Raw genomic sequence first — 142,941 nt, 5'->3', positions numbered from 1 at the left:
CCATATGGGATCTCATAAAAGTGAAAAAGGCTACAGCAAGTACATCTGATATGTGTCTCTGCTACCTGCACAAGCTGGTAACAGAGACACTGCCTCTGCAAATGGAGACCTTAAAAGTGTTGATCTGATCCAGATGGTTTGAAATAAGAAAAGAAAAATCTAAATACATATAAAATCAAAATACAAAACGAGAAAAAAATGCAGCTAAGTCTAATCATTCCAGAGCCCTCCAGTCTGTTCCTGGTATACCTCGATGACATCTTCATCCTCCATCCCGAGCTGAAAGTCAAAGGGGAAAATCAATTGCACACCGACAGCAGCAGAAAAACACAGAGAGAAGATGATTAATAAGGTTGGTTATTAGAGTTTAATAATCAAACAGACTGATGGCACAGATGGGGCTGGATACCTCTTTGGGTGTTTGGTTGTCTGCAATTCTCTGTCCCTCAAACAGAAACCTAAGAGAATTCATAGGAACACCCTAAAAGAGTTTCACAAAGTTTATTGATTTGAAGAGCCGTTGGCAGTGCCATAATATACAACACCTTATTTTCATACAAAATTATGATATCAGTTAAACAAACCTGTCTTTGACTGTATGACTCCTTCAGTTTCTTTAGATGTGTTGTCATTTTCACTTTGAAGTGAATTTCACTGTTATCCTGAGGGTAAAAAACACACACTGGCAACTGACATTTCTTGCATTCTGAGAAACGTGAACGGTTGAATATGTCAAAATGTTTCATGAGGGGAAATCCTTGACAGTTAGAGGTAGCGTAGTTCTTCTATGTATATATATATTCAAGCATGTGCCTAAATTGTAGGGGCTAAGAGGCTTAATTCTGACCTGATCCAGCAATACGCTACATCTGGCAGTCTACACACTATTGTGATACACATCTCGTGGGTGTGAATGAAAATCCCTCTGCCTTGTTACAATTCTTACCTGGCCAATAACTTTTAATTTAATATATTCTCCATCCTTCTTCTCCCCACCATCTTGGCTTGAGGGCTTTGTTTCCTAAATGAAAACAAATTGAAAAGCAAACACGAAACAAATCATTATCTTATTTGTAGCACAGCAATCTTCCATTGTTGTTGCCATAAGTAAAGAGAACATCAGATAACTGCGCAATCGGACAGAATTGGGAACTACGGCGCTGTCTACTAGACACACAGTGCGTGTTAGAAACGCTTCACAACAAACAAGGATACTGGTTACTTGCCAACAACCGAGTCGATGATTCTCGGAACAAAAAAGCTGTTCTCTGTTTCGGCCACCAGCTACCTCTCTGCAGTGCTAGCTGGCGCATTAGCGCTAGGCTGACATTACATTACTGAAGTATTTGGCTAGCCTAGCTACAGTACTACTAGTCCTAGTTTAGCAAACTATCCTAGTCCCTGGTCTCCTCTGAGCCAATATCCATTTTACCCGTCAAAGTTGCGAGACTAAAAAAAACGATCACCGGGTCACAACATCTCTGCTAGTAAGTTAGTGCTAGCGGTTTAGTTATCAGAGACTAGGAACACAGTTAAGCCATGCTGCTGACTGTGTGAGGCAACTAGGATTGTAAGAAAACCTCCCAAAACTGACAAAATCCCGCATACTTCATGTAACTAGTACACGAGTTGGTTATCTGTTACTCTTTGGCAGATATGCTGCTTGCGTTGAAGTTTTAGATAAAGCCATGTTACAGACGCCTGTAGGCTACAACTATAATATGAAACGATTTGTAGTGTTGTTATTGAAGCGTCGCAATATGGAGCTGGCTAGCCGCTAACGTTAGCTAGCTAGTTAGCGATAGCGGCATGGCATTACCTAGTGCTATCTATTCTATAGTAACACAAACTTTGTCTGTCTAGTTCGCTTTCAATTCACTGAAAAGCACAACGCTGATACAAACGAAAAGTGTCTTACCGTATCAGACATGTTATTCTTGGCAAGAGGCTTCTTATTCAATAGCAACGTTTTGTTACGATGTAAACACTGACTCGGGCATCTGTGTCTTCTCAGCCACATCAAAAGGGGTACTTCCGGATCTACCGGGTTTTCAAAATAAAAGCGTTGTTGGACATCAGGCTCCTGCAGACGGACAGCGACAAAATCGAGCTCAGGTTGGTGTACGCACGGAGGAAGGCCGCTTAGGCGTAGAGGCCTGGGCTAATTAGTTGGGGATATGGATATAAAAGTGGGCAACAGTAGGCTAGATGCTCATGTTGTTCAATGAAGCTGGACAGACCTACGCAACCTGTGTGAAGGTATTTTTGATTGATTGATTTGTTCACTAGGGGGCGCCATTATCATTTGCATTATAGCATGACATATAAACTTATTATGCACTTAACTTGACATTATTCACTCCGAAATGTGTTACATATTGACAGAATCTAAGAAAAATTCGCCGGTGTTGATATAGAACGTGGAATTCACAGACTACTGACAAGCAAGACCCTTCTTTCCAGAATAACTTGTCCTACGTTGGTGACTGGGATCCTAAATCACTTTCACTAACGTCAGATACGGGGGACTATAGACAGTACGGGGTAAGACTGCTATGACAAATGAATAGAGGACTATACAGACTTTTCAATTCATCAACCCTTTCAATGTAACAATATATAGTGACATTTTACATCTGTTATGGAAAAACACTGTGTATAGGCTTTGTGTGCACGTCTTATCAGAGTACTGCAAATAATATATCTCCTCACTGCTGTCAACATTGGATCACTGTCTTAACTCGCCAAACACGCACAGGACACGCAGAGCCACAAACTGTCCTGTCGAAATGTAGGACTGTTCTGCAGGAAATGTGGAGACACAATCGAAGATGTGACATACTGTATGTTTATACATGGTTGGATTTTGAAGTAGGCCTACGTTTTGTAAGATTTTAGTGTGACTTACTGTTTAACAGTGCACCATATTGTGAAAACAGTTGCTGGATGGATCAAATCAGTGTTTTTACAATACACCTGCTATTCACATTGGTACAAACTAGAGTAAATACCAAACAGTGATTACAGGAGATATTTATAAGCCCTGGGTCTTTTACATTGATCCGATCCTTGTCTAGGATTAAACTGTAACATGTATTAAGCAGCCCTCAGAGGTTTGATAAGAGCCATTCCCATTCCACCCTTGTTCACCATTAGCAGGTTGGGTTAGAGAGCGAGGATGGTTGAGGGTGAGCTTTTCTCCCTGAAGAGGAGCTGACATCAGAAGCATTAGGGATTAATGTGTGGTGATATATGTTCCTGGTCTCTCTCTCTCTATCTCTTTCTCTCTGCAGTGTCTAAGAGAGGATAGGCACCACTCATTTCTCAGAGCCTGTAAAACCTTGTTTCAGGTTCTGTAATTCCATTTGAGATAGGCACAGGATTCTTGGCTGCAGTTACCTGGCAACATGTTCACGCAGGCTACCTGAGTGTTTGGAAGAAAGGGCCTGACTTCTTCTCATTTTTGTTCAGCATCTAACTCCTGGTCAAGGTGACACTTTGCACCTAGCACCCTGCAAACAAACACAGCTCGATGAGTTACAAAAAAGAAATGGTGAATAGACACAATATCAAACTGTGAGAAGTCTTTCAGTAGCACTGGGTCTACTGTGATGAACTGTTGTGTTTTTTTTAATCGGATGGAAAACATTTGTGTAAAATACTTAACATGCTTATTCATGCACTAGGTACCTAAACCTATGATAATTGTGTAAATAAATGTACTGATGTGTTTAATCAAAGTCAATACATATAATGGGGTCCATTGAATTAATTATCTGGTTTAATTACCAGAGGATCTGTTTATACCCTGGTAGCAATGTAACAAGCAAGATGGAGACCAGTCTATAATCACACGCGTAAGATCCTAATTAACCAAAGGCGTGATGAAAGTGAGAGGGAGGACAGCTTAAAACACAGAGGAAATACCTAAGGCAAGGAGTACACACCCACACACACACACACGCACACACACGCATACACATACACGCACACACAGGCTCCTTATACACACATACAATTTCTCCAGCAGAGGGCGTATGACTTCGAGCACACAGCAATGTGTATGGGATGCATGGACAATTGTGGGCATTATACCGATTGTAAACATTACCACCTTTTTCACTGTATTAAAATCAAGAAATTGGCTTGATTGAGGTACAAAGTTCAGCGCATGAAAATAAACAGTGGAAAGGACTTTCACCAACACTCCCCTCAACAATACCCCTGTAGGATGTGCGAGGCATGGAATTGTTTCGAAATAATCCCTTTTTTGCTGTTGTTCCAGTTTTAGCTGACTGTCCATGTTTATTCCCTTTAGTTCTCTTGCCATAACAGAGATTTAGTTTTCCATTATATTCTTCTTTGGCACTCTGTCATTGGAGCTTTTTGCTTGAGCAGACACACTCCTCCTCTCCTGGTGGTTAAATAGATCAAGGGCAAAACCTGGCAACCCAGCAAGACAGAGCCAGACTCCAAGTGCAACCTCACCAAATCCTCCCACCTCTCCTGTCAGCCTGACCTGAGCACAGAGACATAAATAACGTCTCTCCGGCTGATTAATGAAAGCCGCCGTGATATTAGGAAACGGCTAACCTTCTAAAGACACGTGCTGAGAGAAATGTGGCTCCCAATCCCACTTCCCCCAGTGCCAGCTGCTGTTCACTCTGCTCTCTGTCGCCCCATAATGAGTCTGGAGGATAGATACTGCTGCTGTCACCAGGACAACAAATGAATGCCAGAGGCAACGTTTTCTCTGAGTACTCTGTCATGCAAAGATGCTGATCAAGGTGGAGTTGCAGATCAATCTTGTCTATTGATATCTAAAAGCTCTGGACTTGATAGATCTTGTGACATGGCCAGAAGTGCCCTCAGGCCAGAAAGATGCTAAACTTGGCTGGCCATGCGGTGACACGTTCCAGGGATTTCATGTATTGTTCAAAAGAACATGGTTATTATTTTCTTCTCCAAATCCGAAGAGTTTGGACGTGAGTTTAGATGCACTGTGCCACGAGCCCACCTCAAATCTAGGTCAGCCACACAAAAATGTTTGCTGTTCTCCATTGCATTGGTTACTGGGGGAATACCCTTTTAAGTTAGATCAGTAGATTCCCCAGGGAACATAGTGTATGATAAAGATGTATGATCATGCAGGGGCGAGACCTTTTGCTGCCTGCTAAAAGCGAAACATCGTATTTGTCGAGGGTTATTTGTGTTTACAGACACAAAACGACAGACATTTGACACGGGCAGTTCCTGGCAAAACGGATACGACGCCTGAGGAACCCATCAACCCCGCATCACGTACGTCAAATGAAGCACACACGGTAGAGAAGGAAGTAGGCTAATACCCAGCTGAAGTGTGTCACAGGGTTCTTAAAACAGAAAGGCATCATCAAACGCACATTGAGGAGGGACTGAAATCCCCCCAGTCTCTTAGACGGTCTTTTGATGAAGAAACAACCCCGTTCCCTTCCCACCCCTCCCTCGCCCACTGTTTTGCTGCTGTTGAATTAGAAGAAAGTGTGTCAGTTAGGAGGCAGAAGAAGGGGACCACATCAGAAATAATTTATTCTGCGTGGTTCTCAGTAGAAATAGAGGGTCTAGATTTTCACTGGCTGGAATCACATTAGCATTTCTGTTTGCTTGTGAATCTCAGCCTCCAGGCCTTCTTATTTGGGGGTTGGTGAAATAGAACTCGCTGCAGGTCAAGGAAAAATGAAAATTTGTGAATTATTTGACCCCCTTCTCATTCAGTGTCAGTCACCAGTTGTTGTATATGGTATGGGAAATAATGCAGACCTAGCTATAACAATGATGATAATAACAATAATAATATACAAATGATTTAACTGGGCCTTTCTGAGCAATACCGGTCCCCAATAAGAAATGTGTGTTTCCCTATGGTTTAGCAAATAATCTCCATTATGGTCCAAAATCACAGAAATCTCTGGAGAAAATTGATTCAAAACCTCAGGCTCTCACTCACCTATGTTTTGATTGACACAGCAAAACATTGTTTTGCAGGCGCTAATTGGCAGCCTCAGTCCTGTGACGTGAGATTTGGGACTTGTGGTTCTCTTTGATATTGAAAGAGGGTGAGACCAGCTCGCAGAGGAAAAGGTACACGTTTACAACTGTAAGATAGATTTCTGAAGGATTGATGGTCAGGAGTTGTTGCCCTGGTAACTAGATCTTGACATTGACCTCTGCAGGGTAAAACATTTACAGCTGTCACCATCTCACACGTTTCTGCAGGTAATTACACGGTTTCTCTCACAGCAGCTTCAGGGAGTCCAGGTTATACACAGTTTTCTGTCAGGAAAACGATGGTTAAGGCCACCGGATTTCCTGGGGCAAATACAGTATAATAAGTTTAGCAAGGATTTTAAAATGCAAATTGGCATTGTCAAAATCTAAAAAAAGAGAATTAGGTCAGATTTGACTGTGGAAAGTAGAAGGGCATTCTGGGAAGCACATCCGGTATGCCTCTACATAAGTTATTTTTCTTCTGATAACTTTGGTCTGTTGAGGGTTTGTGACCTAGTATGGGGTTTACTGTCATGCTTATGCATTCAGACTGGTCTGTCCTGCTTCGACCTCCTTAACATCAGGGACCTACAGACTCTGTAGTGACAGAAGAAGGCAGAGGGAAGATCCTATGATTTGGTAAGATTAGGACAGTATACCTCAACAACATACCCTGAATGTACAGGTACAAAACAGTTGGCATGTTGAGTTTAGAATGTAAGTAGAAGCCAACATGAGAAAGAAGCAAAAATAGCATGAACAACTCTCTGTTTCTCTCTGTAGCTTCCTCTGTTTCTCTCTTGCTCTGAACTCCTTCATTGGCCATTTGACTTACAGACTTCAGTAACTGAATAATGTCATTTGTAATGTAGGTTCTTCAAAGGTATAGTGCAGATTTGTTGTCTGCATGGCCAATTCATTTCTCAGAACAGCTAATTAGGGATCCTCAAATGAATGTTGGCTTTGAAAAATGTTGGATTATTTCCACAATGTTGATTAGTTGTTTATTTTTTCTTGGGTTGTATGAATTATCAATGAAAAACAATTACTATGTGTAAATTATGAAACTGTAGCCTGCCAGCTAATAGTGTTCAATCTTGTTATTTGGCAAATATGAGAATAATGGTTCTGTATAATAATGCACTCAAGGATCAAGATCCATGGATCCATTGTGAGGTTCTAATGATTCAAGATTCTAAAGGTTCCAATCGTTAAAAATTTAAACTCTACTCTAAGCACCCTGCGGTATCCATTGAAATGGGGGCCTTGGTAGATAAAATGCCAAGCACAGCAGTTTTCTTTGTAATTATTAATGTACAGTATAGCCTTTTATCCATTGGAAATGTTGGACAGTAAAAAAAAAAAATCATTCACACATGCTATATAATCTTGGTGTTAGAGCCTCATTCCCCATGAGAGCAGGGAAAAGATTATATATTGCATTATTAGAAACCCAAGCCACAGCCAGAAATGAGGCCAATATTCCAATATGGGAGCCTATAGGAAGTTTGCATCAGCATTATCAAGAGCAAGCTGCGCTCTGTCTCATGTTTGCATTTCTTATTCAGTCAATGTACTTTATGTATGTATATACTGTGTATATAAACTGTACTATTGGTGTGTGGGGGGGGAAGTGTGCATTATTGATAACAGCCTCAGATTCATCAGTATGTAGGTGAAAAGACATCTGGTGTGTGGAAAGACACTCCAGATGTCTTCCTGTGGATGCTGTTAGTAGCTTGACCTTTCATCTCAGAGTTGAAATTGCATCATCGATTGTACGCAGCAAAAAAACAAACACACAAAAAACACAAAATAAACAGTCCCTTTGTCAACTTGATGACAGGAATCATCGGATAATGATGGCTGGAAATCATGCCAGTCCACTTGGGAAATACAACATCATCCCTCAAAACGTTTTGCTTCTTCAAATGTAATTATTACTCAGAAGCCTTCAGTATGTGATGTCCTCCCACACACACCTCAAAGCTGGCTTCTGTATCCATCACTGCCTCAACAGAACTAATAGCAGAGTCATCATTGTAATGGTCAGATGCTAATGGACAAACTTACGATTGGAGTTAATGACTTATGACGCTAATGACTTATGCAAGTTTGTTTTGTGTGAATATTTCCAGGATTTTGTGTTGTGTGAGAAATGTACTGTTGTATGAGTGTTAAGACTGTCTGTTATCTCTTAACAGTCAACACTATATTATAAATAAAATATGGAGGATTTGATATGATTGATAAGATGAATGTATGTAATGTACACTTTTAGCCCTGGGTGTTGTAAAGACAACTGACAAGCCACCATAAATATCTGCTTTCCTGTGGATGCAAGACCAAGGCCAGACAATACAATTTATTTATGTCTTTAATATATGACCATGATAACCTATTGAAAAAGGGGAAACATATACACCGATATCTAATCTAAATACATTTGTGGCAGTACAGAACCATTTGACATTCCATTGTGAACCCCGGCCTAAGATTCATCTGTGGGCAGCAGGGACGCACGCAAATGCATGAGACTTCAATGACCCAATCAACACAGCCCATCTACACAGTAGAAGGGTGATGAAAACAAAATAAACTTATCATTTGGTCGTGGTTTGATTTTACCGGCACAACCATGCACCCTCGACCTCAAACTTACATCCCCAAAATCAACCCCTCCCACCCACCCACCCAAAAAATGAATCACCAGTTGAGATAATCAAGTAGCAAAATACAATTTCAGATCGACACTGTTTTTTGAAAAGCTGTTGGCTACATTCTGTTCTTGATCAAGCATGGAGATTAGGTAGGGGGGGTAGAATGAGTGATGAATAGGTCATTATGATGTCATGAATCCTCAGTATTGTTCTCTGGCCATGAGAGCTATAGAGACACTGATTCCTCTGCAAATCAACTGAAGAATAGCAGTTTATCACAAGATATCTAGTGGAACTCGTAGTTGAGGGTTCCACAACTTAAACATGCAATTCAGAAAGCAGAGACTGAGATGATAATCACCACTCCTTCTCTCTCTCTCTCCCTTTCTCTTCCTGTCTACCAATGTGAGTGATGTGTCACGTATTTCATTGCCCAGAAAAGAAAGCTTGTTAGGTTAGAGAAACAATCACGGCTGGTTATCCTTCTCCTGAACATAATTCATACATTCAATGTTATTCTAAACCCAGGAATGCAGGGACACACCATGCATGCAGTAATGTGTTTCCCGTCAAACACTGCATTCACCTTGTGTGCTACTATGAAACGATACACCAGGAGATAGTTGTAGCAGTACATGACACAGAATTCTAAACTTGGAAAGTCAGAGTAATGGAATGCAGGTATTGTAACTCTAAATAGCATCTTAGTCAATTTCAGAATATTTTTGACTCTTATTTAATTTATATTGTCATGTAGAACAAAAAAGCATTAAGTATCCAAAAGTAAAAATGGTCGCATATCCAGCAAATGCATATATATTTTCACTCAGCAAATATAAATACAATGTATATATATCTATCTAATAAATATGCTGAATATATGATCATTTTTTTTTTCAGTTTTATATACTGTATACACATATGTACAATTGCAGTCAATTCATTAATACATACCAATCAAAATGTACAACAAAACCTTCAGTCAGAAAGAACAGTAAAACCTTACATCAGGGCACTCTCTTGGAATGTCGAGATAAGTTTTGGAGTAGAGTTTTTCTACAGTACAATAGTCAAATCTTACAAAAATATCATATTTCACACACTCAAATTACAGTCAAAGGCCCTTGGCAGTGGATTTAATTAAGTATTTCTTATGGAAACTATTTGATAAATAGAGTGTAAATGCAATACCACAATATCAGTAGGAACATGTATTCATTGAAGACTTCTTATCATCGGAATGTTTTACTGAATGCCCAGCCAAATAGATAAATCCAACCTGAGTCAATTTCATGATCAACAGTAAAATACCGCAAAACCATTTTTAAAAGATCAACCAGGATAATATATCATTATAGTGTCGATTATTTAGTCAATAACAATAAGTATTTTAATAATACACTATAAATAAAAAAAACACACACATAAACAGGACCACTTCACTGTAAAAGTCATATTCTGTATGTGCAGAAGGCAAAAGAAGAAATTCATTCATTTGTGATCAAAGGAATGGTTCAACAAATAAACAATGTTACCTTATTTTCACTTACCAAGGTAATCACTACCTAGAAATACAGTATAAATCAAGGTGCCTTGGTAAGTCAAAAATTACACAACTTTTTTTCTTTATGAACCACTCCTTTAAAATGGCTGAAAACAATGCACATTCATGATGCATATAATGGGGTACAAATATAACAACAAGATCTTCTGCACTTGCAAGGTTTTTTCCAACCATGCTGATTGGATGTTTTTGCCCCTTTAACAAATTCCTTTCTCAGGTTGTGCTTTTAGTTTGTTAGTTACTGAATGGGCAAAGGGTATGGAATGTCCCGATTCTCAGTGCATTTTAACACAAAGTTCCGTATAAAATGTGAAAAGTCAACAAAAGTGTGAATCAGACTGCAAATACTTTGTACGCACTTTGACAAGCAGGCCCAAGTATGCTGTTCATGCTGTGAGGAGGCAGTTCTTTTCCACAGTAAAACCTTTCCTATCAAGTAAAAGCAATGATGAAAGGAGATCAGAAAAAAAAAACATCAACAACAACATCTAAAAATAAACAAACGTGTCAATTAGACGTAGTACATCCAATAGATGAGATTGAAAAGTGAGAAGACAGAGGGGAAGATGATGCGCGACCACCGGTCGATGGCGTTAACGTCCGTTAGGTCCGGGATTTTGATCCTGAGCTGTGAGGAGCGTCTTCGCAGGCGAGTCCTCTTCAGCTGGGCATGCCGGTCCAGGCTGTGGCGGCTGGACCGCGTGCTCTGCTTCCGGCACTGCACCCCGGTGCTGTCCAGGCTCATGGACGTGGAGTTCCTCATGTCGGCCAAGCTGGTGGTGACCTCATTTCCTGCCACCTCGTTGTGGATTTCCAGGGTTGTCAGCAGGATGTTCCCGTGAGGCTCCGCCTTTGGGAGGAAGTGGGAACCAAACAGCAGGCATCAACAGACAGCATGTACAAACACACAGAGCTGTACTAAACTTCCCATGTATCTGTAGAAGATCACAACAGTCTGTCCATAGACAGCCAATGAAGGCAAATGGATGAGACGTCGACAGACATTAGACTTCATGTACTAATCACAGACATCTCTTATCTCAATGTGAACCTGAAGAACAACGTTTCCCATGCAGTGGAACCACGATGATATATGTGCCGTTCTGTGGGCATGCGAGCTAGCACTGAATCAGAATCTGAATCTGAATCGATACTGATTCTGAAGACATGAGAAGTAGACGCAGGACACGAAACAAAAGCGAGACAAGATCTTGGAGACAGAACAACGTGGTTTGGTGACAACAAACACCTGATCGACGTTTCCAGGGCTGAAACTCACCGAGCGCGAATGGCGAAGACCTTTTACCTGATTGGACCGCTTAAGAGAAGACGTTTTACTACCCCCTTCCTGAGTCCACCGAGAGGAACACAAAACAGCGACATCAGCACAGTCATACACCCATCCACCCCACAACGCACCTCCCCTGACCGTCACCACCTCATGTTCACGTCACCTCAGTCTTCACCTGTTTAACCCTTCATGGAGAAACTCAGGTTGCAATTAGCATTTAAAGGTCAGTTCACACTGCCCAAACAAACACCATTAAACACCAACAGCCAACAGTTGTTGGTGTGAAATACTTGTTGGCGTTTATTTGGGAGCAGTGTGAAAATGACAGTCATCTCTCCAAACATTCTAATCCCAACAGTCGACAGTTGAATGTTTGGAATATTTGGTATTTGTGGGACATTGCTGGGGTTAGCGCGAACCGGCTTTAACACGCGTGGAAGGACAATCGTGGCGTCGTCTCACCTTGTTGGAGTCGTACTTGGCCCTCTCGTTGTTGACCCTCTCAGCCTTCTCGGCCAGCTTCTTCTGCATCTGAGGGCCCCGTCCGAAGAAGATGTAGTTGACGAAGGCGTACTCCAGCAGGGCCAGGAAGACCATGACGAAGCAGCCCATCAGGTACATGTCGATGGCCTTCACGTAGGGGATCTTGGGGAGGGTCTCCCTCAGGTGGGTGTTGATGGTAGTCATGGTGAGCACGGTGGTGATGCCTGGAGATCAGAGGGAACAAGGTTGGGGTTAGGGAAAGGATTAGGGCTACGACCAGGGTTAGGACTAAGGTTGGGACTAGGATCAGGGTTAGGACTAGGACTAGGGCTTGTGCTTATTTTAGAGCTAGGACAAGGGTTAGGACTAGGACCATGATTGGAACTAGAAGCAGGGTTTGCACAGCGCTAATCCCTTGGAGGCAACGCTTTTTAATAATAAATCATTTAAAAAGCGTTTAATCAGTCAAAAAATCTTAATTAGCTATGTTTGCAATTAATGGGAAAGTCAACAAGCATCCTTTTGTAAAAATCCATCGGTTCACGTGGACCACACATGAAAGAAACAAGATGTGGTAATAAGGTATTTAACAAGGTGTCCGAAAATAATCTACTGTTGAGTAAATGACTCTTGCTGTTTGAAATTCATGAGGCCTCGACTTGTCCCCAAGCTCCAGTAGCTCATTTGAATAATGCTTCACAGTCATGAGGCCAAGAGAGCATTAGAGATATCGAACACTGCTTCTGCTCCAGTCAATTATACAGCTACCCCACAGAAGGAAGAAGAGATGTCCTCACTCCTAGAACAATGCTGTTCGTGGTATGGCAGGGCTTGCAGTGTTAGCTCATGGTGAGACCCAGCAGAAACATATTTTACTTAAAGGAAAGAATAAACATTGTCTATGGGCAGCTAGTGACATCATAAAACCCAGTTGGAGGAGAAAGGCTGAGATCAATCTGCCTCTTACCGTGATTTATTGCTACATTACAGGGCCAGCTCTACTGAAGTGTGTCGTGTATGTGTGTGTGTGTGTGTGTGTGTGTTAGAGAGAGAGGGGGAGGGATAGAAAGAGGGAGTGAGGAGGAAAATTGTAGAGAGAGGGAGAGGGAGAGAAAAAGAGGGAGGGAGATCGACAGATTGAGGGAGAGAAAAGGGAAGAGAGAGAAAGTGTGTATATATACGTGTGATTCTGTGTCTGTGTGTATTTACTGTTTACTTGTGTGTGTGTGTTTGTGTTACCCTGTATGTGTGTGTGTGTAGCCTTCTGAAATACAACGACACCTCCTCCTACTTGGTTTTTATTCATTGCTGCTATCTCTGGGGCTTAGCTTAACGACAGCCATGTTCTTTAGGTGATCCTACAGTGTCTCTATAACTCTCTGTCCTTCGCTGATGCCCTCCGTCGGACAATTTCATTTAATCCTGGGCCGATGGGCATCGCTCCTCTTTCATCAGGAGAGTCCTCTCTCTCGGGGGATAAATATATTTTTATGGAACTTCACTCACACTCTCCCTTTTTCTCTGTTCCTGTCTTTCTCCATCATTGTCCTTCTGTCTGTCTGTCTGTCTGTCTGTCTGTCTCTCTCTCTCTCTCTCTCTCTCTCTCTCTCTCTCTCTCTCTCTCTCTCTCTCTCTCTGTCTGTCATATGCAGAGACACATTCTACTGACTTTATCTCTCTTTTTATGCTCCCTCTTCCCCTCTCTGTCCCCCCAACCCTCTCCTTCACTTACATCCTCTCCCCCTTTCCACCTCTCATTGAAAAATATGGATGATTGTAACATTCATTAAGGCTCTGTAAAAATATCCAGAGACCATTTGTGCTCATAAACCCTGTTAGGTACGTGTGTAGGAGTGTTGAAAAGGCGCTGAAGCTAAATATGGCTTATGATGTGGCAACGGCCCCGGAAACAAGACTACACACTCACATAGCGCCACTTCCTCAATCCCAGCATGCACAGGATCCACCGGCTGCCAACCTTCCCCTTGGTACACACAGCCCAGAAACCGTTACCTTGTGCACCGAAGAGATTTAACCTGATGGTTCATAACATGATATTGAGCCGAGAAACACCACACAGGAAGGTGGGGAAAGAGAGTTTCAACAAGATTAAGGCCAATAAGGTCATTCGGTTAAAATTCCCCTGGGCTGTGCCAAAATCAAATCTTCCCTCAAACAATTCAATTATTTGCCAGCTGCATTGATCTCCTAATCGGGGTTCTCCTGACCGGTGGCAGATCAAAGCAGTCTTCTGGGTGACAGCTCTCATTCATCTTTGAGAGACGAACGCCTCTCTGGGTCTTTAGAGTTACTGAAGACCGGACATGAACTCTTCTGTGTCTATTTTCTTTTCAGGAGTGGAGGGTGTGTCTACACACTCAGATACCTCTGCGTAATACACGTACGCACACACATCACACACGCACACACTGTGTAGACACCCCACATTCACACATACCGACCAACCCACATGTCACAAATACAAGAACATAAACACTCCATGCACATACATGCACAACCTTCAACCGTGTTTTTAACTGTTACAATAATAGTGAAAAGGAAGGAGGAAGAGGAGGCAGAGGAGGAGGAGGAGTAGGAGGAAACTGCTGCAGGGCGACCATATGGTTCAGGTGAAGAAAACGCAATTGCACTTCAATAGAAACGTGTGTGCACTAGAGAGGGAGAAAGAGAGTGTGTGTGTGTGTTCGAGTACGTTTGAGAGTTTGTGCACAAGTGAGTATGCAAGCTCGTGTGCATTTGCCTCTATACGTGTTTGTTCTTGTGTGTATTTTTTAGGCATGCATGCGTGTGTGTGCAACACGTGCATGCGTGTGTGTGTGCAACACGTGCATGCGTGCGTGTGTGCAACACGTGCATGCGTGTGTGTGTGTGTGTGTGTGTGCAACACATGCATGCATGTGTGTGTGTGTGTAACACGTGCATGCGTGTGTGTGTGTGCAACACGTGCATGCGTGTGTGTGTGTGCAACACGGCGGACATCTACATACCCAGTGCCACTCTGGCAGCCGAGGCGTCGTAGTTGATCCAGAAGGAGACCCAGGACAGGATGGTGATCAGGATGGAGGGCATGTAGGTCTGCAGGATGAAGTAGCCGATGTTCCTCTTCAGCTTGAAGCTCAGAGACAGGCGTGGATAGGCACCTAGGGTGGGGAGAGAGGAGGGTGAGGAGGAGGGCGAGGAGGAGGGTGAGGAGGAGGGTGAGGCGACAGAAGACCAACGGACAGGCGTCCATCCTGCTTCCAGGAGCACGCGAGACCACCTCATGTTTTGGTTTCAGTTTCCATGGCGACGACAGCATGGGTTGGATTTATCGCCATGGAAACAGGCATCCTCGCGCCTTGCCTTGGTGGTGATGGTTTTAACACGACACGTTAAAATAATGATGCACGCATCAGTGCGTGTTTGTTTTTTGATTATGCTAGATCTGTAGATCTGTATACATTATTCATTTCAAACTGTTATTTACATTTACATTTAGTCATTTAGCAGACGCTCTAATCCAGAGCGACTTACAGTAAGTACAGGGACATACCCCCCCGAGGCAAGTAGGGTGAAGTGCCTTGCCCAAGGACACAACGTAATTTGGCACGGCCGGGAATCGAACTGGCAACCTTATGATTACTAGCCCGCTTCCCTTACCGCTCAGCCACCTGACTCTCTGTTATAATACCAAATAAAAAATTATAATCATGTGGATTTTTATAAACTACGTCAAGTACCAATTAACACCTATGACGCCCAACCTAAACCATCAAAGCTCTTTCTTTTTATGATATTTTGTGTCATACTCCTCCATGGTAAAGCCTGAGAGACACGAAGTACAATATTTATCTTGTTGGGATTGCGTAGCCAGAACATACAGAACACAGAACTGAAATGACTTGTTTCACTAAGAAAGGCCCCAACTTTCACTGCTCTGTGATCAGCCACGCAAATAACCTTTGATGAACAAACCAAAATCTTAGATCTCTGCGAGATCTCAGTTGAATTCCATCAAACACTTTTGATGTGAGCATAATTACAGACAGCCATCCCCAGAAACAGAAGGAGGCGAAAGTAGGCGTTGTTGAAAGGGAATTGGTGGTGTGCAGCATGTGTGTGCGTCAACTGAGCACTGACTCTGGCTGCATTTCTGGATGCGTGTCAGAGAGTGGGCGGAACACTGTGTGGTGATGAGGAGGAGGAGGAGGAAGAGGAAGAAGAGGAGGGCGCTAGTGATCACGATGAAGGCGGCGAGGAGGACGTCGGCCCGGGCGACGACGACCGTGGAACATCAACGGTCGGTGCGTCAACTTTGTTTGGCGCAGAGCAGGGGAGAAAAACAAATGCATTGCCCCTGTGTTTTTCCCTCACTGGAATAATTGATGCTGTGGGTCTTATTCCTCATGAACACATGACAGCCTGTGTCAAGCAAGGTAATTGCCATCTTGCAATCACTCCCCAACACCGAGAGAGTGGGAACATGGCCAGTAATACAAGGAGCAGGGATGGAGCAGGGATGAAGCAGGTATGGAGCAGGGATGGTCATTAGCCAAGCTACAGACCTAAGAGACTGCCTTTGAAGTGTTGCACCATTCCCACTAGGAACAGACTGGAGGACCACTGGATGCTAAACTTTAATGGTTGCCATGAGGGACTCACACACATGCACACACAACACACACACACACACACACACACACACACACACGCACACACTGGTATACATCCTGCATACTTACTGTACATGCAGACGAAAACTCATACAGTAAACAACACGTGTGTAAACAGAATACAGTATGTATACCACGCACACTCAAATACACACACACACACACACACGCACAGTAGCACCTCTCCACACACACACACACACACACACACATACCCCCCTCCCTACACACACAGGAAAATAGGGCAGAAATTGAGTATTTATCCTCTGAAGAAGGAAAGAAGCGTGATTGTGGGGCCCTTGTGGTGGAAGAGAACCAGATACAAGAGAATATAGCCGGGTTGAACGACGCCGAAAATAATCGGAATTGCGTCTGAATGATAGCGCTAATAGAACGCATGATTAGGATCCATTGTCTGCTTCCTGTTCTACTCAGACACTTTCCCTGTCCCATTCTCCTCCATCACCCTCTCTTTCTTCCCCCAGTGGCCGGTGGTTACCGCCGGTACTATGCCATCTCCGGTGAGTACACCTAGAACTGAACCTAAACCCTCAAAGAAGAAAAACTCCCCCAAAAAACTCCCAAAAAACTGAAAGAGAATTTGGGACGAGCATCCTTGGAAGCGTCCCCTTCTCCAAAGGCAGTTGGTTGGTGTTATATAAATAGGAATTAAGATTTAGAACCACAGAGGACTTATCTTAGACCACTAGGACAGAGTGTACCTATACTATACCTACACTTGTACTTGTTAGAAATAACAAAGGAGGGCTGCGCCGGTGGCTCATCGGATAAGGCCTTATCTTGCTGGATACCTTACCTTCTCTCCACATGCCTTTCCTCTCACACTTTACTTAAAACTGTCCAATAAAGACAAAAAAAAAGAAAACGTAATCCTGAACCTATGCTTGAGAACCCTAGTCTGGTACCTGTGGAGAAGACCACATTTCTGGACACCAGCTTGTAGTCCACGATGGAGAACTGGGGCAGCTCGATGCGCGTCACCCCCGTCACGGCGTTGTCTCCCCCCTTCCAGTAGAACTCGATGTCGTCCGTCGTGTAGCCATCTGGATCACCAGGAGGAAAAGATATGCAGCGTTGAAGAACTCAGCTAACGATGATTCACCAAAACAGAACGCTGGTTCTGGTTTTTAAAATTAAAGTTTCATTCTGAATGTCCCTGATGGCTTGAGCTGATTACCATGCCGACATCTATGGTCACCTATGTTACATATGCCTTTGTGACACTGCTTATGGGTATGAAAAGGATATTTGATGCAGATCACTCACAGCTCTCAATCTCCAGAGTGCAGTTCTGTTCGTCCAGGGGATAGCGCCGCAGGTCCATCATACAGGCTGCTGTTGTCGTTATCCTGGAAAAACACAGGCCAGAAAGTTCTTTATGGATACTTTATGGATGATTGTTGGTTGTGGTACGGTCTGGCACTATTCCCATCAACCCAAACTCACTGCACAGCCAAGGAACTTCAGCAAACAGTAAAGATGAAGAAACTATTGTGTGCCGTGATCTTTCATCTTAATGATGTAACCTGTGTTAGGTTACTGGAAGGTAAAAGCAAGGAAGGCACTGGAAACCAATTGACGTGTAGGTAATATCTTAGAAAAGGGGGGGGGGGGGGGGGGTTGGAGCAGGAGGGGGGTCTGGAGGAGGAGGGGGGGATCTGGAGTTTGAAATTCACCAGCAATGGATCCCTGCTGGATGCCCTTGAAGCAGCCTGAATGTAGCCAGACAACCATTAGTATGGATGAAACCATTAGACGGTTTAAGCACCAACAATCTAATAAATAAATAAATAAACAAGATAAATGATGTCATGGGTAAGAGTCTGAGAAGCCATATCAGGTGGCTCATTCCTTATATAAAGTTATGGTTGAATTGTATTAAGTCCAGATGAGTGTGTTTGTCAAAACGTATTACACTCCAGAGGTAATGTGTTTTGATCCAATCCAGACACACAGGCATGCATGCATGCGCACACACTTACACACACACACACACACACACACACACACACACACACACACACACACACACACACACACACACACACACACACACACACACCAGGTGGAGGACAGGGTCAGTCTCTCTGTACTATGTTTCAGATAGAAACCCAACAATAAAACTTCATGGATAGAATTTCTATTTTGTGAAGACATCCAATTACCATAGAGTTGAATTGATGTTTAGAGGTGCACATATTTATGGAAGAAAATCGTTACCAAAATTCAAATGCAAATGCATTTGCAAATCAATTTCCCGGCACATTTTCAATGTAATGCAATGCAGATGTGCACACCGCTCCCTACCGAACAATATGGGTAACTCGGTCAGCAGGGAGCTGAAGAAGAGCGGCTACTGACGTCACTCTGCTGCGCCGCTCAGAATGCTTTTTCGTTCATTTTGCATTTCTGCAAATGCATTTGAATTTGAATTGTGGTCACGATTTTACAGCCACGTTCTTAAAATGAAAATGCATTTCTGGAAATGCATTTGAATTTTAATTGTGGTCACGATTTTGCAGCCACGTTCTTAAAATGAAAATGCATTTCTGGAAATGCATTTTCAAATTTTACATTTCAAATTGAATTAAGTTATCTATTTGCTGGGGCATGTTTTGAAAATTAAATCTCAAATGTCTATTTCTTTTTCATTTTAATTAAGTGAAAGATTGAGCACTCTTGAAGAAGAAAATTAAAATGCAAATAGGATGATTGATTACTAATTTCATTTATGAGTCAAATAATGCAGCCACATTCTTAAAATGCAAATGCATTTCTGGAAATGCATTTGCATTTGCATTTTGGTAACGATTTGCTTCCATACATATTAATTCATGAATATTGTTAATTTATAGCCTGTCAAACTAAAACTATTCATGCCCTCTGGAAATCCATGAAAACAAAAACCAAACCTGCCAACAGGCTCAACACATAATCCATTGATTTACAATTAATGTCTACAATAATATTCCTAATTAATATTTAACATCACAAGCCGAATCCTGATTTAAGAAATGTCATACTTACTTTACTGTAACATATGTAACATTAAAAATAAAGAAAAAGTGACAGTACGGCAGTGTGTTTGGAAACCGACAGAACAACACAACGTCTAAAAAGTGATTACTTTTGACAGGCACGAAGAAACTAAACAGACACCAAAAACTTCTCTAAACCAGAACCAATTCTCCCCATCAAGGTTTTAGAACCTAGAAACCTACCTCAGGCCATAGAGAACGGTTCCATCAGGGTGCAGCCGGATCATACGGTTCTTCACAGTCACCCCGTGGACAAACGACTTCTTGTCGTTGAGGAAATAGGTGTCGGGCACCCAGAGCTGGTCAGCCACCCGGTTGTCCAGGGTTAGGTTAAGGGGAATCCCCACGTAGGCCAGCCGCTTGTCCCTCCAATACTGCTGGAAGTACATGGTCAACGTGTAGTCCTGGGGGAAGACAACAAACATTCATGAGAACCAGATTGAGTTCCGAGTTTGACCTTTTTATTCTATGATACATTATACAGTGTGATGTGTGTGTGTGTTTGTGCTTCTGTGACAGAGAGAGAAAAAGACAGGGGGAGGAGAGACGGAGAGCGAGTGGGAAAGAGAGTGAAATATTTCAGTGAAATATTTCAGAGAGACAGAGAGAAAGAAAATGATCGTGTCGATGTGTGGATAGCATACTTTGAAGCACAAAGTCAGATACAGAAAGATAAATGTCTGGCAAGAACGTGTCCTTATGTGTACGTAGCGATTACATTTAAAACCAACTGTCCATTAGGGGAGAAGAATCATGTTACTGATTCTAGAGAACCCTAATCTCCCTGTCCACACACAGGGATGCCAGCATCCAGAGTCTCTCAGAAGGGTCACACAAATCTCCCCCAGGGCCCCAAAACATGACCACAGGCTAAACTCCACATCATGTACTATTAACAGCTCAGGAAGGTATCCTCAAAACCTCCATCTGCATTGTTTCTGTTTCCTGGGCTAGAAGTTTGAAAGTGATTCCCTTTCACTCACCCCCGGCCCCTCGTTCACTCAGGAGCGTTTCCTGAGGAGCCAACACACACTCACACACAGTTCAGTTCCCACCTCAACCGGAACAGCGTGGGCTGTCTGATTCAGTCCCATCCTCGATAAAGATTACACAACAGCAGACTACTGTACTGTAGGCTGCTCTGAGGTAGGAGTTAGTCCAAGTGCCTGAACCACATAATCCTGTTACCCAACAGCGCCGGCCTCCTCTCCCAGGGAGCAGACTACGTCCGCGGACACATGCTCTCTGGAGGCTTCGCACCAGGCACCGTGCTGCTGGCCTGTTTTCTGGGTGTCCCTACCATATGGAGTCAGGAATGTACAAGGGAAGAGACACGGTCTGTCTCTTAAACACTGCTACGCTTGTATTTGTCCCTTTCTGATCTGTCTCTCAGAGACTCTCTCATTCTCCCTCTCATCCTCTCACTTTCATTCATTCTCTCTCTCTCTCTCTCTCTCTCTCTCTCTCTCTCTCTCTCTCTCTCTTATTCTCTCTTTCTCTCTTTCTTATTCTCTCCCTCTCTCACTTTCCTTCTCTCTATTATTCTCTCCCTCTCATTGTCTGTTTTTCATTTTCTCTCCCTTTTTTTCATCTCTCTCTCATTCTCTCTCTCTCCTTCCCTCTCATTCTCTAAAAATTCATGGAAACAGTGTACTGCTGCCTTGTCAGTGTAAACGGTGTGTAAAGGGTGTGCTTGAGTCGTCACCTGTAGGGAATGAATCATTCAGGTAAAGCATGAACCGGAGTGTAGCCAACTGATCAGCTCCTGTGCGGTCCTCATCCATCTTTCATGTGCACAATCACCCACATCCCAGATGAAAGGCTTCTCCTTACACACACACACACACACACACACACACACACACACACACACACACACACACACACACACACACACACACACACACACACACACACCTGCCGTGGCTGGAATCACACAATCAGCATATCACTCACACACTCTCAGTGTGATTACAACACAGTTTGTGACACAGCCTATTAAATATGTACTCAACGCACAGCCAATGCTTGCATCACAAACACCAACACTGTCAGAATAAAAGGTTATTAAAAGGTTGATGCAGTTATCCCTGTAGGGAAACCCCCGGAGGAAGAAACTATGAAAATTAATTGGATTCGTACGGGATGCACTGGTGGCATTGATTTTAGCAGAGCTCATTTGCTTCAAGTCAAAAGAGTGAGATTTCTCGGTTGATACAAACAGCAACATTACATTTATATTGCACTTTTGTTCATTTAGCAGACGCTTTTATCCAAAGTGACATTCAACACTGCCGTTAAGATTCCCATTTTGTGCTATACCAAACTGCAATGGGTCGGAACCAGCTCTCGTCGACGGCATCCCTTCGACCATAATGTTAAATGATGCTTATCGATGCAGTTGCACCCGACTAATCTCATTTGTGTTGGCATCTGTTCCTCCCCTCCAGCCTCTTGGTCTTAGTATCAACATCTAGCTGCTGCTCATAATTAACCCACATTCGCTAAAAAGGATGATCCAGAACAAGTATCCCTCATCCAAGCTCCAAGGTGAAAGCCAAGGTGAAAACATGATCTCTACATTGCCTCTCCACCTTTCTCCATTGCCACAACACAATATAATTCCAAGATATGGAATCCATTGTCAATTATCAACCACTCAGCAGAGACATGTTCACCAATTGGGTGTTTAAATACAAACAAATAAATAAATTATGATGTATTTTATTTGATTAAAATGTCATCCCCTTGGGCTTTCCACTAATATTCATTTTTCAGTGTGGGGAGTCCCTGTGAAGGTCCTTCATAATTTGCATGGCCACCCCCAGTAGTGTGATAAAAATAGCATGGTCCCCATTGAAAGCTAAGTGGATTTGTGTGTGGTGCTGACTCTGGCCAGACAATTCTGAATCTCAGAAGAGAAGCACACTCACAGCTCAGACTTGCAGCTGCAACATGAGCACATCCCTCTGGGTGTTTATTAGCATTGTGTGTATTAGCTGGGTGTGTATTAGCATTGTGTGTATTAGCTTGGTGTGTATTACAATTGTGTGTATTAAAATGGTGTGTATTAGCATTGTGTGTATTAGCTGGGTGTATATTAGCTGGGTGTGTATTAGCATTGTGTGTATTAGCAGTATGATATGTATTGTGTGTTGTCATGGTGCTGATAAACAAGGATCACAACAGTGAAGTGATAAAGCAGAGCTTAGTCCAGGCCAGGAACTGGATTCAGACTGACCAAGTCTCGTTTGTACAACTGTTGTTATTGCTGCAGATTCTACTCAGCCACAGTTCAGAATGGGGCTATTAGGTTTTCCTGGGGGGACAATCTCTAAGTCTGCCTCCACCTGCTTGTGGTTCAGTTGGAGTCTTGCGATACTGGATCTCTCCTGGGGGATTCTTCATATATTGTGCTCCCTGCCTCTTCCAGATTATCATTTAATTGCTTATGAATTTCTCATGCAGGGAACGAATCACCCTCCTACCCTCTGTTCACCCCCCCCCCCCCCTCCGTCCACACCCGAATGAGGAAAAAAAGAAGACAATAGGTCTGTTCACATTTAATTTCATAGATGGTTAAACAAACCTGTGTGTTTGACTGACTGAGGGGGATTTATAGGGTGTGGGGAGTTGCCCTAAAGGAGAAATGACCAATAATTATACAGACCAGTGGATATGACTTTACAGACATTGACATAGTAATACCATATAGTGCATTCTTATATGAATGTTTTCGATTTTGGTCTTTCATGAAGCCAGACAGGAAGCTCTGTGGGCTTTTGGAGGGAGTTCAATCACAACGTCTTGGCTTCTGGATCAATAACAGCCTAGACAATGCTAAGAGAGTCAATGACACATGATAAACCCCTCTCAATCCTGGCCAACAGGGAGAGCTAGCATCCGCATAAGTATTTAAGGATTACGGCGCTCCGCTCTCCACACAGAGCCAGTGTGGAAGAACATCTCGAGATCGTGTTCCAGGGAAAGCAAACAGCTATGACAGGAACATTAGGGGAAAAACAAATGTCCTCTTCACTTTGCCATGACAGACTTTCAGCCTAACACCACCACGCTGCTCCCAGACCAGCTCGGAGGGTGTTGCTGCCTCTGGCCACATGCCCGTGCAGCCTCCTTCCTCTTCCTGGATCATTGGTCTGCTGATGGACATGTGCTGCACGTGGAGGGTCAACCTGGCCCCAGGGTCAATCAGGAAGTCTCTAGATATTGTCTCAGTGCAACTGATGGCAATCTACTTTAATCACTTGAAGCACATGCAGATAGGATTAATTTTAGAACTATATAATGTACCATACTGGGGGCGTTGGGGAAAGTGTTAACAAATGTTTGACACTAGACACCTGGCTAATTACAATGGTTTCCATAGTAACTGATGGAAAATGGCCATAGCTCTTTTGCCATCGCTATGTGGTTATGCAATAGACTAGATAAGGAGGCAGTGTTCTATCAAAAACTGCATTACCGCAGTACTGTAAATGTATTAAATAATCAAATACCATTACACTTGTTAAAACACCAAGAAACTCGACATAGAATATGTTTTTCACATTCTGGGGACAGTTACATAATGTATTCATGATATTCATTAGACAGAAGCAAAGGGGGATTTGAACCATTTGATCTGAAATCAAATGCTCAAACCATTGAGCTGCACTCTCCACCAGATATGTATGTACATATGAACAAGTCCCAGAAACGACTGAAGTGAATTTGATGTAACCCTGTATCCCATAAAATCTCCATCGTATCAGTATTATGGGTTTGATCGAAATATAGATTTTTTGTTCTTATTTAAATCTCAAACTGTATAAAAGCTCAAACATCCTTATGTGTCACGTATGTTGTTAACCCCTTTTTCCACATAAACCAGCAAACCACCCCCTCTACAGACAGGAATAGAGCACCTCATTTCCATACTCCAAATAGTATTTTCTCCATGCTGTTTGAGAGCGACCACCAGGCATCCAATTATACAAATGGCTTCTCTCTCGCCATCGTGCAAATGTGCTGTGGTTTGGAACAGCGAGACCAGGGTCTCACTTCACAGTCCACTCCCCTTTTTAGACTGTGTTGGAAACTCACTACAAGCACAGAAGGATGGCATTGACAACAGGGAATTTTGCCCATTTGTCTTTTCTACATAAGACAATTGCATAGCAAAAGAGATTGAGTCATCTAACATATTTGCTTTTTCCCAACCAACTTCCCGGTTCACGAGACCAGGATTTGAGATGTTCAACACAGTTCAGTCGTGACCCATTCTGAGGCTCAGGACCCAGGCTGTTGGGTAATTAGCTAGCTCTGAGGGCGACACAGCTGCTGTGAACATCTTGCTCTTCACTCTGAGATCCAGCCTACTGTTAAAACAGGTGTATTCATGGGCAACCAGGTGGGGTGTGTGTGCATGTGAGTTAGAGAGAGAGAGAGATATTGAAAGAGAGAGAGATTGAGACAGAGGGAGGGGGAGAGAGAGGGTAAGCGAGGGACAGAGGTAGAGAGGTAGAGAGAAAGAAAGAGAAGGGAGAGTGGGGAGAGAGAGGTAGAAGGAGAAAGACAGAGAGAGAGAGAGAGAGAGAGAGGAGGGGAAGAGAGAGACAGACGGAGAGAAGGAGGGGGAGAAAGGGGAGGGAGAGGGCAGGGAGGGAGTAGGACAGAGGAAAAGAGAGAGAGAGAGAGAGTGGGGAGGGAGAGATACAGAGAGATACACAGAGAGGCAGAGATGGAGTGAGTGAAAGAGAAAGAGAGAATGTGAAAGAGGGAGAGAGAGAGGAGGGGGGAGCACAAGGCAGGGGAGGTAACACACACATTATAGACTACATAACACAGGCAGCTCTTAGAATGAGTGAAAAATGGGCCAGGAGAAAATGACTTTCCCTGCGTTAATCAAGAAACACTGAAGCGCTCCAACATGACTGCTCACAAATTCTAAAGTATCCAATCCAATAACCACACATGGCCTTTGTGTTAGAGTATATCAATACACATACTCATGATGATGAATAATCTATATTATCATGGAATAGTATTGCACAGATCATTCACTGTAGTCTTAAGAGTGACCTCTTCGCTATACTGGTAGGGCAGCAGTAACAAAGTTATGGCCCAAATCCCAAACTAAGTGAAACTATTTCAGGAAACAGCATGGGTCAAATCAACAGAAAACTAAACAAAACTAAAAACTAAAACTTAACTGAAGCGTTACGTCATAATCACATCATTGCGAAACTTCACTCAGCCGCAGCATTGGAATGCGTCTTCACAACAATGCCCAAGAGCGAAATACAAGAGTAGCCTAATCCTGAAATTTAAAGTGTGTGTGCGTGTGTGTGTGTGTTAGGCTAGGAGCGCATGCAGGTGAGATTTTAAAAGCCCAGGTCCAAATAACAACAACAAAAATAATGAACGGAAGTTCACTTACCATGTTTACTTCGGACACCATGTCTATGCTCGCCACATCTATACTCATGCCAACTGCAACAGGGGTCCCTGAAACGACAAATAACAATGATTCAATTTAATAATATTGCATTTACTTTGCATATGATTGCGCCACATAGCATTGGAAATAGAGAGACTGCAAACAACCTTCGAAATGTGATACCTACCTCCGAAGTCTGGACGCAAACGGATATCATAGCCCTTCAGCAGTTTATCCACAGTCTCTTTCACAAAAGACATGTTCCCTGGTTCATTGACACTGAAATGACATGAACAGTGTTAACTTGCAAGTCAACAACACATACTTTCCAAAAGCGTCCACGTTTGGAAATCAAAACACTCACCTTTGTGCGCAACACACAACTGCCACTAGAACTGGTGCAGAAACAACACTGAACAGTCTGGCTCTTCGGAAAGCCCACATTCCTTACGCTTTATCAAAGTGCTAATAAAATTATCCGGATATTTCTATTCGAAATCAGAGCAGTCCATTCACAAACAGTCGTTGAAGTCGTTTAAGATCATTCAGGTACAAAGTAAGGTTTGACATCACTCTTATTTTGACTGCTTATGCCTCTGTCTCATGCGAGGGTTGACCTAAAGAACTACAACAGAAACGCATATTGACGGTAGAAACCTGCCAGTAGAGGCAGTAAATTCACTCTGTTCAAATGAGCTTCAAACCCGCTCACATCACACCCTCTAACAACTCTCGATTTTTCTGGCTTGTCTTAAAAAAACAGCATTCCCTTAAGCTACACATAAACATAAACCGACACATAAGCATAAATAACATTTCAATCGAAACATAATCTATTTATGTTTATTTCTAATAACGCCATCATTTATTCTTTCATCAAGTTTGCCCAAACTCCCTATGATGTGGAGTTCAACATCCTTATCGACCGCACGTTTCCTTGGGGACGAAGATCATAAAACAGTCCCACGTGCCCTGAGAGCTGTGGGCAAGTGGAACTGGTGGTTGAGATCGTTGAGAGGCCCTTTTCTCTGATCACAATTTAATTAATCCCCGAGGATTTGGAGCTGGAAATTGAAATTTACCTTGTGTCGTAAATTGCAAACAACTTCTTATTTCCGTCGACTGCGTTCCTGAAAGACATGAAGAAAACAAGGTCAGAAACAGGACCACAATTTGCAGAGTAGCCGTTGCAGTTCTACAGCAGCCAATTATAATTAGTAGCCCATTGTCTCCTAATGAGACAAATTGGTGGTCAAACAAAAACCAACAAACCCCTTATGATCCATACTGTAGATAGAATAGCAAACTCAACTGATAAAAGAAAGCTCTCTCAACGATCTCCTGCCAACTGTTCCCACAGGGGAACAAAGTCATGGACTTCATAGGATTCGTATCCATACATCGATCTCTAGATTAGATTCTCTAGAGAATTTTGTTTGTGTGGCTTGTGTTTGTCTGGTTAGTGAACAACAGTAAGTCAATGCTGTATAGCCACAACGTATACTGTATTTTGTACTGTCTGCAGTGTGGGAGCTGTCCAGCACGACTGTGGTGCTGAACAGACACTATGTGGTGCTGAAACTACAATAAATGGAATAGGCCTAATGCTAGTCTATCCTTTTATGTTAGACTATCTTTGCCGCAACACGTAAGGATATGTCGTTTATAAATCGCCGGGTAATTATACATGTCTATACGGTAAGGTGTGATGTAACCCAATTCATGAGGAGATGTTATTACCGGTTGGAGTAAGTGCATTGTGATTAGGTAGCATGGCTCACATTAAATATGGAGTTCGAGTTCCCTCTTATGGCAATCGGCATGCTAGTACGACTTTGTTATGCAAATGTTTAGCGAATTAGTTCATTTATGTATTTTCAAATACCTTTTTTACGCATATTATTATTGAACGAATTATACATCTATTTTGAATGCGCAAATCCTAAGTAGAACATGAATTGCGCAAGCCTCGCTGGTTTTATTGTTCTAATTGATGGGACTTTCATGCTGTAGGCAATCATCAATTAAGTCGGCTCAATGTCAAAACAGGACCTTTATTCAAGGACAGGACATCGAGATCATTAATCTCGCTGGCAGATTGCGCGTTCACGAGGACACCGTAGACAGGCAAAGAGGAGTGGGATTGAACGTGTTGCCTAGGGCATGTGGTTTATGGTCTCGCTGGGATTTTGGGGTGTAACTAAGAGATCAGAAAATCAGCCCAGTGACCCTCATTCTGCACGAGGACGTCGAACCTGAGGTTCGGTTTGGGTGTATGCTACTGTACTAGCACAATACTTGAGAGAGCAATGATGACTTTTACTTTGAATTAGGTTAGCTGAGCTTGGAGCCTGCACGTGGAGTCCAGGTGTGATAGGCTAAGAACGGATCTCCCGATTGACCGCTGTGAAAAAAAAGATATAAAAAATCGGAAAAAAACAACAGCTGGAAAAATACTTTCTGAAATCGTCGCGGTAGCATAGCTCACATGCAACGATGCTCGTAGTGTCTAGGTGAGAAGTGTGCTTGATTAAGCGAATTGTCGGTTCTGACATCAGCGGACGAACGCTGTCACGAGCAGGTAGGATATAAGCGCCTCTCAAGAACATGCGAAGGGTGTAGGACAAGACGCAGCGTTGCTATATGAGTGGGAAGTCACTGATGCATATCAGTCCAGTACACTGTCCTCCAGACTGCCTACGGTGGTAGATCCGAGTAGACTGCCTCTCGACTCACTCGACATTCCTCGACTCCCATTGTTGCGGGTTTTGAACCCCACTTGAACTGAAATCGAACCGAAGATGACGGCTCTCAATTCAGGTACCCAAATGTGTTCTGTGACTTCTCTTGTTGGGATACCCTCTCTATGAAGGTACCGTTTTCTTTTCTTTTTTTGAGAGGTGAGGGGGGGGGGCGGTTGAGGGAAGGAGGGTTACCATTGAATGGTATTGCACAGCCTGTGAATTCCTACGCAGTAAAGCTCACAATTGGCTACTAGGCTACGACTACAGTTGCAGCAAACTGAGATTGACTGAGATATGTATTCTGGTGCAATGAGGTGTCTGGGGTGGTCTATGGGCAAGGGACACGTTCAAGGACCGTTTCTGTATACGTATACCAAAACGAGGAATGCCTTTTAGCCATATCAAGACACTGAAACTAACGTTTTATCCAGGGGACTGGCGATTGTCCTGTGTGATATGATGTGTTGTGTACCAGGTTAGGTAGTGCTAATGTATTGTGTGAAGTAAGACTGGATGGATTTGGGCAGAATATGGAGGGGATCCTTCCCTGACTTGCTTCTTCCAAGGTTTCGTAAAAAAAGAAATAGAGTTTTCCTGGGACTTTCCCCCTGGCGTTTGTCTTCTTTGAGAGTTTTGGGCTGGTTTAGATGAAATTAAATAGGAATCTATAAACAGGGCTGTACAAATGCAATTTGATTTGAATAATGTAGCCAATTATGTTGTAAATATGTGTTGATCGAATTGCGTTTGGAGGAGGAAGATGACTACTAATCTACAACTTTGTTGTTGTTTTTTTCCAGAACTTTTACACAAAATGAGGAAAGTCTCGGCACTACAAAACATGTTTCTCTCTGTTCTGCTGGTGTGCATGACAAGCCTTGTGAAGTGAGTAAAACTTCCACAACCAAGCATTAGCATGCAAATAAAAACTGCAGAGTAACAGGTTCTAACTCCTCCTTTGCTGAACCTATGGTAGAATACATATCCTTCAGTAATGCTTTCTGTTTCCCCCATTCTGCAAATCAGAATTTTCTCATTGCTTAATAGACATTCAATGCAGGGTCATTACACGACAATCTGTAATTAGCCACCCTAAAACTCTATTCCAGGGTTTCCATAACAACGTCGGAGGCGCTGAAGGAGGCGGAGAACAATGACAGCATCACCGTGTTCACCAGGATCCTGGATGGGCTGCTGGATGGCTACGACAACCGTCTAAGGCCAGGGCTAGGAGGTACACGGAGACAGCAGTCAGATGATCCAGAGAGCCACAGAGGGCTGTGGAAGGAGGTCACGGCACAGATACATTCACACACTCAGAGGAATTTCAGCTTGGGTTATTTCCCATGGTTTGCTCTGGTTTGGTTTCCCTTGAATCCATTATTTCATGGTGGGATTTCCAAAGATTCCGCCTCTCCTGCCAGGTGCTGTTGAACTATTGTTTTATGAAATAATGAGAGGGTGGATTTATGTAAGTGAATTAGGCCTGGGATTTTCTGTGTTGCAGTGTGAGAGAGAGAGAGAGGAACGGCTTTGGGTGCATTTCTATCCTACCAAAGCTCTTTTATAATTTGTGATTGGGCATAATAGCTAGGCTACCAGGTGGGAGAAAGAAAGGTTGTTTTCCAATACAGCAACTGAGATGGAAGACACCTCAGAGAGAACCAATCATATGCAATCAATTGCAGGAGAAAACGGCTGGTTTTGCAGCATTCGATTCTGCACATCATAAGAGCCTTCTCTTCCACTCTCCAATATCTACAGAAAGTAACCTTGAGAGGCTGGGTGCTATTCTGAGAGGAGAGAAGCCACAGAGTGAACACTCGAACATTAAATACATATTTTATTTTGTAACCTTTTTGTCCGATTTTGTATCTGAGAGAAGCTTTATGTTCCATCCTCGGCTTGGTCTTCATGTTCCTTTTGTGCCTCTTGGCTTCTCTTTCATTTAGTCTTGTCTTCAATCAAACAGTACAAACGCAGTGCATTCATTCCTGGTGAATGAAGGGGCAGGCAGTCAGAGGAATGAGTGGTGTTTCAATCCTCAAGATATGGAGATGAGGCGAAGCAGTCGGAAAAGAAACACTGAATGATCTCTGATTAGTCGTGACTTTATCATGCTCCCCAATCCTTTCAAAAAAACTAAACCTTGTTCTGTCCACAGAAAATGTCACAGAGATCAAAACAAATATATTTGTCACGAGCTTCGGCCCAGTTTCAGACACTGAGATGGTGAGTTCATTTAATGTCAACCCCACCTTTACGTAACATTATACCACAACAACAAAAAAACAAGACAAAACAAAAAAACACCATTGTCACACAAACATACAAAAACAGTGCAGACATTTGAGTGGGTTAGTTATTTGGCTGCATATTTGCTGTAGCTTCTCACTTGCCGAGTCTAATATAGGAACCCATGTTTCACACAGCACAGTACCTCATGCATCATAGATATGTGCCTGTAGGTGTTATACCCAGAATCAATAGCATGATTTGTTTCTCTTTATCTCTATTTCTTTCTCTCTTTCTCTTTCCCCCCCCTCGCTCCCCTCTCTCTCTCTCTCTCTCTCTCTCTCTCTCTCTCTCTCTCTCTCTCTCTCTCTCTCTCTCTCTCTCTCTCTCTCTCTCTCTCTCTCCCTCTCCCTCTCCCTCCCTCCCTCCCTCCCTCCCTCCCGACCACAGGAATACACCATCGATGTGTTTTTCCGTCAAAGCTGGAAGGATGAGCGTCTTTGCTTCAAGGGCCCCATGGAGATGCTAGCTCTGAACAACCTGCTGGCCAGCAACATCTGGACTCCTGACACCTTCTTCCTCAACGGCAAGAAGTCCATCGCCCACAACATGACCACACCCAACAAGCTGCTGAGACTAAAGGATGATGGGACTCTACTCTACACTATGAGGTGCGTCAATGTCTAAATCTATTTTGGCGAGCTGATGTAGCAGTTACATACCAGCTCTCACAACATGGGGTGAGAAAAGCTACCAAGATCTAGCTGGTCGTTAACCACCCTGCCTCAAGGCCTTCTGGGTAATGTAGTTGAACTAGCTGCTTGGCTTGCAGTTAATGTTGTACAATACTTCAGTAACTTCTCTAGAGTTACAGCCTAAGGCACTGCCTTCTACTGTATGGATGAAATGATAAGGGCCGCGTTTTCCAGATTCGTTAACGCTAAGAGCTTCTAAGAGAGATAATTAACCACCAAACTTTACAGAAAGCATCTAGAAAGTAAATTCAATGGGCCATATCCCATACATACATATCAAAAAAATAATCCCAATACAAGCCTCCACATGGCCCACTGTCTTGTTCTCATCAGGGTGATTGGGTCGGGCTTTTGAATGAGGAAGTACAGATTCACAGAATACACAGTCTGAAAATGTAACAGAACCCAGACGACTATCTGGAAATGAAACATCAGGATGTGGCTTTTAATCTTCTGCTTTTACTACAGTCTCTCTTAATGCACTGCCATTACCAGGGAAAAGAGATTAGGCAATACCTAGATTTACGGCATTCTCTGCCTCGGCCTCGGCCTCGCAGTATTCATGGACGTGGGGAGGGGAAGCGAGGGGGTTGGGGGGGTGGGCAGACTCTTTCTTTCGAGCAAGATAATGACTAAATGTGATTGCGTTCTCACCCTGTTTGATAAAAAACATTAGCTCATGGACACTTCCCCATTTTTCTGAGCAAGTTCTACATTTTCCTGGAATACATATTTCATGACGTCTTCCTCTACAACGCTGTGTGTAATCAGTGCAAGTAGCTAAATAGTACCTCAATAGTGATGTCAAACTCAAAGTGTTGTAAAAAAGACATGTTGTAGTACTGTTGCCTGCTGTAACCTCTGTACCTCTCACTGTACACCCCACACCCCTGTGGCCATGTGTCTCATACTGGCGCACGGTGCAGTACTACATCCAGGGTAGCCCTCATCAAAAAAACATCCAGTCCATCCAAAGAAGTAGAATAGCATCGTCTTATTAACCGCCATGGGAAATGCCTGTGGTTTCTTACTTCCTTGTTGTTGAATATATGGATTCTGTCTGATCTAGATGAGAACATTTCTATTCTGCGCAGCTTGTCTTGTTCCAGCCACAGGAAGGCTGTTCCTCTCTCTCTTTCACATTCTCTCTTTCTCTTTCACTCACTCTATCTCTGCCTCTCTGTGTATCGCTCTGTATCTCTCCCTCCCCACTCTCTCTGTCTCTCTTTCTCTCTCTCTCTTTTCCTCTGTCTTGCTCCCTCCCTGCCCTCTCCCTCCCCTTTCTCCCCCTCCTTCTCTCCGTCTGTCTCTCTCTCTTCCCCTCCTCTCTCTCTCTCTCTCTCTCTCTCTCTCTGTCTTTCTCACTTTCCCTTTCTCTCTCTCTCTCTCTCTCTCTCTCTCTCTCTCTCTCTCTCTCTCTCTCTCTCTCTCTCTCCCTCTCCCTCTCCCTTTCCCTCTCCCTCTCCCTCTCCCTCTCCCTCTCCCTCTCCCTCTCCCTCTCCCTCTCCCTCTCCCTCTCCCTCTCTCTCTCTCTCTCTCTCTCTCTCTCTCTCTCTCTCTCTCTGCCTGAACCAACACCCTGACTGGATCATCTAACATCAACAGCAAACTCAGTTGACTGTGTTTCTGACTTGATATATCAACCCAAGCTGAAATCCCACAGCTATTTCGCACACAATAAGCGAGGCGATTCAGTTGGATATTTACACGCCGATGTGGACACAACCTGAATCCAGGTGGTCCTCAGTGGCCAGAGAAGGCCTTCGTATACATGCTGTCTTTTATTATGATTCATCACCGTTTGTTTGGGTGCATTTTCCCTCCTCTCAGGACTGTGATGTTCCAGGAAAAAATACATTCTCTTTTGAGCATTCATGAATAAGGTTGAGTTGAACATGACCACAAGATGGCAGTGTCATCTTTATAATCCTCTGTTCTGAGATATCAGACCAGGAAATCAGGAAGTCATGAGATTACAACTATTTAAAATAAGCTTTTGTTTTCGGATGTCTGGCTGAATATAAGAATGGATGATGATAGTCGTGATGATGATGATGATGATGATAAGCTAACCCCAACCCTTTGACCTTGTGCAATTGCTCCAGGTTAACCATAGCAGCAGAATGCCCCATGCAACTGGAAGACTTTCCTATGGATGCCCATGCATGTCCCTTGAAGTTTGGAAGCTGTGAGTACCCCCCCCCCCCACCCCCACCCCCGCCACCCTACCCCCCTCCATGACTACAACACAGCCGAACCCAGCAAACATGTCTTCAGACTGTAAGAATGTAAACCACCACGACCACACAATCTCTCCATGTCGATTAAGAAATAAGTTATGAACAATCCACATTTCATATGAGGCTGATACAACATATTGACCACACAACACTAAAATATCTCTAAAAGAATGTCTTCCTCTTGGAGAACAGTATTGTTGTTAGCAGAAAGAACACAGCGCTTGTTCCGTCATTCTGAATACCTGCTTCTGAAAACGAGGGCAGCGGGTTAAAGTTTATTTCACTATAAATTGGTACCTGCGCTGCCTTGTGGCCCACAGCACTCCTGAACAGCAGCGTTTGCTGGGCTTGCGTGAAGCTAACATGTCGGTCCTCAAGGCTTTCCAGTGTTTGATTACGGGTCTTAGTCAAAGGGGAACCAAGACTCCACACACTCCAGGGTGTAAGAGGATTCGGGCCGTGTGTGTGTGCGTGTGCGTGTGTAATGTCACATGGAGGTTTTAGGTTAAACGTTTCATCCTGTTAGCTCAGGATCATTGGAAGTGTTGTATTAGGTCCTGAGAGAGACGGAAATACCCTAACCTGTAGACCAGGACACTGCCCCGTTCTCAAGGGCTGTTTCAGGCTCAGTTGTCACACCATAGACTATGAATAGAATAGAGATTAGACCTGAAATAGGTCTTGGGATGCTATTCCTTTGACTTTTAATGTGGTTGGTGTTAAAAACAGAAAGATCATAGTTAATAGTGTTGAAACGTTTTTTTTCTTACAATAATTTGGCTTCAATGTCTGATTGTATTGAAGCCTGTTGTGGTTGAGAAGATTTGAAAGAGGCACTGACAAGGCGAATGCAGGACATCATTTTAGATTGTAGATGACCTGAAAAATTCAGGTTGCTACTCCCAACAATTTATTTAATGATTTGTAAACCGCAAATACCTTCATATATGTTCTGTTTAAATATGTGCCAGAATAATAGTCTTATTTTACTTTCTCCTGAAAATACTTCATCCAACTTAAACCAATGTAAAATAAGTGTTATTTTTAGTTTAGAAAGAGCTCACTGTAAGTTGTGTCAGGTCCTAATATAAAGTTGGCACCCCTGATGTGTTCTGGCTGCCAAGTCTCTTAGCTGTTCTACCAAATAATGATAGACTGTGTCCTTGTTTCATAATCATCCTCGTTTGTGTTTAACTGTGGCCCCAGCAATACCAAGCTGTCCTTTCCTGTTGTAAATTCAACAGTGAGCAGCCATGCAGGCCATAATGTTCCAGTGTGTTTTGTTTAGGTTGTATAGTTAACGTGCACATTAGAGGCTCTTTCTCTCAGTCTTTCTACTTCTTGCCGACCCTGCTCTCTGAGACTGCAGTGGAGAAACAATACTGTTGTCCATGGAAATCTGGAGATGTACCTATTTCCTATTATTTTCTTTGCAGAGCGAAAATATACTTTGTCATCAGGGGATAAAACAAGTTATTCTTTCATCCGCAATTATTTTTGTTCTTTTGGAGGAAAAAAAGATCAACATCAAAATGATGAAGAAGATTGGTATTGTGTAGCCTTGAACAGAATGACTCACACATTCCCTCTCCTCTCCCTCCCTCTCTCCTCCTCCACTCTCCATCCCTCTCCTTCTTCTCCCTCTCCCTCACTCCCTTTCTCTCCTCTCTCTCTTTCTCTTTCTTGTTCTCTACACATCTCATCTCTTTCTTTCAGACTCACATGGTTTTCGTTTTCTTGTCTTTACTCTGCCTTATGTATTTCACATACAGACCATCTTCAAAAGTTGAGGAACTGTTCTCCCTTCTCCCCTGTGGTGCTACTGCAGAGCCACTCCTACACATTCTCCTTCTCAACTAAAATACATTTTATTCACTTTATTTGACCGGCTCAATCCGAACTAATGCATAGGCAGGATTCACACCCTCTCAGACTCTATTCCAAGCTCCCTCATCTTGGAAAATTGTACAATTTAGTACAAAATAGAACAAATTCAGAAACAAGGATGACAAGATACCACATTTCTGTGTTGCAGAATTACAGGATACCTGTAGGAGACCTACAGTCTGCAGCATTAATTCAGACTGTGGTCCAGTTTGTCAGTGTGTCTGTCCTAATTAAGGTTAATAACCCATAGTCAAGGCTTGGATCAGGGCTAAATCTCAAAGAGATAGTGTGGATGGGTGTTTCCATAGGTGTGTGAGAGCAAGTGTATGGAGGGATTGGGACGGGGTGGGGCAGCTGGGAGATCTCAACAGATCATCACTTTTCATGGTGGAGCATAAAGTGGAACATGAAATGTAGGATCCTGTGCTGTAAAATCAGACCACAGGCCATAACCGTGGGGACGATTTAGCTGTGTGTGTGTGTAGGGGTGATGTGTTTATCTTTCCCGTTATCCGAATGTGGTTTGTAGAATCTGACCCATGCCTTTGGGTCAGCCAGAATGCGGATAGACGACAGGGTCAGATGTACTGTCACACAGGCAGCCGGTCAACTCCAATCCCACACCACTAGATTAACTGGACATGTTGCTAATATAAACAACTACATCTGCACTTCAAATCTTCAGATCATCTGCCAAACGCTGATTTCCTCGATAATCTATGACACCTCACTGGTACTAGTGTGAAGTGTTAGTATGTCTGCACAAAAGGTCTCTAACAACAAAAACATCCATAAAAACAAATGTTACAACTTGCTGAAATGCTATTCAGCGTCACTGTCTGAATGTGGAAGTGTGTCAGATTTCGTCAGAGCTCGGAACATATCTTTCAGGTCAGGAAGCTCATTAAGAAAATTGTGTATTTGAGGTCCAGTTAGTCAGAAGGTTTGGTGACTCTGTCTCTCTCGTGTCCAGATGCCTACCCTGTCTCGGAGGTCGTGTACACGTGGACTCAGGGGGCAGCCAAGTCGGTGGTGGTGGCGGAGGATGGCTCACGGCTCAACCAGTACCATCTGATTGGCCAGACTGCCGGCACAGAGGACATCCATACCAGCAGAGGTGCCACGAACACACTGTCTCACGCACTCCTGTCTCACGCACTCCTGTCTCACACACTGCGGTTTCGCACACTGCGGTCTCGCACACTCCTTAACCTGTCACATCCACTCCTGGCACACACACACACTGTCACACACACTCCTGGCACACACACACTGTCTCACACACTGCGGTCTCGCACACTCCTTAACCTGTCACATCCACTCCTGGCACACACACACACTGTCACACACACTCCTGGCACACACACACTGTCTCACACACTGCGGTCTCGCACACTCCTTAACCTGTCACATCCACTCCTGGCACACACACACACTGTCTCACACACTGCGGTCTCACACACTGCGGTCTCACACACTGCGGTCTCGCACACTCCTTAACCTGTCACATCCACTCCTGGCACACACACACACTGCGGTCTCACACACTGCGGTCTCACACACTGCGGTCTCACACACTGCGGTCTCACACACTGCGGTCTCACACACTGCGGTCTCACACACTCCTGTCTCACACACTCCTGTCTCACACACTGCGGTCTCACACACTCCTGTCTCACACACTCCTGTCTCACACACTGCGGTCTCACACACTGCGGTCTCACACACTCCCGTCTAACACTCTCACATACAACACACTTCTCCCTCACACTTCCTAACTTGTCCAACACACTCCCGCCTCACACGCTGCTGTCTAACATACTCCTCCACCTGTCTCCCACAGTCCCCAACTCCCTCCCCCAACCTGCCTAACACACTACCCAAGCTGTCTCACTTTCACACCATTTACCAACACACACCTCCCCCCAACTTGAACTGGCTAGGATGCTACTGGAGGGAGGGAGGTTTTCTTGCTCAAGATACACGATTGAAAGATACACAAGTCCTTACAATATACTATTCTGTGTCCTGAAGATGCAGGAACCTAAGATACAAGATCCTAAAATACAAGGCCTTAAACATGAATGAGTGTGTGCTCTCCGGTAGAACGGCAGCTGTCTATGTAGGCCTGGTCTGGAAGAGAAAAAGGCCTGCTCCCCTCCCCAAGTCCCAGGAAAGATGGGGTTAATCCTACAGGACTGCCCCGTCCGTTTTGCATAAGCAGATGACATCACAGATCCTGTAGGGATTGGACGTTCCTGACAGTGACACGTGGGACTGAAAGACATCTGCTTAATTCCCTTATGTAAAAATGGAACTGTAATACTCTTCAGCTGTCGTCTGCGGCCCGGTTTTTATGGATTCCCCCTCCATTGTTCAGAGCTGAAACAGGCCCAGAGACAATTGTTTAACTCCCACATACCAGAGATTTCTGCAGTACCCGCAGGTCATAGATACCGACTGCTGTAAACCCTGGTTGTTTTGCCCTCTAAGTCAGTTGTTGTATTCAGTAAGCCCTGTCCTGCACAAACAGTTTAGTCTTATGTGTCCCCTGGCTCTCCCTGCCAACTCTACCCTGCTGCACCCTGGTGCTGGAGCAGAGCTCCCACACTCCAACGCGTTGGCGAGGGTAAAAGGCGGTACGAGGTCAGGCTGAGACAGCAGGTCGGCCGTCTGGTTGACTGCCAGGTCTGTGGAGCTTGCTGACCCCAGAGACAGTTGGGTAGTTGTAGGTTCTTGAATTAGCAGTCCTAATCTGAGGAACAATCTCTCGTCTAAATCAAGAGGAGATTAGCAGGCTTCAGTTTAGGGACATTACATCCTCCTTGGATGCCAGATGTATCAGCCCGGCCAAAAATACTCAAATCTGCAAAGGTTGCCTTTACTATTTAGTAGAGAGATACAGGTTTTAAACACTTAAATAATTTTGTTTTAATGTAGTCATCTAGAAAGACTTCAAATAATGATGCATACGATGCAAATAGTATTATTTTCATTTATAGTTTCTCATTTGTTGATTTTCTGCTTGTGAACCCAAACTGTGACATAGCAAAATTAACGTGTTTCAAAAGTATTTAAAAAAACACTCTCGAGCGGTTTAATTCACCCCACCAAGTCGTTCTAATACTCTGCCGTCCCAGTACTCACCAATTGACCAACATGGCTGCATTATTCTCCGAAATAAAAGGAAGTTCCCCATAAACGCTCCAAAATCCTTGCAGTAAAATCCACCAAATGAACATGTTCGTTCCTGTTCGAGTCTCACTGGGCTCCATGCATCAAGGGCAGCAGGGTCCAGGGTTCCCCCGGACGGTGGGTCGGGCCAGCGAGGAGGCAGAGCCGAGGGTCGGGAGTCATGGGTGCGTCAGGGCTCCAGGGAGGAGGCGTAGCTCGGCTGGAGGCAGGCTGGCGGCAGTATGCCCTGAGCGGACAGAATCGTGAGCTTCTTGTGGGGACACGTCAACCCCCCTCCATCCCACCAGATCCTTGTGATTAGCAGGAGCGGGTATCTCTGCGGCTGGAGATTGTGTGCGTGCGTGTGTGACAGGGAGTGTGTGTGTGTCTCCCTGATGAGTGCAAGCAGAGAGAGTGGGCTGGACTGAGCCCAGCCCTGGTAGAAGTGATGGGCAGGAGGCAGATTGTGACATGGGATTAGTGAGATACAAAAATCCGATTTTGCCTGGAGAAAGCATCAGTCATCAGTGGATTTTCTATAGTTTATCAGTGCTGTCAGAGGAAGGCTTGAGAGGATTTTTTAAAAAGCTTCAAATGCAATCTTCAGTTGGTTAACAGGATATTATGTTTTTTTTCTCTCTCCACCATCTCTGTTTTACCGTCAAGAATGATGTTGTAACTGTCACTTTATTGAGTGTGAAATTCACAGCACATAATCATATAAGATTTATAGTGAGATGATAAAAAATATCAACAGAAAAAAAAAAAAAAAAGATGTTGTAGATTGCTTGCATTATCTATATACTGTGCTCAAAAGAGATGCACTGAGATGGCAACAAGATAATTCCTCGAGCTGAAACTAAACAAGTAAGCTATTCTCTGATAATGTCTATTATTCCTCGAGACCCTTATACCTAGTTGCTAGGTCACACTAATGTGTTGCTAGGTGATCCTCCAGCCTGACATCCTGCTGTCCCCTGCAGGTCAGTACACCGTCATGATGGCCCACTTCTACCTGAAGAGGAAGATCGGTTACTTCGTCATCCAGACGTACATGCCTTGCTTCATGACAGTCATCCTCTCCCAGGTGTCTTTCTGGTTGAACCGGGAGTCCGTACCTGCCAGGACTGTCTTTGGTTAGTACCTACAGCACCACTCATCATGGCTGCCAAACCCTGCTGTCAAAAAGCCTAACACCCCCCCCCCCCCCCCCCCCCCCCCCCTCATGGCTGTTCGCTTGGAACTAACCTAATTAACCTCAGTAAACAGCTCATTACTCGAGTCAGGTGTGTTTAAATCAGGTTAGTACAACCCCCCCCCCCCTCCCACCTCCCCCACAGGACAGGAACTCACAGGACACCTTGCCTGATTCTAGCCGGCCAGCTTGTGTTGTCACAACCACACAAACGCAACGCAAACCCAGTAATTGTTTTCTGTCTTCCGTCGCCTCCCACGCGTCGTTTTGCTCCAGGAGTGACGACCGTGCTGACCATGACCACCCTCAGCATCAGCGCCCGTAACTCGCTCCCCAAGGTGGCCTACGCCACGGCCATGGACTGGTTCATCGCCGTCTGCTACGCCTTTGTGTTCTCCGCCCTCATCGAGTTCGCCACCGTCAACTACTTCACCAAGAGAAGCTGGGCCTGGGATGGGAAGAAGGCCATGGAGGCACAGCAACACCCCAAGGTAGGCTCTTAGAATTACACAAGACTGGCATGCGTGGTTCCGGAACAATCGTGGAACGGTTGATGGAATCAAGCAGACACTTTTATCCAAAGCAACTTATGGCACATGGGGTGGGGGGGACTTGAAGCTGCAACATCTTGATTTGCTGTCAAATGGTCTACCGCTGAGCTACTCCCAAGTAATCAGCTGACTGATCAACTGTCTTAATGCCGTGGGGTTGGTGGGGGGTCAGTGTATGACTCGGTATTGATTTAAATATCACTATTAACCAAGAATGTAGGTTTGGTTCGAACATTGGGGTGTGAAACATATTTACCACCCTAAAACTACCCCAGCTCTACTGCTAGTTATTGGTGAGGACGTTTCAGTGGTCTCTTGACATCACTAGGGACTTTAGTCAGCTGTCCTTTTTCTGTTTGTCCGTCCATAGAAGAGAGACCCCATGGTGCTGTCGAAGAAGCCCAACAACGTGTGCTCTGCAGGGGTGAACTACACACCCAACATCACAAAGGACGTCTCCATCTCCACCATCTCCAACAGCACCTCCGTCCAGCTGAAGTCAGCCGAGACCAAGCTGCCCGATCCAAAGAAAACCTACAACAGCGTGAGCAAGATCGACAAGATGTCCCGGATAGTGTTCCCTGTTCTCTTTGGAACGTTTAACCTGGTGTACTGGGCCACGTACCTGAACAGGGATCAACCGGTGATTAAAGGAGCCTCTTCTACATAAGGATGATGTTCCACTCTGCAGGCCAAGAAATGTTTTGAAGAAAAATGATCATGAGCGAAAGGAGATGTCTTCTATCTTCTGAATATCTCCTACTGTGATTTGCATGACACTGTTAAAGAGGTACTGTGACCTTCTTTGCCTTGAAAATCCCGCTTCTAGTCTGCTGGTAAATTGCCTCGTCTCTCAAAAAGGAACTTTTACATTGACTGTGTAAATTAACATGGACCTTTTCAATCACCGCTGTCACACTTTGGCCTGACTGAATGACAGCAGATAAGACACACACAGTATTGATGCTTTTTATTCAACTGCCATTTTGGATGGACAAGGAAAAATAATTAACATGCTACCGTACCTCAATGTTTACCTTTGACGTACAACTATGAAGTGGAATGATAGACTTGCGTGAGAACCAGACGAATCTGCAAGCTCTTTCCTTGCTCTGGTAGATATATCTGGCCACCCTCCCATTCAGACAGATTTACACCCAGCCTGGATGGTGCCGGTCCAGCCCAATCACAACCGTTTATCTGATATGGGGCGGGATTAATATGATGAGTAGCACCGTTGAGGCATTTTCGTAAACAACCAAGATGACATTTTGTTGCTCTGATTGGACGCAATTGGACAGATACAACCAAAGGCATTTTGGTCTGCTCCCATTGATAACGCCCCTTTGAAATGAACTGATAGGAAAATGAACTGAGAGGTTCCATACTAGTTTTTGTGAATTGGTCTGGAGATGCCAAACTCATGATAGGCGATTCTTAAAATAAGACTTTCTGGACTTACCAGTACCTCATCCTTGAGAATGTGTTCACCTTTTCAACTACATTTCCCACCATGCAGTGTAGGCTATATGACGCTCCAAACCAAATCTGGTTGTTTCAGACATTTGATGTATAATTATTTCCCTGTTATTTTTTTCCTTTAAAGTTTGACAATTTAGACTTTTGTCCTAAAATGCTATGAGATCTTCTCGAATCAGCATGAATGAAAATAACAAATTGCACAATCGAGCTAGCAAGAAACGGGCTTGCTGAAATAATGTAAAACTAACAGCAAGAAACAAATAAGTTGGATTTCCAAAGAAAGAAAAAAAACTCCTAAAAGAGTGTGAATGTGCTCTACAGTTGAGTATTGAACTTTAAATGATGCTGGTGTGGACTATTAAAAGGCTAAGCTGGGTTCTGCTCTTGTAACATAGTCGAGTAATCTTGGCTAGCTCCTTACTACAGAACGCTTCATGAGGTCAAAGGTGATCTAATTACCCTGAAGTAATGAGCTCTGAGCACCTAACCTTTAAATATGGGTAAGCTGGGAGTGTCTAGGAGGAGCTGATTGGAGCTCTCCCTACAGATTAGGCCAGGTACTGCCACAAGGTCTGCAGTGCATGAGGGGGAAAGGGTGTTGAAAGGACCAAGTCTGATTAACCTTGACCCTGTAGGTAATGACACCCTGAAATCTGTTTGTTTTCCAATGAGGATTACGTTATCTTTGTTTGTAAATGTTTGTGTATTTACTTGTTTATTTCCTATTTACTTAGATGTTCTTCTGTCCAAATGGTGGGCTGTTTCCCTTGTTATCTTGGGAATGTACCATATAATTTATGTCTAATGTAAATAGAGCAATGAATAAATGCCTTGTTTGTATTATTCAGGTTTAAAACTAAGGCAGAAACAGCACCAAATGTTACATCTAATTCAAAAGTATTTTTTATTCATTTATATATTTATTACAAATTTAATTTAGCAATTAATTAGTGTCCCATATACTAATGTGTTTGTAACCGATTCTGCAATACTTCGATTCATTTGTTGTTGTTTGTGGAACGGGGAACCATATTACCGGTGTTACTACAGTAAGATATTTTCAACAGTATGGCCTAACCCGTTCCACGGACGCCTGGAATATACCATAGTGGAAGAAGAGGAGGATGAAGGGAGACTAGCAGCCCCAACAACACTGATAACTTGTTGGATTAGAGAAAGACTGCGGTTCTCCTGTTGCTAGCCTGGGACTGACTCGGTCCCACCAGAGGCTGTGGCGGCCACATCTGCCGTACATCTGTTTGTCAAGGATTTAGTTCAGCTTCACTTACTTTTCCATTCAGGAGGCCTGCGCTTCTCTCCTCTTTAAGCCGTAACTGATGACAAATGGTGGCATCTCTGCGCAGCGGACAGCTGGGCTGCGTGCTAGGGAAACCGTTTGGGATGAATATGCTGAATGAAATGATAGAGCGATTGTTCCGGGACTGTGTGCTAGCATGGTGTATGAGGGGCACATCGTTAAACCTGTTGTCCATCAGTCCTTTACCACGCGACAGATCGGTTAAATGTGTTTGCTTTATTTGACTGACACTCGTAAAAAAAAAACACTGGTTTCATGTATCTTATAACCCTGAGATGTATTTCTTTTGATTTTTCAATAAACAAGGAAATGCAAAGGATTGTTGAGATCATGGTGGAGAACCCCAGATTTAAATCTGCAGCCTTAAGGCGACGTTACCCTTGTTACATCACACTTATTAGGCTACGTGTTTGTTTTCCGTAAACTGGCGGGTGATACCAGATCGGGTGGATGTTTTAAATGAACAATTATTCAACATACCCTACTACAGTCTTTTTCCTTGTAATGTACTGTACGCTAGTCTGCATAAATTTGACAGAAAGATCTGTGCTTTGAAATTGGCATCCATTATGTATGGCATGTGATACCACAGAGGATAACTACTTTCTACCCCTCCTCCCCCCTATACATGCATAAACATTTCCATACATGCCCCCCCCCCTCTCTCTTTCTGTCACTCTTTCTTTCCTGTGGTTCCTATCGTGCTCGGCCCACTGCTGGCTGCCATTCATAGTCTGTCGTGGTCTGGTCAGATTATCTCCGGTTGGAGATGTCATGGGGTTAATCCGTTATAGGCTAAAGTATAATGCAATTCAACAGCAAACCTAATTCTACTTGCAAAACCTCCACTTCCCGCTAGGGGGTAGTCACACTTCTTTAACTTTACCACTGTGCCTCATTTCTACAGTGAAGAAAGCGCGTTTCTAAACTCTTTGGCTTGGTTATGTTTCAAGGTTGCGGCCCCACCTTTTCGATGACATTACATAGGCCTATTTTATTATCAAGTTAAAATGCAGGTTCTTAAAGTTTTATTACGGCATGTTCTAACACAGTAATTCTGATGCCTTTAAAAATTGCCTAAATCCAGTTAGGTTAAGATAATGTATTTAATAATTAATAATATAGGCTAAAGTGTAGGGATTATGAAACCATATGTTTACAAGAAGTTTGAAAATCAGTTAAATCACTTTTATTGCATAGCAATGTGTTTTGTTGAACATAGATTGTGACTCACTTTTCAAGACGCCCTGTATAATGTAACCTACCTTGAGGAAAGAACGTCACCATGTCGATGCATTAACGGGTTAGTGTTATTCTATGAAGCGGAAGGAGGTGTGGTGCAATAAGATATTGATCACTGACGCGCGAGGACTGTCTCAGAAAATCCCGGTGAATCCCCAGCGCGATTTTTTTCCCCTTCGTATTCATGGACGGATAAGTGGATCTATTGTTTTTCTTTTGAGGAAGGACAATGCAGCTGGAGATGAACTAGTTGAAGCTTCAGGTACAACACCGTCTTCAACAATACTTCTGCCCACTTCTCTGGCTCACCAGCGCTTTAAGTCTGCTTACACCCCAAGCATTCTCCATGAAAAAATGATTACCAACTTACTCGTCTTTCTCTTACTTCTGGCTGTGCAATTTGCTCGGTAAGTCAAATTTTTACTTGCGTGTTGCTCGTTTTGAAATGAGACCATTTGCTTCACTGACTGACTTCAATCCTCACAAGAGCGCCCGCTTTTGTTTGCCAAGCCTCTGCTGTATGGATAGTTTGTTAATTGCGTAGTTTGTTAATTTTGGGGGAAATTAGACAGACATGGACATGTACATATTCGTGCTATCAGAAACCGCATTGTGATCAAATTATTATTATTTTTACACAGTTCCGACCGACGCCAATATCATGATGACTATGAGGATGTCACTGTCAATCAGATGCTTGCTCCGAAAGACCATCAAGCCGACGCCACACATATATTAAATAACTTACTGCAGGAGTACGACAGGACACTTCGCCCAGACATAGGGGGTAAGCTGCATGTATGTCTATATAGATTACTGTGGTCTCAACTATGTTGCCCACCCAGTGAAAAGGTAGTGCGCTCTTCGATGTAATGGTCAACTGTTCATGTGATGCAAAAATTCACACTCGATAAGAAACTTAGATAAAACCACTGTGCTGTCTTTCCAGACTAAAGTTACACATAATGCATTCGTTTGATGAGTATTCTACGTAAGAGGTGTATGTGTGCGTGTGTGTGTGTGTGTGTGTGTGGGGGGGGGGGGTAGGATTAGGGTCAGGCTGTGTGCAACGGTGACCGAATCTAAAAACTGAGGCCTTGCAAAGAAAAACATTCCTTTTTCCAATGACTGAGCATGTTGTAACAAAAAATATACATAAAAGGTATTAATCATTAAAAAAAAACACAACAAATGTTTGGCAATAAAATATTAACATAGGCATTTGGGGATAGCCTGCTTTCAAACGGCAGACGCAGAACAAGTTAGCAGGAGAAGAAATAATCTAGCTGATTCTTCTACAGTGTAACGCCTTTTTCTCCAGTCTGGTGAGTAGCTGAGCTTTCCAACTGCCCCTTTCACAACACTCAAGGTCTTGAAGGTCACCAGTTGTCCTTCACTCTGACTCACCTTTGTGAGCTATTCTCTGCGGTAGAACAACCTGCTCAGGCCACCTGGAGGCTCAGACATTGGTCCACGTTCAAGGCAGTTCCTGGTCTTATCATAAACCACCCACGAGTTATCATCACGCAGAAAAGTGCTAGATTTATTTTTTGCATTCTCTTGACTTCTTAATGCTTTCTTTCCAAAAATGCCCCCACAGCATGAAAACTAGGGCATTTTTTTATTCTGCACCTTTGGCACGAAAGACGTTGCAGAACAACTTGAAACTCAATGAATGAATCCAGTTAAAGGCTTTTAAATCACAACAGAAATAATTAGAGGCAGATTTCTTTAAATGTCAATGTTTTTACTTGACCTGGTTGAAAAACTTTAAATGTCTCTTTTGAAATGTGACTTAACTGTGCTTTGTTTGAGTTCTTACTAATTTGGCCACCTTTCGTGCTTCTGTAACTACAGTGTTTTTACTTCATGTTGCTGCCTGTCTTGGCTGCCCTTGAAACAGTTTCTGAATAATTCTTCATCTCAATGGGACCCTCCTGGTGAAATAAAGGTTGCAATAAAAAATTGTGTTTTTAAAATGTTCTTCACGGGATGCGTCTGGCTTCTTAATGTTGCAGTACGTCCAACGTGAGGTTTGTTTTAGAGAGGACTTCATGGCTGCAAGAGTCACCAGGGCAATATGACCCTGTTCATCGAGATGACAGTGTTAAACAATGCCAAACTTTGCATGTGTGCTAAATCATAATCTTCACCCTTTACTTGACATACATTCTCATCTGTCAGTGAAGGCCCAACACACCACCTGACAAGAGTGTTAATGCGTATATATCTCGGCTCATCTCACATGAGGCAGCGCTGCGTTTGTGGCCCTATTATGTCAGCTTCCTTTTGGGTTGTCAGGGGATCCCACTCAAAGTGGGTCAGATTGCCTTTCTCTGCATGCAGTTCTCCATCCTAGTGTGGCTTCTCTCCATGCCTCATGGAGAACTCTCAGCAGTTCTGCTTCCTCCAGGCTACCTCCTCCTCTGGAGACTCCAACCATGAAGGTTCCGTTAGAAAAAGTTCCATGGGTTCCGATTGGGGGTTCTGACGCGGGAGACAGAACTACCCTGGTTGTGTCGTTGTGTCGCCGCGCGTGCCTGCCACGTGCAGCCGCACCACAGCAGGCGTGGGAGAAGCAGCAGGGGGGGCTAATTGTTTGAGAAGACACCTCTTTTCAAATGAGATGCTACAGGAATATGGAGGGTATTGTGTTGAGCAGACCGTTCAGTGGGGCATTATATGATAGGGGGGTTCATGTATTTTGGCTTCGAGTGTTTGTATTTGTTTTCCCATGTGTTTGTTTATGCAGTATTTGTGTTGGTTACATTCACAGTGATGACCTCTGAGTGTGTGTGTGTGTGTGCGTGCGCGCGCTGTGAAGTGTGAATGTATGTGCGTGTGCGTATGTAGGTGTGAATGTGTAAGTGTGAGTACTTACGTGCATGTGCCTGTGTGTGTGTACTGTACATACACTTTCTCCTGCGTGGGGCTGGGAATATAAACAGCTTCTCCTCCCAGCCCGGCCCCTTTGAAACGCTTGAATTAATGACCCCAACATTAAAGAGAAGGCTGATTGAAATAATTAAAAGGGATTGTCTCAGAAGAAAGCAGGTGCATCATGCCTGAATATAAATTGCTCCATGACAACAGTGGGAGAGGAGTGAATACGGCATCTGTTCACAAGTCACTGCTCGTTGTACTGGAAGGAATGGTTCCTCCTAGCCTCCAAGCTTTGTTTGTTACAATCACAGTACACAGTCTCAAACAAACTCTGTCAGCCAGGTGAGCGCTAAGTGAAGGTCGTCTCACTTTGAATCTTGATCTAAGTGGAACCAGTGTAAATAAATGCATCATACGAGCATGCACTGTATTTGGGGAAATAACTGTCCCTCAGTTTGATATGATAAGAGAACTTGAAGCACAAAGCATATTGAAGCTCAAACCACAACAACTTGAATGATAAGTGACCATGGCGCTTTCAAAGTTTCATCAAATTTTCTCTCACAAATGGATTTCTCCCCCTAACGTAGTCGTAGAAACGAGGGATATTTGCTTCTGGTTGGATAATTTAGCTGTAAGATCTTCTGTTATGTCACCTGGGTTACTGGTTCTGACAAGGGGATATTTCTGTAACTTGAAGTCTTATACAATGGAATGATTTATGAATAGTTAACATGAAGTTAATTATTATTTTATAGATGCCCCATTAATCTGTAATCAAGGGGTTTATATTAATGCTCTATAAAAGCTTCATATCATTTTTACATGCATTTCAGTGGGTGTATCAAAGAAATTAAGCTGGACTGTACTGTGTTTTACATTCCACAGAAAAGTAAAATAACCCGTCAGAACGTGTCTTGCCTGTCAGACCAGAAATCACACAAATCTAGACATCTAATTTAGTGCCTTCAGGAGTGGAGGATTCTGCTAAATGAATCCCCCTTAGAGACTTGAACAACTAGAAACTTGAACTACAACAGACTTGAACCAGAGACCCAAGCCCTCACCAGCTGTGAACCACCTCTTCCACTGTTTCAGGATGATGTGACATCTGGCACCATGACATCTTGGTCCTGCCAACCCAGAGTTGAGTACCTGACAAGTAATTTCAGATCATTCAAGCCCTGCGACATTTCATTAGACTGTTCTCACCTGGAAGGAACTCCGGAGCCCCCTGTGTAGATTCATCTAAATGAACTTCCTGTCTGAACACAGAACTGAGTGCTCTTGTCATCGACTCCTGATTTAGTTCTTCCTGCCACTCACAATCCTTTAATCCGGGTAGGGTAAACACAGAACCATGACGGACTTTACTTCTCTTTGAGTTTGGGTAAGGGGGATGTCGGCTTCAACATGTGTGAATGGATGTTTAACCTTTTTGAAGTTTGTCCTTCTGACACTACTCTCCTCTCCCCCACTGTTGAAGCTTAGGAGGCAATTCTCTGAGGTTTGGGGGTAGAATACAAATTATTATTTCCGCTGGTGCAATGCACAGAACAGCTTTAGACGCAGCTCAGTGTAATCCCTAGATATACTGTTAGAATCTACTGTGAAATGTATAATGCTAATGAAAGATGTCTACCGGTGTTAATACTGTCTGAGCTAATCTTTAATCCATCAAAAAAAAATGTTGGGAAGCGGAAGAGTGAATATTTTTCAAGACGTTGCATGACAGTGGTGGTTACGTACCTCTGTGTGCGTGTGTGTGTAGGTGGGTGTGTAGGTGTGTGTGTGCACTCAAATAGAAGTAATATTTTAAAAAAGAGTTCCCTTTTAGCATCCCACAATAGAGTACCACACAAGCTTCTGATTGCTGAAATCAAGCAGTTCTTCACTGCTGGGCATCTAAAGACCTCCATCCACCTGTGTCTCATTAGAGGGCGTTCAGATGCGTCCCCTGGCAGTCCAGTGGCAGCGGCACAATCACGTTAGCAGCCTGTGTGACGGCCGCTTATTCTCGACAGAACAACACATTCTAATGATAGGGAGATGGCCAATGGCCAGAGGTGCACATCTCCAATACCAGCCAACCTGACTGCCCTATCCATTTCTGCTAACCATGTTAGGGTTTGAACGATGTCCCGTTTTTTTTTCTTATTCCTGGATCACCATACAGCATCGTCACAGCGGCTGGCTGTGTGAGTGAGTGAGTGAGTGCGTGTGTGTGTGTGTGTGTGCTTGTGTGTGTGTCAGGTTGGGACATAGCAATCAGATTCTTTATGAAACCCACTATAGACTAATTTTGTTTGTTTCCTCGGAGGCAGCCCTGTACCCTGCCGGCATTCTGCAGTGAATCGGCTGCATTAGATGGAAATACATGCCTCAAATCATGCTGGCTCTGGCTCTTCTGTTTGCAGAGAGCACCAGATACTTCACTAAATACCTGGACTGGAGGAATCGGGCCGGCTCAGAGTGAAAATTGATTAAGCCGTCATCGCCTGTTGGGTGGAGGCGAACCGGGCTCAGTGTAGTCTGATTGCAACCGAATGCAGCTTTGGATTTCTACATTCTGAACTATCATTGCTTTTTGGTAAACTCAGCCTGGTCTCGCTATTCTGTTATGGGTGGCAAACAGCACACACATCTTTCTGTTTACTCTGTCTGCCTTAACAAACTGCCGCTCGCCCACACACACTTATCGCTCTGGAAACTGGAAGCATCTGCCTCCGTATGCCAGAGTTTGTCTCTAAGGGTAGTCTACCTGGTAAAAACAGAAGATCTCATTGAGGACCCAAAAATAGCCACGGTATTTAGCCTAACCATAGGAAAAGTACTTCAAATGTTGCAATGCATGACTGATTAAGCTGTGCTCAGCCCAGGGGGAGGTGGGTGGAGCAGCCTGAAGAAAGGCTGTGGGGGCCTGAGAGAGGCTGGGGGGCTGGAGAGAGGCTGTGGGGGCTTGAGAGAGGCTGGGGGGCTGGAGAGAGGCTGTGGGGGCTTGAGAGAGGCTGGGGGGCTGGAGAGAGGCTGTGGGGGCTTGAGAGAGGCTGGAGGGGCTGGAGTGACTGACTTCATGATGGTGACTGAGCTCATCCTTCCTGGGTTGTGGTCTGTTCCCAGCTGCTGAGGTCACTGCCTGTCTCCCTATCACCCTCTTCCAGTCATTGCAGCAGCGTTGAGGTGAGAATGATTCCAGGAGGAAGGCGATGACACATGACAGGTGGAGACTACCCTGAGGTAGTTAATCGTTAGAGGAGCTTTTCTAAATTGGTTCTGAAGTAACAGGTGTGCCAGCTTTTGTTCTTGCACAGCTCCAACATGGCTGTGGATGAACATCTAAACCCATTCATTCCTCCAATACAGAAAACCTTGGTCAAAAGCTGCATTAGTGTTGGGAACCCCCTGTCTGTTGAGGGGAGGTAGGAGGGGGGAACTCCACGTGACATCATCACCATCATGAAGCTGTTTGGTTCCGGGGGGTGTCGGGGTTTCTGTACAGGCGGACAGGGAGACTGAACAGTTCAGAGGTCCTAGAGGGACCTGCCCAGCACTGACCCTTTCCAGACAGCTGACGGGAAACCTCCCCTCATCAGAGGCCTGCGGATGTCTGAGGGAGGGGGGGGACCCACACAGAGGAGGAAACTGATATTTCATATTTATCTATAGGCAGAGTGACAATGATTCTGACGCTGTGTGTGTGTGTACAGATTTAGACTACAGCCTGGAAGTGCTAAAGGCTCTTGTTGTAGAGTGAAGTCAATTTCATGCAAACAGAGGCAATCTGCATCTGGCGGCGTTGCTCGTATCTAATATCGGTCGTGGTGTAAGTTGCCGACTTGATGTAGCATTTGATGTACTGTAATTGTCGGGAGACGCGCGTCTTCTCTAGCGTGAAGACAACACACCGGCGCACCCACTTTCTGCTTCCCCTGCATCTGCTTTCATGGGACTGACGTAAATCCATCGGCCGTTACACAGTCTTTACCGCATTCAGAACATCTGAGTGCTGACACTCGTCACGGGAAGAGACAGAGTCTGCACTTAGCGCGTGGCACTACCTCGGGGGCTAATTGGCCGAGTCTGGAAGCGAGGGCGATGTTCAATGGTAAGGGTATAAAGGCGTACAGGCGCCAACAACTCATTACTCTGACACCTTGTTAGATAGGAGGATGATTGGTAAAGAGGAACGGGCTTGCAATGAAGCTGGGAGCTGAGCGTGAAATCAAAGCTGTGAATTGTTTATGAGGTGTTAGTCAATAAAGTTGTGAGGTGGCAGTTTTGTTCCTGGCACATAGAGCAGATGTGGTCAGCCTACCCCATCCCCTCTCCCCTCACCCTCTCACTTGCTCCCCCCCCACTCCCTCCTCCCTCTCCTCTCAGGAAAGAGCCTCAAGACAGCAGAAAGTGTTTTGTCAGTTGAGAATTGTCTCAGGGTGTTAACATATCCACTTGTTGAAAGGTCAAGGTAATGGCGAGTTCCAGTTTCCTCTGAACTGGGGAACTGGGGATGACGTCACGCCCGAGTTAACCCAAGTTGATTAACCTATGTTCTCCCCCCCCCCCAAAAAAAGTTCCAGTGTCCAAAGTCGGAAAACAAGATGGCATCCTCAGGAAATCCTCTGTTGTGCTTGCCCTTGCTCAGGGCTCTCAAGTCTCACTCATTCGCCGTCTCAAGTCCACACGCTCTCACGCAACATCTTGTATTTCTAACGCTGAGAAGTAAAGGTTAACTTGTCCCGCTAGGCCTATATGCAATTAATGGGCTAGGCTAAAAACGCATTATGCGGTATTTCACGCATACCACCATAGCAACATGTTCATAGACAGGAGTTAGACAGTAGGTAGGCCTACTGTTTGTACGACAATTTGAATGACATAAATATACAGAATAACTCAAACAGTATGAACTGCCTTACACTTCTGATACAAGGTGCTGCCATCTTAATTTACTAAGTCGGAGGTAGTGGGGTCCATTGTCAAATACTGGCTTGTAGAAAAACTGTCGGAAAGACCCTGGGTCAGAATCTGATATTATCAAAGATATTCCCTGGTGCTGTAGGATCAAACTTTGCCTTGTCTGTAACAGTGTCAATGTCTGTCTTTTTCAGTGAAACCGACAGTCATAGATGTGGACATATATGTCAATAGCATCGGCCCTGTGTCATCGATAGACATGGTAAGTGAATTTGCCTCTTTCCTCTCTGAATCTATCGGGTGTTTTTTCTGTCTATCCCTATCTATTTTTCTCTCTCTTGCCTCTCTCTCACAAGCATACATGCACGCATACGCACACACAAACACACACACACGATAACAGCGGTGTTCCTCCATGTGTTGATGCGAGATGTGTGGGAGCAGCCAGTAGAAATGGAGCCGGTGGCCGCTGTCTCTAGTGTCTAGAGTCTGGTGTGCAAAAACGGCTGGATTCGTACTGTACTTCCCAAATGAGTCATCCTCAGATCAGGACAACAATAACACCTTTCAAATGGGTTTATTGTCAGACATAGTATATTTCAATACTTGCATTATTTATCGCTTGATATTAGATATGCCGTTTTTATCTTTTGTGATTTTTTTCTTCTTCTTGTAACCTCTTCTTTCGTAACCCTAACCCTACGCTACATCTGTAGGGATGTGGAGATGTGTCTCCTTTCAGAGACAGTTCCGTTGACACTGTTCTACCCAGTAGGTCACTAGGCCATTATACACAGTCTGAGCTGAGCCTTTGTTCCAGAAGTGTGTGATTTGCCCCAACCATGAGTGACATTTGCACCATTTATCTCGGGGGCACAGCGATTGGTGAGCCTGAGAGATCTCGACAAAAACGTGACTAAGCCCCCCCCCTCCCCCGCCCACTCACCTCCACCCAAATCTTCCAATTACCCCCCTTGCGTCTCTCTCACTCGCATCCCTGAAATGTGACAAAGTAAGAAAGAAAACAATGGATATCTTCGGCTTGACTAGACTCCGAACTGTGCCACACTCCACTGCTCCCATATCCTGCTTCCTCCCTGAGTTTTAGAGCAGACTCATCTCTCTGGCCTTGGGAGGCTACAGCTTCAGATGGCCTAAACGCTGCTTCTGCAGGAGGAGGCAGGTCACATACACAGGATGGATCTGTTATGTATTAAACTGTAAATCCACTGTTGTTTTGGGCTATGTGACTTTGCATACAACAACCATAGTTGTTGTATGCAAAGCCTTATTAGTCATCTACATTTACATTTACATTTATTCATTTAGCAGACGCTTTTATCCAAAGCGACTTCCAAGAGAGAGCTTTACAAAGTGCTAGTGTAGTACAAAACATCTAGTGAAGTTACTGATATTAGAGTGAAGAGAGATGCCATGCATGTAATGGGGAGACTTATCAGTAAAGACATTTGTCATTAAACAAACTATCTCTTAGCTCGGTACCTATGTGAGAAATCTTGGTCTAAAAGGTAATATGCATAACAATAGGCATCCATATCTAATACGTACAATTACAGTTCATGGTCTTATGTTAATATAATCAAGGAGACATTATGTTTTATGGGCATAGTTAGTGACCCTAATAGAGACATATTTCTTCTTGAGAAAATGACTATTCTTCATTGCTTTAATGACCGTGAGTGCATCATTGAAGCAGATATTAATTCAAGATAGAAGTTGTGTAATTAAACTGAAATGGTTGGAGGCAGTAATGGTTGTCGTTCTATAGCTGGTGCTGTGCAGCAAAGATAACATGTAAATTACCTGACCGAAAGAGCAATTCTCATCTCAAATCTATACACACTGTCCGGTCACTGATGATCAAGGTAATTATTTTGTATTGTGTAGCCTACAGTAGTAAATTCTAATAATTATCAATGTATACTGAGCATTGAGCAATGTCTTGGGCACTGAAAGCACTAGTAGATTCTGGTTTAATGTCTATTATTGATGCATTAAACCACAAAGCCACTTTTAACTGGTCAAATACAGGTAAAACACAACATTTATTGAAAAGGAAAGTGATACCGTTCTAACCATAAATAAAAGCACTGCTGTATTCATTGTCGTCAGCCAAAGAGGCAGGTCTAGATAAAACAATGTTTACATAACGCCAACTTGTGAGGAGACATTACAGAGCTTCTGTGTGACAGCCGCCATGTTTGAAACAGCTCTCTGAGTACTTTGAGGGTATCCAGGGGGGTATTCCAGAAAGCAGGTTATGCAACATAACCGGGTAAGTTAACCCACCAGCTGTTTCACAATGTTGCAGCAACCTACTGGCAATGTTGCTACAACGCTGGGTGTCGGCTGGGGAGTCAACTTACCCAGGTATGTCACATAACCTGCTTTCTGGAATACCCCCCTGATCGCTTCTACAGTGTTTCCCCCCCCCCCTGACACAGAAACACATCCCCTGTGGCTCTCTCACCATGAACCCTTCTTCACCCACTGTGTTGTTCCCTAGCTGTTTGTGCTAGGAAGTAGCCAATCGCAATCACAAAATAAACTAATAAGTTAAACTCAAGACAGTTTTTCTTTCTACTTTTTCCGCTAGGTAGATTTTCACTGCAATGACACACGATGCACTCACTGAATTATTTGCTTACCTAGTTTGAGGGACAACCCTTCTAGAAAGCAGGGCTATTTTTATGTCAGGGACACTCTGTATCCACGGCAACAGTAGAACCCCTAAAAGCACTGGTGTCCATAAGACAACATTCCAGCGATGTAATGGAGTCAGTGCCATGATGTTGACGTAGGCTACTAGAGCTAATCTTGACATACTGGAACAAGTTCAATAAGTCCGTCTCTGTCTAACAGAATAATACAGTTTTGCTTAGAGACAAAAAATAACTCTGACAAAAGCGCCAGTATCGAGATGAAAGAACACGTTTGAAATATTGGATTTTATGGCACTGTTTACTGTTTGACACTGTTTACGTTTAGTTGGGTTTTATAATTAGGCTTGGCAGAGGCAGGGTTTTGTCATCCTGGGACAAGGAAGAGTATTTTCTAATGTGGCCCTCTGTAAGACAGAAGATTCTTATATAGGCCTGGATGTGTGGATTTCTAGATCACGAAGTTTCAATGTTGTGTAGTTTCCTACTCAAAGCTTTTTATCACTTGACCTTTTATAATGTGGCATTTCATATGCTCCGCCTAGTGTTGAAGTTAAAATTCATGAGGAGCGCATGAACGTTAGCACAGTGGAAATAATTATGGCCTTGGAGTAATGTGCAGGAGCCGAGATACATTTAGTTTAACACATAGTAACACGTAGTTTTATGCACTCAACTGAAAACAGAGGAGATTTTTTTTTTTAAGACATTTGGACTTATTACCCATGTCACAGTACTTAAATTCAAAATGTTCCCATCTCAAATAAAAATGCTTACATTTTCTTTGTAATTATCTTTCTTTGTACATAAAATGTACTGATTTTGTAGTCACATACTGACAACTTTTGTGTTGTAGGTGTTGAGTGGTCTGCTCGTATGTTTGTACTTATACTTTGTAAGTTGCAGATCTGAAGCTTACTTGGTCCCAAACTGCCAGATAAGCTCTGTAAAAAACGTTTGTTTCAGTGCTGTGTAGCTAAACTTGAATAGCTTTAAACTCTCTCCCTGCCTTCATGCACACAGCAAAGCAACAACGGAGTATGAATTAAACAGGTTCCTTGTTTAGTCATTGTTTTCCAAGACTTGAAATGCTGTTGAAGTCTTGAGGTTATAATTACTTCACTGAAGTTAAATGGGTTAGCTGCCCCAAAGGGATGTTTTTACATAGCGACAGTCATTTAACAACCTTCCTTGTACGTCACAAGGTAGATGCTGATGCAGGACCTTAGGAAAACAGTCTCTTTAAAGTTTAAGTCAGTGAGAAGAGATGTTTTCTTAACCCTCAGCAGTATTTACTGATCTGTGGGAGAATGGAAAAAATTTAATAACTCCAGTTAGCACAAACTTCTTAGTAACATCTGTGACCTTGTGTTTCAGAAGTTCTTGTGTCCATTGCTTTTGTAAATGCTTTTAGTGTTTTGATATATTGAGCATAAAAATCTGGGTATTAGTTCAATGTCATGGTGGATAGAAATGACTGCTAGTGGAGAATAACAGTGAAGACTGTATCAAAGTGCAAAGAGTGTGTGGCGTTTGAGAGTTGTTACCTATTGAAATGGGACCATGACTGAACACCAATGTATTTCCATTTCATCAGGGCTTTTGAAAATACACTGATAGCGCTTGTAAGTCTATGTAATCTGGTTGTTAACACGTTCTGTAAGTAGACTGGTAGATATCTTTGCATGTACTTTTCCCCAAATCAAAACCATAACAACACTGTATGAAAAAGCAAGCTAATGTCATGCTATTCCAAGATGCTATCCCAAAGACTCACAGGTAAAGCGTAAAGCTGAAGAAACACCTCCTTTTAAGAGTACCAAACATGGATGAGCAATTGCTCTAATTGGCATGGCTGCTCCCTGTTTCCATGCATGAGTCATGAAGGCAAGCTAAAGTGCCAACTCTTGATCTCACACCATCCATGGGAGTACGCAAGCTAGGATGTTTTAAAACAGACTTCCCTCTGTGATCATTGTGATGCTCGACGCCTTGAGTAACAGGCTTGACCCAAGCAACCAGCTTTGACTTAAGGATCTAAAGGTCACAGCTCATGTAACAAATGGTTTCTAATTAAACTGATAAGAAAGCCAGGTCCTGTGTGTGCCTGTGGAGGTTTGTAAAAGGTCAGGCATGCTGCGTTAGATGCATGACCTAAAGGGCCGTGCACTTCAGGGGTGGGGACAGCCACAGAGCAGAACACAGCCTACTCTTTCATTTAATCATCTCTGAATGTTTATCATTAAAAATGTAGTCCAGACAAAGAGGTGCTATTTTGGTTTGCCTTCTCCTTTAGTCAATTTTTTTTAACGTTTTCGAGACAAAGATGTTAAATCTGTGAAAAATGTTGATGCCGCAGAAGAATATATTGCAGGATAAAACCGGGCCTTCAATTTAGGAATCTATAAAAATGAACTTGTAGCCAACAACATGTGTATAGATTTGATTTTATCTCCAGTAATAATCTTGAATTCCTTTGACAGGAGTACCAGATCGACATCATATTTTCTCAGTCGTGGATCGACACTCGTCTTCGGTACAACAGCAGCACAAAGATCCTGACCCTCAACAGTAACATGGTGGGGCTCATCTGGGTCCCCGACACCATCTTCAGGAACGCCAAGAACGCTGACTCTCATTGGATCACGACACCCAATCAGCTGCTGCGAATATGGAACGATGGGAAGATTCTCTACACGCTGAGGTGAGTGACGATCCTCTGAACGTTGCTGTAGGACTTTTATATTTACTTTGAGTTGTATTTGTTTAGCAGGTGTTTTTATCCAGAGGGACTATGCTGTACTATCAAGGATCAGAAGTTCTTCTGGGCAAGAGGTATTTCTGGTGGAGTGTTTCTATTTGGGGAAATAACAGCAAATGTCATTATTTATTCAAGTGAAGATAATGTCCCGTATCCATGCTAGATATTGACACTACATGTTATGTTATACACCGCACGTATGAAACATAGATGTGTCGACTACACAGAGGTATTTTGTAGGGCGTGTCCCCTGCTTAGTGTGGCTTTGAAGTGTTCTGCACACTTTGCCATCCAGACTACAATCTTTACACACTATTATATATACTGCACACTTTTATATATCTGTACTGCACTGTTTTATCTACACTCAACTATATTAAGACTCAAAGGAAAGGAAAATCCCATGACCACCACAAACCGAACTCTACCGTTGCACAAACAAGGTATATTCCAGTACACAACTATTATACCCTTTAGAGCACTCAATGTAACCGGTATAACGGGTCTACTGTACTACATCATACATCACAAAACACATCCGTTGAATCAGTGTTGGGGTTGATAATTAGAATTTCCTTTGTTTTCAGTCTTTTTAACCACCCTAACAATATATAAAACATTGTTTTTAATAATATATTCATACTGTACACTGTATTCTACACACACTCGTATAGTCATATACAACTAAGCATACTCTCCCAGGAACCTTGTGCTTTTTAGGGCGTAAACGTAATCATATATGACTCAAAATCGGAGCTGTGTCTTCGTTCCTGCACAGACGTCTCCCTGCTGTTTTATTCATTGCGTTCGCCAGGCATTCCCTTGGCAACAGTATGGTTAGTAGTGCAGGAGAATCTGTGTAGGCAGGATAATTGCTGCTCTAACTGACCCTCCTGCTGCACAACTTACAGAATGATCCCATCACCAGTAGTTGTGTGCACATTCAGAGTCTTGACTGGTCGGCTAACCTGATTGAATGCGTCCCCCACCACCGGTCTATCTTTCATTCATTACCCACACACACACACACACACACACACACACACACACACACACACACACACAGAGACACACACACATTAATTCCCCTCTTGGTGAACTTCAGTCAAGCCAAAATAAACAAGGCTGACATTTTATCAGGGAAGGAGAGAAGCATGAGATGGAGAGATGGCTGAATGAAGGAGGGAGGGAAGGGAGGAGGGTGGGGGGTTCTGGACTGGAGGGGAAGAAGTAAAAAGACAAGTCTTTAGTTCATACATTTTTTGCAACTAGTAGGTTGTAGTTTAAAGGGAAAAAAACCTGTAGTGGCAGTGAGTAGTTAGATGAGAAACACCAATGTGCAGAGGTGTGCAGAACACAGCTGTGCTACAAACTGCAGACGCCTCCTAATAGGTGGCCCGTTGGCCCCTACCCTGCCCCTACGAGGCCTCGTACCGTTACATACAACAACAACCTTGTGATTCAGCCTTAACGCACCAAAATGGCCACGCAATCAAGTGCATCATCGCCATCTGTTTTCTGTTTTGATGCTAACGTGACGTTCTGTACGAGACAATGAGAACAATGGTTACCGCATACCTTATGCTCTCTTCGTAATTAAATGACCCCGGTACATCTACTATATACTCTCCAAATGCAAACACGTTAGCCAATTAATGACGTTTGTTGGAACATTGTTGTAAATGTAGGCTACTCTACAGTAGTTACAATTCTAGCAACTTTGTTGCTGCAGGAAAAAGGACCTCTGGAAATGATGACAGAGCTATTGTGCTGAAAAGAAGAAGAATTAAAAAGTGAAAAAAAAAACATTAGCTATTCTAGTTTTGTCGCTATCTCTACAGATATCGTCTCTCCTTCACCTCTTCCGCTAAACTCACCCTCATCAAAATGACCATTCTCCCCACACTTGATTTCGGTGACACAATATACAGATCTGTATGTAAGGGCACACTCTCCAAACTCCACACTCTCTATCACTCTGCTATCCGCTTTGCCACAAACGCCCCTTTCCACACGCACCACTGTACTCTTTACTCCCTGGTCAACTGGCCCTCACTTCACACCCGTCGTAATATTCACTGGCTTGTCCTCATCTACAAGGCCCTTCTTCACCGGATACCCCCCTACCTGTCTCACGTGCTGCATCCTCTTCCTGTCACGCACAACACCCGGTCCTCTCTCCATATCCAGTTCAAAATCCCCAAACTTAAATCCACCCTTGGTCTCGCATCATTTCATTCCGCTGCCGCCTCTGACTGGAATGCTCTGCAAAAACACCTCAAACTGGACAAATTCATTTCCATCAATGCCTTCTAAGAAGCCATTTCACTCATCCTCACTGAATCCTGTAAATGCTCTCTGACTTTTTAACCCCTCCCCTGATTATCTTGTGGTTCTATTCATCCCCATGGTTTGTCTTATGATCTGTTGCCGACTGCCTAGTTTGTCCTCCTGTTGTACCTATGTTGCCTGCTTTGTTTTCTCACCTGCCTGTATCCTTTGTTCATACCTGCCAGTGTCAGTGTATGTCTTGATTGTGGTTGTTGTAAATAATCTCTGTGTCTTGCTTTGTGCTTTTAAATTGTTTACCCCCTCTGACTCCCATTGCTACTAATACCCTGCTTTGTTTAACCTTCTTGTTTTCTGTTGTTGCTTTTAGCTTTTTTCCCTGTATGTCTGTATTGCTGTGGTTGTGTGCTGTTGTGCTTTTAACCTGATTTTTCTTCCTTAGCCCCCTTCCCCTCTCCCTCAAAAAGCTGTGTTTTTTGCCAGGCCATCACTGAACATAAGAATTTGTTCTTACTGATTTTGCCTGTTTAAATAAAGGTTAAGATCTGAACTTGTTCTCAAATAGGTTGACTATCAACGCAGAGTGCCAGCTGCAGCTTCATAACTTCCCCATGGATGAGCATTCCTGCCCTCTCGTCTTTTCAAGCTGTGAGTAGCCTGTCTCTCTTTCAGACAGAATCCCTCCTCACCCCCACTCTCTGTTTCATCATTCACAAATGTCGCCATTGATATCGCTATGATGCTATGCCACAACTGTAGCTTAGCATACAGTAGGCAACAGTGGAATAATTTAGGAAAAAGGCAGCAATTTGGGGTCTTCAAATTTGCGGTGTGTGTGGGGGACATTTGTTTGAGATATGAATTGCTGTGTGAATTGAAAGTGTTTTCGCTGACTCGTGTCTCAGAATGGAGGCAATTGTGCTTTTCAATGTTACTGCCTCAGCAGGGAAGAACTATTATGACACATACAGAGACATTATATTGGAAGTCAAACTACATGTGTGTCCTTCAACAAGCATTCAAAAGACCCCTCTGGCGAATGTGGGCTTTGACATTCTAACAAGCACCACCAAATGGATGAAATCTCACCCATTCAAATCCCTGTCAAATTAAATAAAAGCCTTTCACTGATGTAATTGAATTTTAATTAAGTTACATTTACATTTACATTTACATTTAGTCATTTAGCAGACGCTCTTATCCAGAGCGACTTACAGTAAGTACAGGGACATTCCCCCGAGGCAAGTAGGGTGAAGTGCCTTGCCCAAGGACACAACGTCAGTTGGCTTGACCGGGAATCGAACTGGCAACCTTCGGATTACTAGCCCGATTCCCTCACCGCTCAGCCACCTGACTCACCTGACCTGAGTTATCAGCGCATTGTTGTGTGAAACTAGTGACTACCTTGCTTTTCTAAAGTCAAGGCCTCAATTTGACAGCCATTCTTCTACCTTCATTTTTCCCTTCCACAACCCCAAAGTACAGTGCAAGCAGGCTGTAATTAATAGTTATTCCTGTAACATAATGATTGACATTTAGCTTGTCATTACTGAGGTAAATGACTAAGGAGGTCTGTGAATTCGAAGCTCAATGTTGATCTCCACCAATGCCAGAGCAGTGAGCAGAGTGATCGTAACCAATGATTAATGGACATCTGGTCCATTTTCTCTGTGCATGACCAAGACCCAACTCACACTGAGTGTGCAGCACAAAGAGGCAGGGAGACAATGATTTGACTCCTGTGGTATTTTGTGGTTATGTCACAGGCCTTATTGACTTGATAATATCACTCGAGCTAGAATCTTACTCCTGCCATTCTTACATGGTGGATCTGGGCATTTTGTTGGACAAGTTCCCTTCCCTTTGTTCTGTCATAAATATGAAACGAAAGGTACAAAATATCTAGTTTGTAAGTGAAACGTCACAGCAAAGTGACATTGTCCACCTGTCAGGACATACAAGATCTACAGAGGACACTGTGTTCAGATTACAGAGAGCCTGTTTCAGTTTTTGGGGTTTAGGTTATAACATGTTCTTCTGACGTTACAGATGGTTATCCCAGAGATGAAATGATTTACAAGTGGAGAAAGAACTCGGTGTCAACCTCGGACCAGAAATCCTGGAGACTTTACCAATTTGATTTCATGGGATTGAGGAACAGCACCAGCTTACTTAAAACAACAGCAGGTAACGCTCTTTGACTCACAATAAATCTTGTGTTTGGATCTTTTCCTTTTTATTAAACTTTTGGTTGCCCCGGAGTTTGGTTGCAGTTGCGTTTTTCATCAGGATTTTCCTCTGAAATTTCATCTCGAACATTCATGTACTAATATACCGGGGAATATTTGAATAGCAAAAACATCCATCGATGGCAATTATAGGTGGATTACTTTAAAATTTGATAATTTTTCTCTCTCTCATGGCAGTATAGAACAGGCTCCTACAGGCTGTAGGTGTGATGTTTATGTAGGTGTGTAGGTGTGTGGTATGGCTGTAGGTGTGTGGTAGCACTTTAGTTTAGTGGCTTGGCTGCACTTCTTACTGACATGTCTTCGCTAACGAGCTTCTCTATAAGACCTTCATTAGTTGGGGCAGTGCTAGATTGTTCCTTCATGAACTTGACAAATAGAGTAAGTTACAGTCCACCAGTGAGAAGAGATTGCTTTTATCCCATGGTAGTACACCTTCTGCTGTTCCTGGAGAAAAACAGAGCCGTGGGTTTATTGAAGACAACAAGGTTTCTCCTTAGATCTCGGAGGTCTGATAGGACTGTGATATTTAAACATCTCAATGAGGTGAAGCTTAAAACTGCTTAAAGCATTAACCTCAGAGATAGACCAAACACATTTCTGGCATGATATATAAATCATTCCCATTAAATATTTAGAACATTTTTAATTATTTAATCCCATTTTGTTCCCCTCAGACCTAAATGTCGTTATTGGCCTAATGCTTTCCACATTGAGTGATCTGTCTCCTCTGAGTGCTCTATGAAACTAATATCTTGTTGTGCAAAACAGGTATTTAAAACATCTAATTAGACTTGCAAGTGCCATTCGCCAAACTTCTTAGTGATGCATTTTTAATACATTCATGACAGCAGTGAAGACAAATCCTCCTTTTAAGGATCTACAAATTGACACATTATGAGCAAGTCCTGCAGGCCCTGATTAACCTGCCTCTCCTACTGAGCAAGCGTTAGCGATGTCGCGGACCAGTCTTCGGAGAACCAGGGCTTCATCTCCATAATGAACAATGATTCAACCTTCAAAGGTCAGGTGATCTTATGAATGAAACATTTTAACAAGGTGAAGCGTTGCGTATTTCCAAATCCAGATGAAGCTAAGAAGGAGATCCTAACATCAGCAGTTTGCAGATCTGTGGTTCGCGCTGTTCTGGGAAATTAGACCTTTTCTTGTCTGTTTTCTCTTTTTCTTTACTCTCCATCTGCATCGCTGCATGATGATTAGAGCCAGGTCTATAAATACCCATCATTAATTTACATCTCAACAAACTCAGAATAAAGTACCGTTCTCTCTCTCTGTGTCTCTTTCTTTCTCTCCACCTCCCTCTCTCTCTCCCTCTCTCTCTCTTTCTCTCTCTCTCTCTCTCTCTCTCTCTCCCTCTCTCTACCCTACATCTCCCATGAAAGGGGAGTAAGCGAGACGCCGGGTGCTTTTCAAAGTAATGAGGACACTGGATGTCCGTCCGGTTCCCATGCCACCTCGTCATCTGGGACTTGTAGTCCTGTTGTGTCCTCCATCTTTGCTTGCTCAGTGATGTCGCCTACAAAGGCTCATGCCTGGGTTCTGCCAGTCCCTCTGAAGCTGTCCTGTCCCCCCGTCCCCCATCCTCCCCCATCCTCCCCCATCTCCCAGGTGACTACGTGGTGATGACCGTGTACTTTGACCTGAGCAGACGCATGGGCTACTTCACCATCCAGACCTACATCCCCTGCATCCTGACCGTGGTGCTCTCCTGGGTGTCCTTCTGGATCAAGAGTGACGCCACGCCTGCCAGGACGGCACTAGGTAGTGTGAGCGTGCGTGTGTATGTGTGTGTGTGTGTGTGTGCGTGCACGAGTGCTGTGCAGGTAGCTTACTTCTGTGTGTGTATGTGTGTTCCTGTGTGTGTGTCTGTGTGTTCCTGTGTGTGTGTTTGTGTGTTCCTGTGTGTGTGTATGTGTGTTCCTGTGTGTGTGTATGTGTGTTCCTGTGTGTGTATGTGTGTTCCTGCGTGTGTGTGTGTATGTGTGTTCCTGTGTGTGTATGTGTGTTCCTGTGTGTGTGTATGTGTGTTCCTGTGTGTGTATGTGTGTTCCTGTGTGTGTGTGTGTGTGTTTGTCTGCGTGACTTAATGTCGTTAATTTGCTGATATCATGTCCCACATCTAGATTTGCTGTTAACCTTTCCTCTCACTTGATCATAATGCGATGTTTCGAAACCCATTTCCTTTATGTTTGTGATTTATTTATTGTTTGTGTCTTTTGCTGCATGCTTACATCAGTTCATGTGCTTTCCTGTGGATGCTGTTTCTGGTAATTTCCAGGTTGAGATGTGGTATGAGAGGTAAGTGTAAACAATTAGATAGCCTTGGTGTAGTCTTTGTCCGGTCTTTTATGAAAAATGTCTCCAAGATTGTAAACATGTTTGCCACGATCAGTGTTGCAGTTCCGCCTCCAATATTCCCACACAAAGAAAGTGGGGCCACAGAATTGTCCTTTTGTACATGAACAAACCGAAGATCCGAGCTCACTGAACTCTTATCCACATCCCAATTCATTTCACAACCCACAACAATCAACACATTTACGCATCCCAGCTGGAACACGCCGGTCGCTGCTGGAGACGAGGCTGCGGCACGTTTGTGTTCTGTCAACGGGCAGGTGGGGACGGGGTCTGTGGCAGGGCGATAAACATCATCCTCTGTTTAACAAAAGAAATCATTTGCTCCGTATTGTCGCTCGCAGTGCATTCCATCTCAGGAACCAACCAGATCAATAGAGGGTTGAAAGAGAGAGGGAGAGATAAGGAGGGAGAGGTGAGGAGCGTGGGAGGAGGGCAGGGAGAGGTGAGGAGCGTGGGAGGAGGGCAGGGAGAGGTGAGGAGCAGGGGAGGAGGGCAGGGAGGGAGAGGTAAGGAGCAGGGGAGGAGGGCAGGGAGGGAGAGGTGAGGAGCAGGGGAGGAGGGCAGGGAGGGAGAGGTGAGGAGCAGGGGAGGAGGGCAGGGAGGGAGAGGTGAGGAGCAGGGGAGGAGGGCAGGGAGGGAGAGGTGAGGAGCAGGGGAGGAGGGCAGGGAGGGAGAGGTGAGGAGCAGGGGAGGAGGGCAGGGAGGGAGAGGTGAGGAGCAGGGGAGGAGGGCAGGGAGGGAGAGAGCAGACAGGCCAGGCTACATGTTCCAGGTAACACCCCAAATTAGGCACCCTCCACCCTTCGTCTCCACCTTCCACCCCTCCATACTCCACCCTCCAAGACCTGCAGTAACATATTGTCTCTCTCTAACCTCATTAACCTATATCTTTTTCCATCTTTCTCTACCCTTTTTTTCTATCTCTCTCTATCTGTCTCTCATTTTCTCTCTCCCTCTACCTCTGGTAGAATGGCTGTAGGTCATAAATGTACTAATAGTTTCCTTGTTCAGGTCATAGTTTTGCTTCAGTGTTGTTGGCAGTAAGTCTCTGTAGACTGTGAGTGAGCAGGAATCAGGAAGCCAGCATCACCAGGGGTGGCTTGCTCTACCTTTGGTAGGAACCAACTGCTCAAAATAGATGGCCCTTCCTGTTTCCATGGCAACCTGCACAAAACACTGCCGCACACACATACACACACACACACACACAGTCGTCTCATGTGAAGCATCTTGGAGACATGCATGAATATGAGTGTGTGTGTGTGTGTGTGTGTGTGAGTTTGAATACTGTGTGTGTATCGTCTGCAAAGTTCTCAGTACAGAAACTGTGCCTAGAGATGTCAGGGGAATTATTCCGCTGAATTCTCTGTACAGTGCGTTTGATAATTAATTAAAACACAGGCACCTGAAGACTGAACATCAAGTCTCACACACACCAAAGAGATCACTCCACGAAGGACTGATTGAGTCACGACAGAACCCCCAAGGGGAACCCTCCCAGGGCTAGCCTCCTCCTCCGGATCTGACCCCAGCCTCCAGGTGTTGCTGGAGGCTGGGCCCTGCTGGTGCTCTGCGTGGTGACCTCCTCCTCATCCCCCAGGTATCACCAGCGTGTTGACCATGACCACGCTGAGCACGGTGGCCAGGACCTCGCTCCCCCGCGTCTCCTACGTCACCGCCATGGACCTGTTTGTCACCGTCTGCTTCCTGTTCGTGTTTGCCGCCATGATCGAGTACGCCACGCTCAACTACTACTCCTACAGCGTACGCAAGCCCGCCTCCGCCAAGCCTCAGACACTGGTGAGGTCCGTCCCCTGTCCCCAGGATGTACCCGATCATGTACTTCACATTGACACAGATTCAATAATAATGACATATATTATACTGTACATTATAAGATGGTTTCGTACAGAGTCATGGGCATGAATTTGTTTTCAAATGTGGGCGGTGCTGCTTTTTTTTTATTAATGAGGATGTGGCCATTTCAATATAATTTTCTTAATAAAAATGTGGGGGACAAATTTGTTGTTTTCATAAAGTGGGTGGGACACGTCCCTACACCCCTGTGCAAGGTGATGTGCAAAAGTGCATACAGGAAGTGCATACATGAAGTGCATACAGGGAGTGCATACAGGAAGTGCATACAGGGAGTGCATACAGGGAGTGCAGCAGAGAATCCAGGATGAGAAGTGCCGCCGTTCTGAGAGTAGTGCAGTGGATCGTGCTGGGGAACAGTCTGTGTTTACAAGAGCCATCGTATCTAAAACAAGTCAACCTCAAGTCAGTTCTGCTTAAGTGCCACAACAACAGCTGTATCTGCAGTAAAAGAACAAGTAAGTCGGGATCAGGCAGGTTTGTGGGTGTTGTGAGTCGGAGTGGAAATGAAACCAGTGGTTTTGCGATCCGTAACTGTGTGCTGCTATCTGCTAATGTTGAACATGAACGCATGTCAGGGGAAGCCTGACCTGGAGCAGGTCAAACCTGAAGCTCTCCTGTCTCTTAGCATTTGTTATGTTTGCTCCGCTGGCATGTGAGACGGGTGTTTGGTCGCGATGCCAACCATGTGGGTGAGGGAGGGAGAGGGCCGGGTGAGTGGGTGGGAGGGTGAGGGAGGGAGGGAGTGGGTGGTGGGAGACTGAGTGTGTGAGTGAGGGGGGAGTGAATGAGGGAGTGAATGAGTGGGTGTGTGAGTGAGGGGAAGAGTGAGCGGGTTCCAGGAGGTAGTTCATCGACCCGCTGTGTGACAGCTTCCTGCTGCCTGCCTGCTGGCTGGGGGAGGGTTTAGCTGCCAAGCTTTAATGCATGATGGCACAGATCCACTCAAAACAAATCAGCTCATTTTCTGTCTACCGCTCACCCCCCCCCACCCACCCCCACCTCCCTCACCCCCCACCACCACCTCGATATTTTGGCTTTTCTACAGCATCTCAAGCTGTCTGTTGTTTTTTTTCTTCCCCCGCTCTCTGTCGACCTCTCTCGCTCTCTCTCGCTCTCTATTCCTCAATCTCCCTTTCCTTCATTACCTCAGTCTGTGCATCTCTAATGAGGCCTCCCTCCTTCCTTCCTCTCTCTTTTTCTTCAAACACCTCTGTATTGATGTCAGTGTACTGTACTGTACTGTCCTAATGAGGTGTGTGTGTGTGTGTCCCCTCCTCTTCATGTGCAGGCCTACTCGGTCCTGGATGTGGGTCTGTCTCCAACCTCCGTGATGACTCTCAACAACTCCCTGTACTGGCAGCAGTTTGAGGACGCCTGCGTGTACGACTGCCTGGACGGCAAGGACTGCCAGAGCTTCTTCTGCTGCTACGAGGAGTGCCGGGGCGGGGGCTGGAGGAGGGGGAGGATCCACGTAGACATCCAGGAGCTGGATGCCTACTCCAGGGTGTTCTTCCCCACCTCCTTCCTGCTCTTCAACATTGTGTACTGGGTCAGCTACCTCTACCTTTAGCGCCGGCGCTCCTGTAGGACAAACGGGACGAGACTCCCGTGTATGACGGAGGCCATCGTTAAGACGTGACGGGAGATTGGGGACAGATGTCCCGCCAGTGCTGTTGGTTGCTTGACAACAGCCGACTAATGAACAGCTGCACTGGACGGCCGTGATGCTGGCTAGCTGGGAGACTGCATGTGAGTGTCCACAGTGCCTTCTACTGGAAGGGGACAACACCTATTCAGAGGTGACAAACAACCAGGACTAGCATTTCGGATAGGTTTATTACCCCCTGTTTAGCCCTCCCTCCCTTCCCTCCCATCCATCTCAAAGCATGCTCCATTTTATGAACATCCAGGATAGACTGCACTATTGAACAATTCAGACACTGCTCTATATTAGGCATTAGGTCTGCACAAGGTTTCATTTAGTCACTCAATTAACCTATCAAACCTGTGTTTGCCATTTGTATACAGTAGCTATCAAGAGTGACATGTTCAATAGGTACAAACTGTATTTGGTAAGTCAGTCAATGGACATTTATAATCTTAATATAAAGATTCAAATGGTAATACTATTTTCAAACTGGTATCAATAGTTATTGTTTGTGTGGTATTTTTTAACCATTTATACATCATGAAGGAAAACTCTTTCAGTACTGTAAACAAGACAAACAGGTTATTGCGTAAGGCAGGGGTGTAGGTTACTTTTCAAATGTGTATGGGACATATTTCTTTTTAAACTGAGGATGCTGCTGTTAAATATAATTTTCGTAATGAAAGGGAAGGACAGATTTGAAGATTTCAAAATGAAAACCTATCCCCCTGGCGTGAGGAAATCGTAGAAATCGTACTTTTTACTCCACTGAGTGAAAATATGTGAACGTCGATGTAAAATGGACGTCACATGAGAAACATCAGATCTTCTGTATTATAGTTTTGTGTTATTGGAAGTTTTGAAGGAAATCTGTTGTTTTTATGCTTTTAACTGTGAGTAAAATGAGTGTTTCTGCAGTCATTTGGCTTAGAGCCTGAGTGCCCAGTATTGTATGTTCAGAGAAAGTGCTTGTGGGATTCACCCTACATATATATTTTCATAAAGCTATTAGGTGAATGTATCCTGTATGTTAGACCAACAGAATAAAACATATTTTCACCTCTGTATACCAATAGTAATATTGCACTTTATAAGTGTCATAGTCTGATATATTTACAATAAATCAAACACTATTTTGTATGTTTTCCAAAACTCATCATTTTGCTACAGCGGATATTAGACAATATTTGTGTAGTATACTTTGACTTTTTTATTTTATTATTATTTACATGAATAAAAACAGTCTTTGGTCATTTCATTTGGTGGATACAAGGATTGTGTTGTTAAATGAAGATCTGATTCATCTTGTCAGCCACGAGCATCATGCTTTACTACAAATGTCAGAATAGATGAGTCACTTTCATTATCGAAGCGCCTCTTCAACCTCCAACTGGGCATCCTGTTGTTTTTAAGAAGTCAATAAAAACGCATTAATCAACTATCGCCACGCCTTACACAAAAGTCGGTTGACAACTTCGTCAACAACACGCCAAAACCTAAAGTAAAGGCATGAAATAACAAAGTCGAAACATGACAAAAGACAGGCAGAAAAAATGGATGAAAGCTGATTGATGGAGAGGTGCCGTGCGTTGCAATGTACAGCACAGGTGACAGCTGTCAGGCTGCTGTATAGCTTAAGTTTACTGACCCAGATTGAGACAAAACACAGAAAATTAAACAAAGGAAGGAAATTGGTGGAACGGTTTCAAAGAGTCACTGCAAATGATGTGATGCCGGGTGGAACTCACTCAAAGAAAGAGTCGGAGGAAACTGCTGCCAACTCAGTGGAGGATTGCATGCCGCTGCAACCAATGTGAGCAGAAAATCAGTTATGTACTGTCGAGTGAATTGAATTGTAAGATACCGTATGTGTACAGTGGCTGTGTGCGATGTAGTGTGGCGTGATGTGTACATGTGTGTGTACGTCTATATGTGTGTGAGCATACATGCGTGTGTGTGTGTGGGTGTATGCACAGACCACAACCAAGCCCCATTGCAAATAAGAAAAACATGATGGGTTCTGATTGGTTCAACCAAGCCCCAATGCAAATAAGTGCTAAACATCCAGAATCATAATCCGCATTCTCCATTAGTATCATGGTGTATTTTCTTTCATTGTTCAACTGCTTTGAAGATATGCTGAATGAAATAGATACTTAATTGAAAGTATATCCTACAATGTAGTCCATTTGCCTGTGCACAATCAGGTAATCAAACATTTTCAGTTGTGATTGCTTGTTGGGTTTCGTCAAAGGAAGAACGTGCCCACTGGTGAGCTCTCTGCCCACACGCTTGTCACAAAACGGTGACATTGTTCGACGGTGGAGAGAGAGAGACAGAGAAACTGCTTTGATGTCTCTGGCCCAGATGACATGCTACTGGGTTTGAACTGAAGCAAGCACACACACACACTTAGTCCTACGGGTTCATCATGTACACAATGTAGAACAACACAATCGCTGCACCCACGTGTGACGCTGCCAAGGCTGTGTGACCTATACTTCATGCTGTGTACAGCAGAGTTTAATGCAGGTGGAACTGTTCCGTTTTACATTTACATTTAGTCATTTAGCAGACGCTCTTATCCAGAGCGACTTACAGTAAGTACAGGGACATTCCCCCCGAGGCAAGTAGGGTGAAGTGCCTTGCCCAAGGACACAACGTCATTTGGCATGACCAGGAATCGAACTGGCAACCTTCAGATTACCAGCCCGATTCCCTCACCGCTCAGCCACCTGACTCCCGTTTTGTGTCTGGGTCCTTTATATCATGGCTTGATGGGCATAAAGGGTGTGTATCACCAAGCTAACGTTCAGCACTTCAAATCAATCCTTAATAATAGCAGATCCCTAGACAATTCTGTAGCTTTCTTACCACGTAAAAGCTCATACACTGGCTGCACTTGAAACAGCTGCCTCCTCTCTGAATAATACAAAAAAAATAGAAACACCATGGCTTTATGTTGCTGTAGCAACCGAGAGTGACATAGAGAGAGTCCACATTCTGCATGGAAGCGTGCCTGGACCCAGCATCGGAACTTCTTGTCACCTAAGGCTAACAGAAAAACAGCTCATCCACAGCTCAGCCAAGGCAGACTTCAAAACGTCATGACAACACGTTGACCTGGCCTTTCCGGTCCTGCGAGTTTCACAACAGCAATCAATCAAGGAGCGGGTAGGTCTTTTGCCTGCAGGTCAGGTAGTCTGATAACTGTAGCTTCCCGTAAAGGTTCATCTGAGCAAGTTTCATATACTCGCATTAGGGAGAGGGATGGTGGAAGAGGAACAATTAGCCTAGCATCTGCTACCTCCTTGTTAGCTCTCTGGACTCTGTGGAGACACCCGGGGCCCTGTCATCACACCAACCAGCTGTTCCCAAACCACCAGCATCTCCCTGGCTTCAGAGAGCAGCTTTAGGCACTGCTAGAAGTGGGTTCATGTCTCCTCCCATGTCAAATAGACACGAGACATAAACACACACCAACCAACAGCCTTATACATCAGTCGAACCAAGCTGGAACGTGAAAGGGTAACAGAAGGAATGGATCATGCAAAGGCACAGTGATGTGGTCCTGAACGGCGAATCGTTAAACGTGCTGGGGGACAATGACAAGCCCCTCATCCTTTATCCATCCTTCTGACTTCCATATAAGGTTTTTCAGGAAAACATTCACATTCATCATGTAATAGTACATCACACTCAATCATATAGAATGGATCTTATTGAAACGAAGGAAAGAAAGAGAGGAAAAAACTCGACAAAATCTATATCTGAAGACTCGACCGAACAGTATTCTGATAGGTCGCTCAGGCAATTTCTCTTGCTCTCTCTCTCTCTCTCTCTCTCTCTCTCTCTCTCTCTCTCTCTCTCTCTCTTTGTCTCTCTCTCTCTCTCTGATTCCCAGTTTTTCTCTCTCTCTCTCTCTGATTCGAAGCAAAAGCACTTTGTGTGGCTAAGACCCCCGCCGAGACTATTTATGACCCAATCAGCTGAGTATTCACACCATTTCCCTATATTTCCGAGCTGCTGCTGGTGATAGCGAGGCCCCGGCACCTCCAGAGGACGACATCTGACGCCAGCCTGATCACAACGGCAGCAGGTGGTGGCCTCTAAAGAGAATGAGCCCAGAAATAGATGTTTAATTATAATAAAGGATCAACATGTTTGCGTGTTATGGGGCCCTGTGGAGTGATGCCTCTCTCTATTAGTCCTCAAAGTTCTCAAATTGAGATGCGATGAGCGACACCTGTGTGATGCTGTCGAAAATGTTTGATTTTGTGCGCTTTCTCTCACAGTTCATGGTAGGGCGGTCCAACCCTGTTCCTGAAGAGATGTACTCCTGTAGGTTTACACTCCAACCCTGCTCCTGGAGAGATACCTTCCTGTAGGTTTACACTCCAACCCTGCTCCTGGAGAGATACCCTCCTGTAGGTTTACACTCCAACCCTGCTCCTGGAGAGATACCTTCCTGTAGGTTTACACTACAACCCTGCTCATGGAGAGATACCTTCCTGTAGGTTTACACTCCAACCTTGGTACTGGAGATTTACCATCCTGTAAGTTTATACTCTAGCCCTCATCCTTGAGATCTACCGTCCTGTTCTGGAGAGCCAATCCATGAGCACACACTGGAGGAGAGTGACACGGTAACAACATGCTGTAAAACAGCTGGAGCAGACGAGCAGGGGTGCAGTCCGACTCAGGGTCACCTGCCGAGGGAATCCTGGTCAGAGCTGGGAGAGATATGAGACCTGCACAGCTACAGGGTGTCGAAAGAACAGCGACTGACCCAGACAGTACACTCAGGTAATTTGTTGTATTTTATCGACGCCTTCAGGAGGGGAAATAGTATGTTCTGCTGAGTTTTCAGCTACCGCTTGTGTGATTTGTGGTGGCAATCTCCCAATAGCACGGTACAGGGAATAGCGGACTATTGATCATCTTGATGAGAGATAAACAATCTCAACCTGACATTTCCTCTCAGCAGAGTTGAGGGCTTCAGAGCAAATTGAGTAGCGAAAGCAGACAGGCAAATTGCCTCATAGGGTATGCTACTGTGCCATACATCAGCACCCGGCCATTACAGTCATAAATGACTGGGCTAATGGCTCGGTCTTCACCAGGGTTGGTCAAATCAAGAGGCTGATGGCACAGAAGCCATCATCTGACTGTGAGCAAAACCTTTGAGAACATAATGACAGCTTTTTTGCATAGACCCTTTATGACGTGTGTACAGTCCCAAAGGGCTCTACAGGTTCCCCAACTGTCCCCATGACACCTGACATCCTGCATAAACCCTCACAAAATACAAGAGAGGTGAAATACTTCCTGGTACTTTACCTTTTCTCCGGGGAGCCCTGTTAATATGAAGTATACAGTACAGTGTCTATTGAACACTAAAGAGAAAGGTGGGTTTTGAAGGCCCTTTGCTAGGACACTTCCAGGTCCCTGAATCTTTTCTCAGACAACAACACAGCGTCTCCACAGGCTCACCTCAGCTGAAGACCAAACTCTTAAATGACACCTCAGATATCGGAAATAGAGAGACAGCCCGCTGTTTACAAAGTGCATCATAAGTCCCCACGGTTTGACAGGGACAGAGAATCGTAAAGCCGGGACTTGGGGCTGCTTGTAGTTAGCTATGATATAAATCAGAGAATAGGAAATTACTTTGGAAATGAAAGGGTGACAAGCGGGGGAACTAGCCACCAAATAGCCTCACACTGTCTGCCTGTACCTCGGAACAGCAGTCAATCATCACAGACCAACACACTCAAATCAACCAGACAATTTAGCCCGCTCCCAAAACGGCCCTGATCTAATCTAACGTGTAACGCAGGCTAGCCCGAGACTCTTTCATATTTAGATAGTTAGAAAGAAAGAGGAAGGACAGCAGGTATGATGGATCTCTGGTTGTGGTCGTCCGCAATTGGAACTCACAATAGCATAACTTCCCATGTCACCTCCTTCTCTCAAACGAATTCATCTTATTTCCGTGACGCAAACCCAGCTATGAAACAGTCCCTGATGCATCACCTGCTTAGTGATGGATTCCTCTGCGAACCCCCAGACACGTCCTTCCTCCTCGCTGTCAGAGAAGCACCACAGAGCCCGAGGCGTTGAAGAGGAAGAGGATGTATGATGAGTTTCCTGTTCCTGTTTAGCTGCGAATGATGAATTTTAATAACGAATGAAAAATGCATTACGGGGAGAAGCGTGAAGTATGACTGTGTCTTCCTGGGGTTCAAACCGAGCCGTGTGCTGAGACACCAGGGACGTCCTCGGCCACAACGTTCGCTACGACGGGCGGAATGAGACAGGAAGCAGGATCAGGTCACTATGACAACTCGAAACGTGAATCAGAGACGTCTTCTTTGAACTGGCCCAACTGCCGAAAGACATCAGAGATGGATTTGTTATAAGAACGCAATAAAAGACAAAAAATGAAGAAAATGCACAAAATGGGTTTGATGGGTTAACAGATCTGGTGTTCACAGTTTTACAGAGCAAAACATAAACACTGATGTATGTAACAAGATAAACTGTTGGCTTTTTCTGTGTAGGTAACACACTAATCAAAACTGTTCCCCACATCCACAACCATGTCTTAGGGAGTCCTTGTTTCCTGGAGCGTGCTTGAGCGCCGGGAGCTGGAGTTGGTTTGCTGAAGACTGAATCAAGCAGCTCCTGTGGTGACACGTGAGGACTGTCAGTTTGGCCGAGGGCTTGAGAGAGTCACTTGCTTGCTGGCAGATACACTCAGGGAGTCACACGTCTCTGAGAGCCGGGGAGAGAAGAATTATCAGAGAACAAAACAAAACAGAAACCAGCAAACAGAACTGGGGGCAACTTTGTAGTTGTTTTCACAGAATGCTGGAATGTGACAGCCCTCTCTGTCAGTCTCTCTCTATCTCTATTTCTATATGTGTACAGTCGTGGCCATAAATTTTGGCAATGACAAATGTTGTGTTTTGCAAAGTTTGCTGGTTCAGTATTTGAGGAAAACTTTTTCACATGTTTCTATATAATACTGGAATACAATAATGTACATTTCATATTTTTTAAAGCTTTTTGGGGTCGAAAATGTTCAATATATGCAAATAGTCCCCTCTTTTATAGCAGTAAATCTGCTCTTAAAATCCAATCATAATGATAGAGTGATTTCACCTGGCTAGAACTAGTTCACACTTTCCCTGTGCTGATTAAATGACTTACTGAAATTATGTTAGCAGTCATTTTATGCCAAGGCCCATCAAGCTTAGCAAACACAAAATGTATGTCGCTCCCAATACCTTTGGCCGCGGCTGTATATATACTGTACACATAGTGTATATACCGTATATCTACTTTATGTTCAGCTCTACATGCATTTTTTATATAAAAAAATATATCAGCAATCTAGGTACAAAAATAACAACTTTTGATTTATGTGGAATTTAGACACACGTCAGAGCATGATGAATATAATATCAACAGAGTTCTTCTGAAATAATTTGTTCTAGAATACGAGTTTTGGTTCTGGAGTGGTTCTCATTAGTGGTGCTAATGAGCAATCACGCAAAAACAAAAATCATAGACAGCCTGCCGTTAATACTGGTCCTTGTAACCCCTGCTCCTTACATGAAAGTGCAATATAGCATGCTTGGATGTAGCTGGAAGATCCAAGCGGAGACTTTGCCTGAACAAGCGCCAAGACTCCCAGAGCCAAACCCGACAGTGGTCCCTCATGTGACTGGGCTGCCCTGCATCCTAAATAAGTGATGCTCCTCCTGAAAGGCTTGGTTCTGGAAGGCCCGCGGGTCGCTCTCGACATTTGTATGTTTGGAGCAAACTTTACTGCAGTTGCATCCCATCAGGGAAATGGACGTAACTTCTCTTCCAATATCCCCTTGTCTACCCTTCCAGGGGAGCGGAGTGTATCACAAATACACTTTTTCATTCATGAATGTCCATATTTAAATCACACAATAGTTATTTGGCTAAAACTAGATTTGCTGTAGAGAATCTTTATGGTACAGTGAAGATTATACTGTTTTAATTGCCCTTCCCATATATGTGTAGGTTAATGGAATGGCTGCCACTGAATCAGTAATTGTTAAAAAACAATTTATGAATAATTACAAGCTTTTGAAAATCCCAATTTACCTGACAACAGTATTACACTTGTCGTTCTTCTATTTGTGTGTGGGCTACATGGAATACTAATTTTGAAATTATAACACTGCTAAATTCTGTTCCTTTAAATCTAATACCTCAAGCATTAGAACTGTGAAAATAAAGCCTTAATTGACTACCACTTATCTTATTAACAAGCAACCATATTAAACAGACGCTTGGTGGAAAGTGTTCAAATTCACACAGGTAAAATACTGTTCTTTATATTGTTGGATATGCTTGGTACAGTGAGGATTTTTTTTCATCTTTGGGGGTACAAACTATGAATGTATACCATGACAACTCAGCTATATTTGCCTTGAGAAGGCTTCACAGCCTGGGTACAAAAACACATCCATATGCAAAGCCTTCTGGGAGAAACAACAGTAAAATCCTTTCTCCAAGGAGTGACTGGAAATTGTACATTGAGATAATAGGTGGGTGCGTATCTCTATCTTTGGCAAATGGAATACAATAATCCTTGAGGTAATGAGAGGATGAGGAGGGCTGTGTTAATTGCCTGCTTTGAAGTGATTATCCAGGGCAGTCTTGGAGGGGAACCAGGTACTTCACCCCCAGGAAACACCACTTCTACTTCCTGCCAAAGACCAGCGACCAGGTCCTCTTCCACAGACACACTGACAGGAGGCTGAGGACAGAAAAATGTACACATCCAGAATGATCACAGACAGGCAGACAAAGCCAGAATGATCACAGACAGGCAGACAAATCCAGAATGATCACAGACAGGCAGACAAAGCTAGAATGACCACAGACAGGCAGACAAAGCCAGAATGATCACAGATAGGCAGACAAAACTAGAATGATCACCGATACACAGTGAAGCAAACACAACACACAATTATAGGAACACAGAGAGAAACACGTGTGTGTAATCGCAGTCTGACTGACAGACTCTGCACTTCAACATAACACTTTTTCTTCAGTCACTAGAGGGAGACTCCTGGAAGTTCGAATGACAGCCATGTTTAGCTCAGATCGACCAGAGTGACATTCCAGAGATGTGAACAGTGGTGAACTCTGTAGGACATGATCAGTACAGAAACACAAAGAGGAGGGAAATCTGAGGTCTATTAGGGAATCCTGTTGTGTAATCTATTTTAAAATACACAGCCTATACAACAATCCTCCGACCATTCACTACCATATGTCATTTTGTGTTGCATTTAATCTGCATCCTTGATGATTTAATACCCCTATTAGAAAGTAAACACTACAGCCGTACTGTTCATATGGACTTCACAGCAGCTGCATTGCTGGTGCGGTCATGCCTTGTGTTCATGTTCTAAATCTCCAGCACGACTATACATTTTTTATCCCCCAGTGCTTGGCTGAGTTACAGCCACGGGGCCATAGAACGTTTGGAATGAAGGAAATAAAAGGCAGTGTTGGCATGGTTACCTAGCTTGAGCAGGGAATGCATCAAATCGCGTGAGCGCTTGTCTGATTCACCTATGAAGCTCTCTGACAGTGCCCAGGGTATGACTGCGAAGGCCAGAACACCATCACTCCTTCTATGACACAGCTAGGTGAGAAAACAATGAGTGTGCACACAAAAACAATGCTTGTTTGGCAGAGATGGGAAGAAAAAATAAAAATATGTTGTTACTGTACTTAAGTTGATTTTTCTGGTATCAGTACTTCACAATTTTTCTGACAACCTTTTACAAAAACATTAAAACAGGTAGTAGTAATGACTACTTTTTTACAGAATAAACCTGGCGGACCGAGTCAGCAGCTCTCATTAATCACATTTCACTTCAGAGCAGGAAAGCAACGACGGGGGCTGTTAAGCGGCAAGTTTTATTAGGCAGGGTTACCGGGAGGCAGCGGGGCAATCAATAATGCATAGATAAATCAGATGTTGATCTGGAGAGTGCGAGAGTTGGCCGCTACGCCAGCCTGGCCGAGACCGGGGATGTCTGTACAAGAGGTCACATATTTTGATTGACCTGATAGACCTGGCCATCCGCGCCAGCCACTAGCTTGCTGTGTCTTGGCACAAGAAGTCACAAAAGGTTGTAAAATATTTTCGAAAAGAAGTTTCACAAATTTTCCTCACAGCTGGGTCAGTCCCAAAAAACAGTTTCAAAAGATTTACAAATATTTTTTGTAAATCAACGTTTCGCATTTATTTCCTCAAAACCTTTTTCACATCTGGACCTAGCTGTCCTCAGAATATGTAACCTCCCTATTACATGGCTGAACATGTCTGGCACACCAACCAAACCATCTCAGGTGACTCATTTGTCCTTGCCATATATAACCTAAAAACGATCATCTGGTTAAGGTTTCAAACATTTTCATCACATAACGATGACCGTAACCCGAAGTCGGCCCACGCGGCAGTGTGGCTGTAAAGACCTCCAGGACAGGGTCTTCTGGGACTGACCCAGCTGTGCTCCGATGGATAGTTTCCCCCTGCCTACACCGACCTACTTTCTTCAGAGAACCTGAGAATAAGCCTGAACAACTTCCATTCCCAGCAGAGTATCCCCACCACACACACATTTATACAGGCTATAATACTGTGCCGTCATAGGCTATTATCATAGGCTACTACAATCATCATTTTAATGGTTGAATCTGCATTCAATAAAATGTCAACATTTACTCATTCAGGTCCCTCAAATGCAAGATGTATTCATTTTCAATTTCTTCTTGCCATGTAATGGTGAAATTAATTGGATCCATCACTTTTGCGATGCCATGATTCATTCCTGTAGGTTACTTCAGGCCTACACAAACACTGACACACACTGCTGTTGTCTCGTTCCTCTCTCTCTCTCATCAGATCTCTCTTTCACTATCTCTCCCTCCCTTTCCTTAGCCACACACATCATTTACTGTTCCAAAAATCCACGGGTGACACTCCGATGACCCCCCCGCCCCCGCCCGCCCCCCCCCCCCCCCCCCCCCCCGCCCCGCCCCCAGCCGGAGACGGACCCTGATGATGAGGATGAAGGTGACCCTCGGAGGATTCTCCACCAGCTGTGCCTCCGTCATTTTCGGCAGATTATTTCCATTGGTGCATCGTGCATGTCTGAACTCGCGATTAATATCCACGACGGAAGAGAGGGAGACAGAGGGTGAGACAGAGAGAGAGCGAGAAACAGAGAGAGCGAGAAACAAAGAGAGCGAGAGGAGGGTGAACCGAGGGAGAGGAGGATGGGAGTGGTTGACAGAGAGAGGGGAAAAGATGGTGGAGAGACATTTAAAGTGAGAAGGGGTACAGAGAGAGAGGGGGAATAGAGAGACAGAAATATAGAGAGAAAACCAAAACCTTGATAAGATTGTATTTGAATCAGTGACCTGATCTGCGTCACTCGTGCGGCCTCGCAAGCAAGACAATATGTGTATACGTGTGTGTGGTATAGGTGTGTGTGTGGTGCAGAGGTGTGTGTGTGCAGTGTATGTGTCTGTGTGGTGGATGTGCGTGTGGTGGTGGATGTGTAGGCCTATGTGTGTGGGAGATGTGTGTGTGTGTGTGTCAGTAAGGCGTTGTAAACGGAGTCATGGCCCAACACTGCCAGATAAACCCTGCAAGCAACACAGCCAGCGGGCCATCATTAAAAGCTCTTGCCCTCAACCCGACAAATCTCTCAGCAGTGAGTTCATGGCGAGTGAACTGGACTGCACTGTACTCTACTGTACAGCAGGGTGTGCCAATGTTGTCCTACTAATTACTTACTTTTTTTACTCCTCTCAGATTTACCATCCATCCACATTTGACTGGCGCGTGTACTCACATAAGCTACCTGACATCAGATTTTTGTGTTGTGTGAGACGAGGTAGGGGATGTGCACTGCCAAACGCTAACGCCTGCTAACGCCTCGCTATCTCTCCACGGGGTAGCCTTAGAGACACGGGCCTTCGGAGAACACTGTAATCTGGGGTTGAGATTAAGCAGGTCCTATGTGCTTAATCCCCAAGCCTACTCTGATGAAACCCAAGCAGACTATAAACCACAGCTAAATCCCATATCCCAATGCCTGTTTTAATTGAAAGCTTTCTATAGCGGTGCTACACTGAGAAAACCTTGTCATTATGCCTGAAAACACACATGTCAAATTACTGATGCTAAGCAAATGTTAAGAAAACCAGATAACAAATGGTCATATTTTTGCATGTCAGTATTTTTCTTTAAATCCACAGCTGTTCTGAAAAAAATTTATATTTTGGATTAAATCCATGAAAAGAATGACTGATGAATGATCTCCAATTACAACATGTTTCTTGTTCTTTGAAGGTGGTTGCCCATGCACATTAAGCCATTATTACATTTACAGTAAATCAGTTTGCATCCATGTTAGGCAACATGCTGATGGCTCTACCGCCATCTGGTGGTCATTAGGAGGGAACAATCACCAGATAACATTTGTACAGAAAGCGCAAATCAGATGTGAATATTGGTTTCCACTTCAGTCTATTAATCAAGTATATTTCCGGAAGTGCCCTTAATCCGGGCTGTCTCTTCAACTGCCTGCGTCAGAAGACTGGGGGAAGCCTCTCTTTTTAAAGACCCGCCTGATTCCAATGTTTGCAAAGGGCAATTTGCTCAGACTCCATGCACCGGTCCGAATAGTTGATAAAAGCATATTACTTTAACAGCACCGAGCTTCTCCACGTATCACTACCAGCATGATAAACTCTGATTCCACTAAATTAGGTCATTTTACCAGTCAGTTCAGTCTATGTAGATAAAGCCACCCAAGTTATTGTGCTCAAAGACAAAATACGATGGTTCGCCCCTCTACACCTTTTTCTGGCGTAAATCCATCACTGCTTCATCACTGAGGAGACGAGAAATACCCCAAAATCAAAAGCGACATTTTCCTACACGACTATTGCTGGTCGTATTTTAAACTAATAATATATATAAAAATAAACTATAGTTCATGCTATTATCATTATGGTTTTCTATACATCTTTCTAAATCTAGCCTATTCCAGAATTCGACCAAAGTGAGTTGATAGCATATACAGGAAATACAGAACTGTTGTATTTTTAATACTTTTAGGCAACAGCCCAATTCACTGTCACTACAATGTGAGACACAGAGGGCAGAGAACAATGCAGAGGGCTTAAACTGAGAAGTTTAGGGATTAAACCAAACTGTAATCCTGACATTTAAGAGAGTGAATATCCCTGTTCAACTAGCTAACTGACGTCATTGCAATTTTCCATTGCAAAAAAAACAAAGTTGATCATATTGCACATCTGGTCAAATATTTAGTATTTTTATTTTTTCTATAAGAAATAAAAATATATATACAGACTTGGGCACACAAACCTGTGCTAGTTCACATAAACACAAAAAAAGCATTAGAAATAATATTGACATTTCTTGGAAATGTTTACAGCCTCACCCAAGGTGACAACATTTTATACCGTATACTTACCTATCTATAAACTTTGATGGACAGAGATGATTCACAAAGGATGCCTGTAAAGTAATCATCATCTTCATCAGACATGTGAGATGATATAAGGCACAGATTAAATCGTTATCGGTTTTGCCCTTCTCCCAAGATGAGTGACTATGATGACTCATAAAGTCATAAACAGGTTCAACAATGTCACGAAAGGAAAAGGCTGGTGGTGGAAGCAATTACTGTGAGAGTTCAACTGTGTCATATATTACGCTTAAGAATAACCATCCATCAACATCTAAAATGAGTAAGTAAACCCAGTTCGAACCAAAACCTGGCCTGTGATCATGGTCTACTGTCACATCCAATGTGTTATTAAATTCTGATAAGAAGATAAACAATGCAATCTGAGGAAATGCAGTTCATTTCATCATAACAGTCATCTAATCAAAAAGTAAATGTACTGTACATTTTCAGATGTCTCTGATGGTAGTATTTCTATTGCATTGTGGGAAAGTGTTTTGGGGGGCTTATAATCTAGCCTGTTTAGACTCCCTAAGCAGCAGCAGAGACTAAAAGATGAGACGAGACATGCGTTGTATAACAATGTGTCCACTTAGCAGCCACTTTAACCCAAAGCTACATAAAGAGGGGAGTTTTAACCTGTGACCACTGCAGTCAAATGCTCTAACCACTAAGCTCCACCCAAATGAACAGTTGTAGGGCCACAAGGACAGAAACCATGCTAGGAACAATCCTTCTTCATATCCTACACGGAAACAGAAATATCTAATCAAATCTGAACGAAAAGAAACAGAGATGGAGCTGTTTTATAGCAGCATGACTTCCAGTGTGTACTGTATCGTGGGTAAATAAATTAGAATCAAGCGTCAAACGTCATAAAAGTTTAATTCAGACAGTGTTTCATGATGGAGAGCTATTTCTTGCTTGGTGCAGTTGAGGGGCTGGCCCCGGCCACGGCCCAGAGTGTGTGGAGTCGAGCCGTCACCCTGGAGCCCAGCCTGTTGGTCTGACACCTCAGAGATACCTCCAGCTGCCGCTCTCGGAATTCTCTGTGGAGGGGAACATCAAACACACGCACATAGACACACACACAGAGACACACAGACACGCACACATACACACACATACACACATAGACACACACACAGAGACACATAGACACGCACACATACACAAACACACGTAGACACACACACAGGCATTACACCAAAGTAATAAGCAGACCCACCCAGACACCCAGAAACCCAGACCGAGCCAGACACCCAGACCCAGACAGACCCACCAAGACACCCAGACCCACCCAGACAGACACCCAGACACCCAGCCAGACACCCAGACCCAGCCAGACCCAGCCAGACCCACCCAGACCCAGCCAGACACCCAAACCGACACCCCAGACCCAGCCAGACCACCCAGACCCAGCCAGACACCCAGACCCAGCCAGACACCCAGACCCAGCCAAACCCACACAGACACCCAGACCCACCTGGTGTCCTCCTGGTGGCTGTCCTTCTTGGTGTGTTTGGAGGGAGGGCTCTCAGTCATGGGGAAGGCTGCTCGGACCATCTCCGGGGTCAGAGAGATCCCTGCTGGGCCCTCACACCTGGGGGACATGCACCACAGGGCCGGGCAGGGGCAGGATGACCACAGGGCTTTGGTTACTGACTGGCAGTTTGGCTAGGGGGGGGTGGAGGGCTGTTCTCCTGCCTCTCCAGGTGGACATGTGGGCTCTCGTGCTCAAACGGTTTCTTGTCTGCAGGGATGTGTGTGTGTGTGTGTGCGTGTGTGTGAAGGTGCTTACGGTCCATCCAGCAGGTCCAGCCTGATGTGGTCAGGGAGGCCCCTGAGGGGCGGGCCCGGGGCCTCGGCAGGGAGGAGCTCGCTGCTGAAGGGGTCACACCTGGACCATCACACACACCATGGGTACCACAAGCAAGGTCATCTATACTTTATATGTCATGTTTTACACAGCATAAATACGGTATGCACACATACGTATGTGTGTGAGTGGGTGCACGTGTGTGTTTACCAGTAACCAGTATTTATGCGTGTGTAGACATACACACACATAGGTCAGTTAGGAACTAAATCTTCACAATCGCAGCCTAGAATTAGTCATGTAACATCTTATCTGGTGAAAAACCCCAAGCGAGGATCTTACATAAGAGGAGTGATCACCTTTGGCAGGCATGATCTAAATACCAGCAGCAGACGAGAAGGTATGATTTGAGAGAGTGTCTGGCTCCTGGCTACCATTCATCTAGCGTATGAACACAGCCCTTCTTCCCAGAGTGTGGATCGCAGGACCTGGGAGACTATAGCAGGGCAGTATATCTTCACTATACACACTGCATTTCACTCAGGGCTTGTTTGGACACTGGTTCAACAGAGATGGGCTGTGTGAACGGGTAGTGACCCTGGAACAGAGCCGCTCCTCCAGAGACGGAACATCCATCTTTGAGTTTCCATTGGAGAGAGAGACACTGGCACTGGGGGCTGTATCATACAGCTCTATGCACCATGGAGGAAGTCTGCTGGGTGTGTGTGTCTGGTGTGTGTGTGTGTGAGCCTGGTGTGTGTATCAGAGGGTGTGTGTGTAGCAGTGTACATGCTATACCTGCGCGGGACCCAGTAGCTGGTGAGAGTAGGGTGGTTGAAAGAGGCCAGGGCAGCTGAGGGGAACTCCTTCCAGGTCATGACCCCGGGGATCACATCCTGTGTGTGAACACAAGCATCGCAACGAGCTTAGGATCACAGGAGAAGCCTGTTAAGCCTGAGAAGTCTATAAAACAAAGACTATTATGTTTCTGCAGGTGTTTTCCAGAATGGGCCTCACCGTTCTGTCTAGGAACTTCTTCTGGGTCTTGGGGGTGTGTACGCCTGCCACCTCGCTCTTCCGCACGGTGTATCTGGGAAGCGGGCACAGGTGGAACTCCGGGTCACACTCCAGGTAGCGAGGGGTCATCTTGAAGGCGTGCAGTCCAGGAGCTGGGTTCTGCACAACAGAACCCACAACATCTCAAGAGCCCGGCCAGGGAGAAGCGTGTCACAGGAAGAACCGACCACTCACGGCATCGATTCTTAGCTGTTATGATCCAGCATAGGGCTACTACATTATTCATGGTTAAAACCAGTGAATCCAGGCGGTAGGAGAGCACTGTGTCCTGGAAAACCCCTACAAGCTGACGGGTGTGTTGGCAGGCTTACAAAGATCCGTAGGGGGTGTGAGTAGGAGGGGTCGACGAGGGCCTGGGGGGCTGTGAAGGTCAGGCCGTGGGCATCCTGACACGCCGCTGTCTCGTCCAGCTCTGCGGAGGGGGGCAACACGGCGGGAAGCAGCTCGTCCTGCAGAGGAGACAGGAACGTCAGCGTGGACGCAGGCGACAAACACAGAGCAGCAACTGGAGCCTCTGAGAGCAGACTGCCATATCGCACGGTCCTAGTCAGCAGTTGAACCCACTGTGCGTGGTTAAAAAAAACGATGTTGTTAAACGTGCCACCCCACAGTAACTGCTGGGACCCTCTGGCCACCCAGAGGGTTCTGAATAATGTGCTGGTTACATAACTGCTCCTAGTCTGCTGCTGGGAGACAGGCAGAGACTGTGGAGAGATGAGGGGAGACGTGAGACCGCCCTGCCTGAGATGTGTTTATCTAATGGGATCTAACTGGCGGGCGTTGACCTCTGAAGAGTGCTGAGTTATGTAATAGACGACGACCGTGGGAAAATCATAAAGTCAGATCCATCCCATAAACACCAAGGACGCCGTGGTTACCTCTTGTTTCCTCTTTCTAGTAACCAGGCCTCGGAGGGCTGTTCCTCACCTCAGCTCCGGTGCGTAGCGTCCTGGGTAAGCCTGGGGGCATGTGATTGGCTGCTGCCTCAAAAGGACACACTGGCTGGTAGCCCATGAGTTTGTAGTGTTGGGGAACCTAGGAGAGCGACATGGTTAACCTGGGTCACCTGCAGATCAAGAGCACGTTCCAGACTGCTAATGCTAAAACTCTCACAGAAATGGCCAAGGAAAATAATAAGATATCGATCAAAACGCATTCAATACAGAAACAAAACAAAACACATTTACACATTAAACAATGTTATCAACCCAATTCCTGTCATGTAAGATAAATAAGGGGGTGTATCTCGGAGTCTACCTAGAGCAGACATGGTGGTCTACCTAGAGGGGACATGGAGTCTATCTAGACGTCTACCTTATGGGGACATGGTGGTCTACCTTGAGGCTGAAGAACGGAGCATGAGCCTGGATCGTCACGTCGATGGGCGTCACAGGAACTACGCCCAGAGCGCTAGGAGCCTGAAGACAGGAGCAGGGAAGTGCAAAGTTACCACATCTCAGCCACCAGGCACAGTGAACAGTAATAATATCTCAGTTATAATGAGACACGGTGCAGGGCAACAACGAAGCAGAGAGCCCACTCACAAGCTCATGTGCCAGGTGTGGAGGGTGGAAGATGGGGAAGGAGAAGGGACGCACACTGCCTGGAGCACACAGAGGACCAAGACTCTCCTCCTCCGCTGGAACACATGGTGGGGAGTTAGAGGTGGGGTGTTAAGAGGTGGGGTGTTAAGAGGTGGGGTGTTAAGGTGTGGTGTTAAGAGGTGGGGTGTTAAGGTGTGGTGTTAAGAGGTGGGGTGTTAGAGGTGGGGTGTTAAGAGGTGGGGTGTTAAGGTGTGGTGTTAAGAGGTGGGGTGTTAGAGGTGGGGTGTTAAGGTGTGGTGTTAAGAGGTGGGGTGTTAGAGGTGGGGTGTTAGAGGTGGGGTGTTAAGGTGTGGTGTTAAGAGGTGGGGTGTTAGAGGTGGGGTGTTAAGGTGTGGTGTTAAGAGGTGGGGTGTTAGAGGTGGGGTGTTAAGGTGTGGTGTTATAGGTGGGGTGTTAAGAGGTGGGGTGTTAGAGGTGGGGTGTTAAGGTGTGGTGTTAAGAGGTGGGGTGTTAGAGGTGGGGTGTTAAGGTGTGGTGTTATAGGTGGGGTGTTAAGAGGTGGGGTGTTAGAGGTGGGGTGTTAAGGTGTGGTGTTAAGGTGTGGTGTTATAGGTGGGGTGTTAAGAGGTGGGGTGTTAGAGGTGGGGTGTTAAGGTGTGGTGTTAAGAGGTGGGGTGTTAGAGGTGTGGTGTTAGAGGTGTCATGTTAGGGTTTGGTGGTTGTACCTCTCTCTGCTGTGGACTGTGTCTTCATGCTGAGGGTCAGCCTCCTCAGACAAGCTAACCTGCTGTTCATACGGCATCCAATCACAACCTAGAAACCATTGAATCACACACACGCATGCACACGCATGCACACACATGCACACACACGCACACAATTGATGTTCAGAAACACATGAACACCTGATCAGCATCATGTTTAAGACAGACCTCAGGTGTTCCTCCTGCTTTGTGTTTCCACAAGGAAAGTGATGTCTCATGTTTTAGCTTTCTTGTTTGATCCTCTGATGTCTTTCTGTCTCCAATCGATTATTGATCTTTTTTGTCTTTTTTATTTTTCCATCTGTCTGTCTCACTAAGCAGTTAAATTAAGAAGGAGATTATCTCGAACGGAAAAAAAAACTGACAAACAATCCAGAAATCTGTGTCAAACATCTGAATAATATGTTTCAAGATAATCAGAATTGGAAGATGAATTGTTGCGTAAGGGGTTCATGAGAAAACAATCGCACACATATTCTTTCACAATATTGTATTGACGTATTGACACATCTATTATTGTATTGTGCATTGTGTAAACTGGGAAGAATGTGCAAACAGTAAACCGGGAAGAAAGTCCGTAACAAATAGATAACCAGTGAAGGTAAACAGACATGTTGACTTGACTGTTTGTGTTTTGCTGTGGAACGCCGACACTAAAACAACTTAGATGTGTGCTGTGAACTGTGGTTTACAAGGGAAACCTGTATGTTCAATAGGACTGAGAGAAGCCAGCCAATGGAGGGACAGGAGTGAGAGAAGCCAGCCAATGGAGTATGAGGGTGGGGTACCTTCCGGGCCACCTGCTGGAAGAGACGCAGAGCCTTAAGTCTGACCTCCAGCGGAGCGCCAGAGTCGACTCCCACGTTTAGCAAGCTGGCTGGTGCCTGTGGAATCTACACACACATAACACACACACACACACAAAACACACACGAAACAACTGACTGTCAAAATATAGAAACTAGATAGATCTACAGGCAAAGATGACCAGGGCACAATTTACAAACGCATTTCAGATAGTACCAGCAGTTTATGTGTGAAGCTTTTGGAAGCACACCTGTCCTGCGTTGCGTACAACCCTCCTCACTGAGAGCTTGAGCGGGCCCCGGGCACAGTCCCCCTCACTCCTCCCCACTCTCTTACTGGCCTGAAACAGACACAAGCAGACATGGAACTAGGACATGGGCAGAAAGCAGAGGGATTTAAAGCACATTAGGGTCACGAGGAGAGTCTGAGAGAGTGGTTGTGTCAGGCCAAATAGTGTCCTAGGGCCAAATACTGTCCTACCTGACGTCACAATGCCGTTCCGATGCAAGGACGCGTCTGTCGCTATGCCGACCTTAAATTCCTGAGATATCTACGCATGCTAGCCGGAAACTGTCATGGTTGCTATACTGGTTACTAGGTAGGAAGTTTTGTATCTACTCTACGATTTAAAGTTTTCACTCGTTCGACATTCCCGAGACAGCAACGTGTGCAGTTGCCCAGGCTCAGGCCAGAACAGAAGATTCCAAGACGGGATGCATGAAAGGAGTTTACGTCATAAATAAATAACCAAGTGCTTCTCCTCTCATGAAAACAAAAAAATCCCATAAAGTATAAAGTAGGTAAATATAGCCTTGTAAACACAAGGAGGAGAAGAGAGGGGGAGAGGAAGTGCTGTTAAGTGTCCATGAAAGTCCTGCCAACTGTTCTGCTTTTTAAGAAGGCCAGAGACAAACACAGACAGAGCTCGGACATATTTTCTAAAAAGGGCCACCACTGAATTTGAACATATCCTTCTTCTACCAAACTTCAACCATGAGACTGGTTTTAAACATGTGATTTTAGCACAAATACCACCAAAGCTTTCTATATTAAATATAATTGAAGTGGTAGAAATGTAAATCTCAATGGTTATCTTCATCATCATCTTCATCTTACCATATATTCATCACCTGCCATTTCCCTCTCCTCCAGAATCTGCATCCTGCTCTTAGCTGTTACGGGCTCCTTCCCAAGGTGAACTTGCCTTTATCAAAAACAGACATCATGTACTGTAACTTTTACACAGTACACTGTTTGACAACACTAAACTTTGATTGACATATAACATGCTATCTGAACACGTCAAACTCAAGCTCGCAGGAACACACACACACAGGCAGACAGACAGGCAGACAGGCAGATTCATACACACACACCATCTGAGGTGATTAGACCTCTCTTCCTGGATGTCTTGTTGAATCTTGTTCTTAAAGAAGACCGCCTTCATCTGTCTGGTCAGGACGGTCAGTTTGTTCTGGGACATGGCTTAACAACAAAACAAAACCCAATTCCAGTTTCAACAACAGACATAACACTTACAAACATGAACATGGACATGATAAACAGGAGTACTTAACAATAATCACCATAGTGACCAACTGGGATGTAGCACTGTAGTGTTATTTTTGGCATTTGTTTGGGCAGTGTGAAAACGACAGTTACATGTCGAAACATTCTAAACCCAACCGCCAGCGGTGGAATGTTTAGTGTTTGCTGGACAATGTTGGGGCAGTGTGAACTGGCCTTAACAGCCCCCATACCATCTCTCAGGTCTTTAATGCTCATTTTGTCCATTTTTTTCTGAAGCAGTTTAGACACTCCTGTGTGAGTGGACAGGTCTGGCATCTTCTCCAGGCACAGCTGAGCATCTCTCTGCTCCGTCACAGCCTGGAGCCACCAACACAGAGCACAGAGAACACACACACTGCAGCCAAGCTCAAAAATAATCAAGTATGATCTGTGTGCCCTTGAGGTATTTATAAATAATTTTTGCAAGTATTTCATGGGTGTGTGCTTTATGCTGTTTGTGAACCCCTAATCTAAGACAGTTTTCTATCATTATGTGAGTATCACTATCATTATCTATCACTATCATTGCTTTTCTTGAATTGAGTGAATACAGCAAGTGGCAGTCTACTTGGAGGAGGACTGCATCTGTTGGCTTTTGAATGTTTTAATGCTGTACTGTTTAATATTTATACATTTATACCCGCTGTTGATATCTTGGTCAGGTATTTCTTAAATAATATATTTATCTCATCGACAGGTTCCAGAAAGTTCCACGAAGAAAAAACAAAACAAAACGTTGCATACCTTTGGCTTTTCAGGAGTGCGTATTGACCTGAGCTTGACCTGGGTTGTGGTCGGAGGTCTTTTGGGAGGGCTAGGAGGATGCCTCCCTCTGTCAGCTGACTCCCCCTGTCCCTCACCTCCCTCCTTGTGACTGCAGCACAAAACATGCACACAAACAGCTCAATGCACATTCGTACTACCCACACTAGCTCATCAATATGTAACTTAAGTACATTAATAACTTGCTGGGGCTTGGTTTAAAGCTCTTCCTCTACACACAACAGCACTGTAATAAGAGGCTCAAGTTGCTTTTACCACATCATATTTTGACAATGAAGCGGAGAAACAGCAGGTATCAATGACTGTTTTAATTTGAGTCTGGGGAAATCAAACATGGAATTATTGGGTCCGATACGCATCCATTGAATGATTATCAGTCTCAGTATCAGATTTGGCCTCAGCCCGTTAGCCTCATGGATGATTAACTTCCCAGGGAGATAGCGCAGCACAGCCAGACACCTCCACTCTCTCTGATGGATTACACCTGCTTTCTCATGGGAACCACATAAAACACTTGTAAGAAAAGTGTTTTATGTTTACCTTCAAGAAAAGGCTCAAGACGCACTTGTTCCGGGAGTACAACGGTACTTAGGAACGGTTCGCTTGACCCGATGTTAGTTTCCTCAAGGATCACAATGACTCTTGCTTAGAGACTTGTTGCTCTTGTGGTTAGTGGTAACTGATTAAAATTTTTGGTTCTCGCTGTGATATATTGTTTTATTACTGTTGCTTGCTTTTTCCCACAGGTACACTTGCACTTATAGCTGTTCATGTTGTTTGGTTGTGACTTGTTTAACTACATGCTCTTATGGTTCTTCCCTTTGGCACTTACTTTGGTTGTTCACAATGTGTGCTTCATGTTTTGGCTACTCGCGATGTTTTTTGGCTATCTTGTTGTTATGATCAGTGACCTATGCACTTTGTAAAGCTCTCTCTTGGAAGTCGCTTTGGATAAAAGCGTCTGCTAAATGAATAAATGTAAATGTAATGTAAATGTAAGAAAACAAAAAAAAAAACAAGAACAATCTTCTTATCAGCAGTTTATAGAAGCGTGATGGTAATACAGAGTATCAAGTAGGAGCGCCGACCAGGGAGAGGGTTTGATTGACCTAGTCTTGGATTTAAAAACCCAAGTACGCCTGTGTCTTTGTTCTAGACGTGTCTCACCTCTGATACGTTTTGGGGAATGTGCCTCGTAGCCCCAAGCGTAAAAACAGTACAGTTAAATACAATAAAATAAGCTGAATAAATTTTCATTGTATATATCATGGTTTTACACAGCTGAAAATGTACTTAAAATTTACGGATTTTGTATATTCACGTACTTGTTGAAAACTTTAATATACGGTATGTAAGTTGAACTTCTACTTTGTGAGGATACTTTTAAGTTATAATCGTTTACGCGCATTGGGGCTGTTGAAGAGGAAGCGGGGTGTTGGTTGGTGGAGCTAGCTGTTCACCTGATGGCCAGGCGCGGTGAGGAGCCTCCACTGACGGTGCACACGCACGGCTTGGAGTTGAACTGGGAGAGCACTACCTGGAAGGTGAGCTGAGAGGTACCGTACTGATACGGACTGAACACCACAGTCAGGTCCACCTTCCCATTGGCAGGAATCACCCCTGGAATCAGACAGCGCTCGCGTTTAAGGCCTCGTCAGAACGGGATGCTTTTGATAAATAAATTTATTTATATTTGATTTAATGTAGGTTAATTATTTCTGCAGGATTGATGACGAGGATAAATGACCATGCCAATTATGATGAGAAGGATATTGATGATTATAATGATGATGATATTGTTAAAGAGGATGATGATGATGATGATGATGATGATGAAGAGGTCATTGATGATGCAGCAATGTCAGGTCTAATGGAGACCCTAATCACCCAGTGGAAAAATTGACTGCGCTAGTGTTGTCATTCAGAGAAACACTTTGAGTATGTCCGGGAGTCTAGTATCTCTGCCTGGCAAGCGTCACAGTCGATGCCAGACACGAAATAGGGCAGTTCTGTTGCAGAACGCTCTGTGTCCTTGCCTGCTTCCTGTCGTCTTGGCAGCTACACAACCTGAGCATGTCCTCAGTGGAAAAACTCTGTCCAAACACAAGCAAGGACGATGAAGAGGGGGTGGGAGGGTATATCAGGTAATGGGCTGGTTATAGGTTCAGACTGAGGCAGGGACAGCAAGTTTGCTTACAAATGTGGGTGGTACAGCTGGGGGGTTTTTTATAACTGAGGATGAGGCCGTCAAATATCATTTTCTTAATAAAAACTGTGTGTGTGTGTGTGTGGGAGTAGGAGTTACCTGTGAGAGGGTCGACAGAGAAGGCCTTGTGCGACTGGAGGACGAACACCTGGAATTCAAAGTCTACAGGGCAGCTGCAGCTCAGCGGAATGACGTGACAGATTCTGAAAAGTGAAATCAAACACAAACGACATGGGGGAACAACACAAGACCAGCAGCACGGCCACGATGGTGCACCCCAGCGCCCTGTACACAACGCACCACAAAGCTGACCACACATGAGGTGATCCGAGTCCAACAGTCTCTAAAGTAAGTATGCCCTCAATCAGCATCGACTGCATAAATCAAAACCAAACACACATTGATGACGCGTTACATGAGCGTGACGATAAGATCAGTGTTTACTCTTCACAACAATCCCTGTGGTTATCACGTCTTCTGTTTGCTCCCCCAGGTCTAACCAGATAGTACGGCGGTGACACAGAGCCAGGGAGCTACGGTGTTGAGCCTAGATGACACACTGCAAGCAGGCCTGCCAGGGCGACAGACTCGAGAGCAGAGACGTGATCTCTAGAGATTAGAATGACTGAGCCAAGATGAGAGATTGGCTCAAAAGCTCTCTACTGTACTATACGAATACAGTTAATCACTCAACATGATCAATACTAGAATGTACTGCGTGTCGGGGTTAATATGGTATGATCTGAGTTCAGTTGACATTTAAACTGAAATTAAATTTTGATTATTGACGCAGGGCAAAGGCTTGAATAAAAAAGGCTTTCGAATCGATTAATTTATTGAAAAAGTCTGGTTGCGTCAGAGGAGTTTTAGTTTTTAACGTCCTTAACAGACAGAATGGAATCCCTGCCGACCCTCACACTAAGGAAGCAGTCCAGACTTCCGAGTGTGAGTGCATGTATCGAACAGGTCCAACATGTTCAGTTACGTCACCTCTCTCCCAGGGGAACAGCCGGGAGGCTGATGTGGGGGGGTATATGTAGGTCATCAATTACGGGGTAAGCATGAACTGGAATGACAAGATTGTCTTCTTCCTACAAGGAGAGATACATAGAATGAGATAAAGCTTCCTGTGTCTATCACTCAGTAGGATCATGGCGTGAACAGTCAATCTTCCGAGCCACCATGGAGAGAAACATAAACGTGACGTATAGGATAAACACAGGATATCCCTCTTGAAAACTGCAGCTGGGAAGATAACATGAACTAGCTGACAAGACGGTATGCACCAGTGTTAGGCAAGCATTGGTAAAAGAGATGGATCCCTACCTTACAGTGAACTTGAATGCAGTCATAAAAATACCGCCATTCGTCAGGACAAAATTGTACTTTCAAAGTGTAGGAGAGTCCTGGGACTAGTCGGTACTAGGCAAAATTAGAAAGAAGGGGATTCATCAGCATCGAAATCCACACTAATCAAGAGAAAATGTGAAATTCATGACAGCAATCAGCCAAAAATACCTTTTTGGAATATGTTGTTTGAAAGTACTTGGTTTGTGTAGAAAGAATATGAATATTTATCACTTCAGAGGAGATGTTGATTAATTTCTGAGGGAGAGGGGGAGACAGAGAGAGACAATTTCATAACCATAGCTTATACAGTTGGGGAAAAACATCCAAAGCAATTGCAGAAACATGCAGGCATCCATTTTCAAGTAATCAATCTTCAATCCGTAGCATGTCCTTATCTCCCCTTCTGCCATTCAGTGGATGGTCGGATAAATCTCATTGTTTCACTAACCAAGATCTTGCAGTAATCCTTCCCCAATTCAAAACCGCTGAAGTGCAGCTCTGAGGGCTCTGCATGGATTACACTGTTGCTCTTTAACTTGGTGCAGATTTCTGAAATATCAGAAGAAATGATTAAAGGAATTTCACATGTAAGCCTAGGTATGTGATTAGTTCTGTTTGACATGACACAAGAGAAAATGCTTGTACAAAGTCTGCCATAGAGGTCAATAGTTGTTCAGTGTATTGATGAGGCTATTGTGGGTTGGGCAAAAAGATATATTGTATTGGTCCTACTGGTTTCTAGAAGGTGATTGGGAACATCAGCTCTTTTTCTGGTCTCCTCCACTAGTTGTCCCAGTGGGAGAAGGATTTTCTTGCTGTATGTTTCTGTAAAGGTCTCTGGTGCCGATTGTGCCATCTTGAAACGAGCCTACATTACTGCCTTTATTATGATGAAAAACAGGACTGTGGAGTTTAAAATAAACGAATTGTCATTAGGTAGACAGATGAATAACAATGTCACGTGCTAGCTAACATACCTCCGAAAGTACTATGAGCCTGAATTAGGAATACGATTTATAAATAGTTAGGCTTCCACCTATTATCGCTACGAGTGTCTTATTATCTCGCTACTGTAGTTATCTTAACTGCCAAAATTATGAAAATGCATTTCCCAATCAATATTGGATGTTTAACCGGAATGTTTTTATCTAGTCTGTTCTGGGTGTGTAAACAGTGTTATCTAGACTACATATTAAAGTACAATGCCGTGACATAACGTTTTTCATTTGTACTGTATTAGCTAACCTACAGTACCTCTAGCCACAGTACAGTAGTTGGCTTGGTAGCTACATAAAAACATAGCTATAACTAAATAGCTAGTCTAACTATAACATTAGCATGGCATGGTCTTTTTTAACTTGACAACCAAGAATTAGTTATATATACATTTGATAGTACACATAAAATGCAATTTGTATCACTTTAAGTTAGAGTACTAGCTAAGTCGAAGTGGGTTTTCAGTCTAGGCTAGCACGTACCTGTAGTTTCATTCATTTTCAAACATTCTCGTTGCCACAGTGACGCTTCCGCGGGACCAGAGCGGGACAAGCAAGGGGGCGGGAGAAGATCAGGGGGGCGGAGATGGAGAAGGAGATATCATCCGCGTGTCAGTAATAAAAGGCCACTCACATTCCTCGTTGTGACTTTCAGTGTTTACAAATTATAGTTCTATACCCTGGATAACTCATTTTGCCGTCCTGTATAACTTCGACTCAATCAGGGAATACCTTCTTTTCCCGTTAGGGGGTAAATTCAGCATCCAGCGTCCTAATAGAATGGATTGTTTACCTGAATTGTCATCTACAGAAATACTATATCTGTCAAGATTGTTTAAGTAACGACTGACAAAATGCAACACGTTTTAATGTTTGACATACTTCTCTTTGTTATTTACGCGCAGGTGAGCATGAAGCTGGATAGGTGTATGTTAATGAGGTCTTTATGGGTTCTTTTATCACACAATGTTGGCTACATGAACGTTTTTTCTTTGCCTGCCTCAGATTAAAGGAGTTCTCCCTGCCTGTGAGCCGTACTTAGTTTTTGTTAGGGAGGAGGAATTATGTATGAATAAACTGCATCTGAACCTTACATCCAAAGCACAAGGTGAGTTAAAGCAAAGCAGACTCCTCTACAATATTAATATTAGCTATAGGCATTCAAATTTGAATTGTAATGCGATTACAATATGGTCTAATTGATGTAGGCTATAACCAAGCGTATGCGCTCTCTTTGTAGACTGCGTAGGCATGTGGGACCATGTGAATTGTTGGCCTGACGCATCTGTAGGAGAAACGGTGTCTCAGCCATGCCCGAGCTTTTTAAAATCCGCAGTTAAAGGTAAGGCGATCCCGCACCCGTTTGTGAATGTTCACAGGCGCAGGCCTACAACTGGTTAGGCTAATGATCGGTCGACCCCACACCTTGGTTTCCGCAGCTACAGTAAAATATTTGTCTTTCAGTAATGAAGTGTTTGTGTAGGGCGACGTGTTGTGGAAAGGAGGAGTTGTTAATCTTTTAGAGTAGGCCTATGTAGAAAAGGCGAGATCTGGAAGGGGAAAAAATGCTCTATACACAAAACCACAAATCTGAATCTGAAGGCTTGCAAAAATAAAATTATATAGGCCTACATATATCAAAATTCTAATTATTACTTTATTATAAAAAGGATAAAAATATAGTACGATAAAGTGAGATAAATAATATATTGTTTGTAATATAGACCTATATAATATATTATATGTACAACAACATGGAGTCATATCGCATTAAGTAACAATATTAATAATTTATCATACAGTTGCCAACGGTTCATTGTTGATGGCTGAGCATGGTAGTAGGTGAACTAACTAAATAACTCTGTGTCTGTGATGGTGGTTTTGCCAGGTAATGTCTATCGCAACTGCACTGACCACGGCTGGACTGACCCTTTCTCTCCCCTCGAGGAAACGTGTGATTACTCGTTCAACGACACACTCCATTTCTTTGAAGAGGTGGGTGTATTGCTTCCATACATTCAGAGTGTATCTTCCAAATCAGCCCTTTCTGAAGAGGAATAAGCTAACTGTTTGTGCCATGTGGGATGCTATTTAAAAGGTTTTCTCCAAAGTATTTGGTAATTGATTGTTTTTTTCCTACTTCAGTCCACAGGCACCTACCGATATTTCTTCTATGTCAAGACCATGTACACGATTGGCTATTCTCTCTCCCTTATTTCCCTCACCATCGCCATCAGCATCCTCTGTTTGTTTAGGTAACTGAACTACGATCTTTGTGAAAAATACACTGGCACAATTAGTTTACAATGTGTAAATCACGAAACCAATGACATTGTATCTCCATCAACTTCCACATGTCAAGATCTAATACATACTCCCTGTCAACTTCCTGTCCATCCAGGAAGCTGCACTGCACCAGGAACTACATCCACATCCAGCTCTTCTTCTCCTTTATCCTACGAGCGGCCTTCATCTTCATTAGAGATGCTCAGCTCTTCACCAATGAGGACCTCTACCACTGTGACTACTACCCAGTATGTTTCCAGATCTGCACATAAAGGGATGAAACAAACAAGAAGCCCCCCCCCCCCCCCCCCCCCCCCAGCCCCCCCCCAAAAAAAAGCAGTGTTCTGTGTTTTCCAAATATCATGATCAATCACCCTAACACTTATTTTCATGGTTCGGACGGTGCGTTTGCGTTAGTATTGATGCATACATTAAGTGCTTTGCTATCCCTGACCATGAGCGCTTTGTGTTCCCAGGTGGTCTGCAAAGCCGTGATGATGTTTTCTAACTACTGCATCCTAGCCAACTACAGCTGGCTCCTGGTTGAGGGGCACTATCTCTACACCTTGGTCAGAAACTCTCTGTTCTCCAAGAGCAAACATCTGTGGTGGTACACTGTCCTTGGCTGGGGTGAGTGGAAGCAATACATTCAGAAAGGGGACGGGGGCATCAGATGTTTGTGTCACAGCTCTTAACCAATCAGATAGTGAGGTCAGAGGTCAACCCATGAGCCATGTGATAGAGATGTTCCATTGGTTTCTCATCAGCCACCTTGAAATGAGAGACAAGTGGTTAGTAAAGCTTTTTTTTGTTTATTTGTTTTTATGTTTCAGGGCTGCCCATGGTTGTCATTTCGTCCTGGGGCTTAGCCAAATACTTCTACGAGGATGAGGGGTATTATACCTGTTGACTTTCTGAATCATGATGCATCACGTGTCATAATAGACACAACTGTTTACTCAGGTCTGTTGTTTTCTCAGCTGCTGGGAGACTCGCGGCCGTGACTGGATCTGGTGGATCCTGAAAGTCCCAATCCTGCTCTTCATAGTTGTAAGCAGGGCTATAAAGAGTACTGACAAACCCTACTCAATTAGAAGTACTGTTGGGCACTGGCTATACACACTACTTTTTATACACGGCATTATAGATCAAACATTGTGATTAATTGAATTCCTCAATACCTTTTTTTCTTCATCTCAGACAAATGTGCTCTTTTTCCTGAGTATCATTGGTGTTCTGGTGGGGAAATTGAAGATGTCAGATGTTCATGGAAAAGAAATTAACCAATGCAAGTATGTTGCAACTTTTAAATATGTATTAGATATGTGCTGGGATGAGCACAGCGGTCTTTTGTGCCCTAGCTAGCTTCAGTGGGTCTGTTTAAGCCAAGTAATGACACCCTGTCAAACATGTAATACTGCACCAACAATGGTGTCTAGTGGCGTGGGAATCAGTCTTGATTTGTTTTTATTGTGTATACCCACTGTAAAAGTTCAACAACATCTTCATACCCTTGTCATTTCAGGAGACTCATTAAGTCAACGTTTTTCCTGGTGGCTCTTTTTGGCTTGCAATATGTCCTCTTCGTCTTCGTACCAGTCCGTGTCAGCAACGGAATGTTCAAAATATGGAACTTCGCTGAGCTCACTCTTGCCTCCACGCAGGTAAACACAGATATATATATATATATACATATATAATGTTTATAAAACACTTGAATTCATGAATGCCAATGTGTGGAAAATGTACATTCCTTCAGTGCTTCAAGTTTTGAATATCAAATGATGTTTAAACTCCTGTCCCCCTTTCTGTAGGGGTTTGTTGTTGCTGTTCTCTACTGTTTTCTGAATGGGGAGGTAGGTGGTTTGCATTTCAGACTAGAGTCAAGTGCTATTAACACACAATACTATATATCACTGATGAATCATCATTGACTTGCTGTACTTTCTATGCACTTTTTGGATATCGCTTTGGATAAAAATGAATTAAATGTAAATGTTGCATTCCTCTGCCTGTCACTTGTTGTATCCCCTCTCCAGGTTCAGTTTGAGATCCAGAGGAGATGGCGCAGGTGGAGAATGAGACAGCATCTACACGGGGAGTCCAGACAGTACCATGGGTCTCTCAGCCAGAGCGGCTCTGCCTGCACCCAAGTCTCCTTGCTGGCCTGTGGCCCCACCCAGGTGGTGTGACCCCCTATGCAGAAACCCAATTACCCCAAAGTACCCTGAAGCACAACGCTTGCTCCTCCTATCTAGACTCCTTGCACTTTCCCCTTTACAAGTAGTTATTGTCTGGTACTAGCTAATAACCCCCAGAAACAGTGCTCAGGACGGAATGCCAAAAATATAATGCCAGAACATTTGAAAACAGAGGACCTTCCATTTTCATTCTGACCTCCTGGACTGCATGTGACATGCGTATGCTATGGTTCTCTGGGACCTCATTGTGATGCTCTGTCTTTGCCTCACGAATGCCAGCACCACTCCCTAAAGAATGTGACCAAGTTAGGGGGTTGGCTTGGAGGAGAATTGTTGGGGATTGTTTGGGCTGTTCCAGGGCATTGTTATGGAAAGTGTAGGACATGAAATGGTCTAAATAGAAACCAGATCCATATCCTGGAGAGAGATCCAGAAGCATGTCACAATGTACAAATAATCTTGACATTTTGTTTCTTCATGTTTTTTTTTATCAAAATGACCATAGTCCACAAAAAATTAAATATTCATACACTGCTACTTTGCACAGATGCACTACACATTTTCTTTGTGATATTGATTACTTGTGGGTATAACGTGTAAAATAGATGACATTTGATTAAACTATGGCTTTGATTACAGATTCTATGGTTGTTATTTTTTACACAAATATTGAAAGGATGTCCCTGAGGATTAAAAGAAAATGTTTTCTCTGAGAAATGAATTTCCGTCTTATTCTACTTCATCCAGGCCATACTTTTCTTTCAGCTCCTCCACGAGGTCAATGTAAGCTTGTGTGGCTTCTTCTTTGGTCATTCCTAGACTCAGAAACACACAGACACCAAACAATGTAGTCTCTGACATGAACCAATACTTGTGATACAGGTTGTTAACGCAAATAGTCATGTTGCCAATCTTACCTTTCTTTACGATCCATGCATCCCATTTAACTCTCCCAGCAAAGTCAAATATCCCAGGCCGCTCTATAGACACAAAAACCTGTCTGAGTTACTCAGATCATCAAACCAGAATGACTCAACAAGACTGCCACGACACTATATCATATTAAAAAGACTGCTATTGTAAGTTAGGAGGTGCACAGGATTTAAGAATGAGATCCGACTGGTTCGGCAGCGATCGAGACAGAACACTCACCGAAGGGGACATCCCCCACAGTTGATTGCTTGTATAAACCGTAAACGTGATTCAGCTCACTCCTACATGGTCGGACCTTCAGTATTTTTACTTCATCCACAGCTTTCTCAAAGTCAGCCTTGAAAAGCACAAAACACACACTGTATCATGAAAATGGAGGTAGTTTCTCTCAGGGACATAGGAAGCTACGGAAGCCAGAGACAACACCCATGTGATACCCAACTGTACTGCACTTTCTATGAACCCTTGAGAAAACACAAGTGATATCCTAAAAGGCATTCAGAACACACACCCGTCACTAAACAGACCTCGTCCTTGTCTGTGTTTTGGGGAGTGGAGAGTGTGGAGGTTCAGCTTACCTGAGACATGGTTGGGAAGCAGTGCTCTGACGCCCCTCACAAGTAGAATACTACTCTCTTTTATTTACCAGGTGTTGTCCTGCACTTGACGGCTTGTGGGAGGATGGCCCCGCATACTCATTGGCATTTTCTTTAGGTGGGGCAGGGTGAAATGGGAGGAGTTTTCCCAGCCATGAAGAATACAAGTTTGACAGGTCGAACAGGCCAGACCTGTAGCTCCACAAGAGGGCAGCATCTGCTCACAACTACCCACAGACATTTGCCTCATCGCTGCAAGAATGCACCCATTGTCCTGACAATCAGAGGACATGGAGGGTGTCAAAACGCAGTAATAACCTGCTTTATTCAACAGTCTTGTGAAATACCTGTTGATCTAGACAGCAAAACTCAACAGCGGGGTAAGTTGTGAAAAACAGTGTTTATTCTTCAAGCATAATGTAAATTATCTGATGGCATTTTAAGAAATTTTCTGGATTTCTTTGGGAAAGACTTGATAACAAGCCAGGTGGAAAAACATACAACACACAAGGAAGTAACAGCCAATGAATTTAAAATAATTAGCGTTGTCTTACATGTATCGTTGCATCACAGTTTGGTAACATGTCTTCATCTTATAAAATACACTCTTTAAATAACATACTTTACAGATCAGACAGACACGTATGCAGCTACTGAAGGCAAGCAGGCCAGCAAAGACTGGACCTGACGTTATATTTGGCAAAAATAACATCCTAAAAAAGAACTAGTGCATGAATAGACTAAAATGAGTCTTCAGCTGTTTTAAAACAAATAACATATTTTCAAATTAACAGCTTAGGTTAGAGAACGCATTCATTCTACAATTTTGTCTCCGAGGTTGACCTGTCCCACCCCTAGCAACGGACAATGGTAACCAGGAAGCCAGCTGAGAGTTAGACTCATGACAAGCAGACCTTGGAGCCAAAGCATTAATTACAACCACTAAAGAACAAGCTCAGACTTCGACAAATCTACACCCCGGTCTATAATTATGATTTATCCGTAGGCTTTCCGCTGATTTAAGAAAATACGTAATTATGATATAACACAAGACAAAAAAGAATTAGATCAGTAGGATGCATTGTTTAGACCCTGTTAACCAGAGATGTCATGGACTGCAGCTAACAGGAAAACAGAAGCAAACACTAAGAAACACAATGTTCCTAAATGATATTGTTACCAGGATGTTTCCTGCTGAGCATCAGTAGGTGACCCACATGATGGAAGGCTGACTGTAAATAAGTGCTGAAAATGACAATCATCTGTTGAGACAGCAGGCGGCATGGAAGTCAGTGTGATCCTAGAGAGCTGCTGGTGAGATGTTCATGTCCTCTCTGATACAGAGATGCCTCTGATTCACACAGTGAATCTCTTACATCTACACGCCTGACTTCTGCTTGGGTGTGTGTGTCTGCCTGTGCACGTGTCTGCGTGTATCTTTGTTTAACTACGTGTGAGTGTGTGTGCGTGTACCTACAGCCAGCATGTGTGTGTCTACAAAGCAGCATGTGTGTGTGTGTGTGTGTGTGTGTGTGTGTATGTGGTCAACATAACAGCGTGTGTCTACGGTCCAGCATGTGTGTTTGCGTACCTGTGTGTGTGTCTACATATAAATCATCCATCCGTCTTAGACTCCGCTGACGTCGTCCATGGAGCTTCTCCCGGCGTCCTCCGGCAGAGTGAAGCGGATGTGGCGCTTCTCCTCCCAGCCCCGGCGGATCCTCCCCAGCCTGCGGGCCACGCAGGGCAGGGCCAGACCCAGCCGGGCCAGCAGCACCCCACAGGGAACCACCGCCACCAGCAGGAAGGGCGGGGGCAGGTAGAAGCGGTACTGCTCCGGGTCCAAACCCCGGTCCCAACCGTAGATCAGAGCGTGGAGGGTGGCCATGACTAAGGCAGCGTAGCCCAGTCTGGACTGGAGGAGGGGGGGAAGGGAAGATCATTATAAAAAATAATAACAGTAACTTTATCCATTCATCTGAATCATGTGTTTGGAGCAGGGAAACATCTAAAACACACAGGACAGTGGGCCCTGAGGACCAGGGTTGAAGACCACTGCTTTAGACGGAAGGTTTCACATGTAGGTTAAGTTAATAAATCCATCTCTGTCCTTAGTGAGTAACTAGCCATATTATGTTTTTTGTGTGTACACAGATAAACGGGAGTTTCAGCTGTGTGTGTCTGCGTGCTGTGCAGGGGGATGGCTGGCCAGGGCAGAGCAGACAGAGCTGCAGGACTTGGAGCAGTCTCCTCACTGCAGCTCATCAGCTCTCCATGACGGCTGCACAGCTCTCACACACCCTAGGGGAGCACTGACCTACGCAACTCACATGTCCTTAATGAGCCCCTGCAACTGTGCGTGTGTGAGAGAGAGGGGGTGGGAGTGTTTGTGTGTGCGTGTGTAAGAGCGAGCGTGTATGAGTACGTGTGTGCGTGTGTGAGAGAGTGAGTGTGTGTGTGGACGTGTACCTGTGGCTCCACTCATTATTGCACTGCCCATGACATTAAGAAGAACAGGAAGACAGATAACGAGCCTCTTTAAGTCCGGGGGGGGGGAGGGGGCTGTTCCACTCGCCTCTTTCACACAGCATTTACAGCTCTCTGTACAACCCCAGACTCTTCATCAACACACATCTACAGTACAACCCCGGATCCTTCAACAACATGTCGACAGCTCTCCCACACAGGAAAACCATGGATCCTTTAACAACATATCTACAGGTCTCTCACACAGGAAAACCCTGGATCGTACAGTAGACAGTACAGACCCAGCGCCACCCTGATGTGGATCTCTGCTGACAGAGTGAGGGACCTCTGTCCTACAGCAACACCAGCCCACTAACTTCAAGCCTTTTACAGACCAGCCCACCAGCCGGACAGCTCCAGGCCCGTCTGGTGGGCGGGAGTTGGGTCGGGACAGTGATCTTGATGGGTAGCGGGGCCGGGGCAGAGGCTGCTGGGTGTGGGGTGCCTGACAGGCAGGGCTGAGCCCTGGGCTTTCATCACGGGGGACTAGCAGCATGTGACTGATCTCAAGCCAACTGGATCAGCTTAGCATAAATACGTCAGGGAAGTTCAAAAGCGACAAAGATCGACAAATCCCTGGAAAATGGAGGCATAATAGCAAGTCTGGGCCCGCTCTGCGTGCTGGAGGAGGGCCTGGAACAGACACACATGGATGCCAGAGTCTCTAAGCTCAGATGTTTATGCTGTTTGGAATACACAACTCTCATGGGCTGACTGGCTTCCTTAAAAGCTGTAACTCAAGCAGGTGTGAAACTGTTCTACTCAGACTCTGTGTGTGTGTGTGTGTGTGTGTGTGTGTGTGTGTGTGTGTGTGTGTGTGTGTGTGTGTATGGGCAGAGCAGCACGTCACCTGTATAAAGCTGAATTCCCTCCAGTTCAGGGAGTTGGCCACGGTGGGCAGGGATGTGGCAGCCAGCAGAGAGAGGAGACCCAGAGCCAGGATGCCTACAGACAGGTAGAGCTCCATCCTCCAGACCTCCTCCTCCACCCACGAGTCCTCCTGGCCTGCCTTCACCTGACCACACACACACACACACACACACACACACACACACACACACACACACACACACACACACACACACACACACACAGAACATACACCCACACCAATAAAACACACATCCACCACACAAACAGAAACACACACGCCAAAAAAAAACTGAGAACCTATACCCTTCTGCGTCCTGGTGGTCCGTACCTGTTTGAAGGCAGCGTTGAGCAGCTTGTAGCGGGCCGACTTCCTCATGGGCAGACACAGGCTGTAGACGGCGTGCAGGGCGGCACACAGGAAGCTGCACAGCCCCAGCTGCTTGCGGCTCCGCAGCCAGACGTCCAGCCAGGCAGGAAAGAGGCGGTACTTGGTGCCCCGGGACAGCTGCAGGAAGGCGGCCAGGAGGCCCGGAGCGTAGACCAGCGCCAGCAACACCAGGGCAACACACGGGAAGGTGACATTCACCGTCTCCACGGGAAGTTTGTAGAACACGTACTTCCCCGCGAAGAGGTAGGGGTGGAGGATGTCCCGCAGGAAGTTGTAGAGGTAGAAGAAGAGGAAGAGGAGGAGGGTGGCGAGGGCGGGGAGGCGCCAGGAGGGAAAGAGGAGCAGGGGCGTGTTCTCGATGTCGCGGGCGGCCGAGAGGGTGCCCATGTCTACGGGGTGGAAGCCTGTGCTGCGACAGATGTGGAACACAGAGTTCTTAGCCTGGCTGCTGTCTCCACATATCAGCACCTGGAGGGGGGGAGGGAGCGAGTATTCCGTCAGAGCAGTACTGCTGTCTCTCCAACTTTTATCATCGATCCAACACACACACGCGTTCTGGAGCAGTCGTAGTGTGTGTGTGTGTGTCGTTTGTTCTCCGACACACTCCCCCCTCCTCGCCGTCTTACCTGTCTGCTCCCGTCGCGCGGGCCTGTCTGCAGGGTCCAGGCCGAGATCACGTTGAAGCCCTTCACCACACTGCATTCTGGGAACATGGCGGCTAGCTGCTCAGCCTGAGAAGGGCCGTCCCTGTTCAGACAGGTGCTGTTGCTAACATCCACAACGGCCTTACCCGCTAGCGCCTCCCGCAGGCTACCCAGGGTAGAGTAGTGCTCGGGGTGGATGGCAACGAACACCAGGTCAGCCTGTGACGCGGCCTGATGCTGGCTGGTCACCTCCACGTCCTCCGGGAACAGCGAGGAGCAACGTTTGGGGTTACGACTCCCCACAACCACCGGGAACCCCGAGGTCACAAGCCTGCGGGCCAGAGAACGGGAAAAGTCTCCCGTGCCCAAAATGCCAACTACTGGGCTTCCTGGATCAGACATGGAGGCATTTGGGTGCTGAGTGGCCCGCAACAACGGCTTCCTAATCTCCTCCTTTGGCATCATATGCTAGGAGTGGGTAAAATTCATAAAACATTGGTTCATACCTCGTTGCATACTTCATGTTTGAGTTCAGCTCTACCAAACTAGAATTTCACCTCTTTTTTACTTAGGTCACACTACAAATTCACGTTCTTGCAGGCTAGTACGGAGGACTGCTCATGTGACTTAACCGGAAATTGGGACAGTCGATATAAAGAGATATGGGTCATCTCATCTTCTACATATTCCTTAGCAAGACGCTTTTATTAGCCGTTAGCTAGCTAGCTAAGTCAAGTCTGGCTTAAGTCCCTTTTCCTAGTGTGCTACCTGCCCACCAAAGTAAATTCCTTGTTTGTGACCACTTACTTGGCGATTAAACACTATTCTGAATCTGATTCTGATTCTACTGTTATACAGTCAAAAACTCGGCTGTCCTTGGTTGAACTTGCAACCAACTTTGACAGAAGGTTAGATTGACAGATGATTGGTTGTGTAAACTAATTCATGTTGTTTTCTGTGTGTCAATATCATAACTGTATAGCAGCATAACGTAAATTGACGATACGCATGGTGTTTACAGGCCAATAGTTTTATATCTACTCACCCGTCGGTTTTCTCTCTTGCTTAGCCGTTTGTTCCTACTACTCCTATGACACAGCACCGAGTCCCCGCCCTGTACCAAGTCCCCGCCCAGTACCGAGTCCCCGCCCAAACTGCTGTCCCTGTGTGTACGTGAGATAACTTGCCAAAAGGAACATTTCGCTCAAAATAAAACGGAAAAGTCGTGACACTTTTATGAGTGAGATTTGAGAAAGAAGATTTGAAAGGTCTGCGTTATTTGGAAAAGCACACAAAAAACATTTACAATAGGTTACACATTTTTATACGTTTACAGGTTCTGTTTTGACAAGACTTTCTTTTTAGCTTGTTTGTCAGACTGTTGCTAAAAGTCATTTAGAGTCCCAACCTGGGGGTATGAATGAAAAACACAATGAAGCAAAAGTGAGGGTTGACTGCAGGTCAGAGGCTGTCAGCTCTAGTTCATCATTGTGCCTTTGCCACTTGCTAAAGGTTATATCCCCTAGGCTTACATCTGTGCCACTCTATAGTGCATGTGTTTACTTGTCTATTTGACGTATTCATTTGTAGGCGATGATGGTTTCAAGAGGCCAACCACTGGGTAGAGGTCATGGCTAGTTCTAGTCTCAATTGGTTGATTAAATGTGATAAGGAGGATTTTGATTCTGAGCAAGTATGTGTTGTTTTCCTGTCATCGTTGATCTAGCCTTCTGTATTTCCACAGTTTAAGAGCAGTTGTTTGTCATCTGTTTGTGTGGTAGATGCACCCCAGTCATGCAATGTGTTTTAGTAGCTAGCTTTCATCTGGTGCGACAGGTCTATCCGGACACACGTTGAATGCCAACCACGTCCAAATCCATTCCCCTGCCCGCCTTCCTCGAAAGCCAGCCTGCTCCTCAGTATTACAGTAACCTTGCTGCCGCGCGTCTGTCAAGATGAAGGGGGAGAGGGGGTGTGGGATTCCTTCTGTGGGCTCTGTCTTCGATCAGAAACACATCCCCCAGGCACCCTCTTCACTCTGCTTCTATCAAGGAGGCCAGTGTCACACCTATCCACATCTATTATTTTTACTACATGAATCCCAGTTTATGCGATATAGGATGTAATGTGATGAGTCACATCCTGTCACCAACTTGCAATGCATTGAAATTGTGCATTATTAAGACAACCTATTTTCATTGTTCTACTGTTGTTTTGAATGTACAGGGGAGAATCTCATTGTAATCCACATCTTGACAACACCCATCTATCTTTTGCCTGTCGGGATGAGATGTCACGTAAAGCTACTTGAATGCCAGGGTGGGAATACAGGAAACATCCAGCCAGTTGTAGGGACCTCTGCCAAGTCATCCACTGGCGAGCTGAAGCCCAGATCTGTCTGCCTGGCTGAGGACGAGGCGCTAGGACATGGGCACTAGTGCTGCCGCGAGGGCCATATGAGTCAGTCTCCACGCATCATAGCAGTTTTCACAGGGCCACGTGCCAGGCTGAGGGAAGTGGGTCAGGAGGGACTGGAAGCCCCGGACATTTAGCCAGTGGATGTGAACGTCCAACAGGGTGACTGCGGAACACTAAAATGAGACCGCTGAGCGGCTCTGGCCAATGTCAACCAGTGGGTTTAGCCGCAATCTGCTATAATCTTCCAGAGGAGGAAGCTCATCATCGCCACCGAATTGCAGCTGAGTCAAAAAACTGCATTAGTGTCCCCATGAAGGTTTGTGAAACTGTGTGTTGGAGATTAACAGTTTGTTTAGGGACTCCCGCTGTGTTGACTCGTGTTTCTCGTGGCATTAGTGCCATTTCAAAACCCAACGTCTTCTCTGAAACCCGACTCAAAACCGGTGTCCTTCCCACGCAACGGACAGGAAGTTATTTCTGTTTCAAGTCAGGTGTTAATTTGGCTGTATACACTCCCAGATCCAATACGGACTCTCCAGTGTCAAGTTTCATAATTCTACTCTGAACCAAGCTAAGATGCAACAGATCTTTGTTAGGCTCTCCAGGCCTGTGTTAGGCCTCTCAGTATCCTGCTAACAAGCAGAATGACTGCATAGATACTTTGACACGCAGGGCCTGTGTGTTGGACTGGAGCACTCTGGCCTGAAGACTGTAAGTGGCACAGTGGTGCGTGTCTGACTTGTTCTGCTCTAGCCTAAAGGTGAAGCATGCTTGTCCCGAGGAAAGGTCAAAGCCATGTGAGGCAGATTGAAGTTCTATGTTTCTCTTGGTACTAGCCCCACAAACAGTGCCTTCTGCTGCTACTGGATGGCTGACAGACTGCCACATGCAAAGGAGACGGGTACAGCTCAGGGGTAGATCGTTTGACGGCAGACCAAAAGGTTGCAGTTTCAAATCCTCTCTTCTTGTCGCCTGGATAAAAGCACTGGCAAAATGAATGCATTACAGAAATAATTATTTTAGCAGGTGCTTTCATCCACAGCGACATTCAGGAGAGAGGAGAGGGATTCAAACCTGCAACCTTGATCTGCAGTTAAATGCTCTGCCACTAAGATGCACCCACCTCCATCACATGCAGCCAAATGGCCCACGCTGGGGTTCCACCTCCACCTCTCACCCAGCACACAGGTTCCTCACCGGGCACACAGGTTCCTCACCGGGCACACAGGTTCCTCACCGGGCACACAGGTTCCTCACCGGGCACACAGGTTCCTCACTGGGCACACAGGTTCCTCACTGGGCACACAGGTTCCTCACCGGGCACACAGGTTCCTCACCGGGCACACAGGTTCCTCACCGGGCACACAGGTTTCTCACCGGGCACACAGGTTCCTCACCGGGCACACAGGTTCCTCACCCAGCACACAGGTCCAGATCATGTCTCACTGGTGAGGCCTTTAAAAGAAGCAGCTGCCCCAAGCTTGTTTCTGTCTCTGTGGTGGTGAGTTTTTTCCACACATGACATGTCTCTGTCTAGCCACTCAAGAACTCTCCACACTGCCTCCAGTCAAGCCGCCTCTGATGTGACACCGTAGTCTGTGCAGCACACTCCCAATCCTCCTTTCCATCCCTTTGTTTTTCCTCAGAGGCAGGACTTCAGCTGGATGTGGAGATGACTCACGCAGAGACTAACCTTCCCGGGTGTTTGATGCAGTCTTGTGCTGTGCGTGTTTGCAATGGCCATGCGATCCAGTGCTTTTCCTTTGCACTCATATCGCCCAGTAGCTGAAAAGCCAAATCAGAGATGGAATCAGTCTCAGAGGTGTCATTGCCTGGAATAAAGATGACAGTAAGCCCCATGTTCAACTACCCCCCCCCCCCCCCTCGCCCCATCACACACACACACACAGCCCAAAGCTATATGCTTGGACATGACAGTCTGTTGGCTCAGCTGCAAGCATTGTTCACCCATGTAAGACTATCAACATGATGACTGGATTATCTTATTCATCGATGAAAACAATCACATGATTGTAGACATGCCACTGGGGCATCACAATCAAATAACTGTGTGAAATGTAGCTGTCACAACATTTGTTTCAGGCGCCTTATTTGGAAGGTTTTATATGTTCGTGAGGAGATAAACAAGGTTGAGCAAACCTCCCAGCTGGCTATAGGCTTACGTTAACATGACCTCAGATCACCAAGCTGCCTCTGCAGCGTCCAACGACCTTGGCAAAGCCTATTTCAGTCAAAAGTCTGTTAGCACATTATGCTAATTGTTTCATAACGAAGCGTCCGTTATAGATTGGGAATCATTTGAATAAAGACCAAAATACATTGGATTTGAATGTGATAGTCAACCACATATTCAATACGTGAGAAATTGAGTCAGTTGGCTGAGCGGTGAGGGAATCGGGCTAGTAATCCGAAGGTTGCCAGTTCGATTCCCGGTCATGCCAACTGACGTTGTGTCCTTGGGCAAGGCACTTCACCCTACTTGCCTCGGGGGAATGTCCCTGTACTTACTGTAAGTCGCTCTGGATAAGAGCGTCTGCTAAATGACTAAATGTAAATGTAGAAATGAGTTGATGCAACTCTAAGCTGCAATCTTATTTGCTGAGACGGGGTGTGAAATGCTAAATACCAGCCCTGGAACATGCGGATTAACATATTTCTTTCAGACGGGAAACCATCACTTCCCTGGAGATTTGAAACTAATTGAAAAAACCTAAGCTGTGTGTTCTGTTTAGACAGTACGGCACGTTCTAAAGTATCATTCATCCTTGCCATAATTATTGATTAGAGATTATAATTACGGCCCTATCAGTAAATACTAATAAGTGTTTTTTTTGTTCTCGATTTTTAAGTCAAAGTAGCAACAAGCGTGGTGCTGACAGACAGCAACTCCTGAGAGGAGAAAAACTCACAAAATAAAATCCAATGGCGTAGTTTATAGCCTACCCATTGTTTCTTTTGTAACGGATAACGAATAGCCTACCGATTCATGTTTAACATTCTACAATAAACTAGCTCGCATCAAGCTTTACCTTTCCAATTCCTCATCAACCGAAACTTAAGGATTTGTATTTCATACATAAAGATTGCTATATTAATGTCTTGATCATAATCCTAACGGCAACAGGCTTTATTCTGTGTTTTGTTACGTCAGCGTAACCCCTCCTGCATCCAGATGGACTAGAATTGCTCAAGGCGCTCCTAACCCAGGCGCGGAGAACCAGCGCGAGCCCAGTTATGTCAAGACGCGTCGCCTCAGTGTGTGAGCTCTCTGACGCACTGTGATAGTGGCAGGACCGCCGAAGGCTTCTGGTTCCCAACGAAATAGATTTAGCTGTACTGAATAAAGAGAGCGATTGCCAAAATTTTTGCGACTCAATACGGTTTTTCTTTTAATCTTTCACAATTACTTCTCCAAGATCATCTGACTTTTCATCGCTTGTTCCTCGGATAGTGCAGAGGAAGCGACTTGTGGCGGCAGTGGTTGGCATCGTCATGGTGTTGGCCCTACTCATAGCAATACCGCTGCTTGTGCAAAGTTCCAAGACGTCGGCTCATTATGAGATGATGGGCACCTGTCGAATGATCTGCGATCCGTACACTTCAAAACCGAGCGCTACGGCAATGGAGGTGATGCAGGACCTTAACGCCATCCCTCCGCCGCCGTTGGCTCAAGGAACTAAAGGGGAACCGGGCAGGCCGGGAAAACCGGGACCCAGAGGCCCCCCGGGTGAACCAGGACCACCCGGTCCAAAAGGACCACCTGGTGACAGGGGTGATTCCGGAAAGGCTGTTTATCCGGCGGTAACGTCAGGGACCGCAAAGACCGAAACAGATGAAGTTAACACTTCAGCCGATGGCGCTAAGATAGCATTCTATGTAGGTCTGAAGAATCCCCATGAAGGATACGAGGTTCTCAAGTTTGACGATGTTGTTACAAACTTGGGAAATCAGTACGATCCATCTACCGGAAAGTTTACCTGCCTAGTGTCCGGAATCTATTTTTTCACTTATCATGTGCTAATGAGGGGCGGAGATGGAACCAGCATGTGGGCTGACTTGTGCAAAAACGGACAGGTAATCATTCAATAAATGTTGCAAAAGAGATACCGCAATGTATATATATCTTTAGCCTAATTAGACATCTAAGCATGAACAATACAAAAACGTTCGCATTCATTTAAGCGCGGAATGCAAATGTGTTTTTATGTCCAGTGCGCAAATTACGCACGTGGTTCCGCTCCAGACCAGTAGATGTAGTACAGTACAATCTCACAGTTGTAGATCAGAAGTTCCATCTAATAACTCGTTGAAAGTTAAAATGTGTGTCTGACTTCACAGGTTCGGGCAAGTGCAATCGCTCAGGATGCGGATCAAAACTATGATTATGCGAGCAACAGCGTCGTCCTACACCTCGAGTCTGGGGACGAGATTTACATTAAACTGGACGGAGGCAAGGCTCACGGAGGCAATAACAACAAGTACAGCACCTTCTCTGGTTTCATGTTGTATCCTGACTAAAGTTCCCCTCAGGTATAAAGACTGTTTCCTTTCCCTTTTCTTTGAGGTACAGTGCGCAGTAAAGTTCGTTGTTGGTGTTTTATTTAAGTTTATTCTCTGTTGGGAAAGTTCATAAAATCATCAGGCTCTTTACTTATGGGTAAAGAGATTTACAAAGTAAATTAGGGTGATTCGTTTGAATGTGATAACCTTGAACAGAATACATTGTGTTCAGAAGTAGCACTTCCAGTATGTGTATCTAAAAAGCAACAGCACAGAGATGAACGCAAACTTGCAGGGCCATGGGTCTTGTGCTTCAGCTTTCATCACTGTGTAAAGGCTTTCATTGTATCGGATTTTGTCCTGGTGTACACCAATAAATCTTGTTTTACAGTATGTTGTCTGTCACTAATTGAACATAGACTGATGATTCATGTATGCACATATATAGCCTACATCTAAAAATATGTATTCCTTTAGCAGACGCTTCTAGCCAAAGGGATGAACAAATTGTGCAGATGTACATTGTGTGTTAAAGACATCCCTACGAGATCCCCATTATAAGGATGTCATTCATATACTGCGGACATCAGTGTCTCCTATAGTTCCATAACTGTAATTAGGTCAACAGAATCACTTCGCTGTCCACAAAAACCTCTTGCTAGCAGAACCACGGCAATGCTTTTAAAATCGGGCAAGTGTTTTGAACCTACATATGTTTTTTTGGGAGGGGAAGGCTGCTGTCCATACTGTTTCCTCCACTAGCTCACCTGTGCGTTTTCATCTGTATTCTGCAAAGCTGACTCACCTGTCCCTTCCTCATCCAGCGGTCTAACGGCCGGGGCTGTCTCCTCCTGCAGCCCTGGGGGATGGATGAGAGAGCTGAAAGAGTCCAGGAGGATCCTTCTCCCCAGACACTGATCAATGCAGACTCACGACACAGTGTCATTAGCAGTTCAGGGGGAGAGAGGACAAAACAAACCTGTGGATCAAAGTGCCTTCAGGAAGATGTTAGTTGGTTACCAATGGAGAGAAATGGCCATTGTGGAGGCATGCCTATTCATGAATGTAATTGGTCAGCAACCGTCATGAATAAGCACTTCAACAAACACGGGGTATTTGATAGCAGACCTTGATATGAAGGGAAATGGATGTAATTGAGAATCTTTATAGCACACTGTTAAATCCACATGTCTAATTCTAAGGAGGATGGTGTTGTGTGTGTGTGTGTGTGTGAGTGTGTCTCCACCTGGAGTAGGGATGAACAGCTGTTTACACATTACCATCAATTAAACAGCAATCATGCAGAACAAATATTAGCAAGCATAGATGAACAACATTCAGCCATGTTGTTTTTTTGTTTCCCTCTCCAATTTGCTGATTTGATCAACTTTGCTATAATCACAAAAAAGGTGTATTTTTTCAATATACCTATAAAATGTCAACCATCTGTCATCGTCATCTAACATCTTGCCAGCGCACTGATTTATCATTTAAAGGGTTTAGATTAACATAAAAACTCCCACTAAGACTAAACAGTCATGACTGTATTGCAGAATTGTGAAAACACAGTTTAGATCAATGTCACAAGAGGGAGCTAGTTTTTTCAAAACTTGTGAGCATGCGTTACAAAGAGACGAGATGTTATGGGTTGTGACATCACCTTGTCACTCAAGAATCACACCTCATCTGGGATCATTAAGAAAGTGTTAAATACCTCACCCACCTCTTACTCACATTTCTTTTGGGATAAAAATATTAGATCACCCATCAGAGAAGGGTAGCAGAGTAGCCAAGATGAGCTCAACGCAGAACAGACATCTGGGAAGATTTAATATCAGAGTTACTTATCTGATCTTATCTTATGAACCAGATCATTAGCAGTTGCTTGTCTGTGTTCACACCCTTGGGGAAGGAAGAAGCTAACAAGGTGAAAAAGAAGTGATGATATCCCTGAGTCCAGAGGCTGGTCTATTCTGGAAGTCTCATGGCTTCCTGTTGACGGCTGCAGTGCTAGAGGGTTGGGGGGTGTTTCAGCTTTTGACACGACACCACACTGTGTCACAGTACAGGCACAGCAGCCCTTCCAGGAAGCAGAGATGCTCAGATGACTGGTTTTGGGTTTTACACTGTCAGTATGTCGCCAGATGTACACCTGGTCAGCACGTTTCAGGCAAAACCGCATTTAGTTGTGGCAGTGAAAGTAACAAATCCTTTGATTCAAGAACAACGGCTGGTACCAGTCCACCGTTTAGGCTCTCAGATTATTAATGGGATTTTTTTCATATCATCATTATTATATTATATCTTTGCATGTTATAATCATGCATATTGTAGGAGAATCTATCTTTCTGATGTTATACTTTTGAAATCCACTTTATTTTAGGGCACTGCGAGTTTGTGTGTGTGTGTGCGTGCTTGCATGTGTGTGCTTGTCGTTGCCGCAGCTAATTTCTTTGACAAAACTTTTATGATAACCTATCCGCCTCCAGAGCACCAGAGTGCTGCCACAATCACAACATCAGGGTAAGAAAGCAAGCTTCCCATGCAACTGAGATATCAACAATAGCAGGTGTCACTCGCGACAAGATGGATGGCCAGACTGAGCCCTCCCGAATGAGAGAGAGAGCGATTGGCGAGTGACAGGCAAGATGGTAAGCTCCCTGATAGATGGGGGGACAAGTCTGGCTGGCTGCTCAGATGTGATGTGGTGTGACAGCTGAGAAGCAGCCCTCATATTGGAGTAATGATGGTCCCCATCCCCACTGTCTGGACCTCCCAGATCCTCCATCACACCAGCCAAGGAACACATTCGCCTTGAAAAAATTATGCGTAAAAACACGAAAGGGGAAGGTTTTTTAGAGTTTATGGCCGTGCCAGTGTGTGGTGCGTGGGGTTCTTTTGGAGTGTGTTGGTGTCCAGCAGTGTGGAGAGTTTGACTGTTATGGCGCTCGTACACTGAGGGGGCTCTGTTTTGTTCGATCGTTATTCAGACGAGGATGTGTCTGCGAGTCTGCACCTCTCCCTGCTTGTCTCTAATTAGCATGGACTGCATGGATGCAAGGGTTGACCTAACCGGTCAAACTGAGGCTTGTGTGTATGTGTGTGTGTGTGTGTGTGAGGGGGGGTTGGGGGGGGTGCTGTCGGTGAGAATGGATAAGGGACTGGTGGGATTCAGACAGTGAGGTGAAGAATTCCCCTAGGCCTCTGCTCATTAAGGTGTGAGGAACATCATTGCCACCAGTAGATTGGGTGGAAAGGAATTACTCTGCTAAACTTCTAGACTTCCAACAATTCTTAACATTAAACCGTGCCCTTGATGTGGTTTTCCTCTTTAAAAAATCAAAAGATTAAAAGCCTAAAAAAGTGACACTCCTGAAGCCTTGGTATACTGTGTCACCTTTACCGGTGCCTCTGAGACTTCCTGGGTCGTGTCATCTTTCAGGAACAGACAGGATCATTTCCATTCACCGTCATTAAAATGCACAGTTGCCTTGCTTGGGGGCCTCCACACCTTCCTCTCGTGCTCTTGTTGCTGTTTGAGATACTTTAAAGAACAAAGCCCCAAAGACTCAGCTACCGGTGGCCAATCACCACCAGAATGCCAACTCTGTCGGTGGTTTTAACGAAAAACTGACGCCTCAGTGGAATGGATTTCGATTGTGACATTGTGGCGTGACGATTGTGACGTGATTATTGTGACGTGTTGGTTGTGAGGTCAGCATCAACTGCCAGGGCCGACTCTTCAACCCAACAAACTGGGGATCAGAAACGCTGGACGGTTTTTTCCTTCCCAAGGTCAAAAACCTCCATCCTGGTAATGCCTTTGGGTGTTTCTGTGCTGGCATTTGCATTCGGAAACAGGAGACACTTATCAAGCTCCACTATGACACTTCATCCGTGTGTAATTCTTCTGTAGTGTCCGAATACAGACTCTGGAGCCCAGAGCTGAGTAATGTCTCTCAATCTACATTCCTCCGATGGCTCGCTAAGGAGAAGATGATTCACAGCTGGGGAAATGGCCGTACCGGAGTGTATGGCTGTCAAAGACACATCTATGTTCTGGGCTGCTTTGCATAATAAGGGGCTCGGAGGGACGAAGCGATCCATCATGACCCGACGCTCTCACACACACAAACACTCATGCACATAAACTACAGGCACACACACACACGTGCACACGCACACAGACACATACGTGCGTGCGCACACACACACACACACAGGCACACAGACACATACGCACACACAATGGATCATGACACTCTTTCAAACCGAGCCCTTCGATGAGGGTAGAAGTTCCTATCATTTCCCCTATGTCCCCTTTGTCACCTCCCTCGCCCTCCCTCCCGCCTCGCCCTCCCCCTGTTCTTCTGGCTCTCTGATTGTCATCTTTTGCGTATGACACATAATCGTTCACATGCCGCAAGAGTCTTAAACTCTGCATGACACTCTGAGTTTTCAAGCTTTTCCAGTGATTCCTCTTCTGTCTCACATTCATCTTTCAGTTTTCTCACTGTGGTGCGATTTATACTGCAGGTCAATCATGCCGAAACCTGCCTTCCTCTAATTGAATTGTCTGTTTGAATGAAATGCATCAAAAGATTAGTTGCAAAGGTAAGACATAAAAAGGATTCAGGCCATTAGATAATTTAGTTCTAGCAAGGAACATCAGGGTTAGGGGGTGACTATTATTTCCTTGACCCATTAAAGAATAAAGTAAATTATTAAACCATTAAAAGAGAAGAGAGAGGAAGAGAGAGAGAGAGAGAGAGAGAGAGAGAGAGAGAGAGAGAGAGAGAGAGAGAGAGAGAGAGAGAGAGAGAGAGAGAGAGAGAGACAGATGAAAGAAATGTTCGATTGTCTGCAGTGAAACAAGCCAAAACACTGATCAGCAACCTTTCCACCACTCCTTGTGTTTTAAACTTACCTCAACACAAATTGTATTTAGCCGCCCTTTAGCAATGAAATTGACACGACTTGTATATAAATGAGCTGACAGCTCCTCCAGGGGCCCATGGAAAGGTTAGTGGCTCCTGCCAGCATCGTAGATGAGGGTCCTTCTCCCCAGGCTGCTAATGAGGCTAGCGTTGAACGACAAAAAAAATCTTTCGATTCGAAAGAAAGCTAATCAAACATTGATTTCTTTGATTTGTCCATGTGGACCCCAACTTCAGAAACATGTGAAGTCTCATGATGAAAGGAAGACATGACCCAGCAACACCAGGACGTGAGTTATTTCCCCCCCAACGACAACAACGTCAATACAATTTGAAAATTGAATTGTTGTCAGTGTGGTCAAAGTGAAGCGTTGTATTTAAGTAGGACACAGTTCTCAACTTCAAGCCTGAGCACAACTGCGGATGAGGCAAATATATTTTGACCTTTCATTGTCAGCAGTCAAAACATGTCAAGATCCCCCATGGTTGTCATCACGTCAAACGCGCAAGAACAAGTTTCCTGTTTGGAACAACACAACCTGGCGTCCTCTCACTCCTCATCAGGATGACTTGTGACCACAGTTTAGTGTCTGTCAGAGAGAACAGAATGGACAACGAGGAGGAAAACTCAGCTGTTTTTGTTGTGTAACTTGTAACTTCACATATTCAGTGGAAATGTCACTCTGAAAGATACTCTGGTATCTCTTAGAAGGTAACTGTAGATTAATATAATTACTGTAACTTTCTTTGAAAGTAAATGATGTGTGTTTGCTTCGCAGTTGTTATTCACAGGACTGAGGCTATTGGCTTCATTGTAGTGGGCGACTCATATCAAGCTCACCCGATCATTTTACATTTTTGCTGAGAGTAACTGAAGCTGGTGCCCAATGTCACGGAGGGCACAGTGACAAGCGCTGTGGTGGGTTTGAACAGGGGCCGACTGTAAACAAGGTCAGACCCTACATCAATGGATGAGTTAGTGTACCACAACAACCAACCATGACCTCGTCTTCAGAATCGAAACTCACAGTGACTCGTAGGTTGCCCGATCCTCTAACTCTGGATATTGTTAGCTTTGGGAGGAAAGCAGGAACTATTATCCTCCATGAAAATAGATAAGGACCCTCTATGAGTCTAAACAATTGAGCGCCAGAATGTGTGTGATATACTCTGGGATACACTACGGGAACACCCATGAACAAAATGTGAAATAATAGAAACTGAAAAATAGGGGGATCAAAACAAGTCTCCAAAACTAGCCATTTTGTTCTAGCTGATCTTTCCAAATCCTTTCCATCGTTGTAAATTCTCCATGCCAACGCCTGTCTCCCTGCCCTGACGATGTCACCGAGAGATAATGAGTGGAAGGAGCCATCCCTGACCAGTCATCTTGACTCTCAATAGCTTAATTATTTATCTGCATTAACTCCTCTATTATACATGATAGGTGTAGGCCAAAGATCAACTGGGTCTGACCCCAGTTTCCTCTGACTAATAAATGAGGGGAGAAGGGGGCTCTCATGTTTTATTAGTGGAGAGGACTGGAAAAGGGGTCTTGAGAGAGAGAGAGAGAGAGAGAGAGAGAGAGAGAGAGAGAGAGAGAGAGAGAGAGAGAGAGAGAGAGAGAGAGAGAGAGAGAGAGAGGGAGAGAGAGAGACAGAGGGAGAGAGAGAGAGAGAGAGAGAGAGAGAGAGAGAGAGAGAGAGAGAGAGAGAGAGAGAGAGAGAGAGAGAGGGAGAGCTGAATGATAATTACAGTTTAGTATGCAAACATCCTCTCCACCTCCACAGCACACAAAAAAAAGAAGGTATTTGAGACCCGAGCTGCAGAACTGACTGTATAGCTCCATTCAAAGTGAGCGATTTCACACAGAAATGGTGACACATTAATGCAGCGGTATGTGGTGACAGAGAACAGGAAGTAGTGTGTATGTTTAAATGTAACATCCCACCTCTGCATGCTGTTTGGGTGATCCGGAACGCCATTGCACGATACCCTTTTGAGATAATGAAGTCATTTGGATGATGCATTCATATCAGAGTGATGTCCTGGTACCATTTAGTGTCTCATTCAGGAATACATTTCCACTCGTCTCTTATTTACACAACACTGCCCTTGAATTAAACATACATCAAGGACATTCCCTGGCGAGATGACATATTAATACTATGGGCATTGTGAGAGAGGGTTGAAATCAATCTGCTTTGTTTGAGGAATATTCCACCTGGGATCACTGCTTCAAAATGGCTCAGTTTAAATCATACATCGTCTTCTCATGAATTCCCTTCATTACTTGCTTGCTTGGAATTTGTTCCTTAGCTGTTCACCAAACATTAGTCATAACACTATTACCATTCAGTTGTCACACTAATGGAACCATTCAGTAAACGAGTTCAATGTTTTGTGGTTGTTAACACTGTCTGTGGGCGTTCCCATAGTTGTAGAGGCAGTAGAAAACAGATATTGGATATATACAATTTATTTAATGTTTTTGGTCCTTGATTACTATTGTTGGGATGTTGCATCTGCAACGTAGAATTTGCAGCGCTCTGGACTGAGGAGAGGTCAACTATGAGACACCTAGACAGGGGTTTCATTTGGTTTCTTCTGCCATCTACTGGACAACTGTTGAGACTTTCCTCGTCGGCAGAGAAGCAACTTGTATTTCGCCTAACATAGATGTGATTGATGCACGTTATGTAAGGTAGCGTAAACATCATAAAATATTCTTGGTCATTGTGAATTTGATTATAGTATTTATAGTCCTACTTGTTCTCAAAAGCCCGCTTAAGTACGTTGTCCAACTCAATAGATTTGTTCCTTTGTTTAATTTTATTGAAAAAAAAAAAAAAGACAGTCATGGTGGCATTGCAAAGGGACACCAAAAATGTTTGCAAACGCGTAAATGGAGAAAAGAAAAGGCGCATCTGCAATCGTTACCACCAGATGTCACCCGAGCCCTTTATTTTGTTACGAATTGCGAACAGCATTCTAAAATTTGTGACTGCTTTGAGGCGGTGAAACACAATGTAATCGTGTTACCGCTGGGGGACAGCATAGTGTCGCATATCCCTTGTATCGCACATGAAAACTCATCATTTCTACACGCAGTGCTGCCGAGGTCAAGGGGTATCCAGAACACTCCAGAATACTACGTTAACCTGCACCAACAGGCCTGTCTTCAAGGAACGGTGACGTTTTGTTTTGACATGTAGGGTGTAAATGTATTTTCATTGTTTGAAATAGGCTACCACTGGTCTACTGATCGACTGATTAAATTGTGTTGTCGTAACCTAGACTTCTCCCCATGTCTTGATGTACTCTAGTTCTATTTCAAGACCGTGTAAACAAACCCTTACTAAGACTAGGCCTACAAGTGGCATAAATTAAAAGACAGACATAGCATACAGGATATTACTAGGCATTGTAAGACCTACAGACAGCCTATTAGTCAATACGTCTTCTGTGACAACTAAATATATATTTTTAGAAAAAAAATCTTCGTTTATTTAGCCTATTATCTATTTAGTTTACCTGTGCTATAGGCCTAGATGTCTCACTGTCAGTGACCTTGCCTAAACATTTCACTTACCTTTAATATCTTGTGAACTACCATAATCTGATCTTTCTGTCGAAAATCTATAGTACTTTCGTTCAAAAGAAAGGGTTAGGTTAGGCTACATGTTTAAAAAGCCCAGAAAAAACTTTATATTCAATTCATGTGCATCGAGTAGGCTAATCTGAAAAAAGCACTACTTTATCCATATTCACAATCTCACAGAATCAACCAGATTTTCTGATTCTAGGCCTATTCAAGGATAGGCCTATTGAATTCATTATTCTGCATACCTACAGGCTATATAGCAGTTCAGATTTAAACTCGTCTCAAATATTATATCAAATTGAGGAACTATAGGCCTACTGTATTAGTACTACTGTATAGTTCGAGCAAAACTGCAGGGGTGGGCCCATAATTCTTCATGTTCACGCAAAACTAAAATAGCCGATACTGATCTGCTACATCTGCAATAACTGAACTCCATATAGCCTCCACGAATGTGTCCAAATGGACAGTTTGACCCATATATTCTCATCCAAAAAACAGACTAGAATTTAGACTTAGGACTACCTTGAACACGCCGATGTAGAACAGTCCAATTTTTGGTAATATTTTCTGCTCACCAGAGGAAACCCGAATGTTCGCGAGTCGATTTTAATAAAGTAAAAAATCTAAAAGTAAAAGTGCATTCATCAGTTTTGTGAAGTGTGTATGTGTTTGTGTGTGCATGTGTGTATATGAAAGAAAGAAAGAAAGAGAGACAGAAATTGTGTGTGTAGCCTATCTGTGTGTGTGTGTGGGAGTGTGTGTTCAATAAAACGAGCTGCAATCCGTCAGTACATTTATCATCCTATTACTGTAACAAATCCAGGCCCAGTACATGAAAGGTAAAATGAATTACCAACGTTAAGCCGTCAATAAAGTCATTTCTGTAAATGGTGTCTCCGAAGACTTACGCATTATTCAACTGGCTTTATCAGCACCTTGGAAATTACGTGGCCATCCCCGCAGAGTGCACTACGGCTCTGCTTACTTTGATTAAGCGTTCTGCCAAGGCATAGTGACAACGCTTTTGACCGGGTTTTATTCAACCTCTTGTGATGAACGCCAAGCTGATCAGGCGGAATGAGGGGTAATTAAAACCTATAAATTATCTTTTGCAGTCCCTCTCAAGGCGTCTCTTGCAGGCAAGATAAGAGCATGGGTCCTCATTTAACGTCTGAAAAGGACTGCGTTTCACAATGGCCACTTGGCTAAATAGCATATTGATAGTGTCCTAATTAGAATTTAATTAAGTACCCACACTAGCATTGGGATAAAGATTTCAATGCAAGCATGTTGAGTATGAATCCATTCTATGATTTCAAGAGAACTTTCTTTATTACTAGACCAATTAAGGTTAGGCTTGTCTGCTTTCATTTAATGAGACAAAACTGGAGAGGGCAGTCGCCTGATCGGAGCGTGGTCATTTAAGTCTTCAACCAGGATCGAAATGGCAAAAGGTGCATGTAGCAACATTTGAAAATGTATAAAATCTTCTCTGCGCAGCAGCGTTTTCGTTTAATCTCTTAAAGTCGGTTTACATTAATCTCTTTGTGCATTTAAAATTTCTAACAGATAGGCCTAATGCAATGCAAATATTGTCTATAGCCAACCTGTTTGTGAGCATTATTCATCATTACTGTTTCTGTAATGTAAAATGGAATTGTTTTGCATTTAGAGAGACAACTGTAATTTTCACAGAGGCCTACAGAATAGCCGGAAATAGTAGGGTATTAACGAATCTATTCACTGATTCTCAACTTGATGGGAGGGTAAAATAAAATTAATCAAAAAATGTTTTATGTTTTTGACAAAGTCAAAAATCTAATTGTTTGTCACCGCTCATGTTCCTAATTTCCCATAGTCAACCTCACAGTTACCGTAGCGACATAGGCAGGGTTCATAAAGTGTTTGGAGGTAATCAGTGAATCTATATGTGTTTGAAGATGTTATAACTGTTCATGGTAATAATGTTCTTATTGACATGATAAATGATGCATTTGGGGGGGAAAATGGGTCTTTCAATTTTTCCTTGCTTTATTTCTGAAATGTTGGGACTTCACTCGATAGGTGATCATGGAGATAATCTAGAGTAAGGAAATATAAAATGAAGGTCTGCCAAACTAAATTAAATTGAAAATAAAATCGATATACTTTTTTCAGTGCCCACGTGACCCTACTTATAGATATCTCTAGTTGTTGTTTCATAATCTATTGGAGAGAAACATTCTACCGTAGCAAGAGGGTACAGTGCACTATTAAGATCCCTTGTTTGGAGTCCTGAATCCATCTATTACTTCTCTTCTGAGAAACATTAAATGTGATTGGACGTCGTCAGTAGTGACAGCGAGGATCTCCACAACTGATTGGTCTATTGCACGTGTGTATGCACTCACGTGCTTCCGGTTGGTGTAACAAAAGTATGTGAGGGGGATAACGGTTTTAGGAGAGTTTAGAAAGATCGCGTTGACGTACATAAGGAGACGGCAGGCATATCGTTGCTGCGCGTAATGCGGATAGGCTGGGTTGCGGTGTAGGCTATGGCAAGACTATGATTGCACTTGGACTGCTGTAAGAACCAACATGTTAACGCTGTAGATGGTTTAGATTCAAGCAAAGGTATACACATCCTACAATATCAAACAGGACTGCTCTTTAATTTGTTCAATTTGGATACGGTATTGAGCAACAAGTGGAGTTTGGCGTGGAGAGTTTGCGCTCCAGCCGAAAATTATTCCAGCTATGGAAGAGCAAAAGGATCAAAACAGCCGTGATTCGACAGAGGGAGAAAGCGTGTCCCTCTCCCCGAATCTACCGTCCCCTGCGATTCTGCCCCACCAGGCAGCTCAGCAAGTCCACAGGACAACAAACTTTTTTATTGACAATATTCTACGGCCAGACTTCGGCTGCAAGAAGGAGCAGGGGGGTCGGGAGCGAGAGCGAGAGCGGGAGCGGGCACAGACATCGGGCAGAGAAAACGTCAACCCGTTGATAATAAGGCCATCCCACGCCAGCAGCCTTTCCCAGGATTCCAACTGCAGCAGTGACAGCATTTCATCGTCGTCCTCGTCCTCCTCCCCGTCTTCTAAGCAGAGCCCATCCAAACAAGGCGAAGGCAATGGGACTACAACGAGGTTTGGAGACAACACCACGTCAATTATGGTTGTGAGTGCCAGTAATGGAGGATCTCCACCAGCTAAAGAATCCCAGCCCATGTTATGGCCTGCGTGGGTTTACTGCACGAGATACTCGGACCGGCCTTCATCTGGTAAGGCGCTACAGTCTCTGAATGTTCTGTTTTTCTGTTTATCACTATTCGAGTGATACTTAGTTATCTTGGTTATATATTTAGGCTGTTTGCCGATGTAGAAACCACCTATACAATTTCTCTCTTTCTCTCTCTTTCTCTCTCTTTCTCTCTCTTTCTCTCTCTTTCTCTCTCTTTCTCTCTCTTTCTCTCTCCTTTTCTTTCTCTCTCCTTTTCTTTCTCTCTCTCTCTCTCTCTCTCTCTCTCTCTCTCTCTCTCTCTTTCTCTCTGTCTCTGTGTCTCATAGACACATAAACAAATTAATGTATACAAATCTACAGTATTACATAAGCCGAAATAAGAACAAATCAAACAAGAACAAAAAATAACACATTTTGTAGTTTAAAAGCCATTGTCTGTTTGCATTGACGCGGGCACACACTCGCTCGCTCGCACACACACACACACACACACACACACACACACACACACTTATTATCATGACAGATCTAATGTTATCATGTTAGCGATAGGCCTACTATAGCTTATGTTTGGACACATTTAAGGGTAGCCAGTCTATACCTGTAAACAGACGTTATGGTCGTCATGTATCAAAATTACATATCCTAAACGTTTTGCCTAGTGACAAAGTAAACTTGGACGTGGACAATTTTATAGATTTTAAACAGACCAAGGTTGCATATAATCTCATCCTTTAAATTCAACAGTAGATTTAACAAACCAAAATCACCCAATAACATCAAGCTACATAATAGTAGGCCTGCATACTGTATTTCTGTTTAAAGAATAATCGTATCCCGTCACATGCCTAAGGCCTAGGCATGTGAACCTCAAGGCTACTAAGCGTATAGGGTCTTAACAAATCAGTTTCATATATGCATTAATTCATGTGTTAGTATTCAACAAAAATAAATTACAGACAAATCTGGTTACAGTTAACAGCCTGGACGAATATATGATAGAGACGGGTTCGGTTGACAGTGTGCTACTTTTCCTCGATCCCCTTGAACTTGACAGTATATCGTCTAAGGAAATATTTATTGATTGACAAGGACGATTGGTTGTGTGATTGAGCTATCAGAATAAGGATTTTAACAAAACATGTGATATAATTCGTCAATGCATCGACTGAATCTATTTTTGAAAGGAGCAATAGCTACTGCAAATGTATTGACACCAGTTGACCTTTTGTTACGTTAAACATGAATGTAGGTCTTATTGTCTGTTTATGCGTGGAGTCTTTATAACTTTAGTTTTTTAAAGGGCAGCATAAAGAAGATCACAGAATGATAATAACACGTCTATAACACGCACACACAGACTAGCCTACTCAATGTTTTCAAACGTAGACTTTTGATCGACAATGAACCAAACAACACTTCTTAGCTTCGAGATGTTATTGTTTAGTGCGATGTCATGTTTTTAAAGAATTGACTAAGAATAACTCCGGTGCCATGATAATCGAGGAACTGTGCATTATGTCCTGATTGTGCCGGTTTCTCTGAATGCTATGGCTATGGGTTGTGCCCCGCTCAAACCAGGCCACTTTGAAGACAGTTTAGCCTACGTAGAAATGGAGTCAGATGTGTTTCGTGAGTTGGAATCAAACAAAGCCACAACCCTTTGTACTAGAACATTCACCGGACCGTGATAGACTAGTGACGCTTGAATCCTGATAATATGTCCATTGTTTTTCATATTACAATCCCAAATAAGATGTAAATATCTGTCTTTCTTTCACCATGACGTATAGCCTATGTTCTTTCTTCCCATACATTGCTACATTTCATAAAAATGTAAAAATGCACAGTTAAACTGTCAAAATAGGACTGAGGCCTGCTTGAGCTATAAGTGACGCATGCACCTTGCATGATGACGTAAACGTGTGCAAAATGTAAATGCAATATTTATACGGCTATAGGTTAAGTTAGGCCCACTTAAAATGCTATATTTTTTTACGTAGGCGTTATAAAAACATTGCTGAACTCATATTTGAAAGCACACGAGTTCATGCTTATTCACGTTAGTAAATAGTTTGATTTAAATACTGCCACAGTCCTACTCAGCCTAAACGTAGGCAATAATAGGCTACATGAAATCAAATTGGCCTATTTGTCCTGTTGGTGTAATTAAGATTGTATCCTACTTAACTGAATGCAAAACAAACAAAGTTAGGCAATGAACGAAACTTGAGTATTTTACAGGTCAAACAAATGGCAAAACTACACGTTGTCTATAGCCTGGAATGACAATGTTGGTTTAAAAACCCATTTTGCCCACCACAGGACTTACTGATATTTATGTGTTCGTTTCATTGTTGTTTCTACATCAGGCCCAAGGACACGGAAATTGAAAAAGAAGAAAAACGAAAAAGAGGACAAGCGACCCAGAACCGCGTTCACAGCTGAACAGCTGCAGAGACTCAAAACCGAGTTCCAGGCTAATCGGTACATAACGGAACAACGGAGACAGTCACTAGCCCAAGAACTGAACCTCAATGAATCCCAAATCAAAATCTGGTTTCAGAATAAGAGGGCTAAAATTAAAAAGGCCAATGGGTACAAAAATGGCCTGGCTCTCCAACTCATGGCTCAAGGACTGTACAACCATTCCACTACCACCATACAGGAAGATAAAGAAGAAAGCGAGTAGACTCCTATTTCCCCGGGCCACAGAAAGACCGCGTAGCCTATTGAGGAATTGAACTCTTTCTTAAGAACTAAAGAATTAAGAGGTAAATACGACTGGACAGCGACAGATGCTATTTAAAACAGATTTCTGTTTATGGTACAGTATATGGACATAATTCTATAAAAATACGAGCATTATTAAAGTTTATATATAGCCAAACAATATGACGTTGTATATATTTAATTTCAGGTAAGGGGTATATCTCTATCAGTCCCTTCTTGCTGGAGATTTATATCTTTTCTTTATAATGTTGTTTGCTCATTGTTTTAGTAAGTGTCTGACTCACTAGAATTTTGTGATTTCTGTCTATCCTGTCCCTAAAAACTATTCTACAGACTGCGTTACTGAATCGACGCTTCAAGCCAAAGATTTTATTATGTTCAGAGAATGTAGTCTGAAATAAAAAAAGATGTAGAATGTGCTTTAGATTCTCTGCCGTCTTTGTAGTAGGCTATATTGTAGTTATTAAAAGGCATAGAAAGCACATAGTGTGCTATCGTAAAAAAAAGCTTTCATAGGTAGGCCTTTAATTCTTAGATTTAGTAGGCCATATATTTACTTTTACCTTTGTATAACAATTGGGCTACGGATATTATTATTATACTTGCAGTACAACAATGAGAATGATAGCCTATCTACATATAATAACAACAAAATAGTAACCACAAGACTATTGCCTATAAGTTTATCTCTTAGTATTCATCTTTTAATTATTTTGGTTCTTCTTTTAATTACAGTTATTTAATAATTTACAAATCACGTTTGCAAAGCAGTGCTAGGCCAATATCTCATGGTGAAAGGCCGGCTTGTAACCTTCTTCAAGTCGACATAACCCGTGTCCGCTTTCTGAACATCGTCATCTGTGTGATAAGTCTATGTTGTGCTTTAAATAGCACTTTCAACGTCCTCTTGAAATATACAAGGATAATAAAATCGACAGACACTATTATGGGGTTGACTGCAAGTATATTAAACAATTTAGAGGTAAACGTACATGTTGAATAGGCTATATCAAGTTTTCCTAGAGTCACATCGGTCAATATTTGTCAATGTGTTAGTTCAAGATGCACAACTCTGTACCTATGCGATATACATAAAGCCTCTACATGATCAAAGTCAAGTCAAATTATATGATCCCACAAGGGAAAATTCGGCTGTGGCGCCTCTCTCTCTCTCTCTTTCTTTCTCTCTATATCCCTCTCTCTCATACACAAACACACACACAGCCTATTTTTAAGGGTTAAGGATTTTCAATATATTTGCTGCATGTATATCCTTTGGAGAACTTATAATGAGTAGGCCTGGTCAGACAAACAGCATACCGTAATACATATCATTAAGCGTATTAAACTATTTTCAGCATTTACAAGATTTGGTTACATGTAGTTGGTATGGAGGAACGCCGAAAGAACGAGGAGATGTTGGAGCAGATTAGTAGGCCTACCGGAAAAAAATGATGTCTAAGGGAACCAACCAGTAGGCTAGATCAAACTCAACCGCGTCAAAAGGTTGCATTGAGCTAGATGAACAGTCCTTTTACCCTATGCTTTACTACCGTGGTTTACCAAAACTTTAGTAATTTAGCGAGTTCGGCCTACGTGACCTTTAGCTATGCTTAATAAGCCTCCCCGTGAACTCTGTGACTTGACACGCGCTGCCCTCAATGCCCGCTCGTCGGGGTAAATGCCCACAGCACGAGCCTTTGTGTCTGTCGGAATCAAAGCGCGTATTGGCCTACCACTGCCCAATCACAGGTCAGCCAGAACAGTCAAAACAAACCACACCTATTTATAGCAATCTGAATATAGAGTAAAGATTCAAAGTTAACTGAAAGATAATTCTGGCACTGACAGATCATATAGGTTATATGTCATCATGTTTCCAAACTGAATAGAGTTTATGTTCAAAATAAGTAAAAGATTAGCGATTAGTACTCGCACATCTGTCTTTATATTTTTGCTTTCCATGCTGTGAAAACAAAGTTAAATCACACCATAGAGATTAAAGTTGGAAATTCAAAGTCTTTCTCACAAAGCTGGAGCTAGGCGTAGCCAACATAGTAGAAACAGTTGATTGCGCTTTAAAGCATTTACGTTTGCACCAAACTTCAATACTTAACAAAACTTAAAATAGCAATTTTAAGTTTTAAATTGTAATAGCATATAGCCTGAATTATTAAATTAACTCTTAATTCTGGATACAACACGGCTGAAGAAAATTCAAATAGAAAATGCGCCATTAATACTGAAATGTCCTTAAACACACCTCTGGGGGAAATGGGCTTTTTAAGTTGAATGTATTTACAAATTGACAGAGAGCTGAACTTCTCCATTGCCTTATTCATTACGTCTAAAATATATTCAAAATGGAAAGATATTCAAAAATGAATGTTTAATTTAAATGCTTGGTTCACCAAACTAATAACCACAACAGTCAGGTTGGAAAGTAAAGTGTTCAGGTAGCCTACTCATTCGTCACATGCAAAAGTAAGGGCTATCAACTGTCTACTGGCTATTGTATGAAATTTACTAGGCTACTGAATGACAAAGCATATATGAAATATTTTACCACATCGTTGACATCTCCTTAAAAAATATTATATTTCGATGGTGTATGTGAAGTTTCTCCATCCTTCTTCACGGTGCAGAAAGACGGTCGTTCGGGGTCTTGGTCTGACCCTCGCGCGACCAACGTCTCAACAATTGTAAACAGAGGTAGGACCTATCAAAGTGTGAGTTCGATGGATGGTTCTAAGCAACGCACCAAAAAAAAAAAATCGTAATCAAAATTATATTTTTCATTATGTTGTATGATTTTTATTGAGCCAATTTAACATACCAATGACATAAGGCCTGGTTTTGTAACATTTTCAAAAAGTAATTTAAAGTAGGTTATACTACGCCCCACCAGAAAGGCAGGTATTGATGCAGCCGTGTACACAAAACACCTGTACATTTTTGTGAAATAATTATGGCTTTTTGACTTTTTGAGAGCAAGACTTTGAGCACACCTGCTATTTTCAAATCTTAGACCTAGAGTTGCTCAACTAGACTATTCCGTGGAAGCAATATCATTCCAAACATGCCACATTATTCACTATCATTTTAAACTTTTAAATACAATTATTTTTAAAATTATTTTTAAATTAGTTCCTGCAACAGCAGGAACTCCTGTCCCGAGAGAAAGATTTTCTTTTAATCTTTATATATGTAAAATGCGCTGCAATCTACCTGCGTTTAATCATTATTAGATTTATTAATGATAGGCTAAATACGAATACATAGGTATATGTAATGCGGAGCTGCATGCTAACCCCTGACCTTCAAATAATGAACAGAGTACAGGCATTTTTGTCAACATGATCATTATTCTCTCCTCTCACACATAATTAAGCTAAAGGCTTATTGACAAGAGCCATGCATTTCTCACTAACAGGCTATGGGGAGATCCTGAATTCACACGCTTAGGTTATTGCAATTGAAATGAACGCCATGTAGCCTACGTTTTTCTGTCAGTGGTCATAATCTACTCTGTCTGTTCTGTATCTAATGATTAGTTTGGATTTAATCAACAATTGCCCACTTCTCTCGAGAGGACAAAACAACAATTTAAGCGCCCGTGGCCACCTCATAATTGCTTTTAATTATTTTCTATGTTGTTCGAATTGCTCTTGGTTGCAATGTTCAATTACCTCCACGAGATTTAATAAACACAGTATCTATAAATAATGTATTTGAACAGCGTGGGTAGTTATACACATATCAGCAACAGTAGCAATCTGCACGACATACAGTAGGGTATAGGCTATATTAAACATAGGCTATAGCCCAGTGATATCAAATTGGCGGGTTAGTTGTGAAAGATACACTATTCACTCTTCATCGACGTGTTACACTCCTATAGGATGGGATTAAATAGCCTATATAAAACCATCGCAAATGTTTCAAGAAAGTAAACAATTTCCTAGATTGTTAAATTATGATAAAATATGTTTTTGCACTTTTGTGAATTATTTTATTTCTATGTGAGAGGAGACATCTGCGGTGAATGGCCATTGTAAATCCTGGTTAATATGCTTTTTCTAAGATAAAAATGATTGTTCGAGAAATAATTAAATAGTTTACTTTTAGGAATGTAAAATCCAAATGTATTTCACCCAAGATACAAAAATAAAGTTTTTAGATTATTTAGACATGTATCAACAACAGTTTTTAGTAGAAATTTAGCATTCATTCAGTCTGGAAGCCTACAAACAGCGTCCCAAAAAATGTTTGAAACTTGTCAAATCTAAAGATGTGTGGACTTTGTATGGACCCTATATGTTCAATGACGTCTCATCATACAGAATCATAAAATATTTGTAACTAATTCCGACAATTACCGAAGAACAAGAGGCCGTTTCCCACCTCAGTCATTTAGCGGATACAGAGGGGTTTATCTAAAACAAAGGAATCGTGGGCTTCTGTGCACACTTAGCATAGTCTGCCTTACAGCTACAATATGACTTTAATTTATATGCAAATGAGAGCAATAAAAGAAGACACCCTGGAAATCGTTCGGTTTTCGAAGCTGGGGATGCACGAGATGTTTCTGCAGGTAGAAGAGCTCTCACACTGAATGTGAAAATACAATGAAACGTGTTATCCGTCATTTAGGCCTACCATAAAGAGCAGATTAAAGCATTTATATTTAGCGAAAAGCATAGCTTCAGTGGCAAAGAGGGAGTCAGGGGGTGCAGCGTCACCAGTATAATTTTCACAGTTTCGCATGGCGCCCCGTTGCTTTGTGTGTTCTCACTGACCAGCACGATCACGCTAGGTTGATCAAAGAGAGGCTAAAACGTCAAGTGACCCCAAATAGAACAAAAGTATGCAAATACCGGAGCTAACGGAGGTTTAATCCCGTTAGAATACAAGGTGAATGGAAGCTAAGGACGCCATGGTCTTGTTTTCTCCCATATTCCCAGTTGACTTGAGCTCTTCTCATCCTCCACAACCAGGCGGTGACAAGAGCGAAAAACAACACACATTTATCACCATTTTTTTGTAATTCACAGTCAGATAAAGACATTCTCTATGCCAGACCATGATGAAAGTGTGTTGCTTAGAACATGTACAAATTGCCAGGCAGAGATATGGCTGATACAATGGTGCACACAGACAGCCACACACACACTGACACAAACACACAAACACACACACACACACACACACACACAAGACACACACAGAGACAGTTTAAAAGAGGCGCTTAGATCACTACTGTGTGACCATCCCACTGCTAAGTACAGAACTTTAGGCTAATCCCTTCCCAGCTGCTGTCTGAAATATGGCTGATTCTCTTTCTATGGGGAGAGGGACTGGGGTGCTTGGAGAAACACAGGAAGCATTCTGAACACCCTCTCTCTCCCAACCCACAGTAGCACTATACCCTCCTCAGACAGTTCCTGATTAATTTCAAAGTAAACGTCTCTACGTGTCCTGTTTACAATATTCGTATTTGACATTTGAACAAATCGCTTTGGCCCAGCAATGATCCAATATCAAATTCAAACCTGCCTGAAATTCCCTCAAATTCATAAATGTACTTTTTTTGCACTGTTTTTTGTTTGTTTTACATATCAAGCTTTGGGGTGCAAGGTTTGGAAATGTACGTGTGTAAGTGTGTTTGTGTGTGCTGGTGGTGTTGGAGGGGGGGAGGGGGGGGTTGACCTTCACTTATTCCAGAGCAGATCAGGATGGATTGCAGGCTACCTAACTCTCTGAGGGGCTTTGCTACTTAGCTGCATTCCCTCAGGGAAAGGGTTTCTGTCAGAAAGAGAGAGCGAGAGAGAGAGAGATATAGGGAGTGAAAGATAAAAACAGGGAGAGAGAGGCAGAGGGAGAGAGGGAGAGAGAGATAGGTAGGTAAAGAGAAAATAGTTTGTGCGTGCATGTAAATTCATGTCTGTTCATGTGTGCCTGCAACAACATAAAACCACATAGTGGCACAGTGTGTGTGTGCATCGGTGTGTGTGTGTGCATCGGTGTGTGTGTGTGCATCAGTGTGTGTGTGCATCTGTGTGTGTGTGCGTCTGTGTGTGTTTGTGCATCAGTGTGTGTGTGCATCTGTGTGTGTGTGCATCTGTGTGTGTGTGCATCAGTGTGTGTGTGCATCAGTGTGTGTGTGTGCATCTGTGTGTGTGTGCATCAGTGTGTGTGTTCATCTGTGTGTGTGTGTGCATCTGTGTGTGTGTGCATCTGTGTGTGAGTGCGTTTGGTTGGGCGAGTGCGGGTGTGAGCGACCAGGCTCACGGGAGCATGCATGTGCCATGATCTCCATGTAAGAACAGGGGAAGATGACTCATATCATTTTATGGCCTGTCAACTGCACTGCTCTATTCGAAAGGGGCAACATAACAGAGGTGGCATTGAGCAGGAACCTCCCACTGCACAGCTGAGGGTCTGGGAGGGTCCAGGGGTCCAGGGGGGTCCAGGGGGGTCCAGGGGGGTCCGGGGGTTCCAGGGAGGTCTGGGGGTCTGGCCGAACAGCCGCAGCATCACACAGATAAGCACAGATTACATGGCGGATATATGCAGCCGCCTCTTGTGTGCTCTGCTAGTCAGACCCTAGACTGTGCCACCAGACACACAGACATGTCAGCGCAGCCAGGGAAGTGCAGTTGTGTTCATGGTGGGATCAGGGTCAGAGAAAAGCAAGTCCCACTGTCGGAGAGAGAGGGAGAGAGAGAGGGAGAGACAGGTAGAGAGAGAGAGGGAAGGGAAGAGAAAGAGAGGGGGAGTTGCTGTGTGTTCTGAAGGACAGTTATAGTTTTTATAGAGGTATTCTGATTCACGTCATCTTTCTGTCTTTTGTCAAATTTCTTGCAAAAAATTTTTTTGTCGTGAAATAATTGATCAATGTGTACAGAAATATATTTATGTTGAGTAAATAAAATAAGTGATCATTTATCATGCGATCAAGTTACCTTGATTTGTTGAGTCACTGCCTGTGTCACCAGTGTTGTCAAGTAGGTCTCAGAACATGACTTAGCTTGGAGGGACTGTGTACAAGTGTTCTCTCTGTAAACTATAGCTGGATGCGATTTATTTTAAAACGAAAGGAATTCAAGGCAAAGGATATCATTTCCTACTTGGAAGACTATGTACTTTCGAGACAGTAGACTATGTACTGTTTCAGATTTAATTAATAAGCAAGCAACTTGAAATTACAGCGTGTCTGGCCACAGCTATGTGAAATGCATTTTGCCTTCTTTTTTAAAGGCGAGACTACATTAAAATCTAAAGAGAATTTTTTTGCTTGATCTGGTTCCTCAGATAGTTTTCACAAAAGTGTATCTATTCTTTAAAATCCATCACATTTCAACGAGTGCTCCACATTATTGCATCGGTACAGAACAAAATACTCTATACTGTGTACAATTTTACAGTAATTGCCAATTGGTTGGGTGATGATTGACAAATCATAAATGTTGAAGAATAAAAAGAAGAAAAATAATAACACAGATAATGAAAATTATACATTTAAAAACGTTTAATTTGATCTTTGTTTTAAATGATTAATGAGTATAAATAAAATGGCATACACTGTAACAAAATATTCCTCATATATAATACAATAATTGTAGACTTCCAGATTATATTTTTATGAGACAGCACAACCTATAAAGTTTGTTAACAAAACCACAAACTTATTCAGTAGTTACACCACACAATAATATGCACTAACCCGAATTTAGTTCCTGTTCAGTGTCCTCTACCAAAGAAAAGACAGGGATGGCATTTCTAACATACCAATCATTGCGTCTTTCTCTGATACTCTAAAATGGAGGCATCTGTCGCTTAGACGGAGGTAACAATAATACAATAATCCTGATCGAAAATAAGATCACATGCGTCACATGCTGTCAGAACACTCTGGGTGCTTTCACAATGACATCTGTGGTGCACATTTTCCAGGCTCATCCTAGTCGAGGCTGTTTAATGAAGGCACAGCACACACACGCACACACACACGCACACACGCACGCACACACACACACACACACACACACACACACACACACACACACACACACACACACACACACACACACACACACACACACACACACACACACACAGAGAGAACAAAGAGAAGACACCTGGGATCATCGTATACTATGGGTGGTCACATGCACCTCTCTCTTCAACCTCTTCACATGTGGAATCACTTTACCCTCCCAGAACAGCAAGGCTTCGCCGTGTGTGAGATAGTGAGGCTCTTCATGGAGACCGGAGGCGTGGGCGAATGACTACCTTTCTAACCATGCCTCTCACTTCAAAAGCCATGAGCTGCTGGGTAAATCCACCCTTTCCTCCCTCCTCCCTCTCTCTCCTTCTCCTTCGCTCATCGCCTCAGCCCAGAGGTGCAGGGAGGTGAGCCAGAGAGCGATTAGTCATATTCAATTTACATACGCCTGTCACGGGATCCCCTTCGCTGAGCAGTGATGTCATCTCAGAATCGTCCCTTTGCGGCCGGGGCGTGTGAGAGAGTTCTGGAGGGCTCGTTCAGAGAACCTGCCTCTGATCTGTGTTCTCTCCATGTTGGAGAAACAGCCCTGGGGTCTGGAAGCTGGGTGTCCCTGGGTCAAGAGTGGCAGCCTGGGAGGAAGACTGAAGTCATGAATGAAACAAGTGGTTTGTTATGTACAGTTCTCTTTATACAAAAAACTTACCAAAAATACATGCATAAAATACATGAGATACATAATTCGTCATTGTTCGAATGTATTAAAAACATTTGCCTCACCTCTGGCTCACCTCCCTGCACATCTGGGAATTCATCTATTCAAATGTATTAAAAGCATTTGAATAGATGAATAAGAACATATGAAGCCATGAACACTGACACAGAGGCACAGAGGCATGCCCGAGGAGAGACTGAGGCAGAGGCCAGTAGGTGAGTAACATCCTGGACCAGCCATAGACAGTTGGAATCTGTGTTTGCATCTACATGCAGGAAGAGGGTGTTTCCCAACATAGCTTGTGGCGTAGTATTCGTGTGTGTTTGTGTGTTTACGTGTGTATGTGTGTGTTTGTGTGTTTACGTGTGTATGTGTGTGTTTGTGTGTGTTTGTACTTGTGTTTGTGTGTTTCTGTCTATTTGTTTGCATGTGTACGCATTTGTATATGTGTCTTTGTGTAGCGTGTGTGTGTTTCTGTGTGTGTGTGTGTGTGTGTTGTGTGTCTGCAGGTCAGAGGAAGCAGCCTCTCCCTCCATAGCTGGGCTAAAACCCTCATAATAATCTGTCTCGGCACCAATCCATTCTGCTGGCCTGTGATTTACTGCCATGTGTCATCCGTAGCCTCGCGCCTAGGGAAGTTAAATGACCCGAAAATAACATTAATATGTACCAGAGCTAGATGGAGTACTGGACTGAAGGGGTGGTCTCTGGTTTAGCTCTCACCCATGGAAACAGTACCTCAAATCTGGCTCTGAACTGGGAGAAGGGTCAGGAGCCTGCAGTCTCTTTTTCACCTTGCTTCGGTAGATAAGTCAAGTGGTAGAAAGAAGCTTCAGGGAGAGGTGGACCTCTGATTGGTCGGATTCTTTTTTTCTTTTTGTGTTGTTTATGTTGTTTTTTGTATGATCTGTTACTCATTTGCGAATTTAAGTAAGCTGGCCAGGAACAATCAGTATTTTGACGTGAAAAAATGCTGAACGGCATGATTAAACGATGTGCTTCTTGAATCAAATTAAATTGCGTTCAATTCAATTCACGCTGTGACGTTTAAACAGACAAGTGCATCAGAAAGTGTATCACAAAATAAGACAACAGATTGACGACAGGGAATTAAAGTTAATTTCATAAAATTCAAGGCACTGTGGACACACTAAATTAGAAGAGGACTCTGTTGATATTTTTATTAAAGTTATTTTTCTAGACAGAACCTTTAGGGGGGGGCACCCATACAAAACTCAAATGCAGTGGAACAGCAGGTTGAACACACTAACTGATTCAAGTGTGCAAAGAGCACTCATCCCAGATACACTGGCCAAAAGTTCAAGTTACAACTGGGAGACATCTCTGGAATTGAGGACCATGTAGACCGTGAATAACTGTTTTAACACACACCCTTCTCAATGTGTGGTCTGTGGAATGCCATCTGAAAGCCCCTCTGTGTGTGTATCTGTATGCGTGTGAGTGTGTGTGCGCGAGTATGTGTGTGTGTCCGCGTTCAGTTCGGCACGCCTTCAGAGTCGCTGTAGGGATCTGGTTTAGAAAGCATAATGTTATTCAAAAGGTTCTGATGGTAAATACGTAGCGTGTTATTTCTGTAGGAATGTGGGAGCGGGGTGAGGGGCGACCATGCCTCTCTGCCCCAACGAGACAGGTGTGCCAGGCAGGGACACCTGGTCAGCCAGGCTTGTGAACGCTCAAGCAAGGGGGAACTCAAGCGTGGACCGTGAAAAGAGTGCCATCTCAGTTTTGAATAAACTCGTTGAGGGAAGCACACTGCAGCTGGATGGTCTCCTGCGCAACGCGGTCACAGACAAAATGTGTGAAACTGGACGATGGGCTTCTTTGTCAAGACTTTTCCAAAAACAGAATGGAAATCTTCCCTCACAGTAGTTGGTACTGTGCACTGACAAACACAACGCTACCCATTATAACAATGTGGGTTTCAGTGCTTGGAATATTAACTAATATAAGTTTTCATAACACGGCGCGCCCAATAAATGCACAAAGATATTTGACACAATGAATTTATTATTTTAACAGACGTTTTCATCCCAAGCAACGTGCAGATCCGGTTCTTAATCCTGCATACCCTATGTCTTTTATTTATGATTTAATACTTGTTTAATGATCAGATCTATTTAGATATACAGCTGGTGTTTCCTGGAGATCATGCAACAAAGGGGCCATTATTTTGCACATTAGTACACAGTTGTTGGGATATTCCCCTATCTGTTACCCGTCTGCAGTTTCTATGTAGTTTCGACGTGTTACAAAGAACAGATGGGCAGGGGAGCTGTGAGCGAAATAAACGTCTGAGGACGTAAGGAAAAACAGAAGAAAAACAGAGGGGTAAAATCTTATATTTCCTTCAAACGGGCTGAGATGAGTCACAGATGTTTGTGGACATGGCAACCTGACTCTAACAGCTGGTTCTTGATCACTTTCGTGTCAATGCGTGGACGACCCCCCCCCCCCCCCCCCGCCCCCGTCTCACATCAACACTCCTCCAAAGTGAACTTTCAGACGTCGGATATCAAGATGGCTGAGTGAAACAGGGGCAGTCACCCCCCCCCCCTCCCTCGCCCCCCCATCTTCCCCTGGATCCTCATCAACCTACTCCTCCTTCCTCTCCTCTCTCCTGAGTGAATAGTGGAGGGATGGCTGAGACACACAGCCTGGCTGCCTTATTCGCTGCCGGCCTTGACAAACCTAGACCTCAGGCTGCTGTGATATTGCTCCATCAATCTGTGTTTAAGACTCATCCACACTGGATGTCCTGGGTGCTGGTCTGTCTCTCTCTCTCTCTTTCTCTTTCTTTTTCTTTTTCTCTCTCTCTTTCTTTTTCTTTTTCTCTCTCTCTCTCTCTCTCTCTCTCTCTCTCTCTCTCTCTCTCTCTATCTCTCTCTCTCTCTCATTCTCTCTCGCCCCATCTCTTCTTGGACACCTGCAGCCAAATGAACACCAGAGCAGAAAAGCTGTGCGTGCTTAATAAGAGCATGAACAAACACAGCCACCGGGAGAGTTTGGTTCCCGGCAGCTCAGAGGACTGGCGGTGCTGCAGGGGATGTTTGAAGGACTTCCTCTGTGGTGAATGCTGCACCACACCCAGCATGACCACACCAGTGCTCAGCATGATATTTAAATAACAAATACAGCCAGTTCAAGCACACACACACACAATACTGACTGATGAGATCTATTCAAAAAGAGGTTTATGTCCACAATTAGATGGCACAGTGATTCATTAGTATTTTTTTTAACCATGTTGGGCATAAAGTGTTTCCTGTATCCGGGTTACAGACAGCATTGGGGCACAGACAGATTTGGGGTTACAGTGTTGGGGTACAGATTTCTGGGCGCGGCCCTGAGACCACTGAATGGGACGGAGAGGGACAAAGGACTGGTCTTTGTTCTGTGTGGCCTTCTGAAGCTTTGCTGGCTAACGGGAGGGGGTTCCTCTCCTCCTCTCCCAGCACCGGGCCGAGGGCCATCCCCAGATGCCGGTGGAGGGGGCTGGCCACAGCGAGGCTGGGAGGGCCGAGCACCAGGTCACGCTGCCCCAGCTGGGAGAGGTTTCCCTGGGAAGGAGGTTAGATCACAGATCGGCATTCGGGATCGCTTCTGGAGCTTTGCGGTAAGTGGCAGCCCAACACAAAAAAATGTTTTTTTTGTGTTGGTTAATTTCTTCTTCTTCTTTTTTTCTTTTTTCTTTATTATTTATTTTGTTGATTCAAGTTTGAAAGAAAAAAAAATAGATCAAGACTGTGCTTAATTTGCTGTTGCTGTGTGTTTGTTGGAAATTAAGGTTTCTGTGACAAATGTGTTCAAGATGACACTGTTGACTATGGGAAAGAATGTTTCTCTAAGGACAGTGTTTCCACTCACATTTTATTCTTCTTGCATTTATTATGGGATACATTTTGTTTTGGTGGTTTTAGTCTTCTCTGCAACATCATGGATAACACTTCTGAATGTAAGCCAGAGTGACCTTACTGCAGTCACACAAGCTGTTCAGCAGAGTCATTCCAGAAACCAAGGGAAATAAAAATATTTCCGTGGAGGATTACGAAAAACAATTTGTTTTGTATTTGTTCATTGCACAATTGAACTGGAGTCCATGAAGAGAAGGGAGAGGACGAGTGAGGGAAAGATCTTACACAACAAGCATGTGTGGTCGGCTCCTGTCATGGTGCAGATCCCTCCACCCCAGGCCGCTGCGTAGTTCGGTTGCAGCAGCACGTACCCAGTCAAGTCAGGTGACGTATTACTGGCTTGAATTATATATATTTGTACTGGGATGGGTATAGCTCAGTGGTAGAGTATATGAATGTAGATCAAGAGGCCACTGGTTCAAAGTCATTTATAAACATCTGCCAAATGAATACGTTATTATCATAACTCATATTCCATTATACATAAAAAATAAACTTTTCTTACAATTATTCTTTACCTCTCAGTGCTCACCTGCTTAATATCCGTATAAAATGTAAAGTGTTACCAAACCAGTGCTCCTCCAGTAGCACGGGGTTCAAGGTTACAGACACATCCAGACGGTTAGATCGGGTAGATCCAAAGTACAACCAAAACCATTAAAAAACAACAGAAACTATCTCTTCACACGCAGTATTTTTCAGAGGAGCAAGTCGAAGCTAAATCAGGGAGGTCGGCTGCAGGTCCCCTGCATCTAAACAGCCCTCTCTGGGTAGGGAGTCTGAGGTGATGAGAGTTGCATTTGACAGCTCCTATCAGCTGCAGTCGATCACTGGCATGTGAAGGCCAGATAAATCAAGTACAGGGAGACTCAGCCAAATGTCTTAAGACTCGGGGGAGAGGGTGCCCGGCTCTGGATAAGCTGGTGGAACTGTGACAGACCGACGACTGTGGGAAGCTAACGGCTAACGGCTAACAGCTAGTGTTAAGCTGAGGTGGAACTCTGGCACCAAGGATCACTTCACAGCAAGACAGGGTTAATAACGTGAATCAATTACTTGGAAGTATTTGGTGTATTTGATCGGTTTTGATCTTAAGAAATTGGGCTGGAACATAGCGGGATGTATAATAACAATAAAATAGTAATTTAGCAGATGCTTTTGTCCAACGTTAGAAACAGCACACGGGGAGATTTGAACCTGCAATCTCTTAATCTACACTCAAGTGCTCTGACCATTGAGCAAAACCCTCCTATGCATCTGCAGCCTATCAGGTTGTTGACAGCGATTGACCCTGGCTGACAGACTGGTCTGTAATTGTATGTCCTCCTGGTCATTTCAATTACGAAGTCACGGGTTCACTCAGTCGGTCAGCAAAGAGACCAAAACAAACGCCCTCTCCACCTCTCCAGTCTAGATCGGCTCTCCTGTAACTCATTGTTTCGGAGTGAAGTATTATGTAGAGTGACAGTGTGTGGAGCTTACAGGAGTTTTTTTGTAATTACCTGTCATCCTGTTTTGTAAAGCATGCCCGTTCAGCAGAGGCAGACCTGCAACTGATCGCTGCTCAGGGGAACCAAACTAATCGGTCTTGTGGAGAGTCGCTCTCTAGAACAACAAGGATGTGAAACTCCAGACTGAGCTCCGGTTCCTGATCTATGTGCTGAAGCAGTGTCTGGTGTCAAAAGGCAACAGGAGAAACGATATTTTAGCAGAGAAGTAGTATGTTATTTATTTACTGTCGTATCGTTGATGCATTGCTACTTTCTACTTTTATGGAAATAGAAAAGCGTTCAGTGGCAAATATTTTAGATGGATGTTATGGATACATGCATACGCATGCACACATACCCATACACCCACATGAAAACATGCACACACGTACGCACACACACACAAACACACACACACGTGATTGATTTAAGTCCCTATTCCCCCTTTTAATCAATAGGCCATATAATAGTGTTCTTATGCAAACCCCAAAACTGGAATGTGGGAAAAGCCAACTGATTGTTTTTCTATTAGTAATGATACACACTTAGCCACGGGTCGATTCGGCCCTCATTACAGCTCACAGCATAGTGTAATTACTGTAACAACAGTGCTCGGGTGCAGTCCTCTGGTGATGTGGTATCTTAAAGGCTGGAGGTCCCAGTGGAAAACTGAGGAAGCTTCCTCACCGTGAGCAATTTATTTTCTGCTGTTTTATAGAGAGTCTGAAAGCACACGTAAATAGGGGTTAACAGGGTAATGAATGCTGGAGGGGTCAGGAAAACCTTCAGAGGGTCGGCAGAAATGTTTTGCTCTGCTCTAATTGGGACTTAGCAATGTAATGTGCAAATTATAATTTAACTGTTGCGCAAGGTAACATTCCAAATTGATAAAATACAAAAATGTTTAATTAGATACAGTGAATACAGTTCTCAGTTCTCAAAATAAAATAATAGATAAAAGAAGTCTTCCTTCCGTTTGTGTGTTTGTGTGTGTGTTTCTCTCTGTGTGTGTGTTTGTGTGTGTGTTTCTATTTGCATGTGTTTCTGTGTGTGTTATCTATCTATGTGTGTGTGTTTCTATCTGTGTTTGTATGTGTGTTTCGACCTGCGGGTGTGTGCGTGGTATTTTCCGTCTGAAGTAAATCTAAGAGATGGAACAGTAAGTATTGTGTGGAAGCAGACCCACCCAGCTGACCCTAAACTCAGTCAGGCTGGGCGTGAGTCCTGGAGGAACCACGAAGATCGGAAAAGTGAAGCACAACCTCAACAACACAACAACTCTGCTCCATGAACCTGCCGCACAGAACACAGGACTCTGGTGAATAGATACACTGAATCAAATTCACAAGAGGAAATGAAAAAGGCGAATGAGTGTGTGCGTGTGTGTGTGAGCGTGTGGGTCTGTGTGTATGTATTTGTGTGTGAGTGTGTCTGTATCTCTGTGTGTTTGTGTGTGTGTGGCTGTGGTTGTATTTGTATGTGGGTGTCTGTACATTTGTGCATGTGTGTGTGTGGTGGGCTGGGTGGCTTGGGGGGGTGGTGGGAAGGGGGTTAGACAACTGGAGGCTGGTTCCTGCTCCTAGTGGGGTCTGGAGGAACCAGATGTTCAGAAGAAGCCTCTGTCACAGACCATGAGGTGTGTACCCACCCCCCCCTCCACCCTCCCACCCCCCCAACCCCCTCCAGATGTGAACACGTCCCTGCCACTCCTGAGAAGGAAGTTTA

The 142,941-nt window shown here is 44.0% G+C and overlaps 10 protein-coding genes across 11 annotated transcripts in view; 5 read left to right on the top strand and 5 right to left on the bottom strand.

Annotated features, from left to right (window-relative positions):
* The window catches only part of LOC136965873 (small ubiquitin-related modifier 1), a 2,869-nt gene extending 847 nt beyond the window's left edge, over positions 1-2,022 (bottom strand). The window contains exons 1-5 of the mRNA XM_067260158.1: positions 1,919-2,022; positions 947-1,021; positions 585-662; positions 410-481; positions 1-279 (exon numbers count right to left, since the gene is read on the bottom strand). The exon at positions 1-279 is cut by the window's left edge and continues 847 nt beyond it. Of these exons, the coding sequence (XP_067116259.1) occupies positions 211-279; positions 410-481; positions 585-662; positions 947-1,021; positions 1,919-2,020 (396 nt within the window). The 5' untranslated portion in view covers positions 2,021-2,022 and the 3' untranslated portion in view covers positions 1-210. The remainder of the gene's footprint in view (positions 280-409; positions 482-584; positions 663-946; positions 1,022-1,918) is intronic.
* Positions 2,023-10,762: 8,740 nt separating this feature from the next.
* On the bottom strand, positions 10,763-26,640 carry LOC136966381 (gamma-aminobutyric acid receptor subunit beta-3). Its single transcript, XM_067260881.1, has 9 exons — positions 26,561-26,640; positions 26,384-26,475; positions 26,197-26,264; positions 19,941-20,161; positions 17,986-18,068; positions 17,625-17,762; positions 15,034-15,186; positions 12,005-12,249; positions 10,763-11,101 (listed from the first exon to the last, which is right to left on the bottom strand). The coding sequence occupies exons 1-9, from the start codon at positions 26,638-26,640 to the stop codon at positions 10,763-10,765; spliced, it is 1,419 nt and encodes a 472-aa protein (XP_067116982.1).
* Positions 26,641-28,692: 2,052 nt separating this feature from the next.
* On the top strand, positions 28,693-41,647 carry LOC136966449 (gamma-aminobutyric acid receptor subunit alpha-5-like). Its single transcript, XM_067260955.1, has 9 exons — positions 28,693-28,709; positions 30,050-30,174; positions 31,105-31,172; positions 31,626-31,846; positions 34,036-34,118; positions 37,031-37,174; positions 40,215-40,367; positions 40,703-40,917; positions 41,348-41,647. The coding sequence occupies exons 1-9, from the start codon at positions 28,693-28,695 to the stop codon at positions 41,645-41,647; spliced, it is 1,326 nt and encodes a 441-aa protein (XP_067117056.1).
* A 3,649-nt stretch (positions 41,648-45,296) lies between these two features.
* On the top strand, positions 45,297-70,162 carry LOC136965864 (gamma-aminobutyric acid receptor subunit gamma-3-like). The gene is made up of 9 exons (XM_067260145.1): positions 45,297-45,426; positions 45,661-45,806; positions 53,011-53,078; positions 57,981-58,201; positions 61,113-61,195; positions 62,597-62,734; positions 64,426-64,578; positions 66,776-66,975; positions 68,342-70,162. The coding sequence occupies exons 1-9, from the start codon at positions 45,374-45,376 to the stop codon at positions 68,621-68,623; spliced, it is 1,344 nt and encodes a 447-aa protein (XP_067116246.1). The 5' UTR covers positions 45,297-45,373; the 3' UTR covers positions 68,624-70,162.
* A 13,023-nt stretch (positions 70,163-83,185) lies between these two features.
* On the bottom strand, positions 83,186-95,047 carry cfap221 (cilia and flagella associated protein 221). Its single transcript, XM_067260954.1, has 23 exons — positions 94,924-95,047; positions 94,640-94,740; positions 94,360-94,446; positions 94,168-94,263; positions 93,832-93,932; positions 92,941-93,044; positions 92,096-92,255; positions 90,597-90,726; positions 90,044-90,170; positions 89,660-89,768; positions 89,400-89,487; positions 88,534-88,623; positions 88,265-88,369; positions 87,438-87,525; positions 86,713-86,807; positions 86,506-86,586; positions 86,096-86,203; positions 85,480-85,617; positions 85,109-85,267; positions 84,890-84,987; positions 84,074-84,172; positions 83,759-83,875; positions 83,186-83,321 (listed from the first exon to the last, which is right to left on the bottom strand). The coding sequence occupies exons 1-23, from the start codon at positions 95,045-95,047 to the stop codon at positions 83,186-83,188; spliced, it is 2,541 nt and encodes an 846-aa protein (XP_067117055.1).
* Positions 95,048-96,233: 1,186 nt separating this feature from the next.
* sctr (secretin receptor) lies at positions 96,234-99,793 on the top strand. Its single transcript, XM_067260816.1, has 12 exons — positions 96,234-96,294; positions 96,427-96,528; positions 97,075-97,181; positions 97,332-97,441; positions 97,588-97,720; positions 97,949-98,102; positions 98,306-98,366; positions 98,453-98,522; positions 98,673-98,764; positions 98,998-99,136; positions 99,287-99,328; positions 99,512-99,793. The coding sequence occupies exons 1-12, from the start codon at positions 96,255-96,257 to the stop codon at positions 99,662-99,664; spliced, it is 1,203 nt and encodes a 400-aa protein (XP_067116917.1). The 5' UTR covers positions 96,234-96,254; the 3' UTR covers positions 99,665-99,793.
* A 356-nt stretch (positions 99,794-100,149) lies between these two features.
* Positions 100,150-101,288, bottom strand: LOC136966010 (acyl-CoA-binding protein-like). Its single transcript, XM_067260348.1, has 4 exons — positions 101,185-101,288; positions 100,826-100,943; positions 100,591-100,653; positions 100,150-100,488 (listed from the first exon to the last, which is right to left on the bottom strand). Exons 1-4 carry the CDS (start codon positions 101,191-101,193, stop codon positions 100,403-100,405), a joined length of 276 nt encoding a protein of 91 aa, XP_067116449.1. The 5' UTR covers positions 101,194-101,288; the 3' UTR covers positions 100,150-100,402.
* A 301-nt stretch (positions 101,289-101,589) lies between these two features.
* Positions 101,590-106,655, bottom strand: steap3 (STEAP family member 3, metalloreductase). Its single transcript, XM_067260347.1, has 4 exons — positions 105,616-106,655; positions 104,930-105,457; positions 104,579-104,743; positions 101,590-103,117 (listed from the first exon to the last, which is right to left on the bottom strand). Exons 1-4 carry the CDS (start codon positions 106,096-106,098, stop codon positions 102,830-102,832), a joined length of 1,464 nt encoding a protein of 487 aa, XP_067116448.1. The 5' UTR covers positions 106,099-106,655; the 3' UTR covers positions 101,590-102,829.
* Positions 106,656-111,558: 4,903 nt separating this feature from the next.
* Positions 111,559-112,590, top strand: c1ql2 (complement component 1, q subcomponent-like 2). 2 transcript variants are annotated; one of them, XM_067260552.1, is made up of 3 exons: positions 111,559-111,873; positions 111,937-112,146; positions 112,411-112,590. In XM_067260552.1, the coding sequence occupies exons 1-3, from the start codon at positions 111,565-111,567 to the stop codon at positions 112,588-112,590; spliced, it is 699 nt and encodes a 232-aa protein (XP_067116653.1). In that variant the 5' UTR covers positions 111,559-111,564. The 2 variants fall into 2 exon arrangements, with proteins under 2 accessions (XP_067116653.1, XP_067116652.1); XM_067260551.1 differs by having other exon boundaries at positions 111,562-112,146.
* An 11,044-nt stretch (positions 112,591-123,634) lies between these two features.
* Positions 123,635-128,025, top strand: LOC136966181 (homeobox protein engrailed-1-B-like). Its single transcript, XM_067260615.1, has 2 exons — positions 123,635-124,378; positions 126,711-128,025. The coding sequence occupies exons 1-2, from the start codon at positions 123,853-123,855 to the stop codon at positions 127,028-127,030; spliced, it is 846 nt and encodes a 281-aa protein (XP_067116716.1). The 5' UTR covers positions 123,635-123,852; the 3' UTR covers positions 127,031-128,025.
* Positions 128,026-142,941: the final 14,916 nt, after the last annotated feature.

This window comes from Osmerus mordax, chromosome 22 (genome assembly GCF_038355195.1).
Source record: "Osmerus mordax isolate fOsmMor3 chromosome 22, fOsmMor3.pri, whole genome shotgun sequence".
In the NCBI taxonomy this organism is placed as follows: domain Eukaryota; kingdom Metazoa; phylum Chordata; class Actinopteri; order Osmeriformes; family Osmeridae; genus Osmerus; species Osmerus mordax.
This window is presented reverse-complemented; position numbering and strand designations above follow the sequence as displayed.

Coding starts and splice junctions, on each gene's coding strand:
- LOC136965864 (XM_067260145.1), top strand. CDS start 45,374: ATGATTACCAACTTACTCGTCTTTCTCTTACTTCTGGCTGTGCAATTT. Junction 61,196..62,596: donor CCCTCTCGTCTTTTCAAGCT/GTGAGTAGCCTG, acceptor CTGACGTTACAG/ATGGTTATCCCAGAGATGAA. Junction 62,735..64,425: donor CTTACTTAAAACAACAGCAG/GTAACGCTCTTT, acceptor CCCATCTCCCAG/GTGACTACGTGGTGATGACC.
- LOC136966181 (XM_067260615.1), top strand. CDS start 123,853: ATGGAAGAGCAAAAGGATCAAAACAGCCGTGATTCGACAGAGGGAGAA. Junction 124,379..126,710: donor CTCGGACCGGCCTTCATCTG/GTAAGGCGCTAC, acceptor TTTCTACATCAG/GCCCAAGGACACGGAAATTG.
- LOC136966381 (XM_067260881.1), bottom strand. CDS start 26,640: ATGTGGGCTTTCCGAAGAGCCAGACTGTTCAGTGTTGTTTCTGCACCA. Junction 26,265..26,383: donor TTTGCGTCCAGACTTCGGAG/GTAGGTATCACA, acceptor TTGTCGTTTCAG/GGACCCCTGTTGCAGTTGGC. Junction 20,162..26,196: donor TGGTGTCCGAAGTAAACATG/GTAAGTGAACTT, acceptor GTCTTCCCCCAG/GACTACACGTTGACCATGTA.
- LOC136966010 (XM_067260348.1), bottom strand. Junction 100,654..100,825: donor TGTGGGGGATGTCCCCTTCG/GTGAGTGTTCTG, acceptor TTGTGTCTATAG/AGCGGCCTGGGATATTTGAC. Junction 100,489..100,590: donor TGCATGGATCGTAAAGAAAG/GTAAGATTGGCA, acceptor TTCTGAGTCTAG/GAATGACCAAAGAAGAAGCC.
- LOC136966449 (XM_067260955.1), top strand. Junction 30,175..31,104: donor TCTAAGGCCAGGGCTAGGAG/GTACACGGAGAC, acceptor TTCTGTCCACAG/AAAATGTCACAGAGATCAAA. Junction 40,368..40,702: donor ACCTGCCAGGACTGTCTTTG/GTTAGTACCTAC, acceptor GTTTTGCTCCAG/GAGTGACGACCGTGCTGACC.
- c1ql2 (XM_067260551.1), top strand. CDS start 111,565: ATGGTGTTGGCCCTACTCATAGCAATACCGCTGCTTGTGCAAAGTTCC. Junction 112,147..112,410: donor ACTTGTGCAAAAACGGACAG/GTAATCATTCAA, acceptor CTGACTTCACAG/GTTCGGGCAAGTGCAATCGC.
- sctr (XM_067260816.1), top strand. CDS start 96,255: ATGAATAAACTGCATCTGAACCTTACATCCAAAGCACAAG. Junction 96,295..96,426: donor CCTTACATCCAAAGCACAAG/GTGAGTTAAAGC, acceptor CTCTCTTTGTAG/ACTGCGTAGGCATGTGGGAC. Junction 98,103..98,305: donor GTACACTGTCCTTGGCTGGG/GTGAGTGGAAGC, acceptor TTTATGTTTCAG/GGCTGCCCATGGTTGTCATT.
- steap3 (XM_067260347.1), bottom strand. CDS start 106,098: ATGATGCCAAAGGAGGAGATTAGGAAGCCGTTGTTGCGGGCCACTCAG. Junction 105,458..105,615: donor CGCGCGACGGGAGCAGACAG/GTAAGACGGCGA, acceptor CCCCCCCTCCAG/GTGCTGATATGTGGAGACAG. Junction 103,118..104,578: donor GGGAATTCAGCTTTATACAG/GTGACGTGCTGC, acceptor CCCCTCCTCCAG/TCCAGACTGGGCTACGCTGC.
- cfap221 (XM_067260954.1), bottom strand. CDS start 95,047: ATGGCACAATCGGCACCAGAGACCTTTACAGAAACATACAGCAAGAAA. Junction 90,727..92,095: donor TCACCGCGCCTGGCCATCAG/GTGAACAGCTAG, acceptor TTTGTGCTGCAG/TCACAAGGAGGGAGGTGAGG. Junction 85,268..85,479: donor CACACCCCCTACGGATCTTT/GTAAGCCTGCCA, acceptor TCTGTTGTGCAG/AACCCAGCTCCTGGACTGCA.